We start from the raw sequence: 144,179 nt of genomic DNA, 5'->3' as shown, positions 1-144,179 counted from the left end.
TTTAATAGCTATTGTACCTAGTTAAAAAAAATACAAAGTTGCCTGTAAAATAAATATAAATCCTAAAATAGCTACAATATAATTATTCATTATATATTGTAGCTATATTAGGGTTTATTTTACAGGTAAGTATTTAGTTTTAAATAGGAATACTTTAGTTAATAAGAGTTAATTTATTTTGTTAGATTAAAATTATATATATATACTTAGGGGGGTGTTAGGGTTAGGGTTAGACTTAGCTTTAGGGGTTAATACATTTATTATAGTAGCGGCGAGGTCCGGTCGGCAGATTAGTGGTTAATACTTGAAGTAAGGTGGCGGTGACGTTGGGGGGGGCAGATTAGGGGTTAATAAATATTATGTAGGTGTCGGAGATGTTGGGGGCAGAAGAATAGGGGTTCATAGGGATAATGTAGGTGGCGGCGGTTTCCGGAGCGGCAGATTAGGGGTTAATTGTGTAATGCAGGTGTCTGCAATAGCGGGGTCAGCAGATTAGGGGTTAAGTGTAAGGTTAGGGGTGTTTAGACTGGGGGTTCATGTTAGGGTGTTAGGTGCAGACTTAGAAAGTGTTTCCCCATAGGAAACAATGGGGCTGCGTTGGGAGCTTAACGCTACTTTTTTGCAGGTGTTAGGTTTTTTTTAGCCCAAACTGCCCCATTGTTTCCTATGAGGGAATTGTGCACGAGCACGTTTTGCCAGCTTACCGCTACCACAAGCAACGCTGGTATTGAGGGTTGAAGTGGCATTAAATTCGGCTCAACGCTCTCTTTTTGGAGCCTAACGCAGCCCTTCAGACAACTCTAAATACCAGCGTTGTTTGGAAGCAGCGGTAGGAAAAAAGCTGCATTAGCTACGTGGGTCTTTACCGACAAAACTCTAAATCTAGCCAATATTGTTTTTCCTTCAAGGAGAGTATTATTCAAGTACTGTTGCAGGTTATCAAATACCCTTTTCCTCTCTCCCACTTAATAAGGAATTAATAATACTCACTAGCTCTCTCCAGAGGGAACACTTGAACCATAGTGTGCTTCTAAGAGTTTGTCATACAAAAAAACTATTTCCTTGTGAAATCTGCAAATTGAGTTCCACTTACCAGTTCCTGACATAATACTAAGCCCAATATGGAACCAGCAGATCTCCCACAAATAGTTTTTAATCTATCACAAAAAGTAGATCAAATTGCACAATCAGTTAGGGATTTACAGGTGGAAAACCAATCCCTGAAAGATATCATTAAAGGCTCTATTGCTACTAAAAGCCCTCAATTTACAGACACACCTGAACCACAGGTCACCTTGCCAGAAACCTTTGCTGGGAATAGGAAGGCATACAGACAGTTCAGGAATGCATGTCAATTACTGTTTAATTTGAAACCTAGAACTTACCCCACAGAAAGAATAAAAGTTTTGACGATTATCTCATTTCTGCGTGGTGAACCAAGAATCTGGGCTAAAAATTACTGCGAAACCGAAGACCCTATCCTTGGCTCCCTTGACGATTTCATCTCTACTATGGATGAGTTATATCTTGATAAAGACATACAACTTACAGCGGAGGCTAGTATGAGAAGTCTTAAACAAGGCAAAAGAGCGGTCGAGGAGTATATAACTGAGTTTAAGTTATATGCAACTGACTCATTATGGAGTGAGGTATCTTTGCGCAACCAGTTTCACCCTGGGTTAGCAGATTCAGTCAAAGATGAGCTTGCCTGAATTGAGCTTCCTAAAACATTAGAGGCTTTAATGAGACTTTCTACACAGATTGATCGCAGGTTAAGAGAACGACGTTCTGAGCATAGTTATCCAGACAGCCATGTAAAAAACTACTCCTTCAACCAACCTTCAGTAAGTCCAAGACTTACTCTCCATAGCGTTCCCATGGAAATTGGGGTTATGAGAGGCCCTCTTACCACAGAAGAGAGGATGTGCAGAAGGAATAGGAACCTGTGCATGTACTGTGCTAGTCCTGCCCACGGAGTCTCAGACTGTCCCGTACTTCTGAAGAACAAGAAATGTAAGTTCACCACCATTTACTCATCTCAAGTATTGACTAACCATGTATCATATTGTAAGCTCTCTCTCATCTTACAGTGGGACCACAAACGAGTGAGAACTGATGCAATAGTTGATTCTGGGGCCTACGGAAACTTTCTTAATGCAACTATTGTAAAGAATAATAAAATACCTTTAGTGTTAAAAGATACACCTGTCTCTGTTTGGGTTATTGATGGCTCCCTTATTAGTACTGAGCCTATTACACATCGCACTGTACCATTACAGGTTTCCACAGTATCAGGTCACACTGAATACTTAACTTTTGATGTTTTACCCTCTCCACATTTTCCAGTGATATTAGGTAATTTAGAGATGTCGCGAACATAAAATTTTCCATTCGCGAACGGCGAACGGGAATTCTCGCAAATGTTCGCGAACGGGCAAACCGGGTGAACCGCCATAGACTTCAATAGGCAGGCGAATTTTAAAATCCACAGGGACTCTTTCTGGCCACAATAGTGATGGAAAAGTTGTTTCAAGGGGACTAACACCTGGACTGTGGCATGCCGGAGGGGGATTCATGGCAAAACTCCCATGGAAAATTATATAGTTGATGCAGAGTCTGGTTTTAATTCATAAAGGGCATAAATCACCTAACATTCCTAAATTGTTTGAAATAACGTGCTTTAAAATATCAGGTATGATGTTGTATCGATCAGGTAGTATAAGGGTTACGCCCGCTTCACAGTGAAAGACCAAACTCCCCGTTTAACGCACCGCAAACAACCGCAAACAGTCCATTTGCACAACCGCAAACTCCCCATTTGCACAAGGTTGGATACCAATCTAGCCATGTCCCGTTCCTTGTCCTCACTGATGTCATTGAAGGTCTCTTCCTCCACCCAGCCACGTACAACACCAAGGGTCCCCGAAAGGTGACAACAAGCCCCCTGGGATGCCTGCTATGTTTGGTTTTCCACCTCCTCAAAGCCACCTTCCTCCTCTGACTCCTCTTCTTCAGACTCCTCTCTCTGCGTTGCCTATCTCTGCATTATTATAAGGTGTGTTAAGTAGTACTATTCCTATCAGTTTAATCCCTGTTACGTCCCCTATCAGGGGACGTGTATATGGCATCGATTTTAGGAACCGGGAGATGGAAAAAGATGCTTGTTCGGTCCTCCTACTTCAAATTTGGGGCACTGCGCGTGCAATCTAATGTGCCACCAGATAGGAGTGGTGTGTTAAGTAATACTATTATTATCAGTTTAATCCCTGTTACGTCCCCTATCAGTGGACGTGTATATGGCATCGATTTTAGGAACCGGGAGATGAAAAAGATGCTTGGTCGGTCCTCCTACTTTAAATTTGGGGCACTGCGCGTGCAATCCAATGTGCCACCATATAGGAGTGGTGTGTTAAGTAGTTCTATTCTTATCAGTTTAATCCCTGTTACGTCCCCTATCAGGGGACGTGTATATGGCATTGATTTTAGGAACCGGGAGATGGAAAAAGATGCTTGGTCAGTCCTCCTACTTCAAATTTGGGGCACTGCGCGTGCAATCTAATGTGTCACCAGATAGGAGTGGTGTGTTAAGTAGTACTATTCCTATCAGTTTAATCCCTGTTATGTGCCTTTTTTTGGTTTGGTTTTTGAAGGCACAGTGCAAAAAACAATTAGGCATGTACACATGCCTAAAAAATGAGGTATTGTTGCAAAAATTGATGTTTGTTTCCCAGGCAGAAAGTGCCCTAAAACATTGCGGCTTGAACCCTAGTTGGTGGCGGATAAGTCACGCAAGTCATCCAGCATTCAGAGATCAAATACAGCAGCGTGTGGTCCATTTTTAGCCCAAGGCAGCTCATCTCATCAGGCCTTTTTTAGTCAAATGTATCGCCCACTGTCAGTCCCTTCGGGATCCATCGCTCATTCATCTTAATAAAGGTGAGGTAATCTAGACTTTTTTGACCTAGGCGACTTCTCTTCTCAGTGACAATACCTCCTGCTGCACTGAAGGTCCTTTCTGACAGGACACTTGAAGCGGGGCAGGCCAGAAGTTCTATCGCAAATTGGGATAGCTCCGGCCACAGGTCAAGCCTGCACACCCAGTAGTCAAGGAGTTCATCACTCCTCAGAGTATCGATATCTGCAGTTAAGGCGAGGTAGTCTGCTACCTGTCGGTCGAGTCATTCTCTGAGGGTGGACCCCGAAGGGCTGTGGCGATGCATAGGACTTAAAAAGCTCCGCATGTCCTCCATCAACAACACGTCTGTAAAGAGTCCTGTCCTTGCCGGCTTGGTCATGGGAGGAGGAGAATTACTTTCACCTCTTCCCTTGTTAGATTCCCGTTGTGCTGTGACATCACCTTTATACACTGTGTAAAGCATACTTTTTAATTTATTTTGGAACTGCTGAAGGTATGTTCTTCCCCCCAGCCACGTACAACACCACGGGTACCAGATAGGTGACAACGAGCACCCTGGGATGCCTGTTGTGGTTGGTCTTCCTCCTCCTCCTCAAAGCCACATTCCTCCTCTGACTCCTCTTCCTCACAATCCTCTTCCAGCGTTGCCGCAGGTCCAGCAAATGATGCTGATAAGGCTGTTTCTGGTGGTGATGGTGACCACAACTCTTCCTCTTCACGCTCATCTACGGTCTGATCCAGCAGTCTTCGCAGGGCATGCTCCAGGAAGAAAAAAATGGTATGATGTCACTGATGGTGCCTTCGGTGCGACTGACTGGGTTTGTCACCTCCTCAAAAGGACGCATGAGCCTACAGGCATTGTGCATGAGCGTCCAGTAACGTGGCAGAGACTGTCCTAGCACCCCGGTCATACAAATAGTCGTTAACGGCTTTTTCTTGTTGGAGCAGGTGGTCGAACATTAGGAGTGTTGAATTCCAACGTGTCGGGCTGTCGCAAATCAAGCGCCTCACTGGCATATTGTTTCGCCGCTGGATATCTGAAAAGTGTGCCATGGCCGTGTAGGAACGTCTGAAATGGCCACACACCTTCCTGGCCTGCTTCAGAACATCCTGTAAGCCTGGGTACTTATGCACAAAGCGTTGTACGATCAGATTACACACATGTGCCATGCACAGCACATGTGTCAACTTGCCCAAATTCAATGCCGCCAACAAATTTCTTCCGTTGTCACAAACCACTTTGCCGATCTCCAGTTGGTGCGGAGTCAGCCACTGATCCACCTGTGCGTTCAGGGTGGACAGGAGTGCTGGTCCAGTGAGACTCTCTGCTTTCAGGCAAGTCAACCCCAAGACAGCGTGACACTGCCGTATCCGGGATGTGGAATAGTACCTGGGGAGCTGGGGGGGTGCCGTTGATGTGGAGCAAGATGCAGCAGCAGAAGAGGACTCAGCCGAGGAGGTTATGGAAGAGGATGTAGTAGGAGGAGTAGAGGAGGTGGCAGCAGGCCTGCCTGCAAGTCGTGGCGGTGTTACCAACTCCTCTGCAGAGCCACGCATTCCATGCTTGGCAGCCTTCAGCAGGTTTACCCAATGTGCAGTGTAGGTGATATACCTGCCCTGACCATGCTTTGCAGACCAGGTATCAGTGGTCAGATGGACCCTTGCCCCAACACTGTGTTCCAGACATGCCATTACTTCCTTTTGCACAATCGAGTACAGGTTGGGGATTGCCTTTTGTGCAAAGAAATTTCGGCCGGGTACCTTCCACTGCGGTGTCCCAATAGCTACAAATTTTTTGAACGCCTCAGACTCCACCAGCTTGTATGGTAAAAGCTGGTGGGCTAAGAGTTTAGACAAGCCAGCTGTCAGATGCCGGGCAAGGGGGTGACTTTGTGACATTGGCTTCTTACGCTCAAACATGTCCTTGACAGACACCTGACTGTGGGCAGATGAGCAGGAACTGCTCAAGGCGAGAGACGGAGTGGCGGATGGTTGAGAGGGGGCAAGGAGGACAGCAGTGGTTGACGTGGATGAAGATGCTGGACCAGGAGGAGGATGGCGGCTTTGAGTTTGTGTGCTGCTTGTACTCATGTGTTGATCCCATAGGCGTTTGTGATGTGCGATCATGTGCCTTCGCAAAGCAGTTGTACCTAGGTGGGTGTTGGACTTCCCACGACTCAGTTTCTTTTGGCACAGGTTGCAAATGGCATCGCTGTTGTCAGAGGCAGACACACAAAAAAAATGCCACACTGCTGAGCTCTGCAATGACGGCATTCTGGTGGTGGCAACAGCATGCGTTGATTGGCGTGCTCTCTGGCTGACCCCAGGTGCCAATGCATGCTGTCTGACTGTGCCACTAGCTCCTTGCGACAACCTCCCCCTGCTTCCAACTCGTCTCCTCCTTCTCTCTGTCTCCCCATCTGAACTTTCCCCCTTCTCTTCTAACGGGCACCCACGTGACATCCACAGACGCATCGTCATCATCAACTGCTTCACTTGTATCTGACAACTCAGCAAAGAAAGCAGCAGCGGGTACAACATCATCATCATCACACCGTACGTCCATGTGTGTAATGCTGCCTAACTGAGACATATCCCTGTTATCTACATCCTCTGGCAATAATGGTTGCGCATCACTCATTTCTTCCAACTGATGTGTAAATAACTCCTCTGACAGATCAAGTGAAGCGGCTGTGGTGCTAGTGTTGGTGGTGGCGGCAGGCGGGTGAGTGGTAACTTGAGAGGTGCCCGAAGCTAAGCTGGAGGAGGATGGTGCGTCAAGGTTCCGAGCGAAAGCTGTAGAAGATTGGGTGTCCTGTGTTAGCCAGTCAACTATGTCATCCTCAGAACTTTTCGAGTTCAGGGTGCGTGGCCTCTGAACACTGGGCATTATTCTAGGGCCAAAGGGAATCACAGCACCATGACCACGACGGCCCCTGCGGGGTGGCCTGCCTCTGCCTGTAATTTTTTTTTCGATTAGTGGTACTATGCGTGCAAGCTACTGTGACAACAGATATGAGTGGCACTGTGCACTGGCAGAAGTTGGCAGAGTAGACGCTGTAGGCCTGACACACACGCTTGCAGACAACTAACTGCTATTCAATCTATTACAGTCAAAAAAATTTTTTTTTTTTTTAAATGTACACTACTGTTACACCAGATATGAGTTGCACTGGTGTGACACTGTGCCCTGGCAGGCCCTCAAACGCACACGTTTGAAGGAAACTGACTGCTATTATTTCACAGTCAAATTTCTAGTTTTTTTTTTAATGTACACTACTGTTACACTAGATATGAGTTGCACTGGTGTAACACTGTGCCCTGGCAGGTCCTGAAATGCACACGCGTGAAGGAAACTGACTGCTATTATTTCACAGTCAAATTTCTAGTTTTTTTTTTTAATGTACACTACTGTTACACCACATATGAGTTGCACTGGTGTGACACTGTGCCCTGGCAGGCCCTGAAATGCACACGTGTGAAGGAAACTGACTGCTATTATTTCACAGTCAAATTTCTAGTTTTTTTTTTAATGTACACTACTGTTACACCAGATATGAGTTGCACTGGTGTGACACTGTGCCCTGGCAGGCCCTGAAATGCACACGTGAGAAGTAAACTGACTGCTATTATTTCACAGTCAAATTTCTAGTTTTTTTTTTTAAATGTACACTACTGTTACACCAGATATGAGTTGCACTGGTGTGACACTGTGCCCTGGCAGGCCCTGAAACACACACACGCTGGCAGACAGGCAACTGCAATTAGATTACACAGGAAAAAAAAAAAAGCAGACTGATGTTCTAGCCCTAAAAAGGGCTTTTTGGGGTGCTGTCCTTAGAGCAGAGATGAGATGAGTCCTTCAGGACTGTAGTGGACACTGAATACACTAACCTAGCTATCAATTTCCCTATTAAATCAGCAGCAGCTACACTGTCCCTCCTCTCACTAAGAATGCAGCTTCCGAATGAATCTAAAATGGATGCTGTCCAGGAGGTGGGAGGGTCTGGGAGGGAGGGTCTGCTGCTGATTGGCTGGAATGTGTCTGCTGACTGTGAGGTACAGGGTCAAAGTTCACTCAATGATGATGGGGGTGGACCGAACATCGTATATGTTCACCCGCTGCGGCAAACGCGAACAAGCTATGTTCGCCGGGAACTATTCGCCGGCGAACTATTCAGGACATCTCTATTAGGTATTAATTGGCTTCAAACTCATCAACCAACCATCGATTGGGTAAGCTCTGAAGTATCTTTTGATTCTCTTTATTGTAAGAAAACTTGTGTACCTAATACTATTATTCTCCAAACACTTACAGGGGATCAATCTCTCCCTATTAAATGCACAGAATTTTCCGACGTTTTCAGTAAGAAATAAGCTGACAATTTTCCACCCCATTGACCATATGACTGCCTGATACAGTTGCAACCCGGTGCCACCATTCTTTATGGGCACTTATACCCGTTAAGTCAGCCAGAATTAGATCATTTAAAAAACTACCTGGATGATAATTTACGTAAGGGGTTTATCAGACCCTCTACTTCACCCACTGGAGCTGGAATGTTTTTTGTTACAAATAAAGAGAACATGCTATGCCCCATCATCAATTATCGTGAACTCAACAAATGGACCATTAAGAACAGGTACCCATTACCCCTCATCCCAGAGCTGATTGAACGTCTCTCCGAAGCTACAATATACACCAAACTTGATCTCAGGGGAGATTACAACCTGGTACGAATTTGCAAGGGGGATGAGTGGCTGACAGCCTTTAGGACAAGGTATGGGTTATTTGAGTACCTGGTTATGTCTTTTGGCTTATGTAATGCCCCAGCTACATTCCAGCACTTCATCAACGATGTATTTAGAGATTTACTGGATGTATGCATGGTAGTCTATCTGGACGATATTCTGATATACTCCAAAACTTATGAAGAACACGTTAAACATGTCAGATGGATCTTACCCAGATTGAGGATCCACAAGTTATATGCAAAACCAGAGAAATGTTTGTTCCATTGCAATAACATCTCTTTTCTCGGATACACCATAACGCCCGAAGGCATACATATGCACACAGAACAAGTTGAAACGGTCAAGGATTGGCCCCTTCCCAGGAACAGAAAAGAACTTCAATGATTCCTGGGTTTATCTAAATATTACAGAAAGTTGATAAAGATTTCTCAGCTATAGCAAAACCTCTCACACAATTAACCTCTGCCACCAATCCTTACGTTTGGACACCCCAAGCCATTTCAGCTTTTAACTTCCTAAAGGAAGTTTCACAACTGCTCCCATTCTAAGATTCCCTAACATGAACCATCAGTACATCTTTGAAGTTGATTCTTCTGACTATGATATTGGCGCTGTACTTTCCCAGAGGAAATCCTTCTCTGAAAGATTACATCCTGTTTCTTTCTTCTCTAAGATAATGAGCCCAGCAGAACTCAATTACCCAATTGGGAAAATGAACTCTTGGCTATCAACAGATCCTTGGAACATTGGAGACACTTACTAGAAGGCACGAAACAACATTCATAATTTTTACAGACCATAAAAACTTGCAATATTTACAAACAAATAAATCATTGTCAGCAAGACAGGTCCGCTGGAGCTTGTATTTCTCTAGATTTGACTTCCCGATTATGTATAGACCAGCTAATAAAAATGGAAAAGCTGACGCTTTGTCTAGACAGCCAAACAAACCCACTCCCCAACCGATAACCACCTCTATCATTCCAAGTGAACGTTTCGTCAGTTCAACAACTCACATAATGGATGATATTCAATGGTATTCCTAAGATGATCAAGACCTTCCCCATTCTCTTTTAACCAAAATAAATTGCATATATCATCATGAAGGAAAATTTTTTATTCCAACAAAACTCCGTCAGTTAATTATAAAAAATCATCACGATACACCTCTGTGTGGACATCCAGGAATACAACGTACTATAGAGCTTCTATCCAGGAATTTCTGGTGGCCAGTTATGAGAAAAACTATAGAAGAATATGTAAAGACCTGTATCACCTGTGTTACTGCAAAAAAATGAAAGAAAACCACCATATGGTTTCTTGATGCCTCTGACTGTAGCAGATAAACCTTGGCAACAAATCTGTGTGGACTTCATTGTAGAACTTCCCACCTCCTTAACCTTAAACAGCATACTTGTTGTAATTGACACATTTACAAAGATGGCACACTTCTTACCGTATCACAAATTACCAACCTCTGCGGAAACAGCTATATTATTTCTTGACAATATTGTCAAATTACATGGTATACCCCCCCCCCCCATCGTTATCACCGATAGGGGACCCAGTTCACTTCACATTTCTGGACCAGTCTTTGCGAATTAGTTCAAATAGATCACCATTTCACCACCTCTTTCCATCCACAGACCAATGGTCAATCAGAAAGATTAAACCAGTGGTTAGAGGAATATCTGAGATGTTTCTGTTCCTACCAACAAAATGACTGGGCCAAGTTTTTTTCTATGGCAGAATTCACCTTCAACAACCTCACCAACTCTGCCACAAAATTAACACTGTTCTATGCGACTTATGGTTATCATCCCAAATTTAACTTCGTTCCTTCCTTCAGTCAGAATTCACCTCCTGTGGAAGACTTGGGAAACTCATTATCAGAAAACTTCCAATTCATCAAAGATAATATCCTCAAGGCCCAATTAACTCAAAAACATCACTATGATCTAAGAAGGAGGGCCACGCCAACTTATGCAGTAGGCGACAACGTATGGCTTTCTACAAAAAAACCTACGACTGCAAATTCCTAGTAAGAAACTTGCAAAAAAGTTATATTGGACCTTTTCCTGTTCGAACAGTTGTAAACAAGAATGCTGTTACTTTGGAGCTACCTCCTACCATGAAGATTCATCCAACTTTTCATGTCTCCCTTTTGAAGCCCCACATTTCTCCCTGATCCTCCTGCTCAGTTCTTCCACCTCCACCGCCCGTTATGGATCCAGACACCTATGAAGTCCATCCTCTCCTTGACTCTCGTCTAAGAGGGGGCGTGTTACAGTATTTGGTCCACTGGAAGGGATACCCTCTGATGAGAATACTTGGGAACCAGCCTCTAACCTCAATGCCCCAAGAGTTGTTTCTCTGTTTCATAGACGAAACTCAGATCGCCCGAAGCCTCAAGCTGTGGAACAGCTTGCTTGAGGGGGGGGGGGACATGTAACGATCTGGTATTTGATCTGTATCTTTAAGTCTTTATCACCTGACCCTGCCCACAATCCCTTTAAGTAGGCTGAACTCCCAGTATTCAGTGCTTAGTATTTTGTGTATGTCTAGCTGATTGCTGATAACCCTACCTAAGCTACCTATTTGTATTCCTATACACCATATTTGTAACAAAGAAATAACAAGCTCTCACCAAGAGTGAAAGATCCTCTTTTACAAGAAATATCCTGCTGCAGCATCAAGGAACAACTTTACTTACAGACAATAAGACCGGTCACGACTGTTGCTGCACCAAATCTAATTTCTTCCTTACAGCTCCGGATCACACTGTAAAGGTATAACCTCTTCATAAGCAAATTCCTCATTTAATTCCTCTTCCTCAGAGATCCGCATCAACTGTACATTCTATTTTGCTTGTGTTTGTACCTGTGGAGACAGAACTGAAATCGGAGTAAAACTCCTCCCACTTTGGCTTTGAAAATCACTAACCGCTCTGGAAGTGAATCAACCAGCAGCTGAGCAAACCACCACAGAGTAAGTAATCTTCTTTCTTCATTTTACTCTACAGTAACCTTATCCCTGCTGTTACAAGTTAACCTCTTGTGTCAATCTGTTGCAATTAAGTGTTACTCAGAGGTCCTGCTGAGAATTGATTAACCCTGAGACTGTATTATTATATCTCTGACTTGTGAATCTCAGAGCACCTTTGTACCGGCTGTTACATTACTAAATAAGCGACTTGCAAATCTCAGCTAATCTGTGTACAGGCAATCATATTGTTTTTCCTTCAAGGAGAGTATTATTCAAGTACTGTTGCAGGTTATCAAATACAATTTTCCTCTCTCCCACTTAATAAGGAATTAATAATACTCACTAGCTCTCTCCAGAGGGAACACTTGAACCATAGTGTGCATCTAAGAGTTTGTGATACAAAAAAACAATTTCCTTGTGAAATATGCAAATTGAATTCCACTTACCAGTTCCTGACGAATTTAAACCCCTTTGTGGCAACAACCTTTAGGTCTTTATCACTGTATAGCAGGGGAAAATACTTCTTTAATATGGCACAAATCTCATAGTACTCCAAAGAGTACTGTGTAATGGTTCTACCATCTCCAATGTTTTTACCTTTTGGAACCAATGCATCATGTCTGCTGGTTCCAGCCACTTCCTTAGCCACATTCCGCACCATCTCTGGTTGGCACCCCCTCGCAATCAATCTATTGACCATATGGTTACTTTCCTCCACAAAATCTTTGTCAGTACTGCAGATTATTCTAGTACACAATAATTGCCCTCTAGCAATTCCTTTGAATACATGTCTGGGATGTGAACTTTTGTTGTGCAATAGAGTGTTACCTGATATGGGTTTTCTATACAGCCTTGTAGTAATCATTCCTGTATTGGTGTTCCCTTCAAGAATTACATCCAAGACGTTAATAATCTGTTTATTCCATTCAGACGTAAAACTTACTCCATTATCACACCTATTCAAAAAGTTAACAAAATTTCCTACATCAATTTCACTAGATGACCACACAATAAGCAAATCATCTATAAAGCATTTATATAGATGAATATAGCTTTTGAAGGGGTTAGTATCCGCATAGATAAAGGTTCTTTCCAGCTAGCCCATAAAAATATTGGCATATGAGGGGGCAAATTTTGGCCCCATGGCTATACCCTGTTTTTGCAGATAGTAAACCCCTTCAAACAGGAAACAATTGTGTTGGAGTAAAAAGTTAGTAACCCTTAATATGAATTCTATTGCCTTACTTTCCATGTCATAATAAGACTTCAAGAAGTACTTAATTGCAATAGTTCCCAAATCATGTGGGATGCTTGAGTATAAAAACACAATGTGTATGGTCAACCAGCTATATTCAGAACAGTCCATATCAGATTTTCCATCAATTGCAACACATGCATTGTGTCCTTAATATGGCAATATAAGGACCCTACAATAGGCTGCAATAGGGCATCCAGCAACTCAGACAGGGGCTCCAAAAGGGAGCCTATGCCTGAGACAATCGGTCATCCCTTTACATTTTTCAGGCTTTTATGGACTTTGGGCAAATGGTGGAACAATGGGGTAATTTGATTATTTACATATTTTGTGGAGGAAAGTAACCATATGGTCAATAGATTGATTGCGAGGGGCTACCAGCCAGAGATGGTGTGGAATGTGGCTAAGAAAGTGGCTGGAACCAGCAGACAGGATGCATTGGGTCCAAAAGGTAAAAACATTGGAGATGGTAGAACCATGTTCATTACACAGTACTCTTCGGAGTACTATGAGATTTGTGCCATATTAAAGAAGTATTTTCCCCTGCTATACGGTGACAAAGACCTAAAGGATGTTGCCACAAAGGGGTTTAAATGCATGTACTCAAAAAATTTGACTCTTGGTAATATTCTATCCCCCACCCAATTACCACATATACAAAAACCAATCACTTGGCTTAGTGTTCAGGGGACATACAAATGTGGAGGGGGAAGATGTAAGGCATGTGATTATATTGTTGAGGGAAAGGAATTTTACTTGTTTGTCACAAACCAACTATTTAAAACTAAAGGATGTGTTAAATGCTCAACCACTTATGTTGTGTACCTTATTGAGTGTATCCAACACCACTGTCAATACGTGGGTATGACTAGCAGGGATATACGAACCAGAATACGTGAACATTTGGGTTATATAAAAAACAAGAAACCCTGCTCGGCCTTGTCAAGACACTTCATTGAGGTATACAAAGGGGATGTGAGATCCTTTAAGTGGAGGGCCATCGAAACCATCAGGAGACCCCACAGGGGAGGTGACAAAGACAGGCTTCTAGCCAAACAAGAAACATTCTGGATTTTTAAACTCAGGTGCCTGAGGGTTTTAATTCAGAATCTGTTCTAATTAACCATTGGCAGTGAAACATTATAAAATTTAATTACCAACTAAGTATAATACATACTACATATGTCCCCCTTCCCATTCCTAACATATTTCCCTTCTAAAGATATGTATAAAAAGATATGTACATATGGACATGTATATGTTTATGTTCATTATCCCATACTCCTTATATAATATCCTACCCCTAAGTGTTGTGGTTGTGCTTGTCCCATATACACTGTTACCCTTTGCATATTCTGTCTACACGTAAGTGTGTTAACCGTCTCTGGCTGGTGCCCACGCTGTTTATACTTTGGTTTAAACTGCCACATTTACCTGTATGTGATTCCCAGCCTTAGTTCTAACTAGCTCTGTCATTAAAATACTCTACTGTATTTGGATAAATATGTGTAGCTATGCTACTTAATGTGTACATACATATAACGTTGGGTGACTGAATGGAATTTCCCCTTGGACATCTATACACTTATGCCCTCATGCTTTATATTACCATGTATCCCATTTAAATTGTGTAGATCTATATATATATATATATATATATATATATGTATATATATATATATATATATATATATATATATATATAAACTTCTCAAAAGGAAGAGTCACTCACAGGTCTTAATAAGCAAAACATACTTTTATTAATTCATAGGTTCAGTCAATTAATAAATAAGAATTAATAAAAGTACTTTTTGCTTATTAAGACCTGTGAGTGCCTCTTCCTTTTGAGAAGTTTCTACCTATTTACCATAGAGTGAACCCAGGCACATACCACTAACAGTGAGTGCTTGGATCCCAAAATCTTATATATATATATATATATATATATATATATATATATATATATATATATATATATGGATGTTTTGACTTATAAACATGGCAAGCGATATTTATATTTATGAATGGTCTTCTCAGGGTTTTAGTGTTTATGCAACTAATGTATAAATTGTTTGGCTCTGTATGTATAAGTATTGATCGGCATTTATTCATTAACGGCTAGATTTAGAGTTTGGTGTTAGCCGTCAAAACCAGCATTAGGGGCTCCTAACGCTGGTTTTGGGCTACCGCTGGTATTTAGAGTCAGTCAGGAAAGGGTCTAACGCTCACTTTCCAGCCGCAACTTTTCCGTACTGCAGATCCCCTTACGTCAATTGCGTATCCTATCTTTTCAATGGGATCTTTCTAACACAGGTATTTAGAGTCTTGGCTGAAGTGAGCGTTAGAAATCTAACGACAAAACTACAGCCGCAGCAAAAAGCCAGGAGTTAAGAGCTTTCTGGGCTAACGCCGGTTCATAAAGCTCTTAACTACTGTGCTCTAAAGTACACTAACACCCATAAACTACCTATGTACCCCTAAACCGAGGCCCCCCCACATCGCTGCCACTCTAATAAATTTTTTAACCCCTAATCTGCCGACCGCACACCGCCGCCACCTACGTTATACTTATGTACCCCTAATCTGCTGCCCCTAACACCGCCGACCCCTACATAATATTTATTAACCCCTATTCTGCCCCCCCCAACGTCGCTGCTACCTTACCTACAATTATTAACCCCTAATCTGCCGACCGGACCTCACCGCTACTCTATTAAATGTATTAACCCCTAAAGCTTATTCTAACCCTAACACTAACACCCCCCTAAGTTAAATATAATTTTTATCTAACGAAATAAAATAAATCTTATTAAATAAATTATTCCTAATTAAAGCTAAATACTTACCTGTAAAATAAACCCTAATATAGCTACAATATAAATTATAATTATATTGTAGCTATTTTAGGATTAATATTTATTTTACAGGCAACTTTGTATTTTTTTTAACTAGGTACACTAGCTATTAAATAGTTAATAACTATTTAATAGCTACCTAGTTACAATAATTACAAAATTACCTTTAAAATAAATCCTAACCTAAGTTACAATTAAACCTAACACTACACTATCAATAAATTAATTAAATAAAATACCTACAATTATCTACTATTAAACCTAACACTACACTATCAATAAATTAATTACATAAAATACCTACAAATAAATACAAATAAATAAACTAACTAAAGTACAAAAAATAAAAAAACTAAGTTACAAAAAATAATTTCTATACATTAGAAAAATATTACAACAATTTTAAGCTAATTGCACCTACTCTAAGCCCCCTAATAAAATAACAAAGCCCCCCAAAATAAAAAAATGCCCTACCCTATTCTAAAATACAAATAGAAAAGCTCTTTTACCTTACCAGCCCTTAAAAGGGCCTTTTGCAGGGCATGCCCCAAAGAATTCTGCTCTTTTGCCTGTAAAAAAAAACATACAATACCTCCCCAACATTACAACCCACCACCCACATACCCCTAATCTAACCCAAACCCCCCTTAAATAAACCTAACACTAAGCCCCTGAAGATCATCCTACCTTATCTTCACCACGCCGGGTATCACCGTTCGGTCCAGAGGAGGCTCCGATATCTTCATCCAAGCCCAAGCGGGGGCTGAAGACATCCATAATCCGGCTGAAGAAGTCCATCATCGGGTTGAAGTCTTGATCCAAGCCGGGGCTGAAGACATCCATCATCCGGCTGAAGAGGTCCATCATCGGGCTGAATTCTTCTATCAAGCGGCATCTTCAATCTTCTTTCTCCTGGAGCCATCTTCTTCCAGCCGACGCGGATCCATCCTCTTCTACCGACGCCTACTCGCCGAATGATGGTTCCTTTAAATGACGTCATCCAAGATGGCGTCCCTCGAATTCCGATTGGCTGATAGGATTCTATCAGCCAATCGGAATTAAGGTAGGAAAATTCTGATTGGCTGATGGAATCAGCCAATCAGATTCAAGTTCAATCCGATTGGCTGATTGGATAAGCCAATCAGATTGAACTTGAATCTGATTGGCTGATTCCATCAGCCAATCAGAAGTCGTCGGCCAGGATGGGAAGTCGTCGGCCAGGATGGATGTTCCGCGTCGGCAGGATGAAGATGGATCCGGAAGAAAGAAGATTGAAGATGCCGCTTAATAGAAGACTTCAGCCGGATCATGGACCTCTTCAGCCCCCGCTTGGGCCAGGACTTCAGCCAGATCATGGACCTCTTCAGCCCCCACTTGGGCCAAGACTTCAGCCGGATCATGGACATCTTCAGCCCCCGCTTGGGCCAAGACTTCAGCCGGATCATGGGCTTGGGATTGGATGAAGACTTCGGAGCCTGGACGGATCAGTGATACCCGGCGTGGTGAAGACAAGGTAGGGAGATCTTCAGGAGCTTAGTATTAGTTTTATTTAAGGGGGGTTTGGGTTAGATTAGGGTTATTTTATTAGGGGGCTTAGAGTAGGTATAATTAGCTTAAAATTGTGGTAATATTTTTCTAATGTTTGTAAATTATTTTTTTATTTTTTGTAACTTAGTTCTTGAGAAAGGTCATTTCGGACCGAAACGCGTTGGCTGGTAAGTGTTATTTCACATTATTCACCTATCTGTAGCAATCTACACTATTATATATTTTTTCGGCAGAGGGACCGTGAGCTAGCAAGCAGAGGGAACAAAGGCTTGAAAAGGCTGAGGGACCACACACTTGAGGGCAAAGGGACCCAGGGCTGCCTGAAAAATCTTGCACACATAGGACCGTGAGGATATTTAAACTTAACATTTTTTGCAAACAGAATCTCTGATTTTTACATAACACAACTCATCTTCAAATGGACTAATTTGACATTTTTATTTTATACATTTTTTTTTTTTTTTATTTGGATCTAGCACTGAATTGAGGATTATTCACCAGATTGTTTTTCACTGCAATATATTTTTCACCAATATATATTTTTCACTAGAGTATTTAACTTTGTTCTCTTTTCACGTTTTTTGAAAGGATTATTTTAGCACGTTTTTTGAAAGGATTTCAAATTAGGCTATGTATTGTTTTTAGGAAGTCACTTTAACATTGTAAGTTCTTGACTTTTAAATTGGCACAGCAATTATTTGCATCACTGAACAACGATATTAATCACTTTTATCTATCTATTTATACACATTTGTTGATTTGTGTTTTCAACTGCCACACAAGGATCTAGGATCCATTTTGAGGATTTCAATCAGGTAAACCGGATTGATATTGAGAGTTAGGTGACATTGAGAGTTTAACCATACTCTGCTCTCCACTTAACCTGCGGAAAGTATTATTTGAGATATACAGGTTATCCCACTTAAAGATTTGCTAAAGGGAGTTTTCCACAGACCGTCAGAATTTTTTAAATCTGCATACAGGCAGTTATTAGTGTCAATATTGAGTATATTGGCTCCAATGAATGGTTGGAATAATTACTAGACTGTTAACATGGATCCATGAGGGACTTTTTGATTGTTTTAACTTTTAAAACGGCATTCTGTTTTTAATATCCTGAAAATCCTGAGGACTGTGATTTTTAAATAAACCATTTGTCAATTTTAGCTATCAATACTGTTTAAGTACAATATTGGGCTCCATTAATACTGGTATCATTGTATCACAAAACACACATGAACATTGTTGGAAGTCCACCGTTTATTATTGTTTTTATTGTGTTGTAATAAATACACTAAAATACATTTGTGAAGTTTTTGGTGTATCTAAGACCCTGCCTTCTTAAGTTGGCGCTCTGATAGAGTTCTGAATCATTTTGTTTCCATTTTTTGACCACTAGGGGTCAATTTATCTGAGCTAAGGGTCATTTTCAGCAGGCGCTTGGTGAATCTGTCTTAAAAAAATTTCTAATGTTTGTAAATTATTTTTTTATTTTTTGTAACTTAGTTCTTTTTTTATTTTTTGTACTTTAGTTAGTTTATTTAATTGTATTTATTTGTAGGGATTTGTATGTAATTAATTTATTGATAGTGTAGTGTTAGGTTTAATTGTAGATAATTGTAGGTATTTTATTCAATTAATTTATTGATAGTGTAGTGTTAGGTTTAATTGTAACTTAGGTTATGATTTATTTTACAGGTAATTTTGTAATTATTTTAACTAGGTAGCTATTAAATAGTTATTAACTATTTAATAGCTATTGTACCTGGTTAAAATAAATACAAAGTTGCCTGTAAAATAAATATTAATCCTAAAATAGCTACAATATAATTATTATTTATATTGTAGCTATATTAGGGTCTATTTTACAAGTAAGTATTTAGCTGTAAATAGGAATAATTTATTTAATAAGTGTTAATTTATTTCGTTAGATTTAAATTATATTTAACTTAGGGGGGTGTTAGGGTTCGGGTTAGAGTTAGCTTTAGGGGTTAATACATTTATTATAGTAGCGGTGAGGTCCGGTCGGCAGATTAGGGGTTAATTATTGTAGGTAGCTGGCGGCGACATTGTGGGGGGCAGATTAGGGGTTAATAAATAGAATATAGGGGTCGGCGGTGTAAGGGGCAGCAGATTAGGGGTACATAGGTATAATGTAGGTTGCGGCGGTGTACGGAGCGGCAGATTAGGGGTTAAAAAAAATATGCAGGTGTCAGCGATAGCGGGGGCGGCAGATTAGGGTTTAATAAGTGTAAGGTTAGGGGTGTTTAGACTCGGGGTACATGTTAGAGTGTTAGGTGCAGACTTAGGAAGTGTTTCCCCATAGGAAACAAGGGGGCTGCGTTAGGAGCTTAACGCTGCTTTTTTGCAGGTGTTAGGGTTTTTTTCAGCTCAAACTGACCCATTGTTTCCTATGGGGGAATCGTGCACGAGCACTTTTTTTAAGCTGGCCGCGTCCGTAAGCACCACTGGTATTGAGAGTTGCAGTGGCGGTAAATATGCCTGTACGCTCCCTTTTTGGAGCCTAACGCTGCCCTTCTGTGAACTGTCAATACTAGCGGTTTTTAAAAGGTGTGGGGGGGGGGGGGAAGCCAGCGTTAGCTACGTGGGTCGTTACCGACAAAACTCTAAATCTAGCCGTAAGTGTATATATTACATAAAGTGAATCTGCTGCTCTATCCTATTTACCATACCTATACTTCTATTAAACCATCTAATGAGGTTTTAACCCTCTCTGTTAATTAACCAATGAGCGAGTAGTACTGCCCTTTTTAAACTACCCCATGTTCATTTCATAGTAAGGTTTATGATTACGGCCACAAGCCGAAACTAGTCAAACTAGTCAAACCGTTCTGTTTTTTATTGTTCTGCATTTATGGTGCAATGGATTTTATCCAGGTTAAATAAAGGTTTTTGAATTTTTATTCTACAAGTGGATATCTGCACTTTCTTTTGTTGCTATCTTTGCCGGGATTACAAGAAATCCTGTTTCTGGCAGATACCGCCACTTTGGGTCCCCACACTCGATTGCTGCGGCTGCCTAAATCCATGACACAGTTGAGGAAAGGCATTGTCTGAATCTACGGAGAGGCTGGTTAGCCAATAGAAATGCATCTACCCACCCACACCCCCGCTGACATCAAGTTCCAATACCGGATACCAGTGCTGGAGAGAAAACAACGCTCAATGTGGTCACATGGGTAATCAATACAGGTCCGCTCCAGGCAACACGTATACCAGATGAAACACTATAATGGTCAGTGGCTTCCAGGAGAAGGGTTAGTTCTGGTTTCCTTACTCCGCGATAGTGTATGCCGTATAAGTCTGTGCTTGGGGGGTCACTGTGTGTGGTTTTACTTTATGAAATGCTTAATTATTGCTGCTTGTATTTTTGGATTTAGTGGGAACTATTTTGTATCCTGTTTCTTGTGAACACGAGTTGAACTTTTATCCGCTTTAGCACATGATATGCTTTTCTGGGAACTGTATGTTTGTTTATGATGAAATGTAGTTAGCAGTTGGGCTGAGATACGGATCTTTTTGTCCCTATCCTTATTCTTTAACTTCTCCAGGTACACTAGTAACATCTCAAATCCATGTGTCCTACTCTCTGTATAACAAATAGCCAAGTAGGAAAAAGTTAATGAGTAGTGATGTCGCAAACTTAAAAATTTGGGTTTGTGAACGTTGAACGCGAACTTCCACAACTGTCGCGAACGGGCGAACCGGGCGAACCGCCATAGACTTCTATAGGCAGGCAAACTTTAAAACCCACAGGGACTCTATCTGGCCACAATAGTTGTTTCAAGGGGACTAACACCTGGACTGTGGCATGCCGGAGGGGGATCCATGGCAAAACTCCCATGGAAAATTACGTAGTTGAGGCAGAGTCTGGTTTTAATCCATAAAGGGCATAAATCACCTAACATTCCTAAATTGTTTGGAATAACTTGCTTTAAAACATCAGGTATGATGTTGTATCGATCAGGTAGTGTTACACCCGCTTCACAGTGACTGACCAAACTCCCCGTTTAAAGGGACAGTCTACACCAGAATTTTTATTGTTTTAAAAGATAGATAATCCCTTTATTACCCATTTCCCAGTTTTGCATAACTAACACATTTATAATAATATACTTTTAACCTCTGTGATTATCTTGTATCTAAGCCTCTGCAAACTGCCCCTTTTTTCAGTTCTTTTGACAGACTTGTATTCTAGCCAATCAGTGCCTGCTCCCAGATAACTTCTCATGCATGAGCACAGTGTTATGTATATGAAATACGTGAACTAACACCCTCTAGTGGTGAAAAACTGTTAAAATGCAATCTGAAAGAGGTGGGCTTCAAGGTCTAAGAAATTAGCATATGAACCTCCTACGTTAAGCTTTCAACTAAGAATACCAAGAGAACAAAGCAAAATTGGTGATAAAAGTAAATTGTAAAATTGTTTAAAATTACATGCTATATCTGAATCATGAAAGTTGATTTTGCCGCAAACAACCGCAAACAGTCCATTTGCACAACCGCAAACTCCCCATTTGCACAAGGTTGGATACCAAGCTAGCCATGTCCCGTTCCTTGTCCTCACTGATGTCATTGAAGGTCTCTTCCTCCACCCAGCCACGTACAACACCAAGTTTCCCCGAAAGGTGACAACAAGCCCCCTGGGACGCCTGCTGTGTTTGGTCTTCAACCTCCTCAAAACCACCTTCCTCCTCTGACTCCTCTTCTTCAGACTCCTCTCTCTGCGTTGCCTCTCTCTGCATTATTATAAGGTGTGTTAAGTAGTACTATTCCTATCAGTTTAATCCCTGTTATGTCCCCTATCAGGGGACGTGTATATGGCATCGATTTTAGGAACCGGGAGATGGAAAAAGATGCTTGGTTGGTCCTCCTACTTCAAATTTGGGGCACTGCGCGTGCAATCTAATGTGCCACCAGATATGAGTGGTGTGTTAAGTAGCTCTATTCTTATCAGTTTAATCCCTGTTACGTCCCCTATCAGGGGACGTGTATATTGCATCGATTTTAAGAACCGCGAGATGGAAAAAGATGCTTGGTCGGTTCTCCTACTTCAAATTTGGGGCACTGCGCATGCAATCTAATGTGCCACCAGATATGAGTGGTGTGTTAAGTAGTTCTATTCTTATCAGTTTAATCCCTGTTACATCCCCTATCAGGGGACGTGTATATGGCATCGATTTTAGGAAACCGGGAGATGGAAAAAGATACTTGGTCGGTCCTCCTACTTCAAATTTGGGGCACTGCGCGTGCAATCTAATGTGCCACCAAATATGAATGGTGTGTTAAGTAGTTCTATTCTTATCAGTTTAATCCCTGTTACGTCCCCTATCAGGGGACGTGTATATGGCATCGATTTTAGGAACCGGGAAATGGAAAAAGATGCTTGGTCGGTCCTCCTACTTCAAATTTGGGGCACTGCACGTGCAATCTAATGTGCCACCAGATATGAGTAGTGTGTTAAGTAGTTCTATTCTTATCAGTTTAATCCCTGTTACGTACCCTATCAGGGGACGTGTATATGGCATCGATTTTAGGAACCAGGAGATGGAAAAAGATGCTTGGTCGGTCCTCCTACTTCAAATTTGGGGCACTGCGCGTGCAATCTAATGTGCCACCAGATATGAGTGGTGTGTTAAGTAGTACTATTCCTATCAGTTTAATCCCTGTTATGTGCCTTTTTTTTGGTTTGGTTTTTGAAGCCACAGTGCAGTACCAGAGGCCAAAAAAATTAGGTATTGTTGCAGAAAAATTGATGTTTGTTTCCCAGGCAGAAAGTGCCCTAAAACATTGCGGCTTGAACCCTAGTTGGTGGAAGATAAGTCACGCAAGTCATCCGGCATTCAGAGATCAAATACAGCAGCGTGTGGACCATTTGTTAGCCCAAGGCAGCTCATCTCATCAGGCCTTTTTTAGTCGAATGTATCGCCCACTGTCAGTCCCTTCGGGATCCATCCCTCATTCATCTTAATAAAGGTGAGGTAATCTAGACTTTTTTGACCTAGGCGACTTCTCTTCTCAGTGACAATACCTCCTTCTGAACTGAAGGTCCTTTCTGACAGGACACTTGAAGCGGGGCAGGCCAGAAGTTCTATCGCAAATTGGGATAGCTCCGGCCACAGGTCAAGCCTGCACACCCAGTAGTCAAGGGGTTCATCGCTCCTCAGAGTGTCGATATCTGCAGTTAAGGCGATGTAGTCTGCTACCTGTCGGACGAGTCGTTCTCTGAGGGTGGACCCTGAATGGCTGTGGTGATGCGTAGGACTTAAAAAGCTCTGCATGTCCTCCATCAACAACACGTCTGTAAAGCATCCTGTCCTTGCTGGCATGGTGGTGGGAGGAGGAGGATTACTTTCACCTCTTCCCCTGTTAGATTCCCGTTGTGCTGTGATATCACCCTTATACGCTGTGTAAAGCATACTTTTTAATTTATTTTGGAACTGCTGCATCCTTTCCGATTTGTGGTAATTCGGTAACATTTCAGGCACTTTATGCTTATACCGGGGGACTAGTAGTGTGGACACCCAGTACAGGTCGTTATCCTTCAGCCTTTTTATACGAGGGTCCCTCAATAGGCACGATAGCATGAAAGACCCCATTTGCCCAAGGTTGGATGCCGAGCTACTCATGTCCCATTCCTCGTCCTCAGTGATCTCACTGAAGGTATCTTCTTCCCCCCAGCCATGTACAACACCACGGGTACCATATAGGTTACAACGAGCACCCTGGGATGCCTGTTGTGGTTGGTCTTCCTCCTCCTCCTCAAAGCCACATTCCTCCTCTGACTCCTCTTCCTCACAATCCTCTTCCAGCATTGCCGCAGGTCCAGCAAGCGATGCTGATAAGGCTGTTTCTGGTGGTAATGGTGACCACAACTCTTCCTCTTCACGCTCATCTACGGCCTGATCCAGCATTCTTCACAGGGCACGCTCCAGGAAGAAAACAAATGGTATGATGTCGCTGATGGTGCCTTCGGTGTGACTGACTAGGTTTGTCACCTCCTCAAAAGGATGCATGAGCCTACAGGCATTGCGCATGAGTGTCCAGTAACGTGGCAAAAAAATTCCCAGCTCCGCAGAGGCTGTCCTAGCACCCCGGCCATACAAATAGTTGTTAATGGCTTTTTCTTGTTGGATCAGGTGGTCGAACATTAGGAGTGTTGAATTCCAATGTGTCGGGCTGTCGCAAATCAAGCGCCTCACTGGCATGTTGTTTGGCCACTCGATATCTGAAAAGTGCGCCATGGCCCTGTAGGAACGCCTGAAATGGCCACACACCTTCCTGGCCTGCTTCAGGACGTCCTGTAAGCCTGGGTACTTAAGCACAAAGCGTTGTACGATCAGATTACACACATGTGCCATGCACGGCACATGTGTCAACTTGACCAAATTCAATGCCGCCAACAAATTTCTTCCGTTGTCACTAACCACTTTGCCGATCTCCAGTTGGTGCGAAGTTAGCCACTTATCCACCTGTGCGTTCAGGGCGGATAGGAAAGCTGGTCCGGTGTGACTCTCTGCTTTCAGGCAAGTCAACCCCAAGACATCGTGACACTGCCGTATCCAAGATGTGGAATAGTACCTGGGGAGCTGGGGGGTGCCGTTGATGTGGAGCAAGATGCAGCAGCAGAAGAGGACTCAAATGAGGAGGTTATGGAAGAGGATGGAGTAGGAGGAGTAGAGGAGGTGGCAGCAGGCCTGCCTGCAAGTCGTGGCGGTGTCACCAACTCCTCTGCAGAGCCACGCATTCTTGGCAGCCGTCAGCAGGTTTACCCAATGCACAGTGTAGGTGATATACCTGCCCTGACCATGCTTTGCAGACCAAGTATCAGTGGTCAGATGGACCCTTGCCCCAACACTGTGTGCCAGACATGCCATTACTTCCTTTTGCACAATTGAGTACAGGTTGGGGATTGCCTTTTGTGCAAAGAAATTTCGGCCGGGTACCTTCCACTGCGGTGTCCCAATAGCTACAAATTTTTTGAACGCCTCAGACTCCACCAGCTTGTATGGTAAAAGCTGGCGGGCTAAGAGTTCAGTTAAGTAAGCTATCAGATGCCGGGCAAGGGGGTGACTTTGTGACATTGGCTTCTTACGCTCAAACATGTCCTTGACAGACACCTGACTGTGGGCAGATGAGCAGGAACTGCTAAAGGCGAGACACGGAGTGGCGGATGGTTGAGAGGGGGCAAGGAGGACAGCAGTGGTTGACGTGGCTGAAGATGCTGGACCAGGAGGAAGATGGCGGCTTTGAGTTTGTGTGCTGCTTGTACTCATGTGTTGATCCCATAGGCGTTTGTGATGTGCGATCATGTACATTCGCAAAGCAGTTGTACCTAGGTGGGTGTTGGACTTCCCACAACTCAGTTTCCTTTGGCACAGGTTGCAAATGGCATTGCTGTTGTCAGAGGCAGACACACAAAAAAAATTCCACACTGCTGAGCTCTGCGATGACGACATTCTGGTGGTGGCAACAGAATGCGTTGATTGGCGTGCTGTCTGGCTGACACTGGGTGCCGATGCATGCTGTCTAACTGTGCCACTAGCTCGTTGCGACGACCTACCCCTCCTTCCAACTCGTCTCCTCCTCCTCTCTGTCTCCCCATCTGAACTTTCCCCCTCTTCTTCTTCTCTTCTAGTGGGCACCCACGTGACATCCACGGATCCATCGTCGTCATCAACCACTTCACTTGTATCTGACAAGTCAACAAAGGAAGCAGCAGCGGGTACAACATCATCATCATCACACCGTACGTCCATGTGTGTAATGCTGCCTGACTGAGACATATCCCTGTCATCTACTTCCTCTGGCAATAATGGTTGTGCATCACTATCACTCATTTCTTCCAACTGATGTGTAAATAACTCCTCTGACAGATCAAGTGAAGCGGCTGTGGTCCTAGTGTTGGTGGTGGCAGCAGGCGGGCAAGTGGTAACTTGAGAGGTGCCCGAAGATAAGCTGGAGGAGGATGGTGCGTCAAGGTTCCGAGCGGAAGCTGTAGAAGATTGGGTGTCCTGTGTTAGCCAGTCAACTATGTCCTCAGAAATGTCCGAGTTTGGGGTACGTGGCCTCTGAACACTGGGCATTATTCTAGGGCCAAGGGAATCACAGCACCACGAACACGACGGACCCTGCGGGGTGGCCTGCCTCTGCCTGTAATTTTTTTTTCGATTAGTGGTACTATGCGTGCAAGCTACTGTGACAACAGATATGAGTGGCACTGTGCACTGGCAGAAGTTGGCAGAGTAGATGCTGTAGGCCTGAAACATACGCTTGCAGACAACTAACTGCTATTCAAACTATTACAGTCAAAAAAATTTTTTAAAAGTACACTACTGTTACACCAGATATGAGTTGCACTGGTGTGACAATGTGCCCTGGCAGGCAGGCACTGAAACACACACGTGTGAAGGAAACTGACTGCTATTATTTAACACAGTCAAAAAAGTGTTGGTTTTTTTAAATCTACACTACTGTTACACCACATATGAGTTGCACTGGGGTGACACTGTGCCCTGGCAGGCAGGCACTTAAACGCACACGTGTGAAGGAAACTGACTGCTATTATTTAACACAGTCAAAAAAGTGTTGTTTTTTTTAAATCTACACTACTGTTACACCACATATAAGTTGCACTGGGGTGACACTGTGCCCTGGCAGGCAGGCACTTAAACGCACATGTGGGAAAGAAACTGACTGCTATTTTTTAACACAGTCAAAAAAGTGTTGTTTTTTTTAAATCTACACTACTGTTACACCACATATGAGTTGCACTGGGGTGACACTGTGCCCTGGCAGGCAGGCTCTTAAACGCACACGTGTGAAGGAAACTGACTGCTATTATTTAACACAGTCAAAAAAGTGTTTGTTTTTTTACACCACATATGAGTTGCACTGGGGTGACACTGTGCCCTGGCAGGCAGGCACTGAAACGCACACGTGTGAAGGAAACTGACTGCTATTATTTAACACAGTCAAAAAAGTGTTGTTTTTTTTAAATGTACACTAGTGTTACACCACATATGAGTTGCACTGGGTTGACACTGTGCCCTGGTAGGCAGGCACTTAAACACACACGTGTGAAGGAAACTGACTGCTATTATTTAACACAGTCAAAAAAGTGTTGTTTTTTTTAAATCTATACTACTGTTACACCAGATATGAGTTGCACTGGGGTGACACTGTGCCCTTGCAGGCAGGCACTTAAACGCACACGTGTAAAGGAAACTGACTGCTATTATTTAACACAGTCAAAAAAGTGTTGTTTTTTTTTAAATCTACACTACTGTTACACCACATAGGAGTTGCACTGGGGTGACACTGTGCCCTGGCAGGCAGGCACTTAAACGCACACGTGTGAAGGAAACTGACTGCTATTATTTAACACAGTCAAAAAAGTGTTGTTTTTTTTAAATCTATACTACTGTTACACCAGATATGAGTTGCACTGGGGTGACACTGTGCCCTGGCAGGCAGGCACTTAAACGCACACGTGTAAAGGAAACTGACTGCTATTATTTAACACAGTCAAAAAAGTGTTGTTTTTTTTAAAATCTACACTACTGTTACACCACATAGGAGTTGCACTGGGGTGACACTGTGCCCTGGCAGGCAGGCACTTAAACGCACACGTGTGAAGGAAACTGACTGCTATTATTTAACACAGTCAAAAAAGTGTTGCTTTTTTTTAAATGTGCACTACTGTTACACCACATATGAGTTGCACTGGGGTGACACTGTGCCCTGGAAGGCAGGCACTTAAACGCACACGTGTGAAGGAAACTGACTGCTATTATTTAACACAGTCAAAAAAGTGTTGTTGTTTTTTAAATGTACACTACTGTTACACCACATATGAGTTGCACTGGGGTGACACTGTGCCCTGGCAGGCAGGCACTTAAACGCACACGTGTGAATTAAACTGACTGCTATTATTTAACACAGTCAAAAAAGTGTTGTTTTTTTTTAAATGTACTCTACTGTTACACCAAATATGAGTTGCACTGGGGTGTCACTGTGCCCTGGCAGGCAGGCATTTAAACGCACACGTGTGAAGGAAACTGACTGCTATTATTTAACACAGTCAAAAAAGTGTTGTTTTTTTTAAAATCTACACTACTGTTACACCACATATGAGTTGCACTGGGGTGACACTGTGCCCTGGCAGGCAGGCACTTAAACGCACACGTGTGAAGGAAACTGACTGCTATTATTTAACACAGTCAAAAAAGTGTTTTTTTTTTTTTTAAATCTACACTACTGTTACACCACATATAAGTTGCACTGGGGTGACACTGTGCCCTGGCAGGCAGGCACTTAAACGCACATGTGGGAAGGAAACTGACTGCTATTATTTAACACAGTCAAAAAAGTGTTGTTTTTTTTAAATCTACACTACTGTTACACCACATATGAGTTGCACTGGGGTGACACTGTGCCCTGGCAGGCAGGCACTGAAACGCACACGTGTGAAGGAAACTGCTATTATTTAACACAGTCAAAAAAGTGTTTTGTTTTTTTTAAATGTACACTACTGTTACACCACATATGAGTTGCACTGGGTTGACACTGTGCCCTGGCAGGCAGGCACTTAAACGCACACGTGTGAAGGAAACTGACTGCTATTATTTAACACAGTCAAAAAAGTGTTGTTTTTTTTTTAAATCTACTCTACTGTTACACCACATATGAGTTGCACTGGGGTGACACTGTGCCCTTGCAGGCAGGCACTTAAACGCACACGTGTGAAGGAAACTGACTGCTATTATTTAACACAGTCAAAAAAGTGTTTTTTTTTTTTAAATCTACACTACTGTTACACCACATATGAGTTGCACTCGGGTGACACTGTGCCCTGGCAGGCAGGCACTTAAACGCACACGTGTGAAGAAAACTGACTGCTATTATTTAACACAGTCAAAAAAGTGTTGTTTTTTTTAAATGTACACTACTGTTACACCACATATGAGTTGCACTGGGTTGACACTGTGCCCTGGTAGGCAGGCACTTAAACGCACACGTGTGAAGGAAACTGACTGCTATTATTTAACACAGTCAAAAAAGTGTTGTTTTTTTTAAATCTATACTACTGTTACACCAGATATGAGTTGCACTGGGGTGACACTGTGCCCTGGCAGGCAGGCACTTAAACGCACACGTGTGAAGGAAACTGACTGCTATTATTTAACACAGTCAAAAAAGTGTTGTTTTTTTTTAAATCTACACTACTGTTACACCACATAAGAGTTGCACTGGGGTGACACTGTGCCCTGGCAGGCAGGCACTTAAACGCACACGTGTGAAGGAAACTGACTGCTATTATTTAACACAGTCAAAAAAGTGTTGCTTTTTTTTAAATGTGCACTACTGTTACACCACATATGAGTTGCACTGGGGTGACACTGTGCCCTGGAAGGCAGGCACTTAAACGCACACGTGTGAAGGAAACTGACTGCTATTATTTAACACAGTCAAAAAAGTGTTGTTTTTTTTTAAATGTACACTACTGTTACACCACATATGAGTTGCACTGGGGTGACACTGTGCCCTGGCAGGCAGGCACTTAAACGCACACGTGTGAATTAAACTGACTGCTATTATTTAACACAGTCAAAAAAGTGTTGTTTTTTTTTAAATGTACTCTACTGTTACACCAAATATGAGTTGCACTGGGGTGACACTGTGCCCTGGCAGGCAGGCATTTAAACGCACACGTGTGAAGGAAACTGACTGCTATTATTTAACACAGTCAAAAAAGTGTTGTTTTTTTTAAAATCTACACTACTGTTACACCACATATGAGTTGCACTGGGGTGACACTGTGCCCTGGCAGGCAGGCACTTAAACGCACACGTGTGAAGGAAACTGACTGCTATTATTTAACACAGTCAAAAAAGTGTTTTGTTTTTTTTAAATCTACACTACTGTTACACCACATATAAGTTGCACTGGGGTGACACTGTGCCCTGGCAGGCAGGCACTTAAACGCACATGTGTGAAGGAAAGTGACTGCTATTATTAAACACAGTCAAAAAAGTGTTTTTTTTTTTAAATGTACACTACTGTTACACCACATATGAGTTGCACTGGGTTGACACTGTGCCCTGGCAGACAGGCACTTAAACGCGCACGTGTGAAGGAAACTGACTGCTATTATTTAACACAGTCAAAAAAGTGTTATTTTTTTCAAATGTACACTACTGTTACACCACATATGAGTAGCACTGGGGTGACACTGTGCCCTGGCAGGCAGGCACTTAAACGCACACGTGTGAAGGAAACTGACTGCTGTTATTTAACACAGTCAAAAAAGTGTTGTTTTTTTTAAATCTACACTACTGTTACACCACATATGAGTTGCACTGGGGTGACACTGTGCCCTGGCAGGCAGGCACTTAAACGCACACGTGTGAAGGAAACTGACTGCTATTATTTAACACAGTCAAAAGTGTTTTTTTTTTTAAATCTACACTATTGTTACACCACATATGAGTTGCACTGGGGGGACACTGTGCCCTGGCAGGCAGGCAGGCACTTAAACGCACACGTGTGAAGGAAACTGACTGCTATTATTTAACACAGTCAAAAAAGTTTTTTTTTTTTAAAAAATCTACACTACTGTTACACCAGATATGAGTTGCACTGGGGTGACACTGTGCCCTGGCAGGCAGGCACTTAAACGCACACGTGTGAAGGAAACTGACTGCTATTATTTAACACAGTCAAAAAAGTGTTGTTTTTTTAAATCTACACTACTGTTACACCACATATGAGTTGCACTGGGGTGACACTGTGCCCTGACAGGCAGGCACTTAAACGCACACGTGTGAAGGAAACTGACTGCTATTATTTAACACAGTCAAAAAAGTGTTTTTTTTTTTTAATCTACACTATTGTTACACCACATATGAGTTGCACTGGGGGGACACTGTGCCCTGGCAGGCAGGCAGGCACTTAAACGCACACGTGTGAAGGAAACTGACTGCTATTATTTAACACAGTCAAAAAAGTGTTGTTTTTTTTAAATCTACACTACTGTTACAACACATATGAGTTGCACTGGGGTGACACTGTGCCCTGGCAGGCAGGCACTTAAATGCACACGAGTGAAGGAAATTGACTGCTATTATTTAACACAGTCAAAAAAGTGTTGTTTTTTTTTTAAATCTACACTACTGTTACACCAGATATGAGTTGCACTGGGGTGACACTGTGCCCTGGCAGGCAGGCACTTAAACGCACACGTGTGAAGGAAACTGACTGCTATTATTTAACACAGTCAAAAAAGTGTTGTTTTTTTAAATCTACACTACTGTTACACCACATATGAGTTGCACTGGGGTGACACTGTGCCCTGACAGGCAGGCACTTAAACGCACACGTGTGAAGGAAACTGACTGCTATTATTTAACACAGTCAAAAAAGTGTTGTTTTTTTTAAATCTACACTACTGTTACACCACATATGAGTTGCACTGGGGTGACACTGTGCCCTGGCAGGCAGGCACTGAAACGCACACGTGTGAAGGAAACTGACTGCAATTATTTAACACAGTCAAAAAAGTGTTTTTTTTTATAAAAATCTACACTACTGTTACACCAGATATGAGTGGTGGCAGTGGGAAAGTGGCACAGTATACGCTGTGAGCCGGACACACACGCTGGCAGGCAGGCAACTGCAATTAGATTACACAGGAAAAAAAAGCTGATGTTCTAGCCCTAAAAAGGGCTTTTTGGGGTGCTGTCCTTACATCATAGATCAGATGAGTCCTACAGGACTGTAGTGGACACTGAATACACTAGCCTAGCTATAGATTTCCCTATTCAATCAGCAGCAGCTACACTGTCCCTCCTCTCACTAACAATGCAGCTTCCGAACGAATCTAAAATGGATGCTGTCCAGGAGGTAGGTGGGTCTGGGAAGGAGGGTCTGCTGCTGATTGGCTGGAATGTGCCTGTTGACTGTGAGGTACAGGGTCAAAATATTACTCAATGATGACGAATAGGGGGTCGATCGAAGATCGCATATGTTCGCCCGCTGCGGCGAACGCGAACATGCTATGTTCGCCAGGAACTATTCGCCAGCTAACTATTTGCGACATCACTATCAATGAGTTAAGCCCTTGTTTCTCAATCTGTGATCCATTTAACCACTGTGGGGTTACTGGGGCATTGGTTAGGGGTTCCCTTTAGTTTGTGCTAACCTGTGCTCAGGTAGAAAAATCCTTAGATTCTGATTCCAGCCTCCTAACACAGCTCAACCTATGACGGACCCCCATCAACCTTTTGATAGTCCAAAGTTGCAGAACTCACTGTACAGAACACGTTTTCTTTTTGCCACACTTCTAGAAATGTAAGATGTGCATGTATCATATGGCTGTACGTTCAGATCTGATCTTAAGTTTTCAAAGTACGCAAATGTTATTATCTAGACTGTGAAAAACATAGGCCTAGATTTAGAGTTTTGTCGGTAAAGACCCGCGGGACTAATGCTGCTTTTTTTCCAGCGCACCCTTAAGACAACGCTGGTATTTAGAGTTGTCTCAATGGCTGCGTTAGCCTCAGAAAAGGGAGCGTTGAGCATAATTTAGCTCCACTTCAACCCTCAATACCAGCGTTGCTTAAGTCAGCGGTAAGCTGGACAAACGTGCTCGTGCACGATATCCCCATAGGAAACAATGGGGCTGAGCTGGCTGAAAAAAAACCTAACACCTGCAAAAAAACAGCGTTCAGCTCCTAACGCAGCCCCATTGTTTCCTATGGGGAAACATTCTCTAAGTCTACACCTAAAACCCTAACATGAACCCCGAGTCTAAACACCCCTAACCTTACACTTATTAACCCCTAATCTGTCGCCCCCGCTATCGCTGACACCTGCATTATATTATTAACCCCTAATCTGCCGCTCCGGACACTGCCGCAACCTACAATATAGCTATGAACCCCTAATCTACTGCCCTAACATCGCCAACACCTATATTATATTTATTACCCCCTAATCTGCCCCCCCCCAACGTCGCCGCCACCTACGTACACTTATTAACCCCTCATTTGCCCTACCTAACATCGCCGCCACCTACCTACAATTATTAACCCCTAATCTCCTGCCCCCAATGTCGCCGCTACTATAATAAAGTTATTCACCCCTAAACCTAAGTCTAACCCCACCCCTAACACCCCCTTAACTTAAATATCATTTAAATTAATCTAAATAAATTTACTATCATTAAATACATTTTTCCTATTTAAAAATAAATACTTACCTATAAAATAAACCCTAATATAGCTACAATATAACTATTAGTTACATTGTAGCTATTTTAGGATTTATATTTATTTTACAGGCAACTTTGTATTTATTTTAACTAGGTACAATAGCTATTAAATAGTTAATAACTATTTAATAGCTACCTAGTTAAAATAATTACAAAATTACCTGTAAAATAAATCCTAACCTAAGTTACAAATAGACCTAACGCTACACTATCAATAAAGTAATTAAATCAATTAACTACACTTAGCTAAACTAAAATACAATTAAATAAACTAATCTATAATACAAAAAAAACAAACACTAAATTACAGAAAATAAAAAAAATTACAAGAAGTTTAAACTAATTACACCTATTTTAAGCCCCCTAATAAAATAAAAAAGCCCCCCAAAATAATAAAATGCCCTACCCTATTCTAAATTACAAAGTAATCAGCTCTTTTACCAGCCCTTAAAAGGGCCTTTTGCGGGGCATTGCCCCAAAGTAATCAGCTCTTTTACCTGTAAAAAAAAATACAACCCCCCCAACATTAAAACCCACCACCCACATGCCCCTACTCTAACCCACCCAAACCCCCCTTAAATAAACCTAACACTGACCCCCTGAAGATCTCCCTACCTTGAGTCGTCTTCACCCAGCCGAGCCGAATTCTTCATCCAAGCGGAGCAAGAAGATGTCCTCCATCCGGTAGAAGTCTTCATCCAAGTGGGGCAAGAAAAGGTCCTCCATCCGGTAGAAGTCTTCATCCAAGCGGGGCAAGAAAAGGTACTCCATCCGGTAGTCTTCATCCAAGCGGGGTCTTCTATCTTCATCCATCCGGAGCGGAGCCATCTTCCAGCCAGCCGGCGCGGAGCCATCCTCTTCAACCAATGGACTAACGATGAATGACGGTTCCTTTAAGGGACGTCATCCAAGATGGCGTCCCTCAAATTCCAATTGGCTGATAGAATTCTAGCAGCCAATCGGAATTAAGGTAAGAAAAAACTGATTGGCTGATTCAATCAGCCAATCAGATTAAAGTTCAATCCGATTGGCTGATTGGATCAGCCAATCGAATGCAAGGTCAATCCGATTGGCTGATTGGATCAGCCAATCAGATTTTTCTTACCTTAATTCCGATTGGCAGATAGAATCCTATCAGCCAATCGGAATTCGAGGGACGCCATCTTGGATGACATCCCTTAAAGCAACCGTCATTCGTCGTTAGTCCGTCGGTTGAAGAGGATGGCTTCGCGTCGGCTGGCTGGAAGATGGCTCCGCTCTGCTCCGGATGGATGAAGATAGAAGACTTCTACCGGATGGAGGACCTCTTCTTGCTCCGCTTGGATGAAGACTTCTACCGGATGGAGGACCTCTTCTTGCCCCGCTTGGATGAAGACTTCTACCGGATGGAGGACATCTTCTTGCTCCGCTTGGATGAAGAATTCGGCTCAGCTGGGTGAAGACGAATCAAGCTAGGGAGATCTTCAGGGGGTTTTATTTTATTTTATTTTAGGGGGGTTTGGGTGGGTTAGAGTAGGGTTATGTTGGTGGTTGGTTTTAATGTTGGGGGGTTGTATTTTTTTTTTACAGGTAATTGCATTTTATTATTTTGGGGGGCTTTTTTATTTTATTAGGGGGCTTAGATTAGGTGTAATTAGTTTAAGCTTCTTATAAAAAAAAAATTATGTTCTGTAATTTAGTGTTTGTATTTTATTATTATAGATTAGTTTATTTAATTGTATTTTAGTTTAGCTAATTGTAGTTAATTTATTTAATTAATTTATTGATAGTGTAGTGTTAGGTGTATTTGTAACTTAGGTTAGGATTTATTTTACAGGTAATTTAGTAATTATTTTAACTAGGTAGCTATTAAATAGTTATTAACTATTTAATAGCTATTGTACCTAGTTAAAATAAATACAAAGTTGCCTGTAAAATAAATATAAATCCTAAAATAGCTACAATGTAACTAATAGTTATATTGTAGCTATATTAGGGTTTATTTTATAGGTAAGTATTTATTTTTAAATAGGAAAAATGTATTTAATGATAGTAAATTTATTTAGATTAATTTCAATGATATTTAACTTAGGAGGGTGTTAGGGTTAGGGTTAGACTTAGGTTTAGGTGTTAATAACTTTATTATAGTAGCGGCGACGTTGGGAGCGGGAGATTAGGGGTTAATAATTGTAGGTAGGTGGCGGCGATGTTAGGGAGGGCAGATTAGGGGTTAATACTATTTATTATAGTGTTTGCAAGGCGGGAGTGCGGCAGGTTTAGGGGTTAATACATTTATTATAGTGGTGGCGAGGTCCGGTCAGCAGATTAGGGGTTAATAAGTGTAGGTAGGTGGCGGCGACTTGGGGGGGGGCAGGTTAGGGGTTAATAAATATAATGTAGGTGTCGGCGATGTTAGGGGCAGCAGATTAGGGGTTCATAGGTATAATGTAGGTTGCGGCAGTGTCCGGAGCGGCAGATTAGGGGTTAAAAAAATATTATAGGGTTGGCGATGTGGGGGGGTCCTCGGTTTAGGGGTTCATAGGTAGTTTATGGGTGTTAGTGTACTTTATAGCACAGTAGTTAAGAGTTTTATGTTCCGGCGTTAACCCATAAAGCTCTTAACTACTGACTTTTTTTGGCGGTAGGAGTCTTGTCGGTAGAGGCTCTACAGCTCACTTCTTCCAAGACTCGAAATACCAGCGTTAGGCAAATCTCATTGAAAAGATAGGATACGCAATTGACGTAAGGGGATCTGCTGTAGCCTTGAGTCGCGGAAAGAAAGTGAGCGGTAGACCCTTTCCTGCCTGACTCTAAATACCAGCAGGCGTTAAAAAGCAGCGTTAGGACCCCTTAACGCTGCTTTTGAGGGCTAACACCAAACTCTAAATCTAGGTGATAGTTTGGGAGCATAAAAAATGCTGATAAATAGGATCAAAAGTATTGGAATCAACCTTAATTTATGAAGTACACTATATTAAATATTGTTTCTACACTTGCAAAGTTGCAGTAAAGTAGATAAATATATACATGATAGTTAAATCTGTTATAATCAGTGAGTGCAATGTAATACTCATAAATAAAAATATAAAAAAATTAGTTGTCAGTAGTATTCCTGCATTTCAAATATTCAGGATAGGGAATTTTGGTGAATATTTTACAGCTCTTAAGCCACCTGGTGAGTTTAGAAAAATAATAATAATATTAATAAAAAAATAAAAAAAATAATTGCACTTGCTCAAATTCTGATTAACATTTCTTTTCACAGATACAACATAGAGATCCCATTTGAAAGACATGTTCACTTAGCTATATAAATTGAGATCTAGGCATTATGTGCATTTTTAAAATGTGTAGAAGTACACGCATGTTGTCTATGTGTTCATATATATGTGTATGTGTGTGTTTAAAAGCTGGTAAACAACAGCTATCTTGAAGTTTAGAACATTTCTGAGATATTTTAACAATCTTTGTAAACATATTACATGTTACTACCTGGTTTTAGAGACCTGTTTACATTCACACAATTTATAGTAATGTTCTTGCCTTGGTTTTTATGAACAATTAGAAAAACAAAATCTATAAGTGGATGTTTGACAAACACACAGTACCTGGAATATTTTTAAGCAGATAAAATAATTATATTTTAGTTTTAAGAGTTTCATAAGTGTTTGGACAGAACTCTTTATAAAGATGTTCGGTTAATGTATTGCTTCCAGGAATCACAAATTGTTTTACATTTACATGATTCACGTAGTTCCAAAAATGTGAACCATAAGAATCATTAAAATCTGGCAATACTTTCCAAACTTCAAAGAACTTTCTCGAATCTGACAGATGTAATTTGTAGAACCGTACAGGATTCAAGAAAGTGATGTTTCCACACATGAGATCCTCCAAAGCCTTAAAATTATGCTGAGAACAGAATTGTGCCAGAATTCTTGTTAATAATAAGGGACCTTGCTGTCCCCAAACCCCTCCCTTATAGTTACGGACAAAGTCTTCCATGCATTTCCAGATGAAATCATGATGGGGAGAAAAGCCAAAAGCTCCATTACTAGAATGAATGGAGGACTCAGCTGCCAGAAAGTTTGTTACTGGAACTGCTTTAAATGAGATGATATCTGTGTCCATATACATGCCGCCATATTTCCAAATTAGGGCCAATCTGCAACCATCTGCGCTGACATGGTTCCAATAGCGTTCCGATTTAGGATCAACCTACAATTTAAGATAATAATTTTTTTTATTTAAAAGAGATTTACGTCTTTGGAATCTGTTATAGATAATATAATTTTCAGAAGGGCATATAATCATTAATATGGATATGCAAATATTACACACAGTGAGCTTAGAATCACACAAAAAATATGCAAATTATGTGCAAAGATGATCTTCTATTCCATAAATATGTAATATTTTTACTTTTTCATGGTATTAATAAAAATTATATTTTAAATGCACTTTTATATTTTGGTAGGGCTCTACCATGTTACAATGAAGTCACAAATAAAAATAAAATCTTTATTTTAGAAAATGTTCTCATTCTTTAGACTTCATGTTCATGGTTGTATTTTAAAAAATAGTTTTTTTTTACACAATGTCAAAGGTATTTTTGACTGCAACCACAATAATAAAACCCAATATGCTACCTACACTGTGCATGAACTCCTCCTGAATCCCACCACCATAATTAACCTGTCTTTAATAACTATAATGTACCTAAATTTCAACTGCCACACCATAAAGCAATAGCACCTTTGGTCCCAATAAACATTTTATTCAAACTCAATGATGGCCTTCCAATGCAACAATCTTTATCATCCAGGGAACTCCCCTATCATGACCAATCCAGCTGTTCCACATAACATTCAAGAAAACACTCCTACATGATCACACTTATAACTCAAGGGCACCATACATCACTTCTCCTCTCTATTACCTTCAGCACCCAAGTGTCTGCTTTATATGACCCATATCTCCACCATCCCTAGCACCTAGGACACCCCAAAATTAAACTTTAAGGCATCCACCATTAGCATCAAAGATAACCTCCAACATGTTTTATTGCCCAAGGGACCCCATGGCCTTTCCCACTCATTTCAACAAACCCTAGCACCCACGGGAGACCCTGCATGACCTTCACAGTGCAAATTTCATACCACAAAAACCTTCCAAAAATCATAACAACACATTGCCTAAAAGACTCCCGAAAACCATTGGAATCCACAGTGGCCATTTAAAGTTTAAGCACCATGAGACATGAAATGCAGAGTAGAAACTGTCATTAATCCTATTTCCAACATTATTATTTTTGGTTATCATTTGAAACCATGATTTGTCTCCTTTACCAGATATTTGTTGGTCCCCATCATCTTCACACTTCTCTGGTTAGCGTTCTCAAAGACGTTTTCCATAGCAATCAAGGACTTTCAAATTAATTATGGTTCTTAATTTACAGATTTCTGAGACACTGGGATTGGCAATTATATTCACCAATTAGAGTTATTCTGATTCTCACCATCACACTTCTTTGGGAGCCTTTCATAATGATTGATGACCATTATATCAACTATGCACAAATACCTCATCTTCTAATAGACAATTTGAAGTATGTACTACTACTGAAAATTATTGTCCATTTTTTTTAATATTGTGATGTTCTAATTATTGCTTCAATTATTGTTTACATTAGTAGTCATTTTGTTGAACTGCCTATTAGAAGAGGTGGTAAAATAATACTACTTATGTACAATAATACCTTTTCATAAACGGCAATTCAAATGACCACATTTAACAATAACCAGACTGACAATGTTCACTTCCAAGAACCTCTCCACCTAGAATCACGGGCAGCAGGCAGAAGTATGCTGCAGCTGCTTGTGCAATGCCACCCCGTACTCACATGCAGCCAATTGCATTCAAGCAGGGGCTGTCAACCGCCCTGGTCTGACTTATCTGGGGTGATTTTAATCCACCAGCTAAGAGCTGGCATACAGGTTTGGAAATGGTGGTCTAATGATCTCTGGTTCTTAAAGGGAAACCCAACATTTTTCTTTCATGATTCAGACAGAGCACACAATTTTAAACAACTTCCCATTGTACTTCTGTTATCTAATTTGCTTAATTCTCTTGGTATCCTTTGTTGAAGGAGCAGCAATGTACTACTGGAAGTTAGCTGAATGGCAATTATATGTGCAGCCACCAATCACAAGCTTCTGAGCCAACCTACGTATAGTTTTAAAAAAAGGATGCAAATAGAACAAAATAAATTAGATTGGAAATTTAATTAAGACTACATACTCTATGTGAATCATGAAAAAAAAATGGGTTTCATGTTTCTTTAACTGTCAGCTGCAGACTCACTCATGTGTGCCTAAACCAAAGATGCTCCAAAGCTGCACACACAGCTTGATAAATAGAGCCCAAAGTATAAACTACTACTGAAAATGATTGTCCTTTTTTTTTAAATAATATTCTGATTCTAGTATTTCCTGATACCAGTATCATTTTATTTACAGTGATAGTCATTACCTTGAACTGCCTATGGGAACACACAATAAATAGCAATTAAAAAAAAATTAAAACAAATATTCCAGAATTTCAGCTGGCTTCATAGGATACACATGCACTAAACACGTGCGCTAACAGTCATTTGCACTTGCAATAGGAAGTCATTTTTTTGTCCATGCTCAATAGAGGACATTGGCTGCAAAAATCATGAGACAGAAAGCCAGCTGAGAACTTAAGTTATCATCATGGCAGCTTCCTTTCCCCATTATAGGCAGTAGCTACACTGTGAAGTTCATAGTGCTCATTTTCCAAAAAAAGTTAGTAAGTTGATTAGTGCCTAACACAATCTGTTTTTTTATATTTGCTTTAATAACATATTGTTTCTTGCTTGTTTGTTTTTTACTAAAGGAACACTGTTTTATATCCCTATTTTGTATTCAGGCCAATATGTTAATTTTGTTTGGATATATAAGCCTTTGTTTGGCATAGAATATGGTCTTTACCTGAAGAGATCATGCAGGGGGTCCTTGGGTATTAAAGAGGTATAGGGATAGACAGGGCCAGTGCTAGACTATTTTGTGCCCTAGGCAAGACCAGCTATTTGCGTCCCCCTCCCCACCAAAAAAATAAAATAAATTAAAGTAACAAAATATGAAACTGCCAGTGCATATTATTATTATTTTTATTAATAATAATAACAATGATTATAAACTTAAAAAATAGCCCTAGGTGAAATGGGATGCTTCCTATCACTGCCCTTACTGTTCGTGTGAGAGGAGCAGATAGGGTTATCTGGGGAATGCATGATGTGTGTGTTTATTGCAGGTAGGGTGAGCAGGGGGCTGTGTGTGTGAGAGGGAGAGGCAGGTATGGTGAACAGGGGGCTGTTTGTGTAAGAGGGCAGCTAAGGTGAGCTGGGGTCTTTGTTTGAAGGTGTGTGAGAGATAGGCAGCTAGGGCGAGCTGGGGGCTGTGTGTGTATGTGTGTGAGAGATAGGCAGCTAGGGTGAGCTGGGGGCTGTGTATTTAGGTTTGTGAGAGATAAGCAGCTAGGGTGAGCTAGGGGCTGTGTTTGTAGGTGTAGCCTCGAGTCGCGGCAAGAAAGTGAGCGGTAGACCCTTTCCTGCCTGACTCTAAATTCCAGCAGGCGTTAAAAAATATAATTTATGCTTACCTGATAAATTTATTTCTCTTGTAGTGTATCCAGTCCACGGATCATCCATTACTTATGGGATATTCTCCTTCCCAACAGGAAGTTGCAAGAGGATCACCCACAGCAGAGCTGCTATATAGCTCCTCCCCTAACTGCCATATCCAGTCATTCGACCGAAACAAACAGAGAAAGGAGAAACCATAGGGTGCAGTGGTGACTGTAGTTTTATTTAAATTTTAGACCTGCCTTAAAATGACAGGGCGGGCCGTGGACTGGATACACTACAAGAGAAATAAATTTATCAGGTAAGCATAAATTATGTTTTCTCTTGTTAAGTGTATCCAGTCCACGGATCATCCATTACTTATGGGATACCAATACCAAAGCTAAAGTACACGGATGATGGGAGGGACAAGGCAGGGATTAAGTGGAAGGAACCACTGCCTGAAGAACCTTTCCCCCAAAAACAGCCTCCAAAGAAGCAAAAGTATCAAATTTGTAAAATTTTGAAAAAGTGTGAAGCGAAGACGCGGCCTTGCAAATCTGTTCAACAGAGGCCTCATTTTTAAAGTCCCAGGTGGAAGCCACAGCTCTAGTAGAATGAGCTGTAATTCTTTCAGGGGGCTGCAGTCCAGCAGTCTCATAGGCTAGGCGTATAATACTCCGAAGCCAAAAGGAAAGAGAGGTTGCCGAAGCTTTTTGACCTCTCCTCTGTCCAGAATAAACGACAAACAGGGAAGATGTTTGACGAAAATCTTTAGTAGCTTGTAAGTAAAACTTCAAGGCATGGACTACGTCCAGATTATGTAAAAGACGTTCCTTCTTTGAAGAAGGATTAGGACACAATGATGGAACAACAATCTCTTGATTGATATTCTTGTTAGAAACCACCTTAGGTAAAAACCCAGGTTTGGTACGCAGAACTACCTTATCTGCATGAAAAATCAGATAAGGAGAATCACATTGTAAGGCAGATAGCTCAGAGACTCTCCGAGCCGAGGAAATAGCCATCAAAAACAGAACTTTCCAAGATAAAAGCTTAATATCAATGGAATGAAGGGGTTCAAACGGAACTCCTTGAAGAACTTTAAGAACCAAGTTTAAGCTCCATGGGGGAGCAACAGGTTTAAACACAGGCTTAATTCTAACTAAAGCCTGACAAAATGCCTGGACGTCTGGAACTTCTGCCAGACGCTTGTGCAAAAGAATAGACAGAGCAGAAATCTGTCCCTTTAAGGAACTAGCTGATAATCCTTTGTCCAAACCCTCTTGGAGAAAGGACAATATCCTAGGAATCCTAACCTTACTCCATGAGTAATTCTTGGATTCACACCAGTAAAGATATGTACGCCATATCTTGTGATAGATTTTCCTGGTAACAGGCTTTCGTGCCTGTATTAAGGTATCAATGACTGACTCGGAGAAGCCACGCTTTGATAGAATCAAGCGTTCAATCTCCATGCAATCAGTCTCAGAGAATTAGATTTGGATGATTAAAAGGACCTTGTATTAGAAGGTCCTGTCTTAGATGCAGAGTCCATGGTGGAAAGGATGACATGTCCACTAGGTCTGCATACCAGGTCCTGCGTGGCCACGCAGGCGCTATTAGAATCACTGATGCTCTCTCCTGTTTGATTTTGACAATCAGTCGAGGGAGCAGAGGAAACGGTGGAAACACATAAGCCAGGTTGAAGAACCAAGGCGCTGCTAGAGCATCTATCAGCGTCGCTTCTGGGTCCCTGGACCTGGATCCGTAACAAGGAAGCTTGGCGTTCTGGCGAGACGCCATGAGATCCAACTCTGGTTTGCCCCAACGATGAATCAATTGAGCAAACACCTCCGGATGGCGTTCCCACTCCCCCGGGTGAAAAGTCTGACGACATAGAAAATCCGCCTCCTAGTTCTCCACGCCTGGGAGAAAGCAGCGTTAGGACCCTTTAACGCTGCTTTTAATGGCTAACGCCAAACTCTAAATCTAGGTGATAATTTGGGAGCTTAAAAAATGCTGATAAATAGGATCAAAAGTATTGGAATCAACCTTAATTTATGAAGTACACTCTATTAAATATTGTTTCTACACTTGCAAAGTTGCAGTAAAGTAGATAAATATATACATGATAGTTAAATCTGTTATAATCAGTGAGTGCAATGTAATATTCATAAATAAAAAAAATAAAAAATTAGTTGTCAGTAGTATTCCTGCATTTCAAATATTGAGGATAGGGAATTTTGGTGAATATTTTACAGCTCTTAAGCCACCTGGTGAGTTTAGTAAAATAATAATAATATTAATAAAAAAATAAAAAAAATAATTGCACTTGCTCAAATTCTGATTAACATTTCTTTTCACAGATACAACATAGAGATCCCATTTGAAAGACATGTTCACTTAGCTATATAAATTGAGATCTAGGCATTATGTGCATTTTTAAAATGTGTAGAAGTACACGCATGTTGTCTATGTGTTCATATATATGTGTATGTGTGTGTTTAAAAGCTGGTAAACAACAGCTATCTTGAAGTTTAGAACATTTCTGAGATATTTTAACAATCTTTGTAAACATATTACATGTTACTACCAGGTTTTAGAGACCTGTTTACATTCACACAATTTATAGTAATGTTCTTGCCTTGGTTTTTATGAACAATTAGAAAAACAAAATCTATAAGTGGATGTTTGACAAATACACAGTACCTGGAATATTTTTAAGCAGATAAAATAATTATATTTTAGTTTTAAGAGTTTCATAAGTGTTTGGACAGAACTCTTTATAAAGATGTTCGGTTAATGTGTTGCTTCCAGGAATCACAAATTGTTTTACATTTACATGATTCACGTAGTTCCAAAAATGTGAACCATAAGAATCATTAAAATCTGGCAATACTTTCCAAACTTCAAAGAACTTTCTCGAATCTGACAGATGTAATTTGTAGAACCGTACAGGATTCAAGAAAGTGATGTTTCCACACATGAGATCCTCCAAAGCCTTAAAATTATGCTGAGAACAGAATTGTGCCAGAATTCTTGTTAATAATAAGGGACCTTGCTGTCCCCAAACCCCTCCCTTATAGTTACGGACAAAGTCTTCCATGCATTTCCAGATGAAATCATGATGGGGAGAAAAGCCAAAAGCTCCACTACTAGAATGAATGGAGGACTCAGCTGCCAGAAAGTTTGTTACTGGAACTGCTTTAAATGAGATGATATCTGTGTCCATATACATGCCGCCATATTTCCAAATTAGGGCCAATCTGCAACCATCTGCGCTGACATGGTTCCAATAGCGTTCCGATTTAGGATCAACCTACAATTTAAGATAATAATTTTTTTTATTTAAAAGAGATTTACGTCTTTGGAATCTGTTATAGATAATATAATTTTCAGAAGGGCATATAATCATTAATATGGATATGCAAATATTACACACAGTGAGCTTAGAATCACACAAAAAATATGCAAATTATGTGCAAAGATGATCTTCTATTCCATAAATATGTAATATTTTTACTTTTTCATGGTATTAATAAAAATTATATTTTAAATGCACTTTTATATTTTGGTAGGGCTCTACCATGTTACAATGAAGTCACAAATAAAAATAAAATCTTTATTTTAGAAAATGTTCTCATTCTTTAGACTTCATGTTCATGGTTGTATTTTAAAAAATAGTTTTTTTTTACACAATGTCAAAGGTATTTTTGACTGCAACCACAATAATAAAACCCAATATGCTACCTACACTGTGCATGAACTCCTCCTGAATCCCACCACCATAATTAACCTGTCTTTAATAACTATAATGTACCTAAATTTCAACTGCCACACCATAAAGCAATAGCACCTATGACCCCAATAAACATTTTATTAGAACTCAGTGATGGCCTTCCAATGCAACAATCTTTATCATCCAGGGAACTCCCCTATCATGACCAATCCAGCTGTTCCACATAACATTCAAGAAAACACTCCTACATGATCACACTTATAACTCAAGGGCACCATACATCACTTCTCCTCTCTATTACCTTCAGCACCCAAGTGTCTGCTTTATATGACCCCTATCTCCACCATCCCTAGCACCTAGGACACCCCAAAATTACACTTTAAGGCATCCACCATTACATCAAAGATAACCTCCAACATGTTTTTTTGCCCAAGGGACCCCATGGCCTTTCTCACTCATTTCAACAAACCCTAGCACCCACGGGAGACCCTGCATGACCTTCACAGTGCAAATATCATACCACAAAAACCTTCCAAAAATCATAAAACCACATTGCCTAAAAGACTCCCGAAAACCATTGGAATCCACAGTGGCCATTTAAAGTTTAAGCACCATGAGACATGAAATGCAGAGTAGAAACTGTCATTAATCCTATTTCCAACATTATTATTTTTGGTTATCATTTGAAACCATGATTTGTCTCCTTTACCAGATATTTGTTGGTCCCCATCATCTTCACACTTCTCTGGTTAGAGTTCTCAAAGAAGTTCTCCATAGCAATCAAGGACTTTCATAATAATTATGGTTCTTAATTTACAGATTTCTGAGACACTGGGATTGGCAATTATATTCATTAATTAGAGTGATTCTTATTCTGATTCTCACCATCACACTTCTTTGGAAGCCTTTCATAATGATTGATGACCATTATATCAACTATGCACAAATACCTCATCTTCTAATAGACAATTTGAAGTATGTACTACTACTGAAAATTATTGTCCATTTTTTTAATATTGTGATGTTCTAATTATTGCTTCAATTATTGTTTACATTAGTAGTCATTTTGTTGAACTGCCTATTAGAAGAGGTGGTAAAATAATACTACTTATGTACAATAATACCTTTTCATAAACGGCAATTCAAATTTGCCACATTTAACAATAACCAGACTGACAATGTTCACTTCCAAGAACCTGTCCACCTAGAATCACGGGCAGCAGGCAGAAGTATGCTGTGGCTGCTTGTGCAATGCCACCCCGTGCTCACATGCAGCCAATTGCATTCAAGCAGGGGCTGTCAACCGCCCTGGTCTGACTTATCTGGGGTGATTTTAATCCACCAGCTAAGAGCTGGCATACAGGTTTGGAAATGGTGGTCTAATGATCTCTGGTTCTTAAAGGGAAACCCAAAATTTTTCTTTCATGATTCAGACAGAGCACACAATTTTAAACAACTTCCCATTGTACTTCTGTTATCTAATTTGCTTCATTCTCTTGGTATCCTTTGTTGAAGGAGCAGCAAAGTACTACTGGAAGTTAGCTGAATGGCAATTATATGTGCAGCCACCAATCACAAGCTTCTGAGCCAACCTACGTATAGTTTTAAAAAAAGGATGCAAATAGAACAAAATAAATTAGATTGGAAATTTAATTAAGACTACATACTCTATGTGAATCATGAAAAAAAATTGTGTTTCATGTTCCTTTAACTGTCGGCTGCAGACTCACTCATGTGTGCCTAAACCAAAGATGCTCCAAAGCTGCACACACAGCTTGATAAATAGAGCCCAAAGTATAAACTACTACTGAAAATGATTGTCCTTTTTTTTTTAATAATATTCTGATTCTAGTATTTCCTGATACCAGTATCATTTTATTTACAGTGAAAGTCATTACCTTGAACTGCGTATGGGAACACACAATAAATAGCAATTAAAAAAAAATTAAAACAAATATTCCAGAATTTCAGCTGGCTTCATAGGATACACATGCACTAAACACGTGCGCTAACAGTCATTTGCACTTGCAATAGGAAGTCATTTTTTTGTCCATGCTCAATAGAGGACATTGGCTGCAAAAATCATGAGACAGAAAGCCAGCTGAGAACTTAAGTTATCATCATGGCAGCTTCCTTTCCCCATTAAAAAATAATTAATTAAAGTAACAAAATATGAAACTGCTAGTGCATATTATTATTATTTTTATTAATAATAATAACAATGAGTATAAACTTAAAAAATAGCCCTAGGTGAAATGGGATGCTTCCTATCACTGTCCTTACTGTTCATGTGAGAGGAGCAGATAGGGTGATATGGGGAATGCATGATGTGTGTGTTTAGGGCAGGTAGGGTGAGCAGGGGGCTGTGTGTGTGAGAGGGAGAGGCAGGTAGGGTGAACAGGGGGCTGTTTGTGTAAGAGGGCAGCTAAGATGAGCTGGGGTCTGTGTTTGTAGGTGTGTGATAGATAGGCAGCTAGGGCGAGCTGGGGGTTGTGTGTGTATGTGTGTGAGAGATAGGCAGCTAGGGTGAGCTGGGGGCTGTGTATTTAGGTGTGTGAGAGATAAGCAGCTAGGGTGAGCTAGGGGCTGTGTTTGTAGGTGTATGAGAGATAGGCAGCTAGGGTGGGCTAGGGGCTGTGCGTGTAGGTGTATGAGAGATAGGCAGCTAGGGTGAGCTGGGGGCTGTGTATGTAGGTGTGTGAAAGATAGGCAGCTAGGCTGAGCTTGGGGCTGTGTGTGTAGGTGTATGAGAGATATAAAGCTAGGGTGAGATGGGGGCTGTGTGTGTAGGTGTGGGAAAGATAGGCATCTAGGGTGAGCTGGGGACTGTGTGTGTAGGTGTGTGAGAGATAGGCAGCTAGGGTGAGATGGGGCTGTGTGTGTTGGTGTGTGAAAGATAGGCAGCTATGGTGAGCTGGGGACTGTGTGTGTTGGTGTATGAGAGATAGGAAGCTAGGGTGAGCTGAGGGCTGTGAATGAATGTGTGTAAAAGTTAGGCAGCTAGGGTGAGCTGGGGGCTGTGTGTGTAGGTGTGTGAGAGATAGACAGTTAGGGTGATCTGAGGGCTGTGTGTGTAGCTGTGTGAGAGATAGGCAGCTAGGGTGAGCTGGGGGCTGTGTGTGTAGGTGTGTGAAAGATAGGCAGCTAGGTTGAGCTGGGGGCTGTGTGTGTAGGTGTTTGAAAGATAGGAAGCTAGGGTGAGCTGGGGGCTGTGTGTGTAGGTGTGTAAAAGATAGGCAGCTAGGGTGAGCTGGGGGCTGTGTGTGTAGGTGTGTGAAAGATAGGCAGCTAGAGTGAGCTCGGGACTGTGTGTGTAGGTGTGTAGGGCAGCTAGGGTGAACTGGGGCTGTGTGTGTAGGTGTATGTGTAGGGCAGATAGGGTGAGCTGGGGGCTGTGGGTGTGTGTGTAGGGCAGGTAGGGTGAGCTGGGGGCTGTTTGTGTGTAGGGCAGGTAGGGATGGTGGAGGGAGAGGGAGGGAGAGAGGGCGAGAGAGAGAGAGAGAGAGGGAGAGGAAGGGAGGGCAAGAGAGAGAGAGAGGGAGGGAGGGAGAGAGGGAGAGGGAGGGAGGGAGGGAGGGAGGGAGAGGGAGGGAGAAGGGAGGGAGGGAAGGGAGGGAGGGAGGGAGAGAGAGAGAGAGAGAGAGAGAGGGAGGGAGGGAGAGAGAGAGGGAAGGAGGGAGGGAGAGAGGGAGGGAGGGAGGGAGGGAGGGAGGGAGAGGGAGGGAGGGAGATGGGTTAGGAGATTTATTCTTCTGTTAAAGTGGCATATAAGTATAGCACTGAAATATAAAATGTTTAATTTTTAGTAGAACAGACAAATTAGAAAGTCTGGGAAGGGATATTGATGAAATTTCAATTTTATCTCAGCAAAAATACTATTACACACATATTAAAGGTACACTATGGGTTCCATAATACCAATCCATGTACATTTGCTGGGCATATTATCTCAGAGATTTCTGGTAATAAGTTCTACTTGATATAGGGTAGGTCATCACAGATCGCTTACCTGTAATAAACATTGTCAGTATTTTTCCCTTCGCCTGCAGCACCTTTCTTGGTGTTGCCATAACCAGCAGCCAGCACCTACCAGCAGGCAGTGTTCAAGCACAGTATCCCCAGAGACACCGGCAGGTGCAGGTAGCACAGCCAGTCCAGGAGTACCAGGGGCAACACATAGAGAAGCAATGCAAGGGTCAAACCCATGTCAGAGCCCTGAGCTGCAAAATCTTAACAACAAGCAGGAGAAGAGAAAACACACAACTGTGTGAGGCTGTGAGCCCAGAGTGAAGGGGAAGATGCTTCATGACTGGCACAGGAGGGGTGTAAGAAATTAAAGAAGTTCAAGGAGCGTTAAAAAAGTAGGTAAAGTGAGTGCCAGGTGGAAGACTGTGTTACTACAGCCCATCCGCCAGGAGTGATGTCATTAGCCTGTGCCGCATAATATGGTTGCTCAGGGATAGCTGCAGCAGCGTCTTAAGGTGGATTAGACTGTGACACACAATGATCTGATATTGACAGCAGTCACAGCACCGCCGCTGTGCCCTAGGCGGCTGTCTAACTTGCCTAGTGGGAGCACAGGCCCTCTGAATAGGTGTTTTAAAGTGGAAAATGTTTCATGGTTAGGATGGTTGTGGTTAGTAATAAGATGAATGGTGCATCTAAGAAGCCATTGATAAGTTGCATTTAGAGAGGTTAATACAATGACTTTTAATGTATTGAGGTTTAGTGCAGTAGGGGCAAAGCACAGTTAAGAGTTAAGGTAAGGGGTTCAGGAGGTAAGGTTTAAGGGAGGTGAAAAGAATCCTGTGTAGCAGGGGTTAATGTAGTTGGATAAGGTAAAATTTAGAGTTTAGGTGCTGGGAGTATTGGAGTACTGTGGCTAAATCAAGTGTAGAAGGGGTACCCACAAAGGATGGAGGTTCTGGTTAATGTTTAGTTGTTAGAGGAAGTTGGGCATGTAAGATGTTAATTGTAGTAGGTAAAATCCAGTACAATAAATGGAGTTTTTAGGTGCTATGTGCTTCCTAAGGTAAAACATTGCTGAAGGAGAGATAATGAAGTTTATTTTGATGTTGAGAAAGCACTTAATGCAAGGGGTCACAGGAGTTTTTTAATTTAAGAAAATATTTAACTATAAGATATTTACATTTTCATAACATTTTAAAGCTATGCTAACTTCTAAATTTCTGCTCTACTAACTTCTGAAATCATAGAAGGGTTACTTCTTATTAGAAGGGTTACTTCCTCATTAGAAGGGTTACTTCCTCATTAGAAGGGTTACTTCTTATTAGAAGGGTTACTTCCTCATTAGAAGGGTTACTTCTTATTAGAAGGGTTAATTCCTCATTAGAAGGGTTACTTCTTATTAGAATGGTTACTTCCTCTTTGAAGGGTTACTTCCTTATTAGAAGGGTTACTTCTTATTAGAAGGGTTACTTCCTCATTAGAAGGGTTACTTCTTATTAGAAGGGTTACTTCCTCATTAGAAGGGTTACTTCTTATTAGAAGGGTTACTTCCTCATTAGAAGGGTTACTTCTTATTAGAAGGGTTACTTCCTCATTAGAAGGGTTACTTCTTATTAGAATGGTTACTTCCTCTTTGAAGGGTTACTTCCTCATTAGAAGGGTTACTTCATCGTTTTAGAATACATTTAAGTTTCCACCCATTCCTAGGTTCATATATAATGTAATTAAATAAATAAATAAGCAACACAAACACATAATTTGCAAGGTCAATTGATGGAGGGGGGGTCAATATGGTTAGATTTAATTGCAGTGAGTGCCTGTGAGTTAATTGTTTTGAGGGGGACTAGGACAGCAACCGTTAGATTTATTTGAGTAGGAAGAGTAACTAATTTATGTTTATGCAAATAAAATCAGCTGTGAAAGTGCTTTTTAGATTCTTGAAGAAAGAGGTCAGCAGCAGTAATGTCACACAGAGTTGTCACGGTCATAGGATACGGATACTGTAACTATTGTGTCCTGGTGAGTCCCGTAAAAAATTAAATCTGTTGCTATTACTTGGAAGTTGCTGCAGTACTTGAGCTACAACATTTTTGAGTGGCTCATTTATGGTAGCTCACTGTCCACTATTAGAGTAGAACACAAAAATACAATTATTCTCAAGGAATTAGGAAAGGCAGGCAATAAGCATATGGTAATAGTGGTGCTGGAGTAAAAAACAGAAATTAGAATACAAATAAAAAAAAAAACAATTTAGACTCTAAAATTGCACTCTTGCCTTCTGCCCTAAGTATGTAACTTAAATTAGTCCCATCAACTTTATTGAAAACAAGAAAAATGTATCAAGCACTGATAGACAATTTTATATAGTTTGTTGCAAAACACACAGCTAAAATTAGCAACAGTAGAAATGCATAGGAGTTGGAGACATTTTAACCATAATTCAAGGATGTGTGTAGAGAAGCTGTAGTATTATTGTGGAGATTTGTGCCAGGCCATAGCCAGCATACATACAGTTTATATCATCAAGTGTTCATCTCAACAGCAATGTCCACTGCTGATAAAAAGTCAGATCACAAACCTCGATGCTGTCTTTTAGTTGTAGCACTAGCAAACTCTGTTCACTGACATCTGCTGCATCTCCCTGCCAGCTGTATATTCCAATACGTCCAGAAGGATCAATAGTTGAGGCACAGAAGACATTAATGGGTGCAGGAAAGGTACTCTGTATATGTGTAGGCCAAATCTCAGAAACTGTCAGCAACTGGAGCACTGGCAAATCCAAATGACAGAGAAGCTGCCAAGAAGACTGCAGCACAACCTACATGCAATGTGCCTCTAATTTATACCCTGGTGACTCTGCTTTACCCCTGTGCTCTGTGCCGAGATCAGTTTAACAAATGGCCCAACCTCCCAAAATCAGCTGTTTCGGTCTAAGCAAAGGGTCAAGGAATTATATGGCCATTAGACTGCATTGCACATGCGCACACAATACCGTGCATGTGCACACGACCCAACTCCTCACGATCAGCTTAATAAGCTGCATCAGAGGGTCCATGATTTCTACAGGCGAGTTGCCTTCAGTGCGCATGCGCGCGCAGTGTAAATTGTGAATTGGGAAAAACAAACCAACATACAAGTTTTACAAATATAATAAAATATGTGAATTCCAAATTTTCTAATTTTACAGTATAGGGCGGATTCTATTAAACAATTTAATGTACAGCGTCATGTGGTCCCACAAAATTTAACGGTTATGTAGAACAAGCGTAATATTTCTAGTTACATTTTGTGGGGTCACATGACGCTGTATCCACCTCCTATGCATTTCTACTGTTGTTAATTTTAGCTGTGTGTTTTGCAATAAATAAGATAAAAACGTCTGCCAGTGCTTGATACATTTTTTCTTGTATTCCATAACGTTTATAGGATCCATTTAAGGTACATACTTAAAGGGACATTAACCCCAACTTTTTTCTTTCATGATTCAGATGAAGCATGTGATTTTAAGCAACTTTCCAATTTACTTCTATTATCTCATTTGTTTTGTAGGCTCAGTAGTTGCTGATTGGTGGCTGCACATATATGTCTCATCTTATTGGCTTATCCAATGTTCCCAGTAGTGCATTGCTGCTTCTTTAACAAAGGAAAGGATACCAAGATAATGAAGCATATTTGATAATATAAATAAATTGAAATGATGTTTTACACTGCATGCAATTTCAGAATCGTGAAAGAAAAAAATCGGGTTTCATGTCCCTGTAAGGTATGAGGCAAGAGTACAATTTTGGAGTCTACATTTCTTTCTTTTATTTGTGTTCTAATCACAATCCACTATTACCCAGCAACTTTTCAGCTATAGGCTGTAGGTTGTAGTTTTCCTATTTATTTGAATACCTGCAAATTTATATTTTATCAGAGTAAGGATCATTTGGGTCCATTCAGATTCAACAAAATCCCTATGTGAATTGCTTTGATTGGATTTTTCCAGGGTTTTTTAAGATATAGGGGCCGATTTACCATCTCTCTGTCCGACATGATCCGCTCAGCGGATCGTGTCCGACAGACATCGATGAATGCTGAAAGCATACGCTGTCGGCATTTATTATTGCACAAGCAGTTCTTGTAAACTGCTTGTGCCAGACCGCTAGCAGGGGTTGTCAATCAGCCTGATCGTATGAGATTGGGCGGATTGATGTCCGCAGCCTCATAGTAGGCAGACCAGTTATGGAGCAGCGGTCTTAAGAACGTAGGCTCGTGCAGAGACAAGGGCATCAAGCTCCATTCGAAGCTTGATAATTCGGCCCATAAACCTCAAAATCAATTCACCCTCCCCCTTCCTAATAACCCATTAACCTTTCACTTTCCAAATGAATTCATGGCTCAGGAACAACCCCTTTAATTTAATGGGGACAATTTAACTCAGCTATTCCAATCCATCGGAAAATACTTTTCAGGCATTTGCTGCTGGGCTTTGGACTTTTAAAATGCAATACCTTGGATTGGCTTAGCACTTAAACGATATACAAAATGTATTTTACTGAACTATAGCACTGTACCTGTGAATTTATTCTTTGAAATAGATTTTACAACTCTTTCACACACAAGTCTCCTAGGGTAAGATGTTATTCTTGGTTGTGAATTTGCTCTCCATTTGGACATTTAATATTGCCTTTTCACACATTGGGTTAGATTATATTATAAGAATTCAGTCTGTCATGACTAGTATTATTACAAATTGAACAAGCCAGAAACATGGGGCTCACAGGAGGCCCAATGAAGCTAAGAATAAACCTCCGGAAAACATAATTATGTATATAATACATAAGGATTATATAACTAAATGGTTCAATGAGCACCAAATCCTCATTTAATGCAGCTAGCCATTTACTCAACACTGTATCAAATGTAATTTAAAATTCTATAAAAAGGAAATTTTCAGAGCTGTTTTTTATTAGTCATGCCTACTTTCCTAAAGTGGCTTCTAAAATATGGATGTAATGTGAATATAAGTTAAAATATGACAAAGTTATACCAGCTTTAACAAGATGTAATTAGTTGCTGAGCACAGATGAAACAAAAATTGAACTTTCATCCGGTGCACGGAGGTAAGAGAAATTTAAATAAAATAGAAAAAGAGCAACAACCAGCTATACCTTTGACCAGCACTAGCTCATTAAGCAAATATAAAGTGTGGAAGGCTAAGGCCAAAAAGACAGTTCCAGAGACTGAGTGTGAGAATTTTCAACATCCTTTAATTTCCAACAATTAAATAACAAAAGAAATAAAGGCACTGTACTCAAACAAAAATAACAAAAGTAATGTATACCTTCCTCACAATTGAGGACAATGGACCAGTTTAGAACCTGTGAAAAGAAAACACAAATAATGTCCTGCAAAGGTAGCTACCAAAGCGTGTTAAGCAAGTCTTGATTAGTATGCAGAATTTTATAGCAGTCCCCAGAGTGACAAGGTAAAAACCTTTATCCAATCCAACATTAATGTTAATTGAGTAACTTTCTCATGATCAACGATGGCACAACCAAATGCAGGATGATGTTGAAACAGGTCGGTATACACCAGACGCTAGTGGCTAAACGGTAGGTCTTATTTAATAATGTAGTTCATACAGAGTTGTTATGGAGGGCTATCAGAGATGCAAAATAAGCAGAACAGCTACACGTGTTTCACCCAAACTAGTGTTCTGATTGGGCTATACATCAAAATATTTATGGATATTATCAGTCTTGATGCACACATGTCCTATTTTAGTTTTGTGGTCATATGCTAACACTATCTTACCTTTAAATACCAGGAGAAAAGAGGTGTATCCTTAAATATTTCCTCCATTTTCAAAGAGAAAATGTAGACATTCTCAAATGATGAGAGAGCTGGAAAACGTGCCCGTACTTTTTTTTGATCATCTTCTAAAGTTACATTGACCAATCCTTTCATGAAGAGAACGACAGGGCGATCAGGGTATACACGGGCTGCTGATTCAACAGCGCATGTGACTAAATGAGTTGGTGTCAATACGTCCCTGGTCTCCAGAAATATGATGCCATTTCCTTGATTTAGAGGGTTGCTTGAACCTAAAATATTTAGGTTTGTGCTTTCTTTTGAGAAAATATCAACAAACGGTATAAAAGAGGTGCTCTCTTTAAAAATCCCTTTATATATGTAGCCTATGCCTATCATGAGTAATAACAAACCAAAGATACGTATGGTATTTTTCTTGGTTAACATATCTGTTGATCAATCTGCAAGAAAAAGAAACAAAATGGCTTCATGAAAGTCTGTAGATAAAAATGTAAATGTAGTAAGGTTATGGTCATATAAAGAAACACTGGAGAAAATAAAATAATGTCAAATTCTTTTCAGATTTAGAAAGTCCCCTTTTATTCACAATCTTAAATTTCAGATTTGGGCGGGATTCGTCTTTCTTTAGGTTATACTAGCTCTGATTCTGCTTTCATTTGCACGTGCAGCTAATCATACAATCTTTTGTTTTAGGCACTCCCGAGAATATCCTATAATTTTTTTTTCATTTTTTTTCCCAACAAGATTCTCCATTAAAGTATATGAGACAGATAAATGCTATTGCAATCTTTACATATAGAATATAATTTGTTTCATCTAATCTTGTGTTCAAGGAATTATAATATATCAGTAAGCAAAATCATTTCTCTCTTTACTGTCAGTTATCATCCACTTTGTTGCTCCTTCTATTATAAACTCTCCCAGTAAACTGGACCTTATTTTACAAACATAAAAATCCTCTAGGCAAATGTATGTCTTTATAGCTATTGCATGCTTGTGACCATACAGTGCCAAGCCTGTATGAATTATAAAGAATCCTTCAAAGGGACAGTATACTCCGAAATTTAAACCTAAAACTTACATGTGCAACATGTATTCAACATAAGTTTCATTCATCAATTTTTAAAAAAACTTTTTTTTATACTATTTATTTGATCGCCAAAATTTTACCCCTTGTGTGTTCACTGTCTGGCTACAAAACCACCACTTTTTTTTCTAGTTTTGAAGAATTAGAGATCAACCTATAGTGATGATATCTGTCGCACTTTGCACCAGATTAGTGAACACGCGCACAATGACATCATCTACTTCAGTTTTCCTCTTTTCTGAGTTATGTGCATGCTCATAATCCTATGTTCACGGGAAGCGATCGATGCTTCCAACATTGTATATAATAGAGCACACGTCAAATTTTGCAATTGTGTATTTGATTCTTCAGAAGACGCATCTATCTAAAGAAAATAGTGAAGCTCTGCATATGGTATTGATGTATATATGTGACATAGACACATGCACAGTAGCATTGTCAGAATAAAAAGCCGCTCTGTTGACACAGAAGCGTGAGCGAGCTTCAGTGGTAGGAAAACTGGGGGTCACTTCATTAGTATGTGGGAAGTACAGAGTTGGTCTATACCGCCCACATTTGAGATGTCATGGAGGGGTTGGAGTACGGACGTCCATTAACAGTTAGACTAGAAAAATTAATATTTAATAAAACATTTTAAAATTAATATTATTTTAAAATTAACAATGCGGTTCAAATGTAATGTTATAGAGGAAGAAAGCGTAAGCTTTAACAATGTGTGAATTTACTGACCCTTTAAATGTTGGGGTCTAATTTTAGTGAGGATAAAGTTGTCATTATGGTTACCTAGGGTACATATTTGGGTTTAGGGTTAATGAAATAGAGCGAGTTAGAAATGTATTGCAATTGAGAGGTGTAGGGCCAAATTGTTATTTTCAGTATGTAATAGAGATCTGTAGTGATTGGACTATAGTTGTGGGATAGAGTTAATGCAACATTAACAATTCTTGGAGCATTAGAGGATCCTCCCCATACATAGGCATAGAACGTTTATGTCTAATTTATGGATTATATAATAATATCACAGATCATATATAGGGGCCTATTTATGACTGGCCTGTCCAACATGATCTGACATTGCGGATCATGTCCGTCAGAACTCGCTGAAGGCGGATGGCAATATGCTCTCCACATTCAGCATTGCACCAGCAGCTCTTGTGAACTGCTGGTGCAATGCCCCCCCTGCTGGGGATGTCAATCAACCTGATCGTATTCAATTATGTTGAATTGCCGCGATTTCTGTCCGCCTCCTCAGATCAGGCGGACAAGTTATGGAGTGGTGGTCTTTAGACCGCTGCTCCATAACTGGTGTTTCTTGCGAGTCTGAAGGCTCGCCAGAAACACGGGCCCTCAAGCTCCATACGGAGCTTGATAGATATGCCCCATAGTGAGTTGAGCTTTGATCTAGTTTGGTTGGCATTTATATTACAGGGGAGCTTGTCGAAAGAGTTACTTAGGGTAGTTGGTGCTTTTGATATTCAGAGCACCCCCCAATGTATTAAATTAATACTTGTAGTTATATAAACTGTGTTCCAGTGTTTACTGTGGCAGTTGTTAATTAATCTCTTATTTTTTATACTACTCTTGTTTTTGTGTCAATACAACAACTTCGCCTTTTTCTATTCTCTTACAATCAGGACTGACCATACCAAAATTAACCCCTTGAGTGCTAATGACGGCTCTGAGCCGTTGCCAAGTTTCCCACTCTGGTGCTAATGACGGCTCAGAGCCGTCGCTAGCACTCTCCCACCTTGGGGGAGATATGGGCGCTCCCAACCATTCCATGCACAGTGACAGGCATCGCCGGGGCTTCACGTTTTGCACGAGGATGTAATGACGTCACTGTGCAACTTTAATAAAAAATTTACAATACAAAGTATAGGGAAAGGAGGCATGCTGCTTAGACGCCTGTATCTCAGGCATCTAAGCAGCTACAGACCCTCAAGACCCACCGTTGGAAAGGTAATCGCCTAACCTTTGGGGATCTGGAAAAAAAATACAAAAGTTAAAAAAAAAAAATTAAACTAAATAATTTAAAAATAAAAACTTAAATCACCTTAGCACCCAGGTGGGAAAGTGCTTAGCATTCAAAGGGTTAAACTCTTACCTTCTGCATCTGCAGCTTTATAAATGGAGCCCTATGCCTTCTAAGAAATTAAAAAAATGGGAAAATTACTAGTTTATCTACTTGGATAACAAAATGAAGAAAAGTTATAAAATCTATGACTGAAATTTCACTTAATTTTATACCTTGATTTCGAATTGGACAAAGAGTACAAAAATAGAAAAAGTGAACTGGTTTGGGTATTTTTGATATATACTAGTCTAAAAAAAGTGTTCATTTTCAAAATAATTCTTTTGACATAAAATGGTGTAGAGCTATATAGTGCCCATGTGTTTTGTATTTGTACATAAAACAAACAAATACAATATGCAATTAAAGTACAAAAGATTAACCATGTATCCCATGAGGTATTAACACATTATAGGAAAATACGTTTCTGAATTATTTCTTATGTATATGACAAATCAAAGTATTCAAAGCTTATATGAAAAATGTAAAGAACTATGGCTAATATGTATACGTTGTTTATTTCTATCCATCAGTATAGCCATGCAAATAGTTTTGCATAATGTCTCTCTTTTTATTGATTTTTTTAAAAAATGTGAAAGTATTTTAAAATATTCAGAAACTTAAGCAAGCCAGTTATTGATTTTCTACTGGATTTTGTATTCAGTTAACTTCACCATCACTTTGTATGGGAGAAAAACAACAGAAGTATTTCAGGCCATCAGGAACTATTTTTCAAGGCCATAATTTAAAGACTTTCTAATTTAATATCCTTGACCTTTTGAAAACACATTTTAGCTTTTTTTATATAGCTCATTAAAGATACTCAAATACCTGTATTTGTTACTTTGCTATATTGTTTTACTTTAGGTTTAAAATTGTTTAAGTCTAAGCAATGTTCCTATTATAAGGTTAATTTTTCAATATCTTGTGCGTGTATTACAAGTTGAAAGGAAAAGCATTTGCTCAAGGGCAATCTCATGGCTAGATTACGAGTTGTGCATTAGGCTGAAAAAGCAGCATTAACAGGTCCTAACGCTGCTTTTTCACTACCGCAGGTATTACGAGCCTTGCAGGTTTAGGGGCACCGCACACTTCTTTGGCCTTACCGCAAGATGACTTACGTAAACTTCGTAAAGTCATTTTTCTATGGGACTTCCATAGTGCCGGTATTACAAGTCTGTCCTGGGAGGCCAAAAAGTGAGCGGTACACCCTCTACCTCCAAGATCCGTAACGCATTTTAAAGTCAGTAGTTAAGAGTTTTATGGTACAACACCATAACATAAAACTCATAACTAAATTTCTAAAGTACACTAACACCCATAAACTACCTAATAACCCCTAAACCGAGTTTATCCCGCATCACAAACACTAAAATAAAATTTGTAACCCCTAATTTGCCACTCCGGACATCGCCGCCACTAGAATAAGCATTTTAACCCCTAAACTGCTGCACTCCCCCCTCGCAAACACTAGTTAAATATTATTAACCCATTATCTGCCGTCCCTAATATCGCCGCCACCAACATTATACTTATCAACCCCTAATCTGCTGCCCCCAACGTCGCCGCCACTATTCTAAATTTATTAACCCCTAAACCTAAGTCTAACCCTAATCCTAACACCCCCTAACTTAAATATAATTTAAATAAATCTAAACAAAATTACTATTATTAGCTTAATTATTCCTATTTAAAACTAAACCCTTACCTATAAAATAAACCCTAAGCTAGCTACAATATAACTAATAGTTACATTGTAGCTAGCTTAGTGTTTATTTTTATTTTACAGGCAAGTTTGGATTTATTTTAACTAGGTAGAATAGTTGGATGCCAATAGGATTGAACTTATTGGTTGATTGCATCAGCCGATAGGATTTTTTCTACCTTAATTCCGATTGGCTGATAGAATTCTATCAGCCAATCGGAATCTAAGGGACACCATCTTGGATGACGTCACTTTAAGGAACCGTCATTCTGTAAGAAGACTCCGGATGAAGAGGATGTCTTGAAGATGGAGCCTCTCCGCGTCTGATGGATGAAGATAGAAGATGCCGTCTGGATGAAGACTTCTGCATGTCTGGAGGACCACTTCGCCCGGCTTGGATGAAGACTTCTCCCGGCTTCTTTGAGGACTTGGGCTCGGTTGGATGAAGACTTCTGCCGCTTCCTTGAGTATGGATGTCCGATCTTCAGAACAGTAAGTCGATCTTCAGGGGGTTAGTGTTTTTTAAGGGTGTATTGGATGGGTTTTATTTTTAGGTTAGGGCTTTGGGCCGCAAAAGAGCTAACTGCCCTTTAAATGGCAATGCCCATCCAAATGCCCTTTTCAGGGCAAAGGGGATCTTAGGTGTTTTTAGTTAGTATTTTATTTGGGGGGTTGGTTGTTTGGGTGATGGGTTTTACTGTTGGGGGGCTGTTTGTATTTTTTTTTTAGGTAAAAGAGCTGATTTCTTTGCCCCGCAAAAGGCCCTTTTAAGGGCTATTGGTAGTTTAGTTTAGACTATGGTTTTTTTATTTTGGGGGAGCTTTTTATTTTGATAGGGCTATTAGATTAGGTGTAATTAGTTTAAATATCTTGTAATTTGTTTATTATTTTCTGTAATTTAGTGTTTGTTTGTTTGTTTTTTGTGATTTAGCTAATATAATTTAATTTATTTAATTGTTTTTAATTTAGTTAATTTATTTAATTGTAGTGTAGTGTTAGGTGTTATTGTAACTTAGGTTAGGTTTTATTTTACAGGTAAATTTGCATTTATTTTAGCTAGGTAGTTATTAAATAGTTAATAACTATTTAATAACTATTCTACCTAGTTAAAATAAATACAGACTTGCCTGTAAAATAAAAATAAACCCTAAGCTAGCTACAATGTAACTATTAGTTATATTGTAGCTAGCTTAGGGTTTTTTTATAGGTATTTAGTTTTAAATAGGAATTATTTATGTAATAATATTAATTTTTATTTAGATTTATTGTAATTATATTTAAGTTAGGGGGTGTTAGGGTTAGGGTTAGACTTAGGTTTAGGGGTTAATACATTTAGTATAGTGGCGGCAACATTGGGGGTGACAGATTAGGGGTTTATAAATGTAGGTAGGTGGCAGTGATGTTAGGGACGGCAGATTAGGGGTTAATAATATTTAACTAATGTTTTTGAGGCGGGAGTGCGGCGGTTTAGGGGTTAATATGTTTATTATAGTGGCGGCGATGTCCGTAGTGGTAGATTAGAGGTTAATAAGTATAATGTATGTGGCGACAATGTTGGGGGCAGCAGATTAGGGGTTAATAAGTATAATGTAGGTGGTGGCGGTGTCAGGGGCAGCAGATTAGGGGTTAATAAGTATAAGATTAGGGGTGTTTAGACTCGGGGTTCATGTTAGGGTGTTAGGTGTAAACATAAAATGTGTTTCCCCACAGGAATCAATGGGGCTGTGTTACTGAGTTTTACGCTGCTTTTTTCCAGGTGTCAGACTTTTTGTCAGCCAGCTCTCCCCGTTGATTCCTATGGGGAAATCATGCACAAGCTCGTACGACCAGCTCACCGCTGACTTAAGCAGCGCTGGTATTAGAGTGCGGTAAGGAGCACAATTTTGCTCAATGCTCACTTCTTGCCTTTTAACGCCGGGTTTGTAAAAACCCGTAATACCAGCGCTGAAGGTAAGTGAGCGGTGAGAGAAAACTACTCATTAGCACCGCATAGCCTCTAACGCAAAACTCGTAATCTGGCCGTCAATTTCTAAATTTGCATGCATCGGGTTAGCACGAGTGGAGACCTAGGGGCCGATGTAGCATATCAGGTCCGCCGCACAAGAATAAATGCCGACAGCATACGCTGTCTGCATTTATCATTGCACAAGCAGTTCTTGTAAACTGCTTGTGCTTGTGCAATGCCGCGCCCTGCAGATTCCCGGCCAATCGGCTGCTAGCAGGGGGTGTGAATCAGCCCGATCATATAGGATCAGGCGGATTTATGTCCGCAGCCTCAGAGCTGAAGGCTCGCGCAGAAACAGGGGCATCAAGCTCAATTCGGAGCTTGATAATTTGGCCCCCTAGTCTAAAGAGTAAGAGTTTAAAAAATGTGCATCAAACACAACATAAATACATTGAAATAAAGTGTTACACTCATATATACACTATCGCATAAACATTATTTATATACATTTTGATAAAAATATTTTATAAGGGTTAAAAGGTATATGGTATATGAAAAGGAACTATAATATATATATATATATATATGTCTGTATAAATATATATATATATATATATATATATATGTAGATATATTTATATATACATGTGTCTTTATGTGTTTATATATGTATATGTATATACGTACTTATATACACATACGAACACATATATAAACGTATACAAATATATACACTTTGGAACCTTTCTATTCAAATGCCTTAAAACAAGAAAAACCATTTTCATTCCGTTTTATCCGATATCCGAAGTCCTGAAGTTAACATGTCAGGTTTCACTTGCACATAAACAATTTACTTTCAACTACTAATATGTTGGATAACCCACACAGGTGTTAAAAGTTTACTTTCAGCAGTGTGTGTGTGCTAAATAGCATGCCACTTGTAATCTGGCACTTAATGTACAATTGAGTTCAAATTCTTTAAGAGTACAAAAATAGAAATAGTGAACTGGTTTAGGTGTTTTTGATATACGCATGATTATGCATAAATGCAGAAATTCATCAAAATCCATAATAATCAAATAAAAAGGAGAACAAAACTGGTGCATGAATGATTTGTGTCATTATTTTTTATAAATTTTGTTCATTCAGCAAGAAAACAAATCGCTAGGAAACTGAGGAAAGGGGAAGAAGCTGACATTGTTTGGCTAACTATTTAAGATATACAGGAGGTCTGACCATTCATTTTTCCAACATCCCCTGTCCAATCCTGCCAGAGTATTACTAATGATTGATGTTAGGGGCAGCAAGTCAGTCTTTCAAAGCCATACAGGGATGTCCAATCTAGTTTTAACCTAGCATATGGAGGTGGGAGACAAGGGAAGCTCAGCCATTTTTAATCACTTTGACTTAAGCTATACAGTTGTGTGCTTCTGTGAGCTATTTGCCATTGCCTCACATATAATCAGTGATAGCTATAGTATTTGTTGTAGTTGTTCCAGTGCTACTGCTAGTACTTGACACAGTGGGGCTGAATTATCAAGCTCCGAATAAAGCTTGATGACCCTGTTTCTGCACGAGCCTTAAGGCTTTCCGGAAACAGCAGTTATGAAGCAGCGGTCTTAAGACTGCTGCTCCATAACTGGTCCGCCTGCTCTGAGGCTGCGTACATCAATCCGCACAATCCAATATGTTTGGGCTGATTGACACCCCCTGCTAGCGGCCAATCTGCAGGGGGCGGCATTGCAGAAGCAGTTCACAAGAACTGCTTGTGCAATGATAAATGCCGACAGCGTATGCTGTCAGCATTCATCGATGTCTGTCGGAAAGTTATTTTTTGTCTAGTATCTTCTACCGTTTGCCTCCTCTAGGTGGCATCCTCACTACATCAATGTCCTTGATAGTGAAACTTGAAACATTTGTAAAATGCACATAGTTAAAATGTCTTGCTACAGTGGAATCTTTTTAAATAGTTTTTGATATCATTAGCATGTTCACAAGCTCGGGTACTGACCTCCCTAGTCGTTTTTCCAACATATTAAATGTGGCAAAATTTGCATTCCAACAGGTATACTGCAAACACCATTTTACAGATAGCATAAAAGGGCTTGTCATAAAATCTATTATAAGCTGTATATTTTAATACACTTGTAACCTCCATCATCTCTCAAGTCAAAAAAGTTTCCCTTTTTGTTCAACCATGTATTTTTGAATGTTTCAATCTCCTAACTAAACTAGAGGATAATCTTGAAGCTAGGGTCAAAGGTTTTCTAGATACAAACCAGCCCTGATCAATTAAATTATTTTTTTTAAGACAGGGTCACTGGAAAGTACAGAAATCATTTTCTTTAATATTCCAACTAGGGGCTTTATTAGAAGTGGAGCGCAAATGTTTGCACCCGAGCAATAAGGGGTTTATCCTGAGGGTTTGCACTCATTGCGGTTACACTTGTATTACAAGTTGAAAGTAAATGCTAGAACGATTACTTCCGACTTCAGAGCTCTGGTTATTAGTTTTGTGAAATATAAAAGTGTCACAAAACACATCATAAATACATTATAAAGTACAGTTACACTAATAATAACACCATCTATTATTAAACAAAAAAATACTTTAAAAAAATGCACAAAAAAGTTTTAAAGATATGAGGCAGGCAAAGGGCTTTAATATTGAGATACATATAGTACATAAACAAAATACATGTCTAAAGATGTATATACATGTCTAAAGATGTATATGTTGTATATATATATATATATATATATATATATACATATACACGTAGGGGAATATGTTCTATGTATTTCTAAATAGATATTCCTATGTATAGCTGTAAATATCTATACTTATATAAAATCATGTATATATATCGAGGTATAGATATATATTGTACCAAAACAAAAATCATATATATGTAGAAATATTTATTTATGAATAAATAGAATATATTCTATTATGTGCAGAACATTATAATGTGAAATATTCACATTTTTACATTGAGTTAGTGCAAATAAGAATGTAATCATGTTTGCGCGAGAGTGGGGTTTTTTTTTTTACTTTTTTCCCATTAAAGGGACAGTCTAGTCAAAATTAAACTTTCATGATTTAGATAGGGAAGGCAATTTTAAACAACGTTAAAATTCACTTTTATCATCAAATTTGCTTTGTTCTCTTGGTATTCTTTGTTGAAAGCTAAACATAGTTAGGCGCATATGCTAATTTCTAAAACCTTGAAGGCCGCCCCTTGTTTCAATGCATTTGGCAGTTTTTCAGAGCTAGAGGGTGTAAGTTCATGTGTGCCATACAGATAACATTGTAGCAACGCCCGTGGATTTACAAGTGAGAGGGCACTGATTGGCTAAATGCAAGTCTGACAAAAGCAAAGGCTTAGATACAATGTAATCACATTCCCCTGTGTTGGGTAATCAAAACAGGGGAATGGGTAATAAAGGGATTTTAATCTTTTAAACAACAAAATTTCTGGAGTAGACTGTCCCTTTAATTTCTATGGGGGAATATGTGAACGTGCACGCCATATTCTGACTTTGGCTTTTTGTGCTTGTCGGGTTACGGCTAGAGCAAAAACAGTTTACTTTCAATTCGTAATATAAGCGCAACCCAACAAATTCAAACATCTTATTTCTAGCTCAACTAACACTCATAATCAAGCCCTATATCAGAAAAGTGATCATTATACTCCGTAGTAAATACTATACTGCTAGGATTAAAATTTTTACTGTACCATACAGTCGCCTAGATTTAGAGTTTTGCGGCCAAAGGGGTGCGTTAGCTACGCGTGGTTTTTTTCCCCCGCACCTTTTAAACAACGCTGGTATTTAGAGTTCTCAGAAAGGCTGCGTTAGGCTCCAAAAAGGGAGCATACAGGCATATTTACCGCTACTGCAACTCTCAATACAAGCGTTGCTTACGGACGCGGCCAGCTTCAAAAACGTGCTCGTGCACGATTCCCCCATAGGAAACAATAGGGCAGTTTGAGCTGAAAAAAAACCTAACACCTGCGAAAAAGCAGCGTTCAGCTCCTAACGCAGCCCCATTGTTTCCTATGGGGAAACAGTTTCTAAGTCTGCACCTAACACCCTAACATGTACCCCGAGTCTAAACACCCCTAACCTTACACTTATTAACCCCTAATCTGCCGCCCCCGCTATCACTGACCCCTGCATATTATTTTTAACCCCTAATCTGCCGCTTCTTACACCGCCGCAACCTACGTTATCCCTATGTACCCCTAATCTGCTGCCCCTAACACCGCCGACCCCTACATAATATTTATTACCCCCTAATCTGCCCCCCCCCAACATCGCCGCTACCTACCTACAATTATTAACCCCTAATCTGCCGACCGGACCTCACCGCTACTATAATAAATGTATTAACCCCTAAAGCTAAGTCTAACCCTAACACTAACACCCCCCTAAGTTAAATATAATTTAAATCTAACGAAATAAAATAAATCTTATTAAATAAATTATTCCTATTTAAAACTAAATACTTACCTGTAAAATAAACCCTAATATAGCTACAATATAAATAATAATTATATTGTAGCTATTTTAGGATTAATATTTATTTTACAGGCAACTTTGTATTTTAAATTAGAGGGTGTGTGCACTCTACAATTGATATAAATATAAAGACCAGGTGCCTGCAGTCATAAAGCATTATACATAATATGATAAAAAAGAGAAGACATAGCCATTGTTATCTTAGCTATGCAAAAGAATGACAAGGCAGCACTCAAAGGTCAAAGAAAATAAGTGGTTTATTTTGCTTAAATCCCTGTTAGCCAGAGACATAAATTCACCCCAAGGTGTATACATAAAATTAAAATGAGGAATGAAACATTACCAGGCCTGGTGTTATAGACAATTTACACATTTGTACTAAACAAATCTAGAAAGCACATAAGTGTTACAACACGCTTCCGAATAATAATACAACTATGTGTCAAATATAGCAACAATATAACCATAAGATAATGAGAACAATTGTCCCAGAATCGGAGCACTTAGTGTAAAAAACACGCTCCTTTAAATGGATAAATTGCCACAGAAAAGTTCCAGTGTTCCTGTGAAAACCAGTTGATAATATGAAAACAGCCTCACCACAGCTCGCGGTACATGCCTTTAGCCTGCTGGATTAAACTTCCACCATGTCCGTTGCAAACAAGCTGAATTCAGACAGCTCCGGAATCCGGTTATATCCATGGCACAATGGGCTCCTCTTTATTACTGCATTTTCCAGATTGCAAGACAGAAGCTTTAAGGCTCCAAGGCTGTTGAACATATGCACCGGTAAATCCAAATTCACCTTGAACACGATCACTCCATTAACCGCTGCCAGGTAAGTTATTCCTTTCCTTCAAAAGTTGCCGCTCTCATGAAACGTCAGGCATGACGCGTTTCGCCCCTCCCCTTTGTGGGCTGACCTTAGGGCTTCATCGGATGCTTGATAGTGGCTGACACAGCCTTTATATACTGTTCTAAAACTAATTGATATTGTAACATAAGATCATAGTACAGCAACTATATCATGGACATTTTGAAACATAATTTGCGCACATACATTTCAATTTTTTATACCACTGCGCAAACAAAACGGGGATATGTGTTTTTCGGAAATGGCAATCTAGCTCACACTAATCACAGTGTAATATCGCCTTTAATACTTTTAAAACTGAGAGAGGTCAATTGATAAACCATTGTGCTTATATATAGCATATCAAGAATAAATAAACCAAAAGAAGGACCCTCCTAAAGGAAGCATGAGAAATCTATTTTTTCATTGAGACCTTTTGGAGCCAGTGTATCTAAACGATAAATCCAGCGGGATTCATTTTGAAGTAACATTGTATCAACATCACCACCTTGACGGTGCTGTTTAATATGTTGTATCCCTGTCACTTTCATAATTGTAAAATCTGAATTATGATACCTTTCGAAGTGCCTGGCCACTGGACTGTCTTGCACCTTGTTCTTAATATCATCCCTATGCTCCCTCACTCGGTCTTTCAGGTCACGTTTGGTTTTCCCTATATAAAAAGGGGACATGAACAGTGTAAGAGGTAAATGACTCCTGTGCTATTACAGGTAATCCATTGTTTTATTTTATACTGTCTACCTGTCGTAGTTTCAAATTTGCAGGTTTACTGAATAAATCTGCAATACACACAATGTCCACAAGGGCTACAGCCCTGCCATTTATCTCTTTCACTCAACCATGTAGACGTGGGTTTTTTCCTCCTATATTCACTCTGTACCAATTTATCTTTGAGGCTCAAAGCTCTGCGTGCTGTTAAGAGTGGATAATCTCCTACATATTCTTTTAGCTCAGCATCAATGGTTAACATGTGCCAATATTTTTTCATAATGCACCTCAATTTACCCCAATGTGAATTAAATATCGTAATCAATCGTACCTTATCTGCATCATCCCTTGCTGCATATTTTTTATAAAGCAAGTCATTTCTTGCACTGTTTCTAGCTCGTGCCCATGCTCTTTTTACCTGTCTTTTCGAATAGCCTCTTTCTAAAAACCTTCTGGACATGTCTCTAGCTTGCTTTTCAAACTCATCAACATCAGAACAGTTCCTCCTCAATCTGAGGAACTGGCCTACCGGTATTCCAGTTTTTAAACTTTCAGGGTGATGGCTACTCGCATGTAAAAGACTGTTTGTGGCAGTTGACTTTCGATGTACCTTGGTAACCAGATGTCTACCTTCCTTATTGATGGATAAATCCAAAAATATAGCTTTATCTCTGCTAATTTCACTAGTGAGGAAAATATTATATCCATTGTCTGTATTTAAAATACTCAAAAAGTTTTCCAAAAGTTCCTTACTTCCTCTCCAGAGAAGCAGGATGTCATCCACAAACCGTAACCAGAGTGCCACATGCGCCTCCACCAGGGATTCAAAGCACGAGAATATTTCCTGAGCCTCACACAAGCCAAGGTATAAACAGGCATATGTGGGGGTGCATGTGGCACCCATGGCTGTTCCCTGGAGTTGTCTATAATATCTTCCATCAAACTGAAAGATGTTGTTATTCAATATTAAATGTAGCAAGGAAATGACAAAATCAGTATGAGCTTGGAAACCTTGTCCTCTTTGTTCTAGGAAAAATCTAATAGCTCTAATCCCTACATTGTGGGGGATCGAAGAGTATAATGACTCTACATCTAGAGTCACTAACCAGGTATCATCGGCAACCTCAATAACATCTAATTTTCTAAGGACATCCGAAGTATCCTGGACATAGGAGGGCAATGAGCTGAGGAATGGTCTCATGAAAAAATCTATATATCTGCTCGCTCCTTCCATTGGGCCCCCTATGCCCGAGATAATTGGACGTCCCGGTGGTTTAGTCATACACTTATGCAGCTTGGGGATGCAGTAAAATGTAGGTACTATAGGGAATTTCTTATGCATAAAAGCATGTTCTTTATGTGTTATGAGTCCTTCCCTCAAAGCATCATTAAGAATGAATAACAATTAATTACAAGATTTATCAAAAGCTGACCTATCTGTTAACTCATACTGTGTTGTGTTTGACAATTGCCTATGGACCTCAGCTACATAGTCATGTTCATTCATGACTACCAAATTGCCACCTTTAGAGTTCAAAATGATATCTGTGTTATTGAGTAACTCAAAAAGAGATCTCCTTTCACTTACACTTAAATTATCATTGATAACACCACAACTCTGTAATTCCCCAATCTCTCTTTCTACACATTTCACAAAATTGTGAATATCTGGTGCAGATGAGAGAGGGGGCATATATTTAGAAGGTGGCTTAAATCTTGATTTCTTAGGATGTAAAGTTTCCTCTACATCATCATTTTGATCATCTAATAGGGACAACAGATCATCAATAGCACGCTTGTCTCTAGTGTCCATCATCTCACCTGGAAAATCTCTCCTTTTCATAACTTTTTTAAGGACCAATTTTCTTGCGAAAAGGTTTAGATCCTTAATGAATTCAAATTTATCCAGGTGGGCTGATGGGCAGAAAGACAAACCTCTGCTCAGCAGTGACATTTGAGAGAGGGATAGAGGAACGGAAGATAAATTAACAACCCTTAGAGCATCAGTGCTCTCACTAGGTTGTGAGCCAAGGATCGAGATTAAATTCTCTGATTCCTTGTTAACATCCGTGTCCCTCTGTTGTTCCTGTATCTCCCACCACCTCTTCTCTTGTTTGAAGAGCGTCCACCTCCCTCTCTTTTGCCTACCCCCCCTCCTTGGTTTCCGCCTAAAGGGGCCAGGTCAAGTGAGGAATTCCCTACAATCTGTGCATCACTTTGCTCATTATCAGAATTATCCGTCCCAGAGTCATATGAATTACGACTATTATTGCTATTTCTATAGATGTAAATTTTACTTTTCCTCTCATCATCTTGATCTCTCATTAATTTCTTACGCTTCCTAAACTTAACCTCATTTTGCAATTTATCTAAATTCCTTTGAATTTCTTTATTTAATTTTTCAAAGGCTGGATCCACAGAAAAAAACATTTACTGCCATATATGCCTTTTCAACCTCTATTTTGCTCTCTTCCAATTTTAATTTATCTTCTGCTATCATAAGTTCCATTAATTCAATTGTGCATTTGGTTAGGATTGCGTTCCATTTAGCAATAAATTCGTTATCTGCATTAGGGCCCCTTAAACTAATACCTGGATCCAATTTGATCCTTAGACCTCTGGGTATTAATTTTCCCCTGACATAATTCTCTAGGCTGGCAATTTCCCATTTGAGCTTTAGCTCTTTTATAGCTTTTGCTTTATAAAGTTTAAATGCTGTAAACACATCCTCACTTTTCTCATCAATGTTTTGTTCATCAATAATTATTGTAGCTTTAAATGCCTCACTAACATCACTTTGCCATCTTTCATCAGAGATTTTTTTTTTAATATTTTATTTAATTCCTTTCCAGAATACAATTTCGTTGAACAACAAAAAAAAAATATTTTTCTTTCTTTTTTTCAAATATGTACAAATATTATGAGGAATTTAGATATACATGATAAGCTGTACAATCTTTACACATTCAATTCCTAACATATAACAGAAAAAGTAAAAACAGCAATAAATTATACTTTACGTATTCTGAATTAGGGTTTTTCTCTCTATTTTTCCCTTTTTCTTCCCCCAATTCCCCTCCTTTGCTCCAGTCCCCCCCCTCTGTGCCTACACTCTGACCCTCTAATATCTTAAAAGGAAAGAAGAAAAAGAAAAAAAAAAAAAAAAAAAAAAAAAAAAGGACTTAATTATTACCATGTGCCAAGAATTACCAGTTCTGAATTCCTGAAGGGATATATCAAAAAGTCAATTTCACTAGGTGACAGATCTTTAATAAATGGTGACCATTTCAAGAATAATTTTCTGATATCTCGGTCATTATTTGGGTCTGTGTCTATTTGTTCCAAAATGTATTGCTTTTTTAAATAATTCTTAATTTCTGTTATGCTAGGAGGAGTTGTCTTTTTCCATTTACTGAAAATGAGATATCTTGCTGCCAAAATAGTTATGTTGATAATTCTCTTTATATTTTCCTCATTCAATTGAAACAGAAAAACTATTATTTCTAGAGATAGTGTTATACGGGAAGGAGCTATTATCTTGTTTAACCAGAATTCAATCTTTAACCAGAAATTCCTGATTTTTGGACAGGCCCATAACATGTGCTGAAGGTCTGCCTTCAGAAGTGAACATTTTGGACATGACTTAAAGCTACTACTTCCATATCTGTGTCCTTTTTCAGGAGTAAAATAGGTCATGTATAATAATTTCAAATGAGATTCCCTCCAGGAAGCGGAGAGAGTGGCACGAGCAGTTTCTAGTATTGATTGGTGGAACAGTGGAGGATCTAAAGGTTGTTTGATCAGTGCACTCCACTTATTCTGGGTTTTCTCAATATTTTTTGCTCCCTTTACTGATACCAACAATTGGTATCCAAATACAATTGAGATGTGTCTCAGTTTGGCAACAGCAAGCCAATCTCCAACGCTATCCAGAGACCAGTTCCATCCATATTTATGGATGAGATTTAGGGCATAGTGTCTTGCCTGGAGGTAAGCAAAAAAATTTTTATTTGGTATATTAAATTCTAATCTCAGTGTTTCAAATGATTTAACACATCTTCTCTCAAAATCTAGAATCTGATATATGTTGCTAAGGCCTAGTATTTTCCATTTCCTGAATACTCCTTCCTGTATACCATCTCCAAACTGTGGGTTACCCAAAAACGGAATATATCGGGAAACATGGTACTCTACCTCTAGGGTAGTACATATCTTTTTCCATGCCAAAATAGGGTTGTAGATAGATTTTAACTTCTTAATTTGATTCGGAATCTGACTGGAATCATTATGTATCAGTGCTGTTAATTTTAAAGGATAAGTTATGTTTTTTTCCAGGTCATTATCTGTTACATAATTCTTTAAATATACCCAATCTATAACTGTGCGAGCTAGAAAAGCTTGATTATATGCTCGTATATCTGGGAGCGCAAGCCCCCCATACTTCAGTGGGAGAGATAATTTTTGAAGAGAGATTCTAGACTTTCTACCTTGCCATATAAATGATCTAAGGATAGAATTAAGAAGATCTATATCTTTCTTTTTGATAAAAAGAGGAATATTTTGTATCATGTATAGAAGTTTAGGTAAGAGCATCATTCATCAGATATTTTAAACGCCATTTTGCCAATTCCAAAAAACACATACTTAAAATGTCAAAGTCAAAACAGGGAAAGCAAAGAACATAAACTTCCACTTAATTTATATTCAAAAGTTGGTGCTCAACGGAAACAGCGTTAAAATACTGCTGTATATATCAATCAATTCTAAATTAGAGGGTGTGTGCACTCTACAATTGATATAAATATAAAGACCAGGTGCCTGCAGTCATAAAGCATTATACATAATAGGATAAAAAAGAGAAGACATAGCCATTGTTATCTTAGCTATGCAAAAGAATGACAAGGCAGCACTCAAAGGTCAAAGAAAATAAGTGGTTTATTTTGCTTAAATCCCTGTTAGCCAGAGACATAAATTCACCCCAAGGTGTATACATAAAATTAAAATGAGGAATGAAACATTACCAGGCCTGGTGTTATAGACAATTTAAACATTTGTACTAAACAAATCTAGAAAGCACATAAGTGTTACAACACGCTTCCCAATAATAATACAACTATGTGTCAAATATAGCAACAATATAACCATAAGATAATGAGAACAATTGTCCCAGAATCGGAGCACTTAGTGTAAAAAACATGCTCCTTTAAATGGATAAATTGCCACAGAAAAGTTCCAGTGTTCCTGTGAAAACCAGTTGATAATATGAAAACAGCCTCACCACAGCTCGCGGTACATGCCTTTAGCCTGCTGGATTAAACTTCCACCATGTCCGTTGCAAACAAGCTGAATTTAGACAGCTCCAGACTCCGGTTATATCCATGGCACAATGGGCTCCTCTTTATTACTGCATTTTCCAGATTGCAAGACAGAAGCTTTAAGGCTCCAAGGCTGTTGAACATATGCACCGGTAAATCCAAATTCACCTTGAACACGGTCACTCCATTAACCGCTGCCAGGTAAGTTATTCCTTTCCTTCAAAAGTTGCCGCTCTCATGAAACGTCAGGCATGACGCGTTTTGCCCCTCCCCTTTGTGGGCTGACCTTAGGGCTTCATCGGATGCTTGATAGTGGCTGACACAGCCTTTATATACTGTTCTAAAACTAATTGATATTGTAACATAACATCATAGTACAGCAACTATATCATGGACATTTTGAAACATAATTTGCGCACATACATTTCAATTTTTTATACCACTGCGCAAACAAAACGGGGATATGTGTTTTTCGGGAATGGCAATCTAGCTCACACTAATCACAGTGTAATATCGCCTTTAATACTTTTAAACTGTATATTTATTTTAACCAGGTACAATAGCTATTAAATAGTTAATAACTATTTAATAGTTACTTAGTTAAAATAATTACAAAATTGGGGGCGTGTTCAACCACCGACTTAGATGGCTGCTGCTAGTTAGTACTCCACCTTGTAGTTTCCAAAAACGGCTGATCATTTCTCCTAGGACCTTCGGATCTGGCTCCTGTTAAGGGATTAGAGATATCTGCAACTCAAGGATTATACTAATCTAAATTTTACAGAACAACGAGAACCAGCAGACCTGATTGGGGAAGGTGCGCCATTGAGGCCTTGGAGCGGCCTATACCTTCTCCTACCCCCCCCCAATATTTCTGACCTGTCAGTCTAGCCAGCCATTTGAGCTGAAGCAAATTTTCCTAACGCTTAGTCTTAACCAGAGACTGATTCGCACCACAGTGCTATACCCTATATTGAACCTGACTAGAAATACTGTTTCAAGGGCCAGGGATTCTATACAAGAGCTGACAAGATGGAGTCGGAAGTACAAGCTGGAGAAGACAGCATCTGCGACATACTTGATGCACACTTCAAGGAGCTGATCCATTTTGTGAGACACTGTTTTTTGATGTGGCAGACCGACAGGAGCAGAGGGTGACCCGGTTTGTACCCCCATAACAGTCATATCAGGGTCTTCCCAAATGTAATAGATGTTGGGAAGAGTAGGTAGTGAAAAAGCCAGAGTGCTATATTAACGTGGCCCCTAACTAGCATGAAAAGTGGGGATGTAATTTCACAAAAACTACTTACACGTGGCCCTGATGGATGTTGGCTGCAAATTAAATGTCTGTTATTTATCTCAACATGTCTATGCCACACAATGCCTATGCTATATTATTTATATATATATATATATATATATATATATATATATATTATGTTGTTCATGCTGCATAAAAAACTAAGACCATATTATCAGGCTTATACCCCGGAGAAGGGTATTTAAGTTAACCCCCCCCCCCAAAGTTATTAGAGGTTTTGAGTCCTACAGTCTTTAAAATTGCCCCTATTAAGTTTTCACAGGTCCCTTTGAGTCCTAATCATAAATATGCCTTATTTGAACATCTGCAAAGCTCCTCTAATATTTAATGCAGGTGATGTATTCCTGGTTGAAGAGGTGTATTGATGCAATATCTCCTAGATATTAAGCTGCTTAAGCAAATCAGTCTATAAGCTATTTGGTGCCATCTATACTTTTTTCAAGATGTTTATCCTAACGGATATATTATAGGAATATAAAAATAAAATCTGAGGTCCACATAATGAGACCCAAAAGTGGTCTCCTTGGTTCATTAAACCTTCCTTTACACATTCTATTAATTTAGGTCCAAGAGTGGCCTTCTTGGTTTCACATGGAAGGTGTCTAACTGTCTAGGCATTCGGTATTAACTCTGATGTTTAAAACTGTTTACTATTTATGAGATTAGTTGACGAGTTACAATGTTTGGATTGCACATTTCCCTGCTTGTACAGTATTGTAAGTTGTCGTGTACTTTTATATTATTTGTATTACTGCCTTTAGTACCTCAATAAAAAGATTTTAAAAAAATAAAATAATAATAATTACAAAATTACCTGTAAAATAAATTCTAAACTAAGTTACAATTAAACCTAACACTACACTATCAATAAATTAATTAAATAAACTACCTAACACTAAATTACCAAAAAAAAAAAACACTAAATTACAAAAAAATAAAAAAAGATTACAAGATTTTTAAACTAATTACACCTACTCTAAGCCCCCTAAAAAAATAACAAAGCCCCCCAAAATAATAAAATGCCCTACCCTATTCTAAAATAAAAATTTTACAGCTCTTTTACCTTACCAGCCCTTAAAAGGGCCTTTTGCGGGGCATGCCCCAAAGAAAACAGCTCTTTTGCCTGTAAAAAACATACAATACCCCCCAACATTACAACCCACCACCGACATACCCCTAATCTAACCCAAACCCCCCTTAAAAAACCTAACACTAAGCCCTTGAAGATCTTCCTACCTTATCTTCACCACGTCGGGTATCACCGATCCGTCTAGAAATGGTCCGAAGTCTTCATCCTATCCGGCAAGAAGAGGTCCAGAAGAGGGTCCGAAGTCTTCATCCTATCCGGCAAGAAGAGGGCATCCGGACCGGTAGACATCTTCATCCAGGCGGCATCTTCTATCTTCTTCCATCCGGCGCGGAGCGGGACCATCTTGAAGCAGCCGACGTGGATCCATCCTCTTCTAACGACGTCCTAAGTCCGAATGATGGTTCCTTTAAATGACGACATCCAAGATGGCGTCCCTCGAATTCCAATTGGCTGATAGGATTCTATCAGCCAATCGGAATTAAGGTAGGAAAAATCTGATTGGCTGATTGAATCAGCCAATCAGATTCAAGTTCAATCCGATTGTCTGATCCAATCAGCCAATCAGATTGAGCTCACATTCTATTGGCTGATCGGAACAGCCAATAGAATTTGAAGTTAGGTGTCAGCGATGTTAGGGAGGGCAGATTAGGGGTTAATACTATTTATTATAGGGTTTTTGAGGCGGGAGTGAGGCGGATTAGGGGTTAATAAATTTATTATAGTGGCGGTGAGGTCCGGTCGGCAGATTAGGGGTTAATAATTGTAGGTAGGTAGCGCCGACGTTGGGGGGGCAGATTAGGGGGTAATAAATATTATGTAGGGGTCGGCGATGTTAGGGGCAGCAGATTAGGGGTACATAGGGATAATGTAGGTTGCGGCGGTGTGCGGTCGGCAGATTAGGGGTTAAAAAAATTTAATAGAGTGGCGACGATGTGGGGGGCCTCAGTTTAGGGGTACATAGGTAGTTTATGGGTGTTAGTGTACTTTAGAGCACAGTAGTTAAGAGCTTTATGAACCAGCGTTAGCCCAGAAAGCTCTTAACTCCTGGCTTTTTTCTGCGGCTGGAGTCTTGTCGTTAGATTTCTAACGCTCACTTCAGCCAAGACTCTATTTACCGGCGTTAGAAAGATCCCATTGAAAAGATAGGATACGCAATTGACGTAAGGGGATCTGCGGTATGGAAAAGTCGCGGCTGGAAAGTGAGCGTTAGACCATTACTTACAAGACTCTAAATACCAGCGGTAGGACAAAACCAGCATTAGGACCCCCTAACGCTGGTTTTGACAGCTAACGCAGAACTCTAAATCTAGGCGAGTGTTTTGTCAGTACTGTTTTGAACCAATTGCTTGACTGGCTTACTCTAATTTTGTTGGATCATATTCTCATGCAATTAGTCTTTCTTCAAGCTCCAGACATTGCTCCTATGCTAATGGCTGGGATAAAGCATTACTTTAAACTTTTGCACTGGTGTGCAGCCCTTTTTTCAAACTTAATCTGCCAAGCAGGGATTAATGTTGAATTTTTTTTCTAACGCTCACTTCAGCCAAGACTCTATTTACCGGCGTTAGAAAGATCCCATTGAAAAGATAGGATACGCAATTGACGTAAGGGGATCTGCGGTATGGAAAAGTCGCGGCTGGAAAGTGAGCGTTAGACCATTACTTACAAGACTCTAAATACCAGCGGTAGGACAAAACCAGCATTAGGACCCCCTAACGCTGGTTTTGACAGCTAACGCAGAACTCTAAATCTAGGCGAGTGTTTTGTCAGTACTGTTTTGAACCAATTGCTTGACTGGCTTACTCTAATTTTGTTGGATCATATTCTCATGCAATTAGTCTTTCTTCAAGCTCCAGACATTGCTCCTATGCTAATGGCTGGGATAAAGCATTACTTTAAACTTTTGCACTGGTGTGCAGCCCTTTTTTCAAACTTAATCTGCCAAGCAGGGATTAATGTTGAATTTTTTGTGTTGATTCTGAGCACCAGTTTTAGCATTGAATTTATCATTTGTTTTGCAGTGGGGCATAACTGGACTGATAGGGCTCCTGTCTGAGAACTGCCTTTGGTCTGTAGGCTAGACAAAGTCACACATACTTTTCAATTCTTGTATAAAATATATAGGCCCAGATTACAAGTGGAGCACTATAGCGCAGTATCTGGTATTAAAAGTCAATTAAAAAATAGTCTTACAAGAGAATGTTTAACTTAGTCAACATCTGTTTAGCAAACCCTATCACCTAGATTACGAGTTTTGCTTTAATAGAGTTGCAGTGCTAACGAGCAGTTTATGCTCACCGTTCACTTGCAGACAACGCTGGTATTACGGGTTTTTAGAAACCCTGCGTTAACCGCAAAAAAGTGAGCAAAGAGCAAAATTTAGCTCCACATCTTACCTCAATACGCTGCTTACAGTAGCGGTGTGCAGGTAAAACATGCTTGTGCACAATTTCCCCATAGGAATCAATGGGGGAGAGCCGGCTGAAAAAAAAACCTAACACCTGCAAAAAAGTAGAGTTCAGCTTCTAACGCAGCAACATTTATTCCTATGGGGAAATACTTTTATGTCTACATCTAACACCCTAACATGAACCCTGAGTCTAAACACCCCTAATCTTACACTTATTATCCCCTAATCTGACGCCCCCGACATCGCTGCAACCTACATTATATTATTAACCCCTAATCTGCCGCTCCGGACACCGCCGCCACCTACATTATACTTATGAACCTCTAATCTGCTGCCCCAAACATCGCTGAACCCCACATTATATTTATTAACCCCTAATCAGCCGCCCCCAATGTCGCTGCAACCTAACTACATTTATTAACCCCTAATCTGCTGCTCCCAACGTCGCCACCACTATAATAAAATTATTAACCTCTAAATCTAAGTCTAACCCTAACCCTAACCCCCCCTAACTTAAATTTAATTTAAATAAATCCAAATAAAATTAATACAATTCACTAAATTATTCCTATTTAAAACTAAATACTTACCTATATAATAAACTATAAGATAGCTACAATATAACTAATAGTTACATTGTAGCTATCTTAGGGTTTATTTTTATTTTACAGGCAACTTTGTATTTATTTTAACTAGGTAGAATAGTTATTAAATAGTTATTAACTAACTTCCTAGTTAAAATAAAGACAAATTTACCTGTAAAATAAAACCTAAACTAAGTTACAATTACACCGAACACTACGCTATAATTAAATAAATTCCCTAAACTAAATACAATTAATTAATACAATTCATTACATTTTAAAAAATGATCTAAAGTACGAAAAAAAAACACTAAATTACAGAAAATAATAAAACAATTACAAGATTTTTAAACTAATTACACCTACTCTAATCCCCCTAACAAAATAAAAAAGCCCCCCAAAATTAAAAAAAGCCCTACCCTATACTAAATTACAAATAACCCTTAAAAGGGCCTTTTGCGGGGCATTGCCCCAAAGTAATCAGATCTTTTACCTGTAAAAAAAATTACAAATACCCCCCAACATTAAAACCCACCACCCACACAATCAACCCTACTCTAAAACCCACCCAATCCCCCCTTAAAAAAAAACTAACACTAACCCCTTGAAAATCATCCTGAGACGTCTTCACCCAACAGGGCAGAAGTGGTCCTCCAGAGGGACAGAAGTCTTCATCCAAGCCGGGCAGAAGAGGTCCTCCAGATGAGCAGAAGTCTTCATCCAGACGGCATCTTCTATCTTCATCCATCCGGTGCGGAGCGGGTCCATCTTCAAGACATCCAATCCGGAGCATCCTCTTCTTTCTCCGTCCGACGACTGAATGAAGGTCTCTTTAAATGACGTCATCCAAGATGGCGTCCCTTCAATTCCGATTGGCTGATAGAATTCTATCAGCCAATCAGAATTAAGGTAGAAAAATAGGATTGAGCTTGCATTATATTGACTGATTGGAACAGCCAATAGAATACCAGCTCAATCCTATTGGCTGATTGGATCAGCCAATTGGATTGACGTTCAGTCCTATTGGCTGATTGCATCAGCCAATTGGATTTTTTCTACCTTAATTCCGATTGGCTGATAGAATTCTATCAGCCAATCAGAATTGAAGGGAAGCCATCTTGGATGACATCATTTAAAGGTACCTTCATTCAGTCATCGGACAAAGAAAAAAGAGGATGCTCCACGTCGGATGTCTTGAAGATGGACCTGCTCCGTGCCGGATGGATGAAGATAGAAGATTCCGTCTGGATGAAGACTTCTGCCCGTCTGGAGAACCTCTTCTGCCCGGCTTGGATGAAGACTTCTGCCCATCTGGAGGACCACTTCTGCCCGGTTGGGTGAAGACGTCTCACGGTAGGGTGATCTTCAAGGGGTAAGTGTTAGTTTTTTTTAAGGGGGGATTGGGTGGGTTTTAGAGTAGGGTTGGTTGTGTGGGTGGTGGGTTTTAAGGTTGGGGGGGTTGTACTTTTTTTTTACAGGTAAAAGAGCTGATTACTTTGTGGGAACTCACCAAGACTTCCATTCCCCCCACAATTAATATTGTTTATATATATACAGTTGTATGCAAAAGTTTAGGCACCCCTGACAATTTCCATGATTTTCATTTATAAATAATTTGGTGTTTGGATCAGCAATTTCATTTTGATCTATCAAATAACTGAAGTACACAGTAATATTTCAGTAGTGAAATTACATTTATTGGATTAACAGAAAATGTGCAATATTCATCAAACCGAAATTAGACTGGGGCATAAATTTGGGCACCCTTGTCATTTTGTTGATTTGAATACCTGTAACTACCTAGCACTGATTAATTGGAAAACACAATTGGTTTGGTGAGCCCATTAAGCCTTGAACTTTATAGACAGGTGTATCCAATCATGAGAAAAGGTATTTAAGGTGGTCTCACCCACTTAAGGTGTAATAATCCTGTTTCTGCTGAGGGGGGCTAAATAACGCCAAAGCAAGCCACACAGAAATGTAAGCACCATGTGTTACACACATTGCTGGGTGATAACACAGCAGGACAGCTGACAGTCTTACATCTAGTGTATTGTAGGAAGTGTTACTGCCCATTAATAGAGGATCTCACTATTTCTCTAACCACACTGTGATCCAGCTCCTCCCAAATAACTCCCAGGGGAGACAGCACCTCTCTCCAGACTTTGGGGCACAGAAAAGGGGATTAGCCAGATCCCAATATCATAATCAAAATTCAAAAGGACTTCCAGCCTCCAACTTGTAAGTAAAAAAAACTGTACTCACTTATGCAGGGTCCATAGTACAGCAACAGCAACAATGTTTCAAATCAACAAACCAACAATTGGTTCTTAGTCATGTCTTAGATTAATACAAGTTGGAGGCTGGAAATCCTTTTGAATTTTGATCCAGCTCCTCCCACCAGCAGCAGCAGCGACTAGAGGGAACTAAGTTCCAAAAATAGTGCAGGAACTCCATTCCCATGTGTTCCTGCTCGACTTGACCCCTGTCTAATCTGAATGCAATTTGACCACTAGAGGGCATTAGTTCATGTGTTTCATATAGATAACATTGATCTCATGCACGTGAAGTTACCCTGGAGTAAGCACTAATTGGCTAAAATGCAAGTCTGTCAAAAGAACTCAAATAAGGGGGCAGTTTGCAGAAGCATATATACAAGGTAATCACAGAGGTAAAAGTGTATTTATAACAGTGTTGGTTATGCAAAACTGCGGAATGTGTAATAAAGGGATAATCTTTATTTTTAAACAACGAGAATTCTGGTGTTGACTGACCCTTTAAGTCTGAAGAAGGGGCACAGCCCCGAAACGTCACTAATAAAGGACAGGTATTAATTTCTGAGTGCCTCAGTATTTATTTGTTTATGCTTCAAGGTTGAAGTGCACCCTGGAAATCTCTTGAAGTTTGGCAATTTGGAGTGCTAGGTCTGGTTTGGAAATATATATATATATACATACATATAAATAATCTGTATATTTTTTGTCAAATCTACATGTGTATAGCTATAGAAATATATACAGAAAGATAGATAGATGATAGATAGATAGATAGATATATAGATAGATAGATAGATAGATAGATAGATAGATAGATAGATAGATAGATAGATAATGAGATAGATAGATGAATAGATAGATAGTGAGATAGATAGATGATAGATACAGTATTATATATATATATATATATATATATATATATATATATATATATATATATATATATATATATATACATAAAAAGAACATTTTCTTCTAAGTGAAGAACATAGTATTCAAGTATTTCTATTCAAAACACATAAAACATTAAAATTGATCAGAAAGTATATTTTATATTTGAAGGTATTGGACTAGGAAGGGTTCAAAAGTGTATACATGAGTATTTATGTGTGGAGTTAAATATTTATATTTAGAGTTGGTAGAAATGTCTAAAAAGGTAGTCACTTGTTTTCAATATAATATATTGTTTTTTTAATTGGATCAGTTTCTGTGTTTCTTGATCAAATGAATGCTATTTAAATGATGACCCTGCATAATGATGTGATAATGAATGGCATAAGATTATTATGAGATGTATTTGGTTTTGATTATGTTTGTTCTTTCTTGGTAAATGACTGCTGGGATTGGATGCGGAGTTCTTTGCATGAAAACTATGTACATTTAATATGTTATAAATTGCTTGTGCTTTAAAGGGACATAAAACCCATTTTTGTCTCTTTCATGATTTAGAAAGAGAATCCAATTTAAAATAACATTCCGATTTACTTTTATTATCTAGCTTGCATCATTCTGTTGATATCCTTTGTTGAAAAGCATTTCTAAATAGGCCCAGTAGCTGCTGACTGGTGACTGCACATAGAGGCCTTGTGTGATTGGCTCAACCTTTAAACACAAATTAATAATGTGTACTAATGTAAACATTTTTAAAAGTGTAAGCACTGTCTGAATCGCAAAGGAATTTTTTATTTGATTTCATCCCTTTAAAGGATTACTTTCTGTTATAATTTTTAAGCCAAACAACTAACATATTAAAGTTAATAAACATTAATTAAAACCTACTGACCTATATTTTCTCCAAAACGAAGTTTCATAACGTTATAAAAGTTATATCTTTTATTCCCCGATGATGTCACGTTATCCTGCCCACTATTTTCAGCACTGCGTGTTCAAAATACTTAAACCAATGAAATTGTGTTTAAAGCGCCATTTTGAAACCTAGGTATTGTAAACGGATTGGTACAGAGCAAAGGATACCCACGGAGTGGGTTTGGAAAACAATTAAATTTGCAGACAAGATTTCTGATATACGGTAGAGATATGTTAATGAAATGCTATTGATAAAAAGTGTATTTGGGGTAGTTAGTTAGTAACAGGCATAGAAAATATTTACTTACAGTGGCCCTTTAAATAAAGTAAATTGCATAACCAACAAGTGCATGATTAAAAGACCATGCAATAGCACTTGCTCTGAATTTTAAATGAGCAGTTGATTTTATTTGACAAATTTCAAAATGTACTTCAATTTGCCAGCCTTTGTATCACGTGACAGCCATCAGCCAATATTTAGACTCATAGGCATACACTGTGAACCCATGCACATGCTCAGTGGTAGCTGGTACCTCAGAAAGTGTGCATATAAAAAGACTATATACAATTCCATAATGGATGTAAGTTGAAAGCTGCATGCCTTATATGAATCATGAAAGATTTATTTTGACAGTATGTATTAGGCATATATTTTGTCATGATAAAACCTGGGAGCCCAGGGAAATTGTGTGTAGAGTTTGAATTCTAATGTTTTAGCCAGCTTAATTCTGGCCTCTCTCTTTTTCTTCAAGATTTACTAGGGCATTTTAATCTTTAATGTTTAATAACCAAAAAAAAGCTGAGAAAACAAATAACTACTGATATGATTATAAGGAAGAGTGTGAAGCACAATTACAGCCATGAAGTAGTATAGAGACATTCAAAATAGCCCTTAAACATATTGCATGCAAGCCCACAAGTAAAGAAGCAACAGTCGTACATCAGCTGCTTCTTAACTTCTCCACTACATCAGACAAGGCACGCATGCATTTACACATAACAGGGCACATTTATTTCATAAGATGCTGACAGCCCATGAGCCATCAAATGTGGGATTAAAGTCCAGTCCTACAGGAGGAAACAAAACACCCCTAACAACAGAGCTTTAATCCCTACGGCTTTCTCATGATTTCTTTGTTATTTTTTTGCCTCCAGCAAGGAGGATGGTGAAACGTGGAGTACTGATCTACACATTGATTGAAAGGGGTTCTCAAACTGATGTGAGACTAAATATTCCTCTAAGAGAGCTGGGAATAGGATAGAGTGGTGTAAAGGGGTTCATTGGCAGCGGAAGTATTTCTTCCATGGGAGTTTATCACTTGTCTGCCACAGGTGTCACTGGGCCTGGTCATGCAGCCTCCTCCTGTTGGCCTTGTTAGTGTACTCCTTCCTTAGATCCTGTGTCAGTGCACACTACACAAGATGGGCTCTCCTACTGGAAACAGGTGCCCTGCAGCTTGGTAAGCACAGTAGTGTGAATGCTGATAAGATAATTTAGTACTTGCACTCACATAGCCTACAGGCTATTAGCATGAACATGTACACATGATTTATATAGCCTAGGAACATAGTTATATTCACTAACTAACACCACATACAGTTTGCACCTCACAACCTCTTGTTGCATCATGTAAATTAAGGATTAGGCACCCAGTTTCTTAGGCATGTGATGGAGCAAATCATCTCCTCTGTCCCTCTTGCTAAGTGCAGGGACATACTTTGATCTCAGTGAGCCCAAAGGCAAAGTCTGTGGCAGCCACCTATTTCAACAATGTTTCTTCCAACATGCCACAAACTCCTAGAAGTTACATTATCATAGCTGGAAAATAGCAGTTTCTTTCTTTCTTTCTTTCTTTCTTTCTTTCTTTCTTCTATAGACAGATACATCTTGTGCATTTAGACACGCATACCTAATAAATGGTAGTAAATAGAAACCACCCTTTAATAATTCTCACTTAGCCTGCTTAATCCTGACAACAATGTAATGGTCTTCTGATAGCAGAACATAAGCTCCATCTGTCATTGTATGCTGACGACCTCCTTATTTACCTCTCTAATCCAGAGGTGGAGATTCACTGCCTTCTAGAAATTTTCCTTGAATTCAGATCTTTCTCTGGTTATAAAACAAATGTAGACAAGTCAGAGGTGGTCCGGCTCTACAACTCACAGGGTCTGTCTTTGGGAAAGTTTGACCTTACTTATAACTTAATCTACACAATAACCCAATAACCCAAATCTTATATATAACCTAAACTTCACACATATAATAAAATAAATAATACATTTATTAAGAAACTGAGATAGACTCCCAATTTCCATTTTTGGAAGGATAAATCTAGTTAAAATGATGCCCTTGCCAAAGATCCTATATCCACTGCAAATGCTGCCTCTCCTATTTTCCTGTCAGTATATACAAATTCTTACATCTAATACTTCAAATTTATCTGGAAATGAAATAAATTAGTAGCTTATAACTGGCACTTTCTATAAACAAAGGTGGACTTAAACTACCCAACGTGCTGTGGTATAATTGGGCTATTCTGGTGAAGCAAGTTGTGGATTGACTGGTAGACACTAGTTTTTTTGGCACCCCAAACCTAGAACAACAACTTCTACAACATTATCACTTAGCATTTTCCTCACAGGCCACATTGTCACCCCTGCCACATTATATCAGTCAAAATATTTTTTACCATGACCCTTTATGGGTCTGGGGGATATTTAGTAGGCTGTGGGGTATCTCACAATGATTCAGTATTTACCTACCCCTTACGGTTAACCCAGACTTTCATCCAGGACTCTCACTCTAGTATTCCAGCAATGGAAGGCGAAAGGCATTACTATCTCGTAATTACTAATCAAACCACCCGTCAACTACTTACCTTTCAAGAGCTGAGAGATAAATGCATATTTCCAGAGCAGACATTACATCACTATGCTCACAGTGCAAGGACTAGACTGTTGGTCAAATTCTAACATTACCTCCCTTTGCACACTAGTCCATCAAGGAATACGTTCCATATCTCATATTTTCTCTCTCATACTCATTATGAACACTCTTCTATACAAAAGCTAGAGGATAGATGGAAAAATTTGCATTGTTCTCTTGTTATTCTTAGTTGAAAGCTAAACCTAGGTAGGCTCATATGCTTATTTCTAAGCCCTTGAAGGCTGCCTCTGCATTTGACAGATTTTTCACAGCTAGAGGGCATTAGTTCATGTGTTTCATATAGATAACATTGTGCTAATGCATGTGAAGTTATTTAAGAGTCAGCACTAATTGCCTGAAATGCAATTATCATATATACAAGGTAATTACAGAGGTAAAAGGCATATTTCTATAACATTGTTGGTTATGCAAACTGGGGAATGGTAAATAAAGGGATTATCTATCTTTTTTAAACAATAACATATTTATTGTTTGCTATCCCTTTAAGGGAATCCCACACTAGGTTAAAGCATCTAATGTACATTACTCCAGGTTTGTATGTATGTATTGGGTACTTGTTAAGCGCAGCTAATCACCCATAAAGGTCTCAAGGCGCTGCTCATTTTATCAAACTCGGAAGGATGAAAGGCTGAGTGGACCTCGCCGGAGATCAAACCTGCAACCCTTGGGTTGCTACAGAGCTCAGCCACAGTGCCTTAGCATGCTGAGCTCTCTGACCAAGTAGGTCTCAAATGCACAAGATATTTGTATTAAATCCCAAGCAGCCTTCCCAGATATTATACATCTCCTATGGTGCTGCCTCAAGTTATAGAGATATAGAGGGGAAAATCTCCTACTGGCTTTCCAAGAACTTCTGAAAAAAGAGTCTAGTAGCTTTATACACATAGTAATCATCTTAGCTAGACAACATATGTTGGTTCTGGATACACAACAGACCCCCTTCTTTCCCTTTCTTGTGGATTGCTGTGTACTTCCAATTGTTGTGAGAGCAAGCTGACGTGAAGGGTGACATTGACAACAGAATATAAAAAAAATTAAAAAATAAAAACCATACCTTCTGAGTTTGTGATAGATTTCTAGCCCCCTTTCTCAATAGCACATTCATTATGACAGAAACTTTAAAGAGACAGTCAAGTCCAAAAAAACTTTCATGATTCAAACAGTGCATGTAATTTTAAACAACTTTCCAATTAATCTTTATCACCAATTTTGCTTTGTTCTTTAGGTATTCTTAGTTGAAAGCTAAACCTAGGAGGTTCATATGCTAATTTCTTAGCTCTTGAAGGCCGACCTCTAATCTAAATGCATTTTGACAGTTTTTCACCACTAGAGGTCATTAGTTCATGTTTTTCATATAGATAACATTGAGCTCATGCACGTAAATTTACTAAGGAGTGAGCACTGATTGGCTAAAATGCAAGTCTGTCATAATAACTGAAATAAGGGGGCAGTCTGCAGAGGCTTAGATACAAGGTAATTACAGAAGTAAAATGTGTATAATTGTAACAGTTTTGGTTATACAAAACTGGGAAATGGGTAATTAAGGGAGTATCTATCTTTTAAAATAACAAAAATTCTGGTGTTGACTGTCCCTTTAAAGACAAGATGGTGCATGTCCCTTTTTGGAATCACATCCCTGAGGGAAAGGAGTGGCTCACAAAGCACAGATCTGGCTTCTCTACTTTTATAATCGGTGAACGCTCTCGCATATTTATTTTTTTTGTTCAATTGTTGTTTTGTTTATTATTTTCTAATTGTTCAAAATTGCAACAGGTTATGCAGAAACTATTGTATAATGCCAACTTCCAATTTCATTATATTATACCCGCATGGGTCGTGGCTCAAGTGACTTCTGTTGATTTTGTGTGCCTTTCCTGAGTGCTACTTAAATAAAGAAATAAAAAAACACAGTCCCCCATTCCCCTCTATGTAAATGCACCTCAGTGATGTTTTTTTCCCAAACACCCCACATCCCCTCACTAATTACAACCCCTTATAACTGCTTCATGCGGTTTTTAAAATAAAAGATAAAGATGCTCATATTTTTATTTCATTTTAAATAACTGTCCTTATTTGGTGGGCAATCGGGGCAACTTTTTTTTTAATTAACCAGAAGTCTGACCTCTGGTTAATTGCATTAAGAGCAAAGTGAAACCGCAAGCTTGCAGGAACATTAACCAGCCACTTGTATTGGCTGGTTAATTAAAGAACGCCTTTATAGGCATACAAGATAAGATAGAGCTCAACTCGTAATCTAGCCCATTATTGTGAATATTGCTGATTCTCTTCCAAATCTACAAAAGCATGTGTAGAAATGCCAAAGTGTTTGTATAAGTTAAAAAGACTTGGATTGCAAATGTGAATGATTGTCTGTCTCCTTTTATCAAGACAATTGTGATGTTACCCACAGAATATTTCCATTTTTTACATAGTTTCTGCAAGTTTCCTTAAAATAAAAACAATGCTATAACAAAGCACCACAGGTTTTTCCCAATAATATAGTAAAATTGCACAAACACACTAGTGTGTGTGTTTAAACATCTCTGTATCTATCTATCTATCTATCTATCTATCTATCTATCTATCATCTATCTATCTCTATCTAACCATGTATCTATTAATCTATTGTTATATATGCATCCATCTAGGGGACCAGATTACTAGTGGCTCACTAAGTTTGTTTTTGTTGTTTATTTTGAGCGAACTGTGCTCAAAATAAAAATCAAAGCAGCCGGATAAGCACACATATTACACACAAGTTGAAAAAAAAAATTGTCGTATTCGTTATCACTTGTGCGCTAACCCGACACAGCGCAAGATCAACTGCGCTAATGGCGAAGGTGCGTTAGGAATACTTTATATACCATACCTCCCAACTGTCCTGATTTTCACGGGACAGTCCCGATTTTAGGGGTCTGTCCCCTGATCCCGGGTTGCTAGTCATCTGTCCCGATTTGCCCCATGCATGGGCCCATACTCAGAAGCAGCTGGCTTTGCTCTCACAGGGTTAGATACCTGTTAGATTCCCTGTGGATAAGGAATGGTGTGTGGGTTAAGCAGGATTAAGAAGGCTGTATACACTCTGACCACGGGTAATGGTGACCTCTCTAACCTACCTCTGGTAGTGATGATGTCTAACCCCTGATGATATTAGTTTCGGCACTTATACTGCGCTCTCACCTCACTACCTGTCCCCTTGACCCTATCCCCTCACAGCTACTCCCCTCCCTCTCTGCTACCCTTACCCCTATACTAACACACATTTTCAACCTCTCCCTCAGCACTGGTACATTTCCCTCATTGATGAAACATGCACTGGTCACATCTATCCTCAAAAAACCTTCCCTTTATCCTACATCCCCATCCAACTACCGCCCTATTTCCCTCCTCCCTCTTGCTTCAAACTTTCTCGAAAAAATAGTATATGCACGCCTATCCCATTTCCTTACGTTAAACTCCCTTCTTGACCTGCTGCAATCTGGATTTCGTCCCTATCACTCCACAGAGACAGCTATTGTTAAGGTCACCAACGACCTACTTACAGCAAAATCAAAAGGCCACTTCTCTCTGCTTATCCTCCTTGATCTGTCCGCAGCCTTTGACACTGTCGACCACCCTCTTTTGCTCCAAACCCTACAATCCTCCGGCATCTGTGACACAGCCCTTTTGTGGCTCTCTTCCTACCTATCAAACCGTACCTTCAGTGTAGCCTTCTCTGGGGCCTCCTCTGCCCCGTCACCACTTTCTGTCGGAATACCGCAAGGCTCTGTCCTCGGTCCCCTTCTCTTCTCAATCTATACGTCATCACTAGCTTCCCTAATTAAGTCCCACAGTTTCAAATATAATTTGTATGCAGATGATACCCAAATCTACTTCTCTGCACCAAACCTATCTCCTTCCTTGCTAACCCGTGTCACTAACTGTCTTTCTCACATCTCTTCCTGGATGTCCTCTCACTACCTCAAGCTAAATCTCTCCAAAACTGAGCTCCTCATTTTCCCCCCTTCTGCCAGACTCATCTTCCTTACACGTCGCTCTTCATCTGCTGCTCCTCTCTGCCAATCCCTTCACTGGCTTCCTCTTGCCTCTAGGATCAAACACAAAATTCTCACTCTGACATACAAAGCCCTCAACTGCACTGCTCCCCCCTATATCTCAGACCTTGTCTCCAGATACTCTCCCTCTCGTCCCCTTCGCTCTGCTCATGACCTCCTCCTCTCCTCCTCTCTGGTTACCTCATCGCGCTCCCATTTACAGGACTTCTCCAGACTGGCTCCCATCTTGTGGAACTCTCTGCCTCACCCCACAAGACTCTCCCCTAGTTTTAACAGCTTGAAGCGCTCCCTAAAGACTCTACTGTTCAGGGGTGCATACAACCTACGCTAACCTTACTTTATACCAGTTCCACTCCTCCATTGCTATCCCCTGAACCCCCTTAAGTTCAGCTGTTTGTATATCACCTTCTTAAGAGCTAATTACAACAGTGCAACTCTTGGCAGGGCCCTCTACCCATCTGATCCCTTTAATTGTTTTGTTGTACTACCCTCTGTTTACAGCGCTGCAGAATCTGTTGGCACTCTACAAATAACCGATAATAATAATAATAATAATAATAATAATAGCATGCCTTCAGTTTTATACAATGAGCAGTGCTAATACCAGGGTAACGAACAGTGGCAGCCACAGACTGCCAGCTAATGTGCTTGCCAACCCTAGGAGCCCATAAAATGAATTACAGATACCCATATATATTGTAGTGTGTGTGTCCATCTGTATCCATAACTGTGTGTGTGTGTATCTGTATGTATAAGTTTATGCTATGTAGTGTGTGTGTATCTGCATGTATAAGTGTATGCTATGTAGTGTGTGTGTATCTTCATGTGTAAGTGTATGCTATGTAGTGTGTGTATCTGCATGTGTAAGTTTATGCTATGTAGTGTGCTACTGTGCATTTTTGCTGACTTTAAAGGCCAGAATCTAAAATATTAATGGGGAATGCAGAGAGCAGTTTTAAAGAATTTATTATTCCCATGATTCTTCATATAGAAATGATATGTTCTCTTTTATTTTTAAACATATATATATATATATATATATATATATATATATATATATATATATATATATATATATATATATATATATATATATATATATATATATATTTGAGGTTTTTATTTATAAAATATATATCTACAAACTTATCATATTATTTTTCTACAGAAATCCCCATAGACTTTAAATAGTTATTTTCTGTTCAAAGACATTAGATGCAATTTTTTAATGTGAATGTACTATTTCATAAAGATAATATAGAATACAGGTAGAAAGATAACTTTCTACCTGTATTCTATATTATCTTTTAAAAATCTCCATAGACTTTAAATAGTGATTTTCTGTTCAGCCAATAGAATTGACCTCGCATTCTATTGGCTGATCCAATCAGCCAATCGGATTGAACTTCAATCCGATTGGCTGATTAAATCAACCAATCGGATTTTTTTTCTACCTTAATTGTGATTTTTTCTACCTTAATTGTGATTGGCACAATAGACTTTAAATAGTGATTTTCTGTTCAGCCAATAGAATTGACCTCGCATTCTATTGGCTGATCCAATCAGCCAATCGGATTGAACTTCAATCCGATTGGCTGATTAAATCAACCAATCAGATTTTTTTTCTACCTTAATTGTGATTGGCAGATAGAATCCTATCAGCCAATCGGAATTTGAGGGACGCCATCTTGGATGACGTCATTTAAAGGACCAGCCATTCGTCGGGTAGTCGTCGGCCTAGAAGGATGTTCCACGCCGGAGGTCTTCAAGATTGAGCCGTTCCTCGTCGGATGGATGAAGATAGAAGATGCCGCTTGGATGAAGATGTCTGCTGGTCCGGATGTCCTCTTCTGCCCAGATAGGATGAAGACTTCTGCCAGTCCAGATGTCCTCTTCTGCCCCATCGGATGACCATTGGTGTTCGGCTAGGTGAAGACAGCACAAGGTAGGGTGATCTTCAGGGGGTTAGTGTTAGTTTTTTTTAAGGGGGGATTGGGTGGGTTTTAGAGTAGGGGTATGTGGGTGGTGGGTTTTAATGTTGGGGGGGTATTGCATTTTTTTTTACAGGTAAAAGAGCTGATTACTTTGGGGCAATGCCCTGCAAATGGCCCTTTTACATGCTATTTGTAATTTAGTGTAGGGTAGGGAATTTTATTATTTTGGGGGACTTTTTTATTTTATTAGGGAGATTAGATTAGGTGTAATTAGTTTAAAATATTGTAATTTCTTTTTTATTTTCTGTAATTTAGTGTTTCTTTTTTTCGCAATTTAGTTTATTTAATTTTAATGTATTTAATTGTAGGTAGTTTAGGTAATTAATTTAATGATAGTGTAGTGTTAGGTGTTATTGTAACTTAGGTTAGGGTTTATTTTACAGGTAATTTGTACTTATTTTAGCTAGTTAGCTATTAAATAGTTAACTATTTAATAACTATTGTACCTAGTTAAAATAAATACAAACTTGCATGTAAAATAAAAATAAATCCTAAAATAGCTACAATGTAACTATTAGTTATATTGTAGTTATATTAGGGTTTATTTTTTAGGTAAGTATTTAGTTTTAAATAGGAATAATTTATTTAATTACAGTAATTTTATTTAGATTTATTAAAAATAGATTTAAGTTAGGGTGGTGTTAGGGTTAGACTTAGGTTTAGGAGTTAATACATTTAATATAGTAGCGGCGACGTTGGGGTTAATAATTGTTACCGACAAAACTTGTAATCTAGCTGAAAGATACCAAGAGAATAAAGAAAAAATAATAGACGTAAATTAGAAAGTTGCTTAAAACTGCATACTCTATCTGAATCATGAACGTTTAATTTTGACTTGACTATTCCTTTAAAATCTATCCAGAATACTTTGGAGTCAGAAAAATATGTTTTCTTTCTTTTTTTTTGTCAGTGAAAAATGTAATATTGAAATTTATGTTGAAAGAAATCTAAACTTCAGAAACCAGAGCTAGTATTTGAGGAGCCTTGGTTCCTAAGATTTGCAGTTGTTTTACTAGACATTGTACAACAAATCCACAATGCTCGGCTGATACTGTATCCGGGGTGATACAACGCACACCTTCATTTTAAAGTTATGTACGGAATTCAGTATTTCTTGATGTTCTTCTATTTTTAATTACAATGAACTAAATATACTAAATTGTTACTTCTAAAGACATAATTAAAGCACATATTGACCTTCAAAAAGGTTTACAATGAGCGTCACAATTGGAATTAAAGGGACATGGGTTAGCATGGTCCAGCAATTTTGTTTATCGACACCCACAATGGGCCAGATTACAAGTGGAGCTCTAAACTGTTTTCCGTGAGTGATATCGGGTTTATCTCAGCTGTTTGCGAGCGTTGGAAGGAGTCCTTGTATTTCAAGTTTAAAGTACATTTGAACGCGTGCACGCAATCCTGATTTACGCTAAAATGATTACTGTGACCTCAGTAAAAGCAAAACAAAAAGTGTCACAAAACACATCAAAAATACATTTAAAAGTACAGTTACACTAAAAATAACACATTCTGATAAAAAGTATTTAAAAAAAAATCATTGCACATAGAAGTTATAAGTGCTAAAAGATATGAGGTGTTTAAAAAAAAGAAGAAATGCAAAGGGTAGTACTAGTGATGTCACGAATAGTTCGCCGGCAAATAGTTCCCGGCAAACATAGCACGGTGAACATATACGATGTTCGGTCCGCCCCCTATTTGTCATCATTGAGTAAACTTTGACCCTGTACCTCACAGTAAGCAGACACATTCCAGCCAATCAGCAGCAGACCCTCCCTCCCAGACCCTCCCACCTCCTGGACAGCATCCATTTTAGATTCATTTGGAAGCTGCATTCTTAGTGAGAGGAGGGACAGTGTAGCTGCTGCTGATTTATTAGGGAAATCGATAGTTAGGCTAGTGTATTCAGTGTCCACTACAGTCCTGAAGGACTAATCTGATCTCTGCTGTAAGGACAGCACCCCAAAAAGCCCTTTTTAGGGCTAGAACATCAGTCTGCTTTTTTTTTTTTCCTGTGTAATCTAATTGCAGTTGCCTGCCTGCCAGCATGTGTGTCAGGCTTACAGCGTATACTGTGCCCACTTGCCCAGTGCCACCACTCATATCTGGTGTAACAGTAGTGTACATTTAAAAAAAACAACACTTTTTTGACTGTGAAATAATAGCAGTCAGTTTCCTTCACACGTGTGCGTTTGGGAGCGGGTGGGAGATTGGTCTTGAGTGGGGGGAAGCTACACTACAGAAAAAAGGAAAAAAAACATTTTATTTGCAAACTGGGTACTGGCTGCCAGCTGCCAGTACCCAAGATGGCCCCTAATAAGGCAGAGGGGGAGGGTTAGAGAGCTGTTTTGGGGGGGATCAGGGAGGTTGGGGGCTAAGGGGGATCCTATACAACAGCATATGTAAATATGCTAAAAAAAAGATACCTTTTTTTTAGTACTGGCAGACTTTCTGCCAGTACTTAAGATGGTGGGGACAATTGTGGGGTGGGGGAGGGAAGAGAGCTCTTTGGGAGGGATCAGGGGGTCTGATGTGTGAGGTGGGAAGCTGATCTCTACACTAAAGCTAAAATTAACCCTGCAAGCTCCCTACAAACTACCTAATTAACCCCTTCACTGCTGGGCATAATTCACGTGTTGTGCGCAGTGGCATTTAGCAGCCTTCTAATTACCAAAAAGCAACACCAAAGCCATATATGTCTGCTATTTCTGAACAAAGGGGATCCCAGAGAAGCATTTGCAACCATTTGTGCCATAATTGCACAAGCTGTTTGTAAATAATTTCAGTGAGAAACCTAAAGTTTGTGAAAAAGTTGACTATTTTTTTTTTATTTGATCGCATTTGGCGGTGAAATGGTGGCATGAAATATACCAAAAAGGGCCAAGATCAATACTTGGGGTTGTCTACTACATTACACTAAAGCTAAAATTAACCCTACAAGCTCCCTAATTAACCCCTGCACTGCTGAGCATAATACACGTGTGGTGCGCAGCGGCATTTAGCGGCCTTCTAATTACCAAAAACAACGCCAAAGCCATATATGTCTGCTATTTCTGAACAAAGAGGATCCCAGAGAAACATTTACAACCATTTGTGCTATAATTGCACAAAATGTTTGTAAATGATTTCAGTGAGAAACCTAAAATTTGGAAAAATGTAAAGTTTTTTTTTATTTGATCGCATTTGGCGGTGAAATGGTGGCATTAAATATACCAAAATGGGCCTAGATCAATACTTTGGGTTGTCTACTACACTACACTAAAGCTAAAACTACCCCAAAAAGCTCCCTACATGCTCCCTAATTAACCCCTTCACTGCTGGGCATAATAAACGTGTGGTGTGCAGTGGCATTTAGCGGCCTTCTAATTACCAAAAAGCAATGCCAAAGCCATATATGTTTGCTATTTCTGAACAAAGGGGATCCCAGAGAAAAATATACAACCAATTATGCCATAATTGCACAAGCTGCTTGTAAATAATTTCAGTGAGAATCCTAAAGTTTGTGAAAACATTTGTGAAAAAGTGAACAATTTTTTTTATTTGATTGCATTTGGTGGTGAAATGGTGGCATGAAATATAGCAAAATGGGCCTAATTCAATACTTTGGGATGTCTTCTAAAAAAAAATATATATATATACATGTCAATGGATATTCCGGGATTCCTGACAGATATTAGTGTTCCAATGTAACTAGCGCTAATTTTGAAAAAAAGTGGTTTGGAAATAGCAAAGTGCTATTTGTATTTTTGGCCCTATAACTTGCAAAAAAAAGCAAAGAAGATGTAAACATTGGGTATTTCTAAACTCAGGACAAAATTTAGAAACTATTTAGCATGGGAGTTTTTTGGTGGTTGTAGATATGTAACAGATTTTGGGGGTCAAAGTTAGAAAAAGTGTGTTTTTTTTCAATTTTTTCCTAATATGTTATAATTTTTTTATAGTAAATTATACGATATGATGAAAATAATGGTATCTTTAGAAAGTCCATTTAATGGCAAGAAAAACGGTATATAATATGTGTGGGTACAGTAAATGAGTAAGAGGAAAATTACAGCTAAATACAAACACCGCAGAAATGTAAAAATAGCCTTGGTCCCAAACGGACAAAAAATGGAAAAGTGCTGTGGTCATTAAGGGGTTAAAAAAAAGTTTAAAGTACATTTGAACGCGTGCACGCAATCCTGATTTACGCTAAAATGATTACTGTGACCTCAGTAAAAGCAAAACAAAAAGTGTCACAAAACACATCAAAAATACATTTAAAAGTACAGTTACACTAAAAATAACACATTCTGATAAAAAGTATTTAAAAAAAAATCATTGCACATAGAAGTTATAAGTGCTAAAAGATATGAGGTGTTTAAAAAAAAAAAGAAATGCAAAGGGTAGTACTAGTGATGTCACGAATAGTTCGCCGGCAAATAGTTCCCGGCAAACATAGCACGGTGAACATATACGATGTTCGGTCCGCCCCCTATTTGTTATCATTGAGTAAACTTTGACCCTGTACCTCACAGTAAGCAGACACATTCCAGCCAATCAGCAGCAGACCCTCCCTCCCAGACCCTCCCACCTCCTGGACAGCATCCATTTTAGATTCATTTGGAAGCTGCATTCTTAGTGAGAGGAGGGACAGTGTAGCTGCTGCTGATTTATTAGGGAAATCGATAGTTAGGCTAGTGTATTCAGTGTCCACTACAGTCCTGAAGGACTAATCTGATCTCTGCTGTAAGGACAGCACCCCAAAAAGCCCTTTTTAGGGCTAGAACATCAGTCTGCTTTTTTTTTTTCCTGTGTAATCTAATTGCAGTTGCCTGCCTGCCAGCATGTGTGTCAGGCTTACAGCGTATACTGTGCCCACTTGCCCAGTGCCACCACTCATATCTGGTGTAACAGTAGTGTACATTTAAAAAAAAACAACACTTTTTTGACTGTGAAATAATAGCAGTCAGTTTCCTTCACACGTGTGCGTTTCAGGGCCTGCCAGGGCACAGTGTCACACCAGTGCAACTCATATCTGGTGTAACAGTAGTGTACATTTAAAAAAAAAAAAAAAACACTTTTTTGACTGTGAAATAATAGCAGTCAGTTTCCTTCACACGTGTGCATTTCAGGGCCTGCCAGGGCACAGTGTCACACCAGTGCAACTCATATCTGGCATAACAGTAGTGTACATTAAAAAAAAAACTAGAAATTTGACTGTGAAATAATAGCAGTCAGTTTCCTTCACACGTGTGAGTTTCAGGGCCTGCCAGGGCACAGTGTCACACCAGTGCAACTCATATCTGGTGTAACAGTAGTGTACATTAAAAAAAAATAGAAATTTGACTGTGAAATAATAGCAGTCAGTTTCCTTCACGGGTGTGCGTTTCAGGGCACCCAATCTTCTACAGCTTCCGCTCGGAACCTTGACGCACCATCCTCCTCCAGCTTAGCTTCGGGCACCTCTCAAGTTACCACTCGCCCGCCTGCCGCCACCACCAACACTAGCACCACAGCCGCTTCACTTGATCTGTCAGAGGAGTTATTTACACATCAGTTGGAAGAAATGAGTGATAGTGATGCGCAACCATTATTGACAGAGGATGTAGATAACAGGGATATGTCTCAGTCAGCATTACACACATGGACATACGGCGTGATGATGATGATGTTGTACCAGTTGCTGCTTCCTTTGCTGAGTTGTCAGATACAAGTGAAGCGGTTGATGATGACGATGCATCCGTGGATGTCATGTGGGTGCCCGCTAGAAGAGAAGAAGAACAGGGGGAGAGTTCAGATGGGGAGACAGAGAGCAGGAGGAGACGAGTTGGAAGCAGGGGGAGGTCGTTGCAAGGAGCTAGTGGCACAGTCAGACAGCATGCATCGGCACCCGGGGTCAGCCAGACAGCACGCCAATCTACGCATGCTGTTGCCACCACCAGAATGCCGTCATTGCAGAGCTCAGCAGTGTGGAATTTTTTTTGTGTGTCTGCCTCTGACAACAGCGATGCCATTTGCAACCTGTGCCAAAAGAAACTGAGTCGTGGGAAGTCTAACACCAACCTAGGTACAACTGCTTCGCGAAGGCACGTGATTGCACATCACAAATGCCTATGGGATCAACACATGAGTACAAGCAGCACACAAACTCAAAGCCGCCATCCTCCTCCTGGTCCAGCATCTTCAGCCACTTCAACCACTGCTGTCCTCCTTGCCCTCTCTCAACCATCCGCCACTCCGTCTCTCGCCTTGAGCAGTTCCTGCTCATCTGCCCACAGTCAGGTATCTGTCAAGGACATGTTTGAGCATATAAAGCCAATGTCACAAAGTCACCCCCTTGCCCGGCATCTGACAGCTGGCTTGTCTGAACTCTTAGCCCGCCAGCTTTTACCATACAAGCTGGTGGAGTCTGAGGCGTTCCAAAAATTTGTAGCTATTGGGACACCGCAGTGGAAGGTACCCGGCCGAAATTTCTTTGCACAAAAGGCAATCCCCAACCTGTACTCGATTGTGCAAAAGGAAGTAATGGCATGTCTGGCACACAGTGTTGGGGCAAGGGTCCATTTGACCACTGATACCTGGTCTGCAAAGCATAGTCAGGGCAGGTATATCACCTACACTGCGCATTGGGTAAACCTGCTGACGGCTGCCAAGCATGGAATGCGTGGCTCTGCAGAGGAGTTGATGACACTGCCACAACTTGCAGGCAGGCCTGCTGCCACCTCCTCTACTCCTCCTACTCCATCCTCTTCCATAACCTCCTCGGCTGAGTCCTCTTCTGCTGCTGTTTCTTGCTCCACATCAACGGCACCCCCCCAGCTCCCCAGGTACTATTCCACATCCCGGATATGGCAGTGTCATGCCGTCTTGGGGTTGACTTGCCTGAAAGCAGAGAGTCACATCGGACCAGCACTCCTGTCCGCCCTGAACGCACAGGTGGATCAGTGGCTGACTCCGCACCAACTGGAGATCGGCAAAGTGGTTTGTGACAATGGAAGAAATTTGTTGGCGGCATTGAATTTGGGCAAGTTGACACATGTGCCGTGCATGGCACATGTGTGTAATCTGATCGTACAATGCTTTGTGCATAAGTGCCCAGGCTTACAGGACATCCTGAAGCAGGCCAGGAAGGTGTGTGGCCATTTGAGGCGTTCCTACATGGCCATGGCACACTTTTCATATATCCAGCGGCGAAACAACATGCCAGTGAGGCGCTTGATTTGCGACAGCCCGACACATTGGAATTCAACACTCCTATTGTTCGACCGCCTGCTCCAACAAGAAAAAGCTGTTAACGACTATTTGTATGACCGGGGTGCTAGGACAGCCTCTGCGGAGCTGGGAATTTTTTTGCCATGTTACTGGACGCTCATGCGCAATGCCTGTAGGCTCATGTGCCTTTTGAGGAGGTGACAAACCTAGTCAGTCGCACCGAAGGCACCATCAGCAACATCATACCATTTGTTTTCTTCCTGGAGCGTGCCCTGCGAAGAGTGCTGGATCAGGCCATAGATGAGCGTGAAGAGGAAGAGTTGTGGTCACCATCACCACCAGAAACAGCCTTATCAGCATCGCCTGCTGGACCTGCGGCAACGCTGGAAGAGGATTGTGAGGAAGAGGAGTCAGAGGATGAATGTGGCTTTGAGGAGGAGGAGGAAGACCAACCACAACAGGCATCCCAGGGTGCTTGTTGTCACCTATCTGGTACCCATGGTGTTGTACGTGGCTGGGGGGAAGAAGATACCTTCAGTGAGATCACTGAGGATGAGGAACGGGACATGAGTAGCTCGGCATCCAACCTTGTGCAAATGGGGTCTTTCATGCTGTCGTGCCTGTTGAGGGACCCTCGTATAAAAAGGCTGAAGGAGAACGACCTGTACTGGGTGTCCACGCTACTAGACCCCCGGTATAAGCAGAAAGTGCCTGAAATGTTACCGAATTACCGCAAGTCGGAAAGGATGCAGCAGTTCCAAAATAAATTAAAAAGTATGCTTTACACAGCGTATAAGGGTGATGTCACAGCACAACAGGAATCTAACAGGGGAAGAGGTGAAAGTAATCCTCCTCCTCCTACGACCACAACGGCAAGGACAGGATGCTTTACAGACGTGTTGTTGATGGAGGACATGCAGAGCTTTTTAAGTCCTACGCATCGACACAGCCCTTCGGGGTCCACCCTCAGAGAATGACTCGACCGACAGGTAGCAGACTACCTCGCCTTAACTGCAGATATCGACACTCTGAGGAGCGATGAACCCCTTGACTACTGGGTGTGTAGGCTTGACCTGTGGCCTGAGCTATCCCAATTTGCGATAGAACTTCTGGCCTGCCCCGCTTCAAGTGTCCTGTCAGAAAGGACCTTCAGTGCAGCAGGAGGTATTGTCACTGAGAAGAGAAGTCGTCTAGGTCAAAAAAGTCTAGATTACCTCACCTTTATTAAGATGAATGAGGGATGGATCCCGAAGGGACTGACAGTGGGCGATACATTCGACTAAAAAAGGCCTGATGAGATGAGCTGCCTTGGGCTAAAAATGGTCCACATGCTGCTGTATTTTATCTCTGAATGCCGGATGACTTGCGTGACTTATCCGCCACCAGCTAGGGTTCAAGCCGCAATGTTTTAGGGCACTTTCTGCCTGGGAAACAAACATCAATTTTTCTGGCCGCTACTACAGCAGCGGCTGCAACAATACCTAATTTTTCAGGCATGTGTACATGCCTAATTTTTCTGGCCTCTGGTGCTGCACTGTGGCTTCAAAAACCAAACCAAAAAAAAGGCACATAGGGATTAAACTGATAGGAATAGTACTACTTAACACACCTTATAATAACGCATAGAGAGGCAACGCAGAGAGAGGAGTCTGAAGAAGAGGAGTCAGAGGAGGAAGGTGGCTTTGAGGAGGTGGAAGACCAAACACAGCAGGCGTCCCAGGGGGCTTGTTGTCACCTTTCGGGGACCCTTGGTGTTGTACGTGGTTGAGTGGAGGAAGAGACCTTCAATGACATCAGTGAGGACAAGGAACGGGACATGGTTAGCTTGGTATCCAACCTTGTGCAAATGGGGAGTTTGCGGTTGTGCAAATGGACTGTTTGCAGTTGTTTGCGGTGCGTTAAACAGGGAGTTTGGTCTGTCACTGTGAAGCGTAACCCTTACACTACCTGATCGATACAACATCATACCTGATGTTTTAAAGCACGTTATTCCAAACAATTTAGGAATGTTAGGTGATTCATGCCCTTTATGGCTTAAAAGCAGACTCTGCATCAACTATGTAATTTTCCATGGGAGTTTTGCCATGGATCCCCCTCCGACATGCCACAGTCCAGGTGTTAGTCCCCTTGAAACAACTTTTCCATCACTATTGTGGCCAGAAAGAGTCCCTGTGGTTTTTAAAATTCACCTGCCTATTGAAGTCTATGGCGGTTCGCTCGGTTCGCCGCAAAAGTTCGCGTTCGCTGTTTGCGAACCCAAAATTTTATGTTCGCGACATCACTAGCAAAAGGCTTTAACATACTTACATATACATGTCTAAATATGTATATGAATGTATATATATATATATATATATATATATATGTATAATATATATATATGTGTGTGTGTGTGTATAAATATGTATATGAATGTATATATATATATATATATTTATATTTATATATGTGTGTGCGTGTGTGTATAGATATGTATTTATATGTGTATATATGTATTTACAGATATACAGTATATACACATATAAATACATAAATACTTACATATACATACAGTATATAGACATATATACAGTAACTGCATTGGAGCCCTTTGCAGTCAAGTAGATAAAAACATGTTCAAGCAATATGCAATATTCATTTTTAATAAAGTAATATATTGTGCATTTACTGTAAATATTTCACATTCCAATGATCTTCACATAGGGGAATATGGTTTATGTCTTTTTGAATAGATATTCCTATATATATATAATTATAAATGTGTGTGCGAGTAGGGTGTTACTTTTTCTTCTACTTTTCACCCTCCATATAAGTCTATGGGGGAATGTGTCAGTGCAGTCACAATATTCTAACTTTGGCTATTTGTGCATGTCAGGTTAGCACACGAGTGAAAATGTTTTACTTTCAACTTGTAATATGCAACATGCGCAGAAAGCTTACTTCTAGCATGGTTAATACACAACCAGGAGAGATAAAAAGTGCCCACTAATAATCTAGTCCAATATCTGCATCTTTTACTCTCCCACTCTCTTTCTATTACCACATACAGATATAAAGTGCTAGATAGCCATAAACCTACTATATAAATGAAAGGGTGCACTAGCAGTGATGTCACAAGTGAAAAAGCCAGTGCTGTAGAATTGTGTGGCGCTATACAAATAAATGATAATAATAATGAAAACAAATATGCAACTAGTAATGGCAAACAAAGGGTATGTATATAAGAATGATAAAATATACAATGGATTTTAGAACGTTTAGAAAAATTTAAAATTTTCAAGGATTTGTGCATCACCCCACATAAAAAAAAAAAATGAACCCAGAACATAACAATCTGGCTGACAATGAGTCCACCTGAAAAGCTTTTCAACATTTTTTTTGCACAAAGTTTTGAATAATAACTATTGCAATATTAGACAGTAGTTATATAATAAATATTTCATTTGGAACAGAATCACAATGTAGAAAATCCCAATAGATAAAAATATTCATATATTCATGTTAATATTCCATCTTACTTTTGGGTCGATCAAAGTCCTATAGAAAAAAAGCATTAAATGATTTATCTACAAAGATCCCCATAGACTTAAATGGTGACTTTCTTTTAAAAATATATACACTTTTTCTAAGGATTGTTATAAACATCTTTATGTTACTTTCCCTTTGATACAAAACCCCTACTGGGATTACAATACAATCCCTAGTCTGTACAGTCTGACCTGTTCATTTTTTTCTTTCTGTGCAGCCAAATTACTATAGAATGGAGAGGTTAGCATGGTCTAATCATGGATAAGCTGCAGAACATAGAATGCAAATTTATCAAACGTGGGAGGCTGGAGAAAGGAGTAGGAGGTTTTCAAACAAATAGGAAACCAACTATAGGGTAGATTACAATCCCTTTGAAAAACGTATCTAATGTTTTCTACAGAAAATCACCAATAATGTATATAGGGATTTTTGTAGATAAATAATTTGATACGTTTTTCTAAAGCATTGTGATCAAACAAAAAACATTGTAATCAAACAATCTAGGAGTCAAACACAATCCTAACTTAGGATAAATAAACTAGAAACTGCCCAAAGGAGGGCTAATTAATTGGTACACGGTCTAAAATATAAAACGTACAAATACTCTATGAACTAAATATGTATAGTTTAGAGGAGAGAAGGGAAATCGGTGACATAAAGTGGAAGCTGAAAGCATTTTCCACAAAAAGAAAGAAAAAAATTGAAAAAAAACAAGGGGACACAATCTTAAATCAGAGGGTAGCAGATTCAGGAGAAATGTGAGGAAGCATTGTTTTACAGAAAGGGTGGTGGATTCATGGAATAATCTTCCCATAGAGGTGGTAAACACAAAGACTGTATAGGAATTCAATAATGCCTGGGACATGCATAAGGCTATCCTAAAAAAAAGTAAAAAGTAATATGGGTAGACACGATGGGCTTTTTTTGTTCTTTTGTCAAATTCTATGTTTATAGGAATCATTCAGAATCCTTTAGAAAAAATATCAAATTATTTATCTACAAAAAAAAACAGAGATTGGAATGGGGATTTTCTGTTGAATACCATTAGAAACATTTTTCTAAAGGGTTGGGGTCAACTCCTTTATGTGAATGCTCTATTTCATATAGTTAATATAGAATACAAATAGAAATATTATTAATATATATATACATATATAAGTCCTCCAAAAATAGATAAGCACAGTCTTAAATTACCACAACTGCCAGGGTGCACTTCAAAAGAAATATGTACATTCCTCGTTTGCAAGAAGGCACTCACTGGTCTTTAGAGAAAACAATTTTTTAATTTATATCAAAAAGCAAATACATCCGTAACGTTTCGATGTCGTTATGACATCTTTATCAAATGTTCTGCCAATATCAATATCTCAGAACAATAATGTCCCCAAAGATTTTTTCACTTTGGGCACATGATTGTTCTAAGATATTGATATTGGCAGAACATTTGATAAAGATGTCATAACGACATTGAAACGTTATGGATGTATTTGCTTTTTGATATAAATTAAAAAATTGTTTTCTCTAAAGACCAGTGAGTGCCTTCTTGCAAACGAGGAACTATATATATATATATATATATATATATATATATATATATATATATATATATATATATATATATATATATATATACAGTATATATATATATATATATATACAGTATATATATATATATTTATATGAATATATATATAGGTATATATTAGAAATAAACAATATAAAAATACAATTAGCAATTATAATTAGCAATTAATTTCTTCCTCTGCTTCAGCTAAAACAAATATTATTTTAAATTGTCATCCTGTAAACTGATAGAATGAACACAAAAAAATAAAGGAAATATTAAACAAAATAATGATATCGTATAATTACATTATATTTGAAAATAATTACTTTTGTGAAAGTGTGCGTAGAAAATAGACTTTAATTACATGGTGGTAAAATCATACCTTGATGCTACAAATACTCAAAATGATTCAGAACTGAACTTGTAATTGCTATAAATAAAACAATATTTTGATGATACTTTAGTATGATTAGATTAAAAAGAAAATAATTTTATACCATGATGCTACCGAAAATTAGCACCCCTGTGTAAAATGATTAATCAATTAAAGAGATAAATTCCTATGTACTATACTTTTCTCACTGAATAAACCCCAATTTCATAATTGCCCTAAATGCCATGATAGAATAAATTAGAAAAAAATGTACTTTCTGAAAGGTAGATTAAGGAAGTAATTATTTACTACTTTATAAGTAATATATATCGGTATTTCAAAAAAATAATAATAAATAATAAAAAAAAAGTCATACCGGGGGGCGGAGCCTACACTCAAAGCGGCTAGACGCGTCTTTGTGAAGCTCTGTGAGTTTTTATAGATTTTTTGCAAATTACCTACAGCAAACTGTAAGCAGGATTAAGTTCTTGAGGTTTGATAGACTCTAAGAGCGGAAGATTGGACTGTGTTTTGCCTATGCTCTTTGAGTCAGCCACGCTGCAGACTTTCTCACAGGCCTAGAAGCCATTTTACAGCTATGCAGCACTGAATAAGGAAAGCGAGCCCTGTGTGGATTATGAAGTGTGGGTCTGGGGCTGCCGCACACTAACCCCCCCCCCCCCGTACACCGGGGTTACAATATCCAGTATTTGGATAACAATCTTTACAATTGCAAGAGCCGTACAAAGTTTCTATAGCAGGAAAGGGAATACTGATAATTACTGTTCAGATGGCTATGGCAGCGGTTGATAAATGGGAACTGGAGATGCAGAATTTGATACGGCACCATTTTGAGGACTTGGAGAGGCAGTTATGCCAGATCCTGGAGTCAGGAGGATTTATGCCCCTTGAGGAATCAACACCCCCAGACATTGTGGAAAGGGCTGAGGAACCAGCTGGGGAGATCTCGGAGTCGGAGCGACATATGCCTCAACTTTCCCCGAACCCATCTAATACAACATGGGAATCCGGACCGCTTCAGCTGCTCCAGAGCAACTGCGAAGTCTCCCAGAGTATACCCGTTATTACAATGGGATTTACGGATCTCTCTGTTTACCCCCTGCACTCACCGGTCTCCTATACACTTTCACCATCGACTGGCCAAACTAAAGTGGAGAGAACCGGCTCATTAACAATTCACTGTGATCTATCTACAGGGGGGAGTCTGTCTTGGAGGAGATCGGTTAAGTTACTAATGCCGACAAAGAAGTATAGGGCTCCTGCATACACAGAGCAGTCACGCTATACAGACATGAAGACAGCGGGGAATTGCAATATGTCTGCCGTATCTGGAGGACTTTTATGTCAGGATTGCTCTATGGCAACAGATGGGGAAATGGCATCCTTACCCATTTTACTGCACCAACAGTTGTTGATCTCAGTGTTACCTAACAGGGATCCTGGAGGTCTGTGCCTTTTGAACTATTCACGATACCGGGGACCCTTGGACATGAGAGGTCGATCTGGAATTGGTGAAATATTTTATTTCTTTAAAGGTGGGAGTTGTAAACACTTCAGTAGACAGCCGGCTCACAGACTTAAGATTACGTTCCCCACAGGAACTCCCACTTTGACTCTGACATTTTGTATATATTTAATATGAAAAATACCCTCATTTATCTGTTTGCATAACCTCCTTCACATTTACTGACAAAGTTTGTTATTTAATTATTGTGTTCGCATATATATATATAAATGTAGGTCATTGTGAGATAGCCACTTAAGAGGGAGTTAAGATTCTTAGTGACGGCAAGTTACATTTAGCCTCAGCATTGTTCTTACTACTCAGTTCTCTAATACAGTGTGAATGCTCTTTGGGAGTAATGCTGGAGATTTGTAGGGTCAATGTACTCATAGACTTTTAGTCACGTCTATGCTTCGCTACGGTAACGAGCCATATGCCCTCTTATATAATAACTTGCTACAGGACTAATTAGACAACCTCACTGTGAGTTCTCTAATTGTCAAAGGTATGTGTGGGTCTGAACCTCAACTGCAGAACAATCAATACTCTGAGTGGTTTGTTTCACCTTACCCAGAATGTTACTATGTATGGAGGTACACTCAGTGGATAATAAGTGAATATGATGTTATTTAGGAAACAACTCTGCACACTGGCTATTCCGCAGGTTGCTAAGATTAAACTTGAGTAAGAGATCCAGTTATGAAGTACTTAAGATCTGCTACTCTGTTAACGAATTTAAGTTACAAGTACTGAACATTAAAGTCTGTGTGGATTTCTACGTAGTATGGTGCAGAACCTAACTTAAGCTTAGAGAGTCTTAGCAATCCTAAACCCCTCCGGTTTTAGTACAGTTAGTTCTGAACTGCAGCGTGTCTGTCTCTGTTCTGTGAGCACAGCGTGGAGCTGCAGCGGTGACGTCACCCGCTCTGTGTGAAAAGCTGAGGGGAGGCTGTAGGCAGCTGAGTTTTCAGCAGTGAGAACCGCGACTGAACACAATGCAAGGTTTTAATTCCGGCTGAGTAGAAGCAGGTAAGCCAAGGCGAGTAGTCCTTAGGGGTCAGAGCAAAAGAGTCACAGTGTCAAAACTCCAGTAGGGAAACTGGAGTTAGTGACAAGGCAGCGTCTGTTGGTTAAGGCAGCAAACGTAGGAATGTTGGTATCAGCGTAAATCCTCCTCAGTGTTAGACTTCCTTACAGCCACAAGTGAACATATGTATAAAGTGACAGGATATAACCTGTATTTGTAATCCAAGTATTAGAGAGATTGAGAAGTGCATATATGGCTTAGCACAAACATAGCAAATAACCCTTACTCTAATGTTTATGATGTAGTCTCTCTACTGAACGCCTCCACAGCAGCTGCAACTTCTGCCTATTATATCACAGATATGTATTCTTAAGAATCCCTTCCCCATTACAGTAAATAACTCCATATGTCATTAGCCAAATTAGTTCTCTGTTGGAATATTTAGTAAATAATAGTTATCAGTATAGTTATTTTCTTATTATGGGTTCAATTAAATGCTTTCCATAGTCATTAAATGTACTTAAAGTATGCTATTTCCCAAACCAGTTGTTTGCATTTGGGGTCCAAAAGTGGCCCATTTTGTTATTTTCTTTGTTCCCCCTAAAATTCCCTATTATGTCTAAAAACTCTTTTCAGGAGGTCCAAGAGAGGCCTCTATTTTCCATAGAGGGAAGCCATTGTTTACGACTTTCTACTATATTTCAAGGGGACTCTCCTTAAATTGAAAACCTGAGGTTATCTTATATTTATATAATTGGGCGATTAACTGTTTGCACATTGTGATACCGTAACCTAATATGTATATTGTATGGTGATTATCCTATGCTTTTGAAACCAAGTTTTTATTTGCCTGTACCATGTTTTTTTTTCTCCTTAACAACCTCAATAAAAACATTTAAAAAAAAAAAAAAAAGTCATACCTTGCTGCTGCAGATAAACTAGAAAAACCTTTTGATCTTATAACAGTCAAGTAATCTGACTACTCAATATTCAGAACTTCTGTGTCATTTTTACTCTCCCATATGCCTTAAAGTATGTAACATTCCTAGAAGTAGTTATTTATAGTCCTCTCATTAAAGGGACAGTCTACACCAGAATTTTTATTGTTTTAAAAGATAGATAATCCCTTTATTACCCATTCCCCAGTTTTGCATAACCAACACAGTTATAATAATATACTTTTAACCTCTTTGATTATTATGTATCTAAGCCTCTGCAAACTGCCCCCTTATTTCAGTTCTTTTGACAGACTTGCAGTCTAGCCAATCAGTGCCTGCTCCCAGATAACTTTACGTGCACGAGCACAGTGTTATCTATAGGAAATACTTAAACTAACACCCTCTAGTGGTGAAAAACTGTTAAAATGCATTCTGAAAAGAGGTGGCCTTCAAGGTCTAAGAAATTAGCATATGAACCTCCTAGCTAAGCTTTCAACTAAGAATACCAAGAACAAAGCAAATTTGGTGATAAAAGTAAATTGGAAAATTGTTTAAAATTACATGCTCTATCTGAATCATGAAAGTTTATTTTGGCCTAGACTGTCCCTTTAAGGGCCAGATTACGAGTGGAGTGCAAAATTCCGCTTTCGTAAGTGCGATATTTGCGCTCCACTCGTTAATGCCTGTGGAAGCAAATGTGCGATGGTAATACAATTTGAGCACAATATGAGGTCCCGTTCGCATTGCATGGAAGCTTTGCACTCATGAGAGAGCGCTTCCAAAGACTCCAATGGGAGCATTTTTCTGATGTCAATAGACACGGCACAAAACCTAGTGCAGCAAAGGGGGTAAGTCGCATAGCGATGTGCAACAAAGTTTAAATGAATATATACATACAGTATATATTTATGCGTTTATACAGTATGTGTATATATACATATTAACACATAAATGTATATGTATTTAGCGTAATACCACAGTCATCATAGACTATTCAGTGCATTTTTAACACCCTAAATCCACACACTTTAACCCTTTAAAACTGCTTTGTGCAGTTATTATTTTAAAAAATAAAGATGCTATATTTTTTTATTTTAATAAAATAACTTTGCACTTTATTTTGGGGCAAATTTTGGAACATTTTTATCATTAACTAGAGATCTGATCTCTGGTTAATGAATGCTAGAGCAAAGTGCTACAGAAAGCTAGCAGTAGCATTAACCAGGCACTCGTAATGGCTGGTTTACGGGCACACGTTATATTAGCGCTTCACTTGCAATCTAGCCCTAAATGGGGATAAGGAACTTGTAAAAAAAAAAAAAAACGCATTAACAGTATAAACACCAATAACAAATTTGTTAACTTTCTCAAAACTATGGCATAATGTTGAACACATGAGATAAAATAAAAGTTACAGTGCATATTAATTTTACACACACTAAACATATTAACACCACAGCACATAAACTATGTGGACTGAATCAGTACAATACTGATATAAATGTACAACTTTAAGCACTCATTTTCCTAATGGCTTGACATAGAACAGGAGTTAAATAATTGGCAGAGTAGGAATAAAAATATAACTTTTATTAAGGCAATTTAAAAAAAATGGTGATACGTTAAAAACACAAGGAACATGAGCAAGATTGAAGATGTGTGCTCAATAAAATGTAATGATTTTTATAAGGCATGAGACAGGGTACTTTAATGGCCTAGGACGATAATGTTAATCCATGGTCATTTGCTCAGTCTGTAAGGTGACTCTATCGCTGTCTATTAATAATTATATAAAAAATAGTAATAGTGTGAATTATTGTTAGACCAGTCACCATTAAATTATGCGCAGCTCTGTAACATGCTATGAACATGTGTGCAGGGCTGCAAACGCAGTGATTCGGAAATCAGTTGAGTTAAGACCATACGGTCTTAATACTGATATAGATCTAGCAGCCTTCTTATAAAAATAATATCTCTTACACATTTGCTTGAGTATCAAAACAAATAGAAACAATTAGTTGCAAAAAAATTGCAACAATTTGTGGCAGAGTAGGTTAAAGTTTAAAGGGACACTAAAGGGACACTAAAAAAAAAATTTCTTTCGTGATTCAGAAAGAGCATGCAATTTGAGGCAACTTTCTAATTTACTCCTATTATCAAATTGTCTTCATTCTCTTGGTATCTTTATTTGAAAGCAAGAATGTAAGTTTAGAAGCCAGTCGGGTCTAGAAACCTGGGTTGTTCTTGCTTATTGGTGGATAAATTCACCCACCAATAAAAAAAGTGCTGCCCAGGGTTAAACCATAAATTGGCTGGCTCCTTAGCTTAGATGTTTTCTTTTTTAAAATAAAGATAGCAAGAGAACGAAGAAAATTTGATAATAGGAGCAAATTAGAAAGTTGCTTAAAATTGCATGCTGTATCTGAATCACGAAAAAAAGAAATTAGGTTCAGTATCCCTTTCATGATTCAGATAGAGCATGCTATTTTAAGTAACTTTTTAATTTACTCCTATTATCAAATTTACTTTATACTCTTGCTATTTTTATTTAAAAAGCTGGAATGTAAAGCTTAAAGGGACACTGAACCCAATTTTTTCTTTTGTAATTCATAAAGAGCATGAAATTTTAAGCAACTTTGTAATTTACTCCTATTATCAATTTTTCTTCGTTCTCTTGCTATCATTATTTGAAAAAGAAGGCATCTAAGCTTTTTTTGGTTTCACTACTCTGGACAGCACTTTTTAATTGGTGGATGAATTTATCCACCAATCAGCAAAGACAACCCAGGTTGTTCACCAAAAATGGTCCGGCATCTAAACTAACATTCTTGCATTTCAAATAAAGATACCAAGAGAATGAAGAAAATTTGATAATAGGAGTAAATTAGAAAGTTGCTTAAAATGTCATGCTCAATCTGAATCACGAAAGATTTTTTTGGGGTACAGTGTCCCTTTAAGAGCCAGTCCAATTTTTTTGAGAACCTGGGTTATTGGTTTGCAAACTGTAGCCACCAATAAGCAAGCACTATCCAGGGTGCTGAGCCTAAAATGGGCTGGCTCCTAAGCTTTAAATTCTTACTTTTTAAATAAAGATAGCAAGAGAACGAAGAAAATATGATAGTAGGAGTACATTAGAAAGTTGCTTAAAATTGCATGCTTTATCTGAATCATTAAAGAAAAATTTTGGGTTTAGTATCCCTTTAAACAAAAAAAAATTATTAGGATTTACTAAGAACGAACATACACATTCATATTTAGGACAAACACAACTATACCAATAGACATGTGCACGGCTAAAAAATTCGGTTCGTTTTCGGTTTGGATCGATTCGGACTTTTCGAATTTCGTTTCGGATCGAATCGGATTCGGCAAAATTTGAATAAATTCGTTTCGGATTTATTCGGATCCGAATAAATTCGTTTCGGATTTATTCGGATTCGGCTGAATTCGGTTCTATTCCGTTCCGAAATTCGGTATGTTTTTAGTACACTAACACCCATTTAGTACACTAAGTCACTAACACCCATAAACTACCTATGAACCACTAAACCGAGGCCCCCCCACATCGCAAACCCTATAATAACATTATTTAACCCCTAATCTGCCGATCGGATATCGCCGCAACCTACATTATAGCTATTAACCCCTAATCTGCTGTCCCTAACACCGCCGACCCCTACATTATAGTTATTAACCCCTAATCTGCCCCCCCAACGTCGCCGCAATCTAACTACAAGTATTAACCCCTAATCTGCCGACCCGATATCGCCGCCGCCTACATTATAGCTATTAACCCCTAATCTGCTGTCCCTAACACCGCCGACCCCTACATTATAGTTATTAACCCCTAATCTGCGCCCCCCAACGTCGCCGCAATCTAACTACAAGTATTAACCCCTAATCTGCCGACCCGATATCGCCGCCGCCTACATTATAGCTATTAACCCCTAATCTGCTGTCCCTAACACCGCCGACCCCTACATTATAGTTATTAACCCCTAATCTGCCTCCCCCCAACGTCGCCGCAATATAACTACAAGTATTACCCCCTAATCTGCCGACCCAATATCGCCGCCGCCTACATTATAGCTATTAACCCCTAATCTGCTGTCCCTAACACCGCCGACCCCTACATTATAGTTATTAACCCCTAATCTGCCCCCCCCAACGTCGCCGCAATCTAACTACAAGTATTAACCCCTAATCTGCCGATCCGATATCGCCGCCGCCTACATTATAGCTATTAACCCCTAATCTGGTGTCCCTAACACCGCCGACCCCTACATTATAGTTATTAACCCCTAATCTGCCTCCCCTCAACGTCGCCACAATCTAACTACAAGTATTAACCCCTAATCTGCCGACCGCAAATCGCCGCCACTATAATAAATGTATTAACCCCTAAACCGCCGCACTCCCGCCTTGCAAACACTATAATACATTTTATTAACCCCTAATCTGCCCTCCCTAACATCGCCGCCACCTACGTACAATTATTAACCCCTAATCTCCAGCCCCCAACGTCGCCGCTACTATAATAAGGTTATTAACCCCTAAACCTAAGTCTAACCCTAACACTAACACCCCCTAACTTAAATATAATTTAAATAAAACGAAATAAGTTTACTATAGTTAAATAAATGAATCCTATTTAAAACTAAAGACTTACCTGTAAAATAAACCCTAATATAGCTACAATATAACTAATAGTTACATTGTAGCTATTTAAGGATTTATTTTTATTTTACAGGCAACTTTGTATTTATTTTAACTAGGTACAATAGTTATTAAATAGTTAATAACTATTTAATAACTACCTAGCTAAAATAAATACAAATTTACCTGTAAAATAAATCCTAACCTAAGTTACAATTACACCTAACACTACACTATCATTAAATTAACTAAATAAATGAATCATATTTAAAACAAAATACTTACCTGTAAAATAAACCCTAAGATAGCTGCAATATAACTAATAGTTACATTGTAGCTATTTTAGCATTTATATTTATTTTACAGGCAACTTTGTATTTATTTTAACTAGGTACAAAAGCTATTAAATAGTTATTGACTAATTAATAGCTACCTAGTTAAAATAATTACAAAATTACCTGTAAAATAAATCCTAACCTAAGTTACAATTAAACCTAACACTACACTGTCATTAAATAAATTAACTACAAGTACCTACAATTATCTACAATTAAATAAACTAAAGTACAAAAAAACCCCACTAAATTACAAAAACAAACAAACACTAATCTAAGCCCCCTACTAGCTATTAATATAGCTACAATATAACTATTAAATTTACCTGTAAAATAAATCATAACCTAAGTTACAATTACACCTAACACTACACTGTCATTAAATTAACTAAATAAATTAATCCTATATAAAACTAAATACTTACCTGTAAAATAAACCCTAATATAGCTACAATATAACTAATAGTTACATTGTAGCTATTTTAGCATTTATATTTATTTTACAGGCAACTTTGTATTTATTTTAACTAGGTACAATAGCTATTAAATAGATATTTACTGTTTAATAGCTACCTAGTTAAAATGATTACAAAATTACCTGTAAAATAAATCCTAACCTAAGTTACTATTAAACCCTACACTATCATTAAATAAATTAACTACAAGTACCTACAATTAAATACAATGAAATAAAATAAACTAAAGTACAAAAAAAACAAACACTAAATTACAAAAAATAAAAAAAATTACAAGAATTTTAAACTAATTACACCTAATCTAAGCCCCCTAATAAAATAACAAAGCCCCCCAAAATAAAAAAATGCCCTAACCTATACTAAATTACAAAAGTAATCAGCTCTATTACCTTACCAGCCCTGAACAGGGCCTTTTGCAGGGCATGCCCCAAAGAAAACAGCTCTTTTGCCTGTAAAAAAAAACACAATACCCCCCCCCCACATTACAACCCACCACCCACATACCCCTACTCTAACCCAAACCCCCCTTAAATAAGCCTAACACTACCCCCCTGAAGATCTCCCTACCGTGTCTTTACCCAGCGGGCCGAAGTCTTCATCCGATCGGGCAGAAGAGGACATCCAGACCGGCAGAAGTCTTCATCCAAGCGGGGCAAGAAGAGGTCTTCCATCCATCAGGAGTCTTGATCCAGGCGGCATCTTCTCTGTTCATCCATCCGGAGCGGAGCGGCAGCATCCTGAAGACATCCCACGCAGAGCATCCTCTTCTTTCTTGATCCGACGACTAGTTGACTGTACCTTTAAGTGACGTCATCCAAGATGGCGTCCCTTGAATTCCGATTGGCTGATAGGATTCTATCAGCCAATCGGAATTAAGGTAGGAAAAATCTGATTGGCTGATTCAATCAGCCAATCAGATTCAAGTTCAATCCGATTGGCTGATCCAATCAGCCAATCAGATTGAGCTCGCATTCTATTGGCTGATCGGAACAGCCAATAGAATGCGAGGTCAATCTGATTGGCTGATTCCATCAGCCAATCGGATTGAACTTGAATCTGATTGGCTGATTGAATCAGCCAATCAGATTTTTCCTACCTTAATTCCGATTGGCTGATAGAATCCTATCAGCCAATCGGAATTCAAGGGACGCCATCTTGGATGACGTCACTTAAAGGTACAGTCACCTAGTCGTCGGATCAAGAAAGAAGAGGATGCTCTGCGTGGGATGTCTTCAGGATGCTGCCGCTCCGCTCCGGATGGATGAACAGAGAAGATGCCGCCTGGATCAAGACTTCTGATGGATGGAAGACCTCTTCTTGCCCCGCTTGGATGAAGACTTCTGCCGGTCTGGATGTCCTCTTCTGCCCGATCGGATGAAGACTTCGGCCCGCTGGGTGAAGACACGGTAGAGAGATCTTCAGGGGGGTAGTGTTAGGTTTATTTAAGGGGGGTTTGGGTTAGAGTAGGGGTATGTGGGTGGTGGGTTGTAATGTGGGGGGGTATTGTGTTTTTTTTACAGGCAAAAGAGCTGTTTTCTTTCGGGCATGCCCCCGCAAAAGGCCCTTTTAAGGGCTGGTAAGGTAATAGAGCTGATTACTTTTGTAATTTAGTATAGGGTAGGGCATTTTTTTATTTTGGGGGGCTTTGTTATTTTATTAGGGGGCTTAGATTAGGTGTAATTAGTTTAAAATTCTTGTAATTTTTTTTATTTTTTGTAATTTAGTGTTTGTTTTTTTTGTACTTTAGTTTAGTTTATTTCATTGTATTTAATTGTAGGTACTTGTAGTTAATTTATTTAATGATAGTGTAGTGTTAGGTTTAATAGTAACTTAGGTTAGGATTTATTTTACAGGTAATTTTGTAATTATTTTAACTAGGTAGCTATTAAACAGTAAATATCTATTTAATAGCTATTGTACCTAGTTAAAATAAATACAAAGTTGCCTGTAAAATAAATATAAATGCTAAAATAGCTACAATGTAACTATTAGTTATATTGTAGCTATATTAGGGTTTATTTTACAGGTAAGTATTTAGTTTTATATAGGATTAATTTATTTAGTTAATTTAATGACAGTGTAGTGTTAGGTGTAATTGTAACTTAGGTTAGGGTTTATTTTACAGGTAAATTTGTATTTATTTTAGCTAGGTAGTTATTAAATAGTTATTAACTATTTAATAGCTATTGTACCTAGTTAAAATAAATACAATGTTGCCTGTAAAATAAATATAAATCCTAAAATAGCTACAATGTAACTATTAGTTATATTGTAGCTATATTAATAGCTAGTAGGGGGCTTAGATTAGGTGTAATTAGTTTAAAATTATTGTAATATTTTATTATTTTTGCTAATTTAGTGTTTGTTTTTTTTTTTGTACTTTTCTGATGGATGGAAGACCTCTTTCTTGCCCCGCTTGGATGAAGACTTCTGCCGGTCTGGATGTCCTCTTCTGCCCCATCGGATGAAGACTTCGGCCCGGCTGGGTGAACACGACTCAAGGTAGGGAGATCTTCAGGGGGGTAGTGTTTGGTTTATTTAAGGGGGGTTTGGGTTAGAGTAGGGGTATGTGGGTGGTGGGTTGTAATGTGGGGGGGGGATTGTGTTTTTTTTTTACAGGCAAAAGAGCTGTTTTCTTTGGGGCATGCCCCGCAAAGGGCCCTGTTCAGGGCTGGTAAGGTAATAGAGCTTTTAACTTTTGTAATTTAGTATAGGTTAGGGCATTTTTTTTATTTTGGGGGGCTTTGTTATTTTATTAGGGGGCTTAGATTAGGTGTAATTAGTTTAAAATTCTTGTAATATTTTTTTATTTTTTGTAATTTAGTGGGGGGGGTTTGTACTTTAGTTTAGTTTTTTTAATTGTATTTAATTGTAGGTACTTGTAGTTAATTTATTTAATGATAGTGTAGTGTTAGGTTTAATTGTAACTTAGGTTAGGATTTATTTTACAGGTAATTTTGTAATTATTTTAACTAGGTAGCTATTAAATAGTCAATATCTATTTAATAGCTATTGAACCTAGTTAAAATGAATACAAAGTTGCCTGTACAATAAATATAAATGCTAAAATAGCTACAATGTAACTATTAGTTATATTGCAGCTATATTAGGGTTTATTTTACAGGTAAGTCTTTAGTTTTATATAGGATTCATTTATTTAGTTAATTTAATGATAGTGTAGTGTTAGGTGTAATTGTAACTTAGGTTATGATTTATTTTACAGGTAAATTTGTATTTATTTTAGTTAGGTAGTTATTAAATAGTTATTAACTATTTAATAACTATTGTACCTAGTTAAAATAAATACAAAGTTGCCTGTAAAATACATATAAATCCTAAAATAGCTACAATGTAACTATTAGTTATATTGAAGCTATATTAATAGCTAGTAGGGGGCTTAGATTAGGTGTAATTAGTTTAAAATTATTGTAATATTTTATTATTTTTGGTAATTTAGTGTTTGTTTGTATTTTGGTACTTGTATGATGGATGGAAGACCTCTTCTTGCCCCGCTTGGATGAAGACTTCTGCCGGTCTGGATGTCCTCTTCTGCCCCATCGGATGAAGACTTCGGCCCGGCTGGGTGAACATGACTCAAGGTAGGGAGATCTTCATGGGGGTAGTGTTAGGTTTATTTAAGGGGGGTTTGGGTTAGAGTAGGGGTATGTGGGTGGTGGGTTGTAATGTGGGGGGGGGATTGTGGTTTTTTTTTACAGGCAAAAGAGCTGTTTTCTTTGGGGCATGCCCCGCAAAGGGCCCTGTTCAGGGCTGGTAAGGTAATAGAGCTGTTAACTTTTGTAATTTAGTATAGGGTAGGGCATTTTTTTTATTTTGGGGGGCTTTGTTATTTTATTAGGGGGCTTAGATTAGGTGTAATTAGTTTAAAATTCTTGTAATATTTTTTTATTTTTTGTAATTTAGTGGTTTTTTATTTTTTGTAATTTAGTGGGGGGGTTTTGTACTTTAGTTTATTTAATTGTAGATAATTGTAGGTACTTGTAGTTAATTTATTTAATGATAGTGTAGTGTTAGGTTTTATTGTAACTTAGGTTAGGATTTATTTTACAGGTAATTTTGTAATTATTTTAACTAGGTAGCTATTAATTAGTCAATAACTATTTAATAGCTATTGTACCTAGTTAAAATAAATACAAAGTTGCCTGTAAAATAAATATAAATGCTAAAATAGCTACAATGTAACTATTAGTTATATTGCAGCTATATTAGGGTTTATTTTACAGGTAAGTATTTAGTTTTAAATATGAGTCATTTATTTAATTAATTAAATGATAGTGTAGTGTTAGGTGTAATTGTAACTTAGGTTAGGATTTATTTTACAGGTAAATTTGTATTTATTTTAGCTAGGTAGTTATTAAATAGTTATTAACTATTTAATAACTATTGTACCTAGTTAAAATAAATACAAAGTTGCCTGTAAAATAAAAATAAATCCTAAAATAGCTACAATGTAACTATTAGTTATATTGTAGCTATATTAGGGTTTATTTTACAGGTAAGTCTTTAGTTTTAAATAGGATTCATTTATTTAACTATAGTAAATTTATTTCGTTTTATTTAAATTATATTTAAGTTAGGGGGTGTTAGTGTTAGGGTTAGACCTAGGTTTAGGGGTTAATAACCTTATTATAGTAGCGGCGACGTTGGGGGCGGGAGATTAGGGGTTAATAATTGTAGGTAGGTGGCGGCGATGTTAGGGAGGGCAGATTAGGGGTTAATAAAATGTATTATAGTGTTTGCGAGGCGGGAGTGCGGCGGTTTAGGGGTTAATACATTTATTATAGTTGCGGCGATTTGCGGTCGGCAGATTAGGGGTTAATACTTGTAGTTAGATTGTGGCGACGTTGGGGGGGCAGATTAGGGGTTAATAACTATAATGTAGGGGTCGGCGGTGTTAGGGACAGCAGATTAGGGGTTAATAGCTATAATGTAGGCGGCGATATCGGGTTGGCAGATTAGGGGTTAATACTTGTAGTTAGATTGCGGCGACGTTGGGGGGGGCAGATTAGGGGTTAATAACTATAATGTAGGGGTCGGCGGTGTTAGGGACAGCAGATTAGGGGTTAATAGCTATAATGTAGGCGGCGATATCGGGTCGGCAGATTAGGGGTTAATACTTGTAGTTAGATTGCGGCGACGTTGGGGGGGGGCAGATTAGGGGTTAATAACTATAATGTAGGGGTCGGCGGTGTTAGGGACAGCAGATTAGGGGTTAATAGCTATAATGTAGGCGGCGATATCGGGTCGGCAGATTAGGGGTTAATACTTGTAGTTAGATTGCGGCGACGTTGGGGGAGGCAGATTAGGGGTTAATAACTATAATGTAGGGGTCGGCGGTGTTAGGGACAGCAGATTAGGGGTTAATAGTTATAATGTAGGTGGCGGCGATATCGGGTCGGCAGATTAGGGGTTAATACTTGTAGTTAGATTGCGGCGACGTTGGGGGGGGGCAGATTAGGGGTTAATAACTATAATGTAGGGGTCGGCGGTGTTAGGGACAGCAGATTAGGGGTTAATAGCTATAATGTAGGCGGCGATATCGGGTCGGCAGATTAGGGGTTAATACTTGTAGTTAGATTGCGGCGACGTTGGGGGAGGCAGATTAGGGGTTAATAACTATAATGTAGGGGTCGGCGGTGTTAGAGACAGCAGATTAGGGGTTAATAGTTATAATGTAGGTGGCGGCGATATCGGGTCGGCAGATTAGGGGTTAATACTTGTAGTTAGATTGCGGCGACGTTGGGGGGGGCAGATTAGGGGTTAATAACTATAATGTAGGGGTCGGCGGTGTTAGGGACAGCAGATTAGGGTTTAATAGTTATAATGTAGGTGGCGGCGATATTCGGTCGGCAGATTAGGGGTTAATAAAATAATGCAGGTGTCAGCGATAGCGGGGGCGGCAGATTAGGGGTTAATAAGTGTTAGATTAGGGGTGTTTAGAGACTCGGGGTACATGTTAGTGTGTTAGGTGCAGACTTAGTGTTTCCCCATAGGAAACAATGGGGCTGCGGTGTTAGTTTTTTTTCAGCCGAAACTCCCATTGTTTCCTATGGGGAAATGCCGAATTTTAACGAGCTAATTCGGATTTATTCGGAGATACGGCAGCTATTTCGGATTCATTCGGTAGATTCGGAAGTATTTTAATTCGGAAATCCGAATCGATCCGAATCTCCGAATTTACCGAATTTACCGAATTTCCGAATTAATCCGAAACGAACCGCACATGTCTATATACCAATAGATTTTGCAGAAATCATTATAGCAACACATATATATATAACAAAATCCAGACATTCAATTGTTTATTTTCCAAACATAAATAATCACAATTATTTGTTTGTATTGTGATACAATAATAAGCAGACATATTTGTTATTATTTTTTATTATTTTTGTTTATTTCATAACTTGAATTTTCAAATAATAATACAATTAAATGAAATAAGAAAATGTTTTTTCTCAAAAAACATTTCTATATTTTTTCTAGTTTTGGACCCAAAATGGAAATAATGCTGCAGTTTTATGCGAGTTTTGATAGGAAATCATTAATCATCCACCTTAGAGTCCTTATTTGGCTCCTTCTGACTTCTTTTTGTTTCCTAAACTTAAAAAATATTTAAAGGGCTTCCATTTTTCTAAAGTAAATGATGTAAAAAAGTGCATTGAGGTAGTTAAAGTCCCAGGACCCTCAGTTCTTTAGGGAGAGCACAAACTGAAGAAACAACTTAACACCCATACTCGTGCTAAACAACATAGCAATAAGCCGCCTACTCTAATAACCCATACACCACCACATCCCCCACCGCAAATCCTCCTGCTACACTATTAAACCCTAAACCACTGCATAGTCTACTGCAAATCACCCTGCTACACTATTAAAGGGACAGTCTAGGGCAAAATAAACTTTCATGATTCAGATAGAGCATGCAATTTTAAACAATTTTCCAATTTACTTTTATCACCAATTTTGCTTTGTTCACTTGGTATTCTTAGTTGAAAGCTTAACCTAGGAGGTTCATATGCTAATTTCTTAGACCTTGAAGGCCACCTCTTTTCAGAATGCATTTTAACAGTTTTTCATCACTAGAGGGTGTTAGTTCACGTATTTCCTATAGATAACACTGTGCTCGTACACGTAAAGTTATCTGGGATCATTGTATTATACCCGCATGGGTTGTGGCTCAAGTGACTTCTGTTGATTTTGTGTGCCTTTCCTGAGTGCTACTTAAATAAAGAAATAAAAAAACACAGTCCCCCATTCCCCTCTATGTAAATGCACTTCAGTGATGTTTTTTTCCCCAAACACCCCACATCCCCTCACTAATTACAACCCCTTATAACTGCTTCATGCAGTTTTTAACATAAAAAATAAAGATGCTCATATTTTTATTTCATTTTAAATAACTGTCCTTATTTGGTGGGCAATCGGGGCAACTTTTTTTTTAATTAACCAGAAGTCTGACCTCTGGTTAATTGCATTAAGAGCAAAGTGAAACCCCAAGTTTGCAGGAACATTAACCAGCCACTTGTTGTCTGGTAGTGATGTCGCAAACTGTTCGCCGGAGAACAGTTCCCGGCGATCTTAGCTTGTTCGCATTCGCCGCGGCGGGCGAACATATGCGATGTTCGATCTGCCCCCTATTCGTCATCATGAGGAAACTTTGACCCTGTATCTCACAGCCTGCAGACACATTTGAGCCAATCAGCAGCAGACACTCCCTCACAGACCCTCCCAGCTCCTGGGCAGCAGCGATTTTAGATTCATTACGATCCTGCATTCTTAGTGAGAGGAGGGTTAGTGCTGCTGCTCGTGATTTTATAGGGAAATAGATAGCTAGGCTAGTGTATTTAGTATCCACTACAGTCCTGAAGGACTCATCTAATCTCTGCTGTAAGGACAGCACCCCAAAAAGTCCTTTTTAGGGCTAGAACTTCAGCCCAAAAAGCCCTTTTTAGGGCTAGAACTTCAGTCGTTTTTTTTTTTTATTATTTGTAATTTTATTTGCATTTGCCTGGCTGTCAGCCTGTGTGTGAGGCTCACAGCATATACTGTGATTAGTGCCACCACTGATATCTGCTTAACATTAGTGTAAATTTTTAAAAAAACTTTTAAATCATTTTGCTAGTGTAATCTAATTTCATTTTCTATCAGGCCTGTGTGTCAGGCCCACATCTTATACTGTGATTAATTGCTCTGTGCCACCACTGATATCTGGTGTAACATTAGTGTAAAATTAAAAAAAAAAAACTTTTACATCATTTTGATAGTGTAATCTAATTTCATTTTCTATCAGGCCTGTGTGTCAGGCTCACAGCATATACTGTGATTAATTGCTCTGTGCCACCACTGATATCTGGTGTAACATTAGTGTAAAATAAAAAATAAAAAACTTTTACATCATTTTGCTAGTGTAATCTAATTTCATTTTCTATCAGGCCTGTGTGTCAGGCTCACATCATATACTGTGATTAATTGCTCTGTGCCACCACTGATATCTGGTGTAACATTAGTGTAAAATAAAAAATAAAAACCTTTTACATCATTTTGCTAGTGTAATCTAATTTCATTGTCTATCAGGCCTGTGTGTCAGGCTCACATCATATACTGTGATTAATTGCTCTGTGCCACCACTGATATCTGGTGTAACATTAGTGTAAACTTTTTTTTAAAAAAACTCTTACATCATTTTGCTAGTGTAATCTAATTTCATTTTCTATCAGGCCTGTGTGTCAGGCCCACATCATATACTGTGATTAATTCTTATGTGCCACCACTGATATCTGGTTAACATTAGTGTAAATTTAAAAAAAAAAACTTTTACATAATTTTGCTAGTGTAATCTAATTTCATTTTCCATCAGGCCTGTGTGTCAGGCCCATATCATATACTGTGATTAATAGCTCTGTTTTCCACCACTTATATCTGGTGTAACATTAGTGTAAAAAAAATTTTTTAAAAAAACTTTTACATCAGTCCTCTTCTAGTGTTATTTAATTGTAGTTGCCAGGCCAGCCTGGCTGCCACTAGTGCCAGCATGTGTGTCAGGCTGCCAGCATATACTGTGCCCACTTCCATCCTCAGTGCCACCACTTCTATCTAGTGTAACATTAGTTTAAATTTTGTAAAAAAACTTTTACATCAGTCTTCTAGTGTTATTTAATTTTAGTTGCCAGGCCAGCCTGCCACTAGTGTCAGCCTGTGTGTCAGGCTGCCAGCACATACTGTGCCTACTTCCATCCTCAGTGCCACCACTCCTATCTGTTGTAACATTAGTGTAACTTTTAAAAAAAAAAACTTTTATATCAGTCTGCTAGTGTTATTTAATTGCAGTTGCCTGTCTGCCAGCATGTGTGCCAGGCCCACTTTACAACTAGTGCCACAAATCATATTTGTTATAACAGTAGTGTAAATATTTAAAATAAAAACTTTTTTGACTGTGAATCATCAGTCTGCTAGTGCAATTGAATTGCAGTTTCCTGCCTGCCAGCGTGTGTGCCAGGCCCACTTTCCAACTAGTGCCACCAATCATATTTGTTATAACAGTATTGTAAATATTTAAAATAAAAACTTTTTTGACTGTGAATCATCAGTCTGCTAGTGCAATTGAATTGCAGTTGCCTGCCTGCCAGCGTGTGTGCCAGGCCCACTTGCCAACTAGTGCCACCAATCATATTTGTTATAACAGTATTGTAAATATTTAAAAAAAAAAAACTTTTTTGACTGTGAAACATCAGTCAGCTAGTGTAATCTAGCATGCCACAGTCCAGGTGTTAGTCCCCTTGAAACAACTTTTCCATCACTATTGTGGCCAGAAAGAGTCCTTGTGGGTTTTAAAGTTCGCCTGCCTATTGAAGTCAATGGCGGTTCGCGCGGTTCGCCGGTTCGCGAACAGTAGCGGAAGTTGGAGTCCGCCGTTCGTGAACCGAAATTTTAAGGTTTGCAACATCACTATTGTCTGGTTAATTAAAATACGCCTGTAAAGAGGCAAATTTGTCTCTTTATAGGCATACATTAAGATAGAGCTCAACTGGTAATCTAGCCCATTATTGTGAATATTGCTGATTCTCTTCCAAATCTACAAAAGCATGTGTAGAAATGCCAAAGTGTTTGTATAAGTTAAAAAGACTTGGATTGCAAATGTGAATGATTGTCTGTCTCCTTTTATCAAGACAATTGTAATGTTACCCACAGAATATTTCCATTTTTTTACATAGTTTTTGCAAGTTTCCATAAAAAAAAACAAGGCTATAACAAAGCACCACAGGTTTCTCCCAATAATATAGTAAATTTGCACAAACACATTAGTGTGTGTGTTTAAACATCTCTGTATCTATCTATCTATCTATCTATCTATCTATCTATCATCTCTATCTATGTAACCATTTATCTATTAATCTATTTTTATATATGCATCCATCTAGGGGACCAGATTACTAGTGGCTTACTAAGTTTGTTTTTGTTGTTTATTTTGAGCGAACTGTGCTCAAAATAAAAATCAAAGCAGCCGGATAAGCACACATATTACACACAAGTTGAAAAATAAATTGTCGTATTCATTATCACTTGTGCGCTAAACCGACACAGCGCAAGATCAACTGCGCTAATGGCGAAGGTGTGTTAGGAATACTTTATATACCATACCCCCAACTGTCCCGATTTTCGTGGGACAGTCCCGATTTTAGGGGTCTGTCCCCCGGTCCCGGGTTGCTAGTCATCTGTCCCGATTTGCCCCATGCATGGGCCCATATTCAGAAGCAGCTGGCTTTGCTCTCACAGGGTTAGATACCTGTAAGATTCCCTGTGGAAAAGGAATGGTGTGTGGGTTAAGCAGGAGTAAGAAGGCTGTATACACTCTGACTACGGGTAATGGTGACCTCTCTAACCTACCTCTGGTAGTGATGATGTCTAACCCCTGATGATAATACTAGCTTGCCTTCAGTTTTATACAATGAGCAGTGCTAATACCAGGGTAACAAACAGTGGCAGCCGCAGACTGCCAGCTAATGTGCTTGCCATAACTATGTGTGTATATCTGTATGTATAAGTTTATGCTATGTAGTGTGTGTGTGTCTGCATTTATAAGTGTATACTATGTAGTGTCTGTGTATCTGCATGTATAAGTGTATGCTGCATGTATAAGTGTATGCTATGTAATGTGTGTGTGTGCGTGTATCTGCATGTATAAGTGTATACTATGTAGTGTCTGTGTATCTGCTTGTATAAGTGTATGCTATGTAGTGTGTGTGTGTATCTGTATGTGTAAGTGTATGCTATGTAGTGTGTGTGTGTATCTGCATGTATAAGTGTATGCTATGTAGTGTGTGTATCTGCATGTATAAGTGTATGCTATGTAGTGTCTGTGTATCTGTATGTGTAAGTGTATGCTATGTAGTGTGTGTATATATCTGCATGTGTAAGTGTATGCTATGTAGTGTGTGTGTGTATCTGCATGTATAAGTGTATGCTATGTAGTGTGCTACTGTGCATTTTTGCTGACTTTAAAAGACAGAATCTAGAATATTAATGGGGAATGCAAAGAGCAGTTTTAAAGAATTTATTATTAAATGTCCAATTAAGATAAAAATATTTAGCAATGTCTCTGCAAAGATTAATTAAATACATAGCTCGCATAGCCATACCAGTGGTTTGCGCTTATGTTTGATTTGCTGCCTAATGCCTAGATTTAGAGTTCTGCGTTAGCCATCAAAACCAGCGTTAGGGGGTCCTAACGCAGGTTTTGTCCTACCGCTGGTATTTAGAGTCTTGTAGGTAAGGGTCTAATGCTCACTTTCCAGCCACAACTTTTCCATACCGCAGAACCCCTTACGTCAATTGCGTATCCTATCTTTTCAATGGGATCTTTCTAACGCTGGTATTTAGAGTCTTGGCTGAAGTGAGCGTTAGAAATCTAACGACAAGACTCCAGCCGCAGAAAAAAGCCAGGAGTTAAGAGCTTTCTGGGCTAACGCCGGTTCATAAAGCTCTTAACTACTGTGCTCTAAAGTACACTAACACCCATAAACTACCTATGTACCCCTAAACCGAGGCCCCCCCCACATCGCCGCCACTCTATTAATTTTTTTTAACCCCTAATCTGCCCCCCCAACGTCGCCGCTACCTACCTACAATTATTAACCCCTAATCTGCAGACCGGACCTCACCGCTACTATAATAAATGTATTAACCCCTAATCCGCCTCACTCCCGCCTCAAAAACCCTATAATAAATAGTATTAACCCCTAATCTGCCCTCCCTAACATCGCCGACACCTAACTTCAAGTATTAACCCCTAATCTGCCGACCGGACCTCACCGCTACTCTAATAAATGTATTAACCCTTAAAGCTAAGTCTAACCCTAACACTAACACCCCCCTAAGTTAAATATAATTTTATTCTAACGAAATAAAATAATTCTTATTAAATAAATTAATTCTATTTAAAGCTAAATACTTACCTGTAAAATAAACCCTAATATAGCTACAATATAAATAATAATTATATTGTAGCTATTTTAGAATTAATATTTATTTTACAGGCAACTTTGTATTTATTTTAACCAGGTACAATAGCTATTAAATAGTTAATAACTATTTAATAGTTACCTAGTTAAAATAATTACAAAATGACCTGTAAAATAAATCCTAACACTACACTATCAATAAATTAATTAACTAAACTATCTACAATTATCTACAATTAAATCAACTAAACTAAATTACAAAAAAAACAATAAATTACAAAAACAAACAAACACTAAATTACAAAAAATAAAAAAAGATTACAAGATTTTTAAACTAATTTCACCTACTCTAAGCCCCCTAAAAAAATAACAAAGCCCCCAAAATAAAAAAATGCCCTACCCTATTCTAAAATAAAATTTTTACAGCTCTTTTACCTTACCAGCCCTTAAAAGGGCCTTTTGCGGGGCATGCCCCAAAGAAAACAGCTCTTTTGCCTGTAAAAAAACATACAATACCCCCCAACATTACAACCCACCACCCACATACCCCTAATCTAACCCAAACCCCCCTTAAAAAACCTAACACTAAGCCCCTGAAGATCTTCCTACCTTATCTTCACCACGCCGGGTATTACCGATCAGTCCAGAAGAGGGTCCGAAGTCTTCATCCTATCCGGCAAGAAGAGGTCCAGAAGAGGGTCCTAAGTCTTCATCCTATTCGGCAAGACGAGGGCATCCGGACCGGTAGACATCTTCATCCAGGCAGCATCTTCTATCTTCTTCCATCCGGCGCTGTTCCGATCAGCCAATAGAATGCGAGCTCAATCTGATAGGCTGATTGGATCAGCCAATCCGATTGAATTTGAATCAGACTGGCTGATTCAATCAGCCAATAAGATTTCTCCTACCTTAATTCCGATTGGCTGATAGAATCCTATCAGCCAATCGGAATTCGAGGGACGCCATCTTGGATGACGTCATTTAAAGGAACCTTCATTCTGACTTAGGAAGTCGTTAGAAGAGGATGGATCCGCGTCGGCTGCTTCAAGATGGTCCCACTCCACACCGGATGGAAGAAGATATAAGATGCCGCCTGGATGAAGATGTCTACCGGTCCGGATGCCCTTTTCTTGCTGGATAGGATGAAGACTTCGGACCCTCTTCTGGACCTCTTCTTGCCGGATAGGATGAAGACTTCGGACCCTCTTCTGGACCTCTTCTTGCCGGATAGGATGAAGACTTCGGACCCTCTTCTGGACGGATCGGTGATACCCGGCGTGGTGTAGATAAGGTAGGAAGATCTTCAGAGGCTTAGTGTTAGGTTTTTTAAGGGGGATTTGGGTTAGATTAGGGGTATGTGGAAGGTGGGTTGTAATGTTGGGGGGGGTATTGTATGTTTTTATACAGGCAAAAGAGCTGTTTGCTTTGGGGCATGCCCCGCAAAAGGCCCTTTTAAGGGCTGGTAAGGTAAAAGAGCTGTAAAATTTTTATTTTAGAATAGGGTAGGGCATTTTTTTATTTTGGGGGGGCTTTGTTATTTTTTTAGGGGGCTTAGAGTAGGTGTAATTAGTTTAAAATTCTTGTAATCTTTTTTAATTTTTTGTAATTTAGTGTTTTGTTTTTTTTGTAATTTAGTTTAGTTGATTTAATTGTAGATAATTGTAGATAGTTTAGTTAATTAATTTATTGATATTGTAGTGTTAGGTTTAAAGGGACAGTAAACCTTAAAAATAATGTTATATAATTATGCACATAGTGCAGAATTATATAACATTATTTAAGTGCTATAGCTATAAATGCCTTTTTTACCTTTTAATATGTTAAAAATATGGCGCTTTTACAGACCCACTGTCTGCTCTCTGCTGAGCGGGTCTGTTATATTTAGTCAGCGCATCGGGCCAGCTGTATAGTCACAGCCCGGCCCGACCGCGCCATAAGACTAAGTGCAGCTCGCTCCTGTCACAGGAGCGAGCTGCACTTAGTGCTATGGCGCGGTCGGGCCGGGCTGTGACTATACAGCTGGCCCGATGCGCTGACTAAATATAACAGACCCGCTCAGCAGGAGTTAGGCTCTTAACTCCTGGCTTTTTTCTGCTGCTGGAGTTTTGTCGTTAGATTTCTAACGCTCACTTCAGCCAAGACTCTAAATACCAGCGTAAGAAAGATCCCATTGAAAAGATAGGATACGCAAATGGCGTAGGGGGATCTGCGGTATGGAAAAGTCGCGCCTGCAAAGTGAGCGTTAGTCCCTTACCTACAAGACTCTAAATACCAGTGGTAGCCCAAAACCAGCGTTAGGAGCCTCTAACGCTGGTTTTGATGGCTAACGCCAAACTCTAAATCTAGGCGTACATTTTTTATTGTAAAAGGTAGATTAAGAAAGTAATTATTTACTACTTTATAAGTATTCTATATCAGGGGCGCGATCTGATATAGATCGTAATTTGCGGCGCAAGCGAGGGAACCCCCGCCACCTGTAGTTTCAGCTCGCAACTTGAGCTATCCTATATACGGCGCCGTCAGATGCTAAAGTGCCGTAAGTCGGATAAACCAGCGATGTCCAGAAATCTGCATAAGTACAAATTTCTGGAGTCGCCAGTGACTTACGGCACTTTAGAAACTGCCGGTGCCTACAAAACCAGCAACGCTGGTATTGAGAGTTGCAGTGGCGGTAAATATACCTCTACGCTCCCTTTTTGGAGCCTAACGCAGCCCTTTTGAGAACTCTAAATACCAGCGTTGTTTAAAAGGTGCGGGGGGAAAAAACCACGCATAGCTAACGCATCCCTTCTAACGCAAAACTTCTATTGGCTAATCGGAACAGCCAATAGAATGCAAGCTCAATCTGATTGGCTGATTGGATCAGCCAATCGGATTGAACTTGAATCTGATTGGCTGATTCCATCAGCCAATCAGATTTTTCCTACCTTAATTCCAATTGGCTGATAGAATCCTATCAGCCAATCGGAATTCGAGGGACGCCATCTTGGATGACGTCCCTTAAAGGAACCTTCATTCTGTGTTAGGACCCTCTATCAGCTATCCCCCCTCACTATCCTAACCGCCGCTCCCGGACCCCGCCGCCACCTAATAAAGTTATTAACCCCTAAACCGCCGCTCCCGGACCTCGCCGCCACCTACATTAACTACCCCCTAATCTGAGCTCCTACCCCGCCGCCAGCTACATTAACTACCCCTTAATGTGAGCCCCTTAAACCGCCGCCAGCTACATTAACTACCCCCTAATGTGAGCCCCTTACACCGCCGCCAGCTATATTAAAATTATTAACGACTAATCTAATCCCCCTACCCTGCCGCCAGCTATATTAAAATTATTAACCCCTAATTTAATCCCCCTTCCCCGCCAACAGCTATATTAAATTAATTAACCCCTAATCTAATCCCTCTATACCGCCGCCAGCTATATTAAATACATTAACCCCTAATCTAATCCCCCTAAAGTAATTACCTCTATTACCAGCCCTTAAAAGGGCCTTTTGCGTGACATTGCCCCAAAGTAACAGCTCTATTGCCAGCCCTTAAAAGGGTTTTTTGCGGGGCATTTCCCCAAAGAAATCAGCTCTTTTACCAGCCCTTAAAAGGGCTTTATGCGGGGCATTGTCACAAAGAAATCAGCTCTTTTGCATCTAATCTAAATCCCCCTACACCGCCGCCACCTATAATAAATGTATTAACCCCTAATCTAATCCCCCTACACCGCCGCCACCTATAATAAATGTATTAACCCCTAATCTAATCCCCCTACACCGCCGCCAGCTATATTAACTATATTAACCCTAATTATATTAGGGTTAATATAGTTAATATCGTTATTATATTATATATATATTAAGTATAATAACCCTATCTAACTCTAACATCCCTAACTAAATTCTTATTAAAATAAATCTAATTAATATTAATATTATTAATTAAAATATTCCTATTTAAATCTAAATACTTACCTATAAAATAAACCCTAAGATAGCTACAATGTAATTAATAATTACATTGCAGCTATTTTAGGGTTTATATTTATTTTACAGTTAACTTGGTATTTATTTTAACTAGGTACAATAGCTATTAAATAGTTAATAACTATTTAATAGCTACCTAGTTAAAATAATTACCAATTTACCTGTAAAATAAATCCTAACCTAAATTACAAATACACCTACACTATCAATAAATTAAATAAACTACAAATATCTAAACTAAAATACAATGAAATAAACTAAACTAAATTACAAAAAAAAACACTAAATTACAAAAAAATAAAAAAGATTACAAGATTTTTAAGCTAATTACACCTATTCTAAGCCCCCTAATAAAATAATAAAGCCCAGCAAAATAAAAAATTTCCCTACCCTATTCTAAATTTAAAAAGTTAACAGCTCTATTACCTTACCAGCCCTTAAAAGGGCCTTTGTGGGGCATGCCCCAAAGAAATCAGCTCTTTTGCCTGTAAAAAAAAAACACAATACCACCCCCCAACATTACAACCCACCACCCACATACCCCTATTCTAAACCCACCAAACCCCCCTTAAAAAACCTAACACTACCCCCCTGAAGATCTCCCTACCTTGTCTTCACCCAGCCGGGCAGAACTCTTCATCCGATCCGGGCGATGTCTTAATCAAGCGGCAGAGAAGAAGTCTTCCATCCGGGCGATGTCTTCAATCAAGCGGCAAAGAAGAGGTCCTCCATCGGGGCGAAGTTTTCTTCAAAGCGGCATCTTCAATCTTCTTTCTTCGCTCCTCCGACACGGAACATCCATCCGGCACGACGACTTCCCAACGAATGAGGTTCCTTTAAATGACGTCATCCAAGATGGCATCCGTCGAATTCCGATTGGCTTATAGGATTCTATCAGCCAATCGGAATTAAGGTAGAAAAATCTGATTGGCTGATTGAATCAGCCAATCAGATTCAAGTTTAGTTTATTTCATTGTATTTTAGTTTAGATATTTGTAGTTTATTTAATTTATTGATAGTGTAGGTGTATTTGTAACTTAGGTTAGGATTTATTTTACAGGTAAATTGGTAATTATTTTAACTAGGTAGCTATTAAATAGTTATTAACTATTTAATAGCTTATTATTTTATTAGGGGGCTTAGAATAGGTGTAATTAGCTTAAAAATCTTGTAATCTTTTTTATTTTTTTGTAATTTAGTGTTTTTTTTTGTAATTTAGTTTAGTTTATTTCATTGTATTTTAGTTTAGTTATTTGTAGTTTATTTAATTTATTGATAGTCTAGGTGTATTTGTAATTTAGGTTAGGATTTATTTTACAGGTAAATTGGTAATTATTTTAACTAGGTAGCTATTAAATAGTTATTAACTATTTAATAGCTATTGTACCTAGTTAAAATAAATACCAAGTTACCTGTAAAATAAATATAAACCCTAAAATAGCTACAATGTAATTATTAATTACATTGTAGCTATCTTAGGGTTTTTTTTATAGGTAAGTATTAAGATTTAAATAGGAATATTTTAATTAATTATATTAATATTAATTCGATTTATTTTAATAAGAATTTAGTTAGGGATGTTAGAGTTAGATAGGGTTATTATACTTAATATATATATATATATATATATATATATATATATATATATATATATATATAATATAATAACGATATTAACCCTAATATAATTAGGGTTAATATAGTTAATATATATAATATAATAACTATATTAACTATATTAACCCTAATATAATTAAGGTTAATATAGTTAATATAGCTGGCGGCGGTGTAGGGGGATTAGATTAGGGGTTAATCTATTTAATATAGGTGGCGGCGGTGTAGGGGGATTAGATTAGGGGTTAATACATTTATTATAGGTGGCAGCGGTGTAGGGGGATTTAGATTAGATGCAAAAGAGCTGATTTCTTTGTGCCCCGCAAAAAGCCCTTTTAAGGGCTGGTAAAAGAGCAAATTTCTTTGGGGAAATGCCCCGCAAAAAGCCCTTTTAAGGGCTGGCAATAGAGCTGTTACTTTGGGGCAATGTCACGCAAAAGGCCCTTTTAAGGGCTGGTAATAGAGGCAATTACTTTACGGGGATTAGATTAGGGGTTAATGTATTTAATATAGCTGGCTGCGGTATAGGGGGATTAGATTAGGGGTTAATTAATTTAATATAGCTGGCGGCGGTGTAGGGGGATTAAATTATGGGTTAATGTAATTAATATAGCTGGCGGCGGTGTAGGGGGATTAAATTAGGGGTTAATAATTTTAATATAGCTGGCGGCGGGGTAGGAGCTCACATTAGGGGGTAGGTAATATAGATGGTGGCGGTGTAAGAGGCTCACATTAGGGGGTAGGTAATGTAGATGGCGGCGGTGTAAGGGGCTCACATTAGGGGGTAGTTAATGTAGCTGGCGACGGTGTAGGGGGATCCCATTAGGGGGTTATACTTTTAATGTAGGTGGCGGCGGGGTAGATAGACATTGCGCATGCGTTAGGTGTTAGGTTTTATTTAGCAGATCGCGGTTGACAGGTAGATAGACATTGTGCATGCGTTAGGTGTTAGGTTTCATTTGGCAGGTAGTTTAGGGAGTTACGGGGCTCCAATAGACAGCGTAAGGCTTACTACGGCTGCATTTTGTGGTGAGGTGAAAATGGAGTAAGATTTCTCAATTTTCGCCACGTAAGTCCTTATGCTGTATATTGGATACCAAACTGCGCGGGTTTGGTATACCTGCCTATGGGCCAAAAAACTATGGCCGAAGGCAGAAATATATGAACGTAACTTCTAGGTTACGACGTATATAGGATACCAAACCCACGCAAAATTCAGCGTCGCCGGCTTTAGCGGGCGACGCTGCATATCGGATCGAGGCCCAGTATTGCAAACAAATAAATAAAATCATACCTTGATATTGCAGATACACTGGATAAATAGTTTGTGCTTGTAACAGTTAAAACATGAGAAGTGATCCGATTACTCTGTTCTCAGCACTTTTGTATCATCATTCCACCCTTCTATGCCTAAAAGGTGTAGCCCTTGTTTTTGTTCATGAGTACAAAATAACGTCTATCACATGACTAAAAGTAGTTAGTAATGGTCCTCTCATTTAACTTGTGAAAGCTCAATAACAGTTTAAATACCAATTACAAATTTGTTAACATTCTCAAAATAATAGCATAATGTTAAAAGCATGAGATAAAATAATAGAATTACCATTTATCGTGTACCTTTTCTCAGTGTTACTTTTTTATATATTCAACAAAAACAATATGTGGTTTAATCATATTTTTTAACCAAGAATAAAATACTAGAAATCTTCTTGTGTATTTAAAGGGATAGTCTAGTTAAAATAAAACTTTCATGATTCAGACAGAGCAGCAATTTTAGGCAACTTTCTAATTTACTCCTATTATCAATCTTTCTTTGTTCTCTTGGTATCTTCATTTGAATGTAAGCTTAGGAGCTGGCCCATTTTAGGTTCAGCACCTGGGTAGCGCTTGCTGATTGGTGGCTACACTTAGTGCTACCCAGGTTCTGAACCAAAAATGGGCCGGCTCCTATTATTAAATTCTTGCTTTTTCAATTAAAGATACCAAAAGAATGAATAAAAAAGAATAGACGTAAAATAGAAAGTTGCTTAAAACTGCATACTCTATCTGAATCATAAATGTTTAATTTTGACTTTCTATTCCTTTAAAATCTATCCAGAATACTTTGGAGTCAGACAAATATGTTTTCTTTCTTTCTTTTTTTTTGTCAGTGAAAAATGTAATATTGAAATTTATGTTGAAAGAAATCTAAACTTCAGAAACCAGAGCTAGTATTTGAGGAGCCTTGGTTCCTAAGATTTGCAGTTGTTTTACTAGACATTGTACAACAAATCCACAATGCTCAGCTGATACTGTATCCGGGGTGATACAACGCACACCTTCATTTTAAAGTTATGTACGGAATTCAGTATTTCTTGATGTTCTTCTTTTTTTAATTACAATGAACTAAATATACTAAATTGTTACTTCTAAAGACATAATTAAAGCACATATTGACCTTCAAAAAGGTTTACAATGAGTGTCACAATTGGAATTAAAGGGACATGGGTTAGCATGGTCCAGCAATTTTGTTTTTCGACACCCACAATGGGCCATATTACAAGTGGAGCTATAACTGTTTTCCGTGAGTGATATCAGGTTTATCGCAGCTGTTTGCGAGCGTTGGAAGGAGTCCTTGTATTACAAATTTAAAGTACATTCAAACGCGTGCACGCAATCGTGATTTACGCTAAAATGATTACTGTGACTTCAGAGCTCATGTGAACTGTTAAGCAAAACAAAAAAGTGTCACAAAACACATCAAAAATACATTTAAAAGTACAGTTACACTCAAAATAACACATTCTGATCAAAAAATATTTTTAAAAAATCATTGTACAAAGAAGTTATAAGTGCTCAAAGATATGAGGTGTTTAAAAAAAATAAAGAAATGCAAAGGGCTTTAACATAGAGATACTTACATATACTGTACATGTCTAAATATGTATATGATATATATGTGTGTGCGTGTGTGTATAAATATGTATTTATATGTGTATATATGTATTTATAGATTTATATATACACATATACAGTAAATACATAAATACTTATGTATACATATATAGACATATATACAGTAAGTGCATTGGAGCCCTTACTTTTTCTTCTACTTTTCACCCTCCATATAAGTCTATGGGGGAATGTGTCAGTGCAGTCACAATATTCTAACTTTGGCTATTTGTGCATGTCAGGTTAGCACACAAGTGAAAATGTTTTACTTTCAACTTGTAATATGCAACATGTGCAGAAAGCTTACTTGAAGCATGCTTAATACACAACCAGGAGAGATAAAAAGTGCCCACTAATAATCTAGTCCAATATCTGCATCTTTTACTCTCCCACTCTCTTTCTATTACCACATACAGATATAAAGTGCTAGATAGCCATAAACCTACTATATAAATGAAAGGGTGCACTAGCAGTGATGTCACAAGTGAAAAAGCCAGTGCTGTAGAATTGTGTGGCGCTATACAAATAAATGATAATAATAATGAAAACAAATATGCAACTAGTAATGGCAAACAAAGGGTATGTATATAAGAATGATAAAATATACAATGGATTTTAGAACGTTTAGAAAAATTTAAAATTTTCAAGGATTTGTGCATCACCCCACATAAAAAAAAAAAATGAACCCAGAACATAACAATCTGGCTGACAATGAGTCCACCTGAAAAGCTTTTCAACATTTTTTTTGCACAAAGTTTTGAATAATAACTATTGCAATATTAGCCAGTAGTTTTATAATAAATATTTCATTTGGAACAGAATCACAATGTAGAAAATCCCAATAGATAAAAATATTCTTATATTCATGTAAATATTCCATTTTACTTTTGGGTCGATCAAAGTCCTATAGAAAAAAAGCATTAAATGATTTATCTACAAAAATCCCCATAGACTTAAATGGTGACTTTCTTTTTAAAATATATACACTTTTTCTAAGGATTGTGATAAACATCTTTATGTTACTTTCCCTTTGATACAAAACCCCTACTGGGATTACAATACAATCCCTAGTCTGTACAGTCTCACCTGTTTTTTTTTCTTTCTGTGCAGCCAAATGACTATAGAATGGAGAGGTTAGCATGGTCTAATCATGGATAAGCTGCAGAACATAGAATGCAAATTTATCAAACGTGGGAGGCTGGAGTAAGGAGTAGGAGGTTTTCAAACAAATAGGAAACCAACTATAGGGTAGATTACAATCCCTTTGAAAAACATATCTAATGTTTTCTACAGAAAATCACCAATAATGTATATAGGGATTTTTGGAGATAAATAATTTGATAAGTTTTTCTAAAGCATTGTGATCAAACAAAAAACATTGTAATCAAACAAACAATCTAGGAGTCAAACACAATCCTAACTTAGGATAAATAAACTAGAAACTGCCCAAAGGAGGGATAATTAATTGGTACACAGTCTAAAATATAAAACGTACAAATACTCTATGAACTAAATATGTATAGTTTAGAGGAGAGAAGGGAAATCGGTGACATAAATTGGAAGCTGAAAGCATTTTCCACAAAAAAAAGAAAAAAATTGAAAAAAAACAAGGGGTCACAATCTTAAATTAGAGGGTAGCAGATTCAGGAGAGATGTGAGGAAGCATTGTTTTACAGAAAGGGTGGTGGATTCATGGAATAAACTTCCCATAGAGGTGGTAAACACAAAGACTGTATAGGAATTCAATAATGCCTGGGACATGCATAAGGCTATCCTAAAAAAAAGTAAAAAGTAATATGGGTAGACACGATGGGCTTTTTTTGTTCTTTTGTCAAATGTTTATAGGAATCATTCACAATCCTTTAGAAAAAGTATAAAATTATTTATCTACAAAAATCCCCAGAGATTGGAATGGTGATTTTCTGTTGAATACCATTAGATACATTTTTCTAAAGGGTTGGGGTCAACTCCTTTATGTGAATGCTCTATTTCATATAGTTAATATAGAATACAAATAGAAATATTATATTTATATATATATATATATATATATATATATATATATATATATATATATATATATATATATATATATATATATATATATTAGAAATAAACAATATAAAAATACAATTAGCAATTGTAATTAGCAATTAATTTCTTCCTCTGCTTCAGCTAAAACAAGTATTATTTTAAATTGTCATCCTGTAAACTGATAGAATGAACACAAAAAAAATAAATAAAGGAAATATTAAACAATATAATGATATTGTATAATTACATTATATTTGAAAATAATTACTTTTGTGAAAGTGTGCTTAGAAAATAGACTTTAATTACATGGTGGTAAAATCATACCTTGATGCTACAAATACTCAAAATGATTCAGAACTGAACTTGTAATTGCTATAAATAAAACAATATTTTGATGATAATTTAGTATGATTAGATTAATAAGAAAATAATTTTATACCATGATGCTACCGAAAATTACCACCCCTGTGTAAAATGATTAATCAATTAAAGAGATAAATTCCTATGCACTATACTTTTCTCACTGAATAAACCTCAATTTCATAATTTCCCTTAATGCCATAATTCTACCACTAAAATAAAATAACGTAATATTATAAAAGTATAACTACTGATAGAATAAATTTGAAAATAAAATTACTTTGTGAAAGGGAGATTAAGAAAGTAATTATTTAGTACTTTATAAGTAATATATATCGGTATTGCAAAAAAAATAATAATAAATAAATAAAAAAAAGTCATACCTTGCTGCTGCAGATAAACTAGAAAAACCTTTTGATCTTATAACAGTCAAGTAATCTGACTACTGGATTTTCAGAACTTCTGTGTCATTTTTACTCTCCCATATGCCTTAAAGTATGTAACATGCCTAGAAGTAGTTATTTATAGTCCTCTCATTAAGGGCCAGATTACGAGTGGAGTGCAAAATTCCGCTTTTGTAAGTGCGATATTTGCGCTCCACTCGTTAATGCCTGTGGAAGCAAATGTGCAATGGTAATACAATTTGAGCACAATATGAGATCTCGTTCGCATTACATGGAAGCTTTGCACTCATGAGAGAGCGCTTAAATAGGCTCCAATGGGAGCATTTTTCTGATGTCGATAGACACAGCACAGAACCTAGTGCAGCAAAGGGGGTAAGTCGCACAGCGATGGGCAGCAAAGTTTAAATGAATATATACATACAGTATGTATTCATGCGTTTATACAGTATGTGTATATATACATATTAACACTAGTGATGTCGCAAATAGTTCGCCGGCGAATAGTTCCCGGCGAACATAGCTTGTTCACATTCGCCGCGGCGGGCGAACATATGCGATGTTCGGTCCGCCCCCTATTTGTCATCATTGAGTAAACTTTGACCCTGTACCTCACAGTCAGCAGACACATTACAGCCAATCAGCAGCAGACCCTCCCTCCCAGACCCTCCCACCTCTTGGACAGCATCCATTTTAGATTCATTCGGAAGCTGCATTCTTAGTGAGAGGAGGGACAGTGTAGCTGCTGCTGATTTAATAGGGAAATCGATAGCTAGGCTAGTGTATTCAGTGTCCACTACAGTCCTGAAGGACTCATCTGATCTCTGCTGTAAGGACAGCACCCCAAAAAGCCCTTTTTAGGGCTAGAACATCAGTCTGCTTTTTTATTTTTTTCCTGTGTAATCTAATTGCAGTTGCCTGCCTGCCAGAGTGTGTGTCAGGCTTACAGCATATATATATATATATATATATATATATATATTAACCCTGCAAGCTCCCTACAAACTACCTAATTAACCCCTTCAATGCTAGCCATAATACACATGTGATGCGCAGCAGCATTTAGCGGCCTTCTAATTACCAGAAAGCAACACCAAAGTCATATATGTCTGCTATTTCTGAACAAAGGGGATCCCAGAGAAGCATTTACAACCATTTGTGCCTTAATTGCACAAGCTGTTTGTAAATAATTTCAGTGAGAAACCTAAAATTTCGAAAAAATTTAAGTTTTTTTTAAATTTGATCGCATTTGGCGGTGAAATGGTGGCATTAAATATACCAAAATGGGCCTAGATCAATACTTTGGGTTGTCTACTACACTACACTTAAGCTAAAATTAACTCTACAAGCTCCTTACATGCTCCCTAATTAACCCCTTCACTGCTGGGCATAAAACACGTGTGGTGCGCAGTGGCATTTAGCATCCTTCTAATTACCAAAAAGCAACGCCAAAGCCATATAAGTCTGCTATTTCTGAACAAAGGGGATCCCAGAGAAGCATTTACAACCATCTAATTGCAGTTGCCTGCCTGCCAGAGTGTGTGTCAGGCTCACATCGTATATATATATATATATATATATATTAACCCTGCAAGGTCCCTACAAACTACCTAATTAACCCCTTCAATGCTAGCCATAATACACGTGTGATGCGCAGCAGCATTTAGCGGCCTTCTAATTACCAGAAAGCAACGCCAAAGTCATATATGTCTGCTATTTCTGAACAAAGGGGATCCCAGAGAAGCATTTACAACCATGTATGCCATAATTGCATAAATTGTTTGTAAATAATTTCGGTGAGAAACCTAAAGTTTGTGAAAAAGTGAACAATTTTGTTTTATTTGATCGCATTTGGCGGTGAAATGGTTGCATGAAATATACCAAAATGGGCCTAGATCAATAGTTTGGGATGTCTTATAAAAAAAATATATATACATGTCTAGGGATATTCAGGTATTCCTGACAGATATCAGGGTTCCAATGTAACTAGCGCTCATTTTCAAAAAGTGGTTTTGAAATAGCAAAGTGCTTCTTGTATTTATTTCCCTATAACTTGCAAAAAAAGCAAAGAACATGTTAAAATTGGGTATTTCTAAACTCAGGAGAAAATTTAGAAACTATTTAGCATGGTTGTTTTTTGGTGGTTGTAGATGTGTAACAGATTTTGGGGGTCAAAGTTAGAAAAAGTGTGTTTTTTTCCATTTTTTTCCTCATATTTTATAATATTTTTAATAATAAATTATAAGATATGATGAAAATAATGATATCTTTAGAAAGTCCATTTAGTGGCGATAAAAACGGTATATAATATGTGTGGGTACAGTAAATGAGTAAGCGGAAAATTACAGTTAAACACAAACACCGCTGAAATGTAAAAATAAAAAACTAGAAATTTGACTGTGAAATACTAGCAGTCAGTTTCCTTCATGCGTGTGCATTTCAGGGCCTGCCAGGGCACAGTGTCACACCAGTGCAACTCATATCTGGTGTAACAGTAGTGTACATTAAAAAAAAAATGTAATAGATTGAATAGCAGTTAGTTGTCTGTGTGTGTCAGGCCTACAGCGTCTACTCTGCCAACTTCTGCCAGTGCACAGTGCCACTCATATCTGTTGTCACAGTAGCTTGCAGGCATAGTACCACTTATCGAAAAAAAAATGACAGGCAGAGGCAGACCACCCCGCAGGGGTCGTCGTGGTCGTGGTGCTGTGATTCCCTTTGGCCCTAGAATAATGCCCAGTGTTCAGAGGCCGCGTACCCTGAACTCGAAAGGTTCTGAGGACATAGTTGACTGGCTAACACAGGACACCCAATCTTCTACAGCTTCCGCTCGGAACCTTGACGCACCATCCTCCTCCAGCTTAGCTTCGGGCACCTCTCAAGTTACCACTCGCCCACCTGTCGCGACCACCAACACTAGCACCACAGCCTCTTCACTTGATCTGTCAGAGGAGTTATTTACACATCAGTTGGAAGAAATGAGTGATGCGCAACCATTATTGCCAGAGGATGTAGATAACAGGGATATGTCTCAGTCAGGCAGCATTACAAACATGGACGTACGGTGTGATGATGATGTTGTACCCGCTGTGTAAGTTTGGTCTGTCACTGTGAAGCGGGCGTAACCCTTACACTACCTGATCAATACAACATCATACCTGATGTTTTAAAGCGCGTTATTCCAAACAATTTAGGAATGTTAGGTGATTTATGCCCTTTATGGATTAAAACGAGACTCTGCATCAACTATGTAATTTTCCATGGGAGTTTTGCCATGGATCTCCCTCCGGCATGTCACAGTCCAGGTGTTAGTCCCCTTGAAACAACTTTTCCATCACTATTGTGGCCAGAAAGAGTCCCTGTGGGTTTTAAAATTCACCTGGCTATTGAAGTCTATGGCGGTTCGCCCGGTTCGCCAGTTTGCAAACATTTGCAGAAGTTTGCATTCGCCATTCGCGAACCCAAATTTTTATGTTCGCGACATCACTAATTAACACATAAATATATATGTATAAAAGCATATACATATATACATTTAGCTAAATACCAAAGTCAACATAGACTATTCAGTGCATTTTTAACACCCTAAATCCACACACTTTAACCCTTTAAATCTGCTTTGTGCAGTTATTATTTTAAAAAATAAAGATACTATATTTTTTTATTTTAATAAAATAACTTTGCACTTTATTTTGGGGCAAATTTTGGAACATTATCATTATCTGATCTCTGGTTAATGAATGCTAGAGCAAAGTGCTACAGAAAGCTAGCAGTAGCATTAACCAGGCACTCGTAATAGCTGGTTTACGGGCACACGTTAAATTAGCGCTTCACTTGCAATCTAGCCCTAGATGGGGGAACTTGTAAAAAAAAAAACGTATTAACAGTATAAACACCAATAACAAATTTGTTAACTTCCTCAAAACTATGGCATAATGTTGAACACATGAGATAAAATAAAAGTTACAGTGCATATTAATTTTACACACACTAAACATATTAACACCACAGCACATAAAATATGTGGACTGAATCAGTACAATACTGATATAAATGTACAACTTTAAGCTTCATTTTCCTAATGGCTTGACATAGAACAGGAGTTAAATTGGCAGAGTAGGAATTAAAATATAACTTTTTTTAAGGCAATTTAAAAAAATGGTGATACGTTAAAAACACAAGCAACATGAGCAAGATTGAAGATGTGTGCTCAATAAAATGTAATGATTTTTATAAGGCATGAGACAGGGTACTTTAAATGGCCTAGGACGATAATGTTAATCCATGGTCATTTGCTCAGTCTGTAAGGTGACTCTATCTCTGTCTATTAATAATTATATAAAAATAGTAATAGTGTGAATTATTGTTAGACCAGTCACCATTAAATTATGCGCAGTGCTGTAACATGCTATGAACATGTGTGCCGGGCTGCAAACGCAGTGATTCGGAAATCAGTTGAGTTGAGACCATACGGTCTTAATACTGATATAGATCTAGCAGCCTTCTTATAAAGAGAATATCTCTTACACATTTGCTTGAGTATCAAAACTAATAGAAACAATTAGTTGCAAAAAAGTTGCAACAATTTGTGGCAGAGTAGGTGAAAGTTTAAAGGGACACTAAACCCAAATTTTTTCTTTTGTGATTCAGATAGAGCATGCAATTTGAGGCAACTTTCTAATTTACTCCTATTATCAAATTGCCTTCATTCTCTTGGTATCTTTATTTGAAAGCAAGAATGTAAGTTTAGAAGCCGGTCCAGTTTAGAAACCTGGGTTGTTCTTGCTTATTGGTGGATAAATTCACCCACCAATAAAAAAAAAAAGTGCTGCCCAGGGTTAAACCATAAATTGGCTGGCTCCTTAGCTTAGATGTTTTCTTTTTTTAAATAAAGATAGCAAGAGAACGAAGAAAATTTGATAATAGGAGCAAATTAGAAAGTTGCTTAAAATTGCATGCTGTATCTGAATCACGAAAAAAAGAAATTAGGATCAGTGTCCCTTTCATGATTCAGATAGAGCATGCTATTTTAAGTAACTTTTTAATTTACTCCTATTATCAAATTTACTTTATTCTCTTGCTATCTTTATTTAAAAAGCTGGAATGTAAAGCTTAAAGGGACACTGAACCCAATTTTTTCTTTTTTAATTCAGAAAGAGCATGCAATTTTAAGCAACTTTCTATTTTACTCCTATTATCAATTTTTCTTCGTTCTCTTGCTATCATTATTTGAAAAAGAAGGCATCTAAGCTTTTTTTTGGTTTCAGTACTCTGGACAGCACTTTTTTATTGGTGGATGAATTTATCCACTAATCAGCAAGGACAACCCAGGTTGTTCACCAAAAATGGGCCGGCATCTAAACTTACATTCTTGCATTTCAAATAAAGATACCAAGAGAATGAAAAACATTTGATAATAGGAGTACATTAGAAAGTTGCTTAAAATTTCATGCTCAATCTGAATCACAAAATAATTTTTTTGGGTACAGTGTCCCTTTAAAAGCCAGTCCAATTTTTTTTGAGAACCTGGGTTATTGGTTTGCAACCTGTAGCCACCAATAAGCAAGCGCTATCCAGGGTGCTGAGCCTAAAATGGGCTGGCTCCTAAGCTTTAAATTCCTACTTTTTAAATAAAGATAGCAAGAGAATGAAGAAAAAATGATAGTAGGAGTACATTAGAAAGTTGCTTAAAAGTGCATGCTCTATCTGAATCATTAAAGAAAAATATTGGGTTTATTATCCCTTTAAAGAAAAAAAAATATTAGGATCTACTAAGAACGCACATACACATTCATATTTAGGACAAACACAACTATACCAATAGATTTTGCTGAAATCATTATAGCAACACATATATAACAAAATCCAGACATTCAATTGTTTATTTTCCAAACATAAATAATCACAATTATTTGTTTGTATTGTGATACAATAATAAGCAGACATATTTGTTATTATTTTTTATTATTTTTGTTTATTTCATAACTTGAATTTTGAAATAATAATACAATTAAATAAAATAAGAAAAAGTTTTTTCTCAAAAAACATTTCTATATTTTTTCTAGTTTGGACCCAAAATGGAAATAATGCTGCAGTTTTATGCGAGTTTTGATAGGAAATCATTAATCATCCACCTTAGAGTCCTTATTTGGCTCCTTCTGACTTCTTTTTTTTTCCTAAACTTAAAAAATATTTAAAGGGCTTCCATTTTTCTAAAGTAAATGATGTAAAAAAGTGCATTGAGGTAGTTAAAGTCCCAGGACCCTCAGTTCTTTAGGGAGAGCACAAACTGAAGAAACAACTTAACACCCATACTCGTGCTAAACAACATAGCAATAAGCCGCCTACTCTAATAACCCATACACCACCACATCCCCCACCGCAAGTCCTCCTGCTACACTATTAAACCCTAAACCACTGCATAGTCTACTGCAAATCACCCTACAGTATTAATCTCTAAACAGCCAATACCCCTATTGTAAACTACCCCGCTACACTATTAACCCCCTCACCGCCAATACCCCATTGCAATATACTCTAACCTATTAACCCCCTAACCACCACAACCTCCCATTGTCAAATACCCTCAAAGCTCTTAACAACTAACCCCACCCAACACCCCTAACCTAACACCCACTAAGTTAAAAAAAAAAATGGAAAAAAAACTACCATTCCAAAAAAAAACTACCATTAAAGAAAATAAAAAAACATTACCAAAAATAAAAACCCCAACCAGTAAGACCTATCCTAAAACTAAGGTCCTCTTAAAAAAGCCAACCCCTACAAAAACCCTAAACTAACACTAAATCCTTCTCAAAACATTGCCCTGAAAAGGGCATTTCTCAGGCAGTGCCCTAGTTGAACCGATTACTTAGCTCTTTTGCAGAACAAAATTACTTATGCTAAAACTAAAGTAACCCCCCCAAAAAAAAAACTTTCTTTAAAAATCTATCCTAAAAAAAGATGTCCTTAAAAGGGCATTAGCAATTTAGCTATATTTCCATAAAAAAAAACCTGTCCTTTGTGGCAGTTTAGGGGTTATTAATGTAGCAGGGTATTTTGTGGTGGGCTATGTGGTGGTTTAGGGGTTTTTACTTTAATTTTTTTTAAGACAAAACTCTTTATGTGAGCTTTGCATTCATGTAAAACGTTTGAGCGTAAAATGTGATTTGTTCGACCGATCGTACCTTGTTATACGAGCCCACATTGAGGTTCAACGCCGCCCATAGAAAATATGGGGAATGTAAATTACCACGAGTTTGCGCAAATGA

At 38.8% G+C, this 144,179-nt stretch overlaps 2 protein-coding genes and 1 pseudogene across 5 annotated transcripts; all 3 read right to left on the bottom strand.

Moving 5' to 3' along the window:
- Nucleotides 1–12,317, bottom strand: part of LOC128657141 (alpha-1,4-N-acetylglucosaminyltransferase-like) — a 19,756-nt pseudogene extending 7,439 nt beyond the window's left edge.
- A 24,510-nt stretch (nucleotides 12,318–36,827) lies between these two features.
- Nucleotides 36,828–44,081, bottom strand: LOC128656082 (alpha-1,4-N-acetylglucosaminyltransferase-like). The gene is made up of 2 exons (XM_053709763.1): nucleotides 43,945–44,081; nucleotides 36,828–37,805 (listed from the first exon to the last, which is right to left on the bottom strand). The coding sequence occupies exons 1-2, from the start codon at nucleotides 43,996–43,998 to the stop codon at nucleotides 37,224–37,226; spliced, it is 636 nt and encodes a 211-aa protein (XP_053565738.1). The 5' UTR covers nucleotides 43,999–44,081; the 3' UTR covers nucleotides 36,828–37,223.
- On the bottom strand, nucleotides 43,577–136,978 carry LOC128656081 (alpha-1,4-N-acetylglucosaminyltransferase-like). Of its 4 annotated transcripts, none has more exons than XM_053709761.1 (3): nucleotides 136,891–136,978; nucleotides 54,743–55,200; nucleotides 43,577–44,554 (listed from the first exon to the last, which is right to left on the bottom strand). In XM_053709761.1, the coding sequence occupies exons 2-3, from the start codon at nucleotides 55,184–55,186 to the stop codon at nucleotides 43,973–43,975; spliced, it is 1,026 nt and encodes a 341-aa protein (XP_053565736.1). In that variant the 5' UTR covers nucleotides 55,187–55,200; nucleotides 136,891–136,978; the 3' UTR covers nucleotides 43,577–43,972. The 4 variants fall into 4 exon arrangements, with proteins under 4 accessions (XP_053565736.1, XP_053565735.1, XP_053565734.1 ...); XM_053709760.1 differs by lacking the exon at nucleotides 136,891–136,978 and adding an exon at nucleotides 135,200–135,262; XM_053709759.1 differs by lacking the exon at nucleotides 136,891–136,978 and adding an exon at nucleotides 107,628–107,731.
- Nucleotides 136,979–144,179: the final 7,201 nt, after the last annotated feature.

The sequence above is a fragment of the Bombina bombina genome, chromosome 4, assembly GCF_027579735.1.
Source record: "Bombina bombina isolate aBomBom1 chromosome 4, aBomBom1.pri, whole genome shotgun sequence".
Classification (NCBI taxonomy): domain Eukaryota; kingdom Metazoa; phylum Chordata; class Amphibia; order Anura; family Bombinatoridae; genus Bombina; species Bombina bombina.
The sequence above is the reverse complement of the archived record's forward strand: the minus strand, read 5'-3'. Positions and strand labels throughout refer to the sequence as shown.

What these genes read in the sequence shown, in the direction of transcription:
- LOC128656081 (XM_053709761.1), bottom strand. Translation starts at nt 55,186, where the DNA reads ATGTTAACCAAGAAAAATACCATACGTATCTTTGGTTTGTTATTACTC. An exon ending in TTTTCTCCTGGTATTTAAAG is followed by an intron (nt 44,555 to 54,742) that starts GTAAGATAGTGT and finishes CTTAAATTGTAG; the next exon opens with GTTGATCCTAAATCGGAACG.
- LOC128656082 (XM_053709763.1), bottom strand. Translation starts at nt 43,998, where the DNA reads ATGAAACTCTTAAAACTAAAATATAATTATTTTATCTGCTTAAAAATA. An exon ending in TCTGCTTAAAAATATTCCAG is followed by an intron (nt 37,806 to 43,944) that starts GTACTGTGTATT and finishes CTTAAATTGTAG; the next exon opens with GTTGATCCTAAATCGGAACG.